Genomic DNA, 121896 nt, shown 5'->3' on the forward strand with positions numbered 1-121896 from the left:
GTTCTGGAAAGATGTGCTGTCAGAACTGCAATTTTGGTCCTGACATCCAGAATCATCACACTTGAAACTGAATGAGCAGGGTCCTGCCTGGGGCAGGAAGACGGATTGTACCAACATGAAAATTCCCAGAGGTTACAGGGCAACCGATTGGAAATTCAGAAGAGGAACGCTACACACTGCACTTTCATTGATGGAGTAGTTTAAAACCTTACACAGACAACAATCTACAGCTGCCTGCCACAAAGAGATGCAAGGTCAGAACACTCTCAGCTCATGATGGGGCCTCAAAATTAATTACTAGACCTGACAGGACAATTAAGCAAACATCTCACTACCTTACTTTTTTCTCACCAGATGACGATCTTTCATTTCTGAACGTTCAAACAAAACATGCTGAGTGGTTTGCATGCAAGATTTCTGAATAAGTCCCAGAAGCCCTCCATGTACCTGGCCAACCTGCAAGCCAAAAAATAAAAGTCACTAGCAAAAACACACAGATATTTTCTTGAAAAAAAATCTAACTAAAGATGAACCAATTTCTGAGCTTGCACACAAATGATACCAATTCTCTTGGTCAGAAGTGTGCACACACCTACCTGTGTCTATTACATCACAGTCCTAAATGGGAGATTTCGAATGCTATAAAATCCCACTCTCTCTGCCAGTAAGCTCATCCTCTTGTCCAACACTGCATCTACGAGCATCTCAACATTACCGGTATTTACAAGCTCTCTTGTTCATACCAATGAATAGCATCCATCACTAGCCAGGATTAGAACATCTACTGGAGATGTGTGGTTAGCTACACAGATGCCTCCTTTCCGTGGTCTGTTTTTCCTGCAACAACAGGGAAAGTCTTATTTCATGTTTATTCTCCAGACTGCAAGCCCCATCAGGTAATCTATCCAAGGAATGTACATCCACAAAAGAGACCCTCAGTGACAATAAAATGTCTTGCACATACCCTACCTGTACATTCATAGCAAGTGGAAGAACAAGATGATTTAAAATACTAATATTACTCTGAGGTGTGTTAAAACCTCTGGCTATCATTACAACAGCTAAGTCATCTTCCCCCATACTTCTGAGAGTCCCTTTGAATTTTACTAGTTTTCATCAAAATCAGTTTCCTTATATCCGAGAATATGCAACATCACTGGAAAAGGCATTTTAAATGCATACATGAACATTCACAGAGGAACATATCGAAGACTTCTTGGACACTAAAACTTTCAAGTAAAAAAAAAAAAAAAAAAAAAAAAAGGATGGCTTTGGTTCCTCTCTGAAATACCAACAAAAAATATTTCAGAGGGCTCCATTGCATAAATCTCAACAACTCAGCAAGCATATTAGAAAAAAAATATTACTAAATTACCATCCATAAGTTACTACAGATGAGTGTGAAGACTTAGTCTCCAAACAGATCAGCTAGTAGAATGACTGAACGTTTTACAGTGATGTTTTTCTATGCAATTACATGTTAATAAGAAATAGAGAAAAACACCTATTTCTATAGTGAAGAATAGAGCACTAGTCCACCTTTGTGTACCCTGCCAATACACAACAGAAAGCATAGCAGAGCACACAAACTTCTTCACTGAAATCAAGACAGACAGAGCCTAGATGAGCTACAGAAGCTCTATGATCCAAGTAGCAGTGTAATAATGGAATAAAAATCTTTCTCTGACACTGGAGACATCCAGTACTGTACAAAATGCCTAACAAGCAAGAGCAGAGTTGAACCACTTACCTGTTGTGGAATTGAACAAGACCACTCAGACATCGGATACCTAACGCAGCACACGTCATCTGAACCTGGTTGCTCAGCCAGCACTTAACCCTAGAAGAAAGGAAGCTGTACGTACATTTCTAGTTCTGTGTAGTCACTCATAGAGCATTATAATGCAAACTTTCCAACTTGCTCTCAATTGCCATTATTACAAAGACCACGCTAAGAGGATTTATTACACTAACATCACCACATAGGAGGAGATTACTAGTTATCAGAAGAGTTGTCAGTCCATTCTTCTACTCAGATCTGTTCTAAAAGGACCAGATTCAGAGGAGAAGACATTATGAGATTATAGATGGGGTTTTGTTTTATAGATTTTCTCTGAAAGCTACTGCTATTGATTCATGTATTAACATTAATTAAATATAAAAACCTTTAGCTATTGAATCCCATTTAAGTTGCTTGCACTGACAGGACATAACTTTATCAGAGTCTCTATGCAGAATTGCTCATGGTAGATAATTAACTCGCCCTGTTCTTCAAAAGACGTTTAGATGTAGAGCTTAGGGATATGGTTTAGTGGAGGGCTGTTAGCGTTAGGTCAGAGGTTGGACTCGATGATCTTGAGGTCTCTTCCAACCTAGAAAATTCTGTGATTCTGTGATTCTGTGAAGTAAAACATCCCTTTATTCACTGTTCTAAATGGACTCTCAGCAGTACCTTCCTGGGTTACATTACATGTCTGCTTTCAGGTGCCATTGCTGTACTTCTCACACAGAATGCTCCATGGCTTAACAGTAGACTAAAATCACCCCACAATTGTACATATTAATCTTCCAAATTCAAGTACACTTATGTTCCAATGCCCTAAAATTCAGCTCCTTGGAGAAATGGAAAGAGCCCTCAGCAAACACCTACCTGCCATTTGGAAACTGTCCTACTACTGTGTTTGCAGAGATCAGCAAGAGGATGCTGAAGAAAGCCAAGCAGATGCTACAAAACAAAATAATCATTGATAAGAAGCAAAATGGTAAATGTAATCTTAACCTTCTAACTCTGTGATTCCTTTATAGGATGTTTCTCTCCACCATACATAGCAACAAATTAGCAATAGAAAGCAGTTAAGGCCAATGGGATATGAGCATGGCTTTTCATTCAGTTACTCCTCCACTGAGTACAAGATCTTGTACTGCCCAGTGCCAACCTTCCAAAAAGAACTAAGCCTTGATCTCAAGCCATCTGGTGGTAAAGAACCCATCACAGGAGTTCAGCGTACAATCTTCCTCTCTTATTCAGACAGGTAAAGTCAATGAATATAGACATTTGCATGCTAATAAAAAATACAGAACATAAGAAACATACATCTTCAGCACTTTTTTTGTTTTCCTCTGGGAGGTTTTGATGGCATCCTGGAAAAAAAAGTCTTGCTACATTCTCATTTCTGCACTAGTCAATAGTACATAATGTTACAACATCCATAAAAAGTGGCATTTAAAAAAAAAAATCCCAGGAAATTACATCTGGCTCACCGAAAAGGCATCAGGAGACAGTACCGAATCAGGATCCCAATGATCCACACAACAGTCAGTTGCCAGCTGACACAGTGAAAGTTGGCATTGGTTCTGCTGAGGAGATTCCAGGACAGCAGCTCCTCTGAGGAGAAGCGCCGTGTGACTTCATCTTCTGCCACTGCCTCACATGCCTTCTTGGCAAAGTACATAACGTCCCCAAGGTGGAAGTATTCCCTGTGGTGGCCAGCCATCTCCTTTTCCATGGATGTTTCCTCTCTCTGGATGATCCCTTCGTAGCAAGAAACAAAGAAAGAAAAACAACAAGGCAACTACATGAGGAAATGAGTGTTCCTTCCCCTTAGTAAAAAAACTGAAATGATCGTGATTTTTAGACCTGACTCTCCTACCACTCTAAGCATTGTAATTGCATTGGTAGGCTTTGCTTATGTACTGGCATTTAATTCTACAAGTTACTTCTCTAATCCTATGCCATATCATACTAAACCACTAAGATGTTGAAGAAAGGAGACAAGTGTTCAGAGTGAGCTGCAAATAAAAGCCTGAGCACAACATCTACTTCACTGTCATTTATCAAACAACTGAAGTACACACAGTTCAAAATGTCAATAGATTTGTTGAATGAATGTCAACTGCCAAGATTACAGATCCCTCCTCTTGTCTTGACCCAAAGCCAGACAGTGTTAAAATTGTTATTTTTCTTGCTGATGGCACATAGTTTCACTTTTTCCATACTATCTTCCCAGCTGTAATAAACATCTTCCTCTGTTTTTTTTCTCAGAGACATCTCCTCCCCATCCCCTCTCCTTTAAGGGTTGTCTCAGTACCAAGAAACATGAAAGCATCTAGATTTTTTACAGAGTTATACACAGAGTGACATGAAAACACTGCAGAAGAAGAAGGAAAAATTCATGTTTCATATCTGTAAAATTAACACCTCAAAGGACAGCCACACAGCAAAGTCTCAGTGATGATTGCTGAGGTCAGAGATCAGATTCCTACCTGCCTGGTTAAAATTACTAGAATTGCATTGTTTCATGTCAGCTAATACTTGGTACTTTTTTTTTTCTTTGGTTGGTCTCAGCTTTTGATTTTAAACGGGGAGCATTAAATATGCATTATTGAAAATTAATTTAAAGTGCCTTAATCAGCATGCTATTAATAGATCAGAATCTCAAAACTTCATCTAGTTACTCTTCAGTCAAACCTCCAATGCACAGGAAATCATCAGTCCTGAAAGTCACTAGTTCAGAAACCAAATAGTCTGTGTGACTAAAGAAGAAATAAAAGGAGGGAAGAGAAAAAAAAATTACTGTCTCAAATTCTATCCCTGTGCCTAAAGAAGAGTGCAAACTGTCTGTGATCCATGAGATGGTGTAGCTGCTTTACTTGAGACTTGATCTTTTGCATGCTGGGAAGTACAAGAAGCAAGAGAAAACCCATAAAGAGCAACATCACGTGCAAAAAATTCTCACTCCTGATCTTGTGCAGACTGAACTGACGGTGTCAGAAAGTACAAAATACACATGGGCCAGCTTCCCAAAAGCTTATCAGCAATACCTTTCTCTACTTACACTGGTCTCTTGAATGCCTTTTATTCAGAAGGCTCAATCATTCATAGCTATCTTGCCTATAATGTACTTAAGGTCTCTTTTGTTGGTTTACAAAATCAGCAATTACTTGCTCATTGAACTCTTTATCAACTTTTTTTTTTTCTTAATACCAGATGCAATTTATATACCTGCTCACTTTTTCCTGGGTAAGATATTAAAGCATCTGCCCTTATACAAGATGAATAGTGCTGTGTCACCTTCATTCTTACCATTGGAGATTAAATTTTCAAGTGCCAGCGCCTTCTGCATTTTTACTCCCTTCTCAATCTGCAGGGTGGCCCACTGTTCCCAAAACAAGAAAAGTAGATGTTGATGGTTTTCATTTTTGTCATTTCCAGGTAGTCTGTAATGTCCCTATGTGAATTGTCTAAGCTTCCTTTATTGAAGCTAGGTCTCATGTATTTCAAAATTCAGCCCGAAGGCTGTCTTGAACACCTCCTTTTTCATTTGTTACACTGATTACCTGTAGCCATTGTCGTGAAAGATCATTTGGTTCAAACTCATTTTCAAGAGACTGACAATTTTATTTTTTCTTCAACCAAATTACTGAGCTATCTACGGGACTCTGTGAAGTCAACAAGTCCCAAACTCTCTCTTCCCTAGTCAGCTTCAGGCAATACAGCGATGCACAATAATATCACTGACATTAGAGACATTCTGGAATAAAAGACCTGAAAAAGGATTTTAAAGAATAAAAGACATTATCTTATCCTGAGGACATCTGTGCCATTTGTGTTAACAGAAGGCAGTAGATGGATCATTTCTTATCCACAGCACTTCTGAAGCATTAGTTCTGGTAATCAGCTTTTACCCTTCTCTCACTTTACCTTTTTGAGAAAAAACAAATTTCTCCTCCCTGTGCAGACTGGCACTAAACTCAATTAGCAAGATCAAATATACCAATATGCCTACTTCTTAAAGCTTTACATTGGCACATAATGATTTCATAATACTTATATAGACATACAAATAGTAGCTCTCATCAGTACTAGATCCTCCTCTATTTAACTCAATATATTTGACCAAACAAAGAACTTAAGGTTCTCGTGTGTAGGCTGTGATCATCTTTAAGGCATCAATGATCCACTCAGCACATGTCCTCACCTGGTATGAATTCTTCCATCAGCAGGAGTCCAGCCTTCTACTTTGCGGTAGGCTCTTGCTGAACAGTTTATTTCCCATCTTACTTGCATGCATAACCATTTACCTCACCACACAGCTTGATCACAAAATTTTTATCACCTGGCACACCACTAACTTGCACGTGCCTTTAACTTCAACTACCTTCTTGCTACCCTCAAGTTTTGCATGGTCCCTATCAGCTCCTTCTGTAGCTATCAAAGTTAAACAAAATAATAATAATAATAATAAAGGATAGTTTATGATGGTGTAAACAGGATGTTGTAGTTCCTTCAGTTGACATTTGTTACTGGCCATCTTAAAAACAAACAGACAAACCAAAAAAAAAAAAAAAACAAAGCAAGGAAGCCAAATAGGCACAGTGGTGTGATATTTGCAACTCCATAAAATCCATCTGATATAACACTACAGAAGATAAAATAAATTAAAATAAATTAAAATAAATAAAATAAAATAATTTATTTTAATTTAAAATAAAATAAAGACATTTGGCTTATCTATACTGGAACATTTTATTAAAACACAGCATGAATTTAAAACACAGCAGCTGTTCCAGAAAGCAGAAAACCAGTTTATCCCTGGGAAAGCTGAACTGGTACATTAACTGTCTCAACCTGTCACAATGCATGGTGAGTCACTCAGGAGTGGGGACCTGGGGGGGTGTCAAAAAAGCCTGTAGCCCACATACTGAGACATGAAAGAAGATTTGAAAGAAGATAGTGCACAGCAACAAGAAAGTTGTGATAAAAGTGAAGGTAGGCATGTGGCAAACTTAAGCCATTCATTAAATTCAAACTGGTACTGTTTAATATCTTTATCAGTGACGTAGATAGTGAGATTGAGTGCACCCTCAGCAAGTTTGCAGATGACACCCAGCTGAGTGGTTCAGTTTATACCCCAGAAGGAAGGGATGCCATCCAAAGGGACCTGGGCAAGCAAGAAAAGTGGGCCCGCATGAACCTAATGAGGTTCAACAAGTCCAAGTACAAGCACTTGGGTTGGGGTAATCCCAGACATGAGTACAGACTGGGAGAAGAACTCACGGAGAGCAGCCCTGCAGAGAAGGACTTGGGGATTCTGGTGGACAAAAAGCTGGACATGAGGCAGCAGTGCACACTTGCAGCCCAGAAGGCCAGCTGCATCCTGGGCTGCATCTGCCCCTCTGAGGCCTCACCTGGAGTACTGCGTCCAGATCTGGGGCCCCCAGCACAGGAAGGATGTGGGGCTGATACAGCGGGTCCAGAGGAGGGCTGCAAAGATGATTAAGGGGCTGGAGCACCTCTCCTGTGAAGAAAGGCTGAGAGAGCTGGGGGTGGTCAGCCTAAAGAAGAGAAGGCTTCGGAGAGACCTCATTGCAGCTTTTCAATACTTAAAGGGGGCTTACAAAAAAGATGAAGAACAACTTTTGTTAAGGGAGAATGGTTTTAAACTAAAAAAGGGGAGATTTAGATTAGAGGTTAGGAGGAAATTCTTCACTGTAAAGGTGTGAGACACTGGCACAGCCTTCCCAGAGAAGCTGTGGATGCTCCATCCCTGGAGGTGTTCAAGACCAGGTGGACATGGCCCTAGACAACCTACTCTAGTGGGTGGCACATCCCTGCCCACGACAGGAGGCTGGAACTGGGTGGTCTTTAAGGTCCTTCCAACCCAAGCCATTCTGTGATACGATTCTATGATACTCTGTTGCTGGTCCTCACCCCCTACCTGATATCCTGAAGGATAGCTCCAAGGCACGAGAGACAAAATAAAAATAAGTCACCTAAGCTTTGCAAATAAAGCCCCTTGCCTCACTTTCTGTCTTTTGTTTTCCTCAGCTTGCCCACAATGCTCCTACATGAACAGGCACCTGTCAGTTGGTAAGCATTTCCAGAAATCAGCTTGCTCATACTGTCTTAAGGGATTCTGAATACCTCAGGGCATCTGCCTTTTGATTCCCAAGTAGAAGAGGGGTGATAATCACTGACCAAAGTGACTCACAAAATCATATTAACAAAGTCAAACGAACAAGATAAGTAAAAAATGAACAAAAATTGGAAACATTGACTAGAAAAGTAAAAAATCCTACTACTATTACCTAGTACCTCACAGCAGAGACAGTGGGATAAAAGTGGCACTCTGAAATTAAGCAGGCAACTAAGGCCACAGAGGGAGAGGACAAGGTAGACAAGGAAGAGCTTTCCAGTAGAGGAATGCTTGGAAAGCAGCTGTCTGAGATAACATACAACAGGTCTACAAAACCTAGATCAGTGCAGAGCTGGCGCTTAAGATGCAGTAATACATTTTTCCTCTACTACAAGAATGGAGGAGTATCATATGAAAGTACAGGGCAGGGGATATGAAAAGCAACAATGTAGTACATTTCCACAAAACACACAGCAAAGCAGTGGAGTTCATTGCCCAGAACATATTGCCAGAGATCTACTGAAAATGGTTCAAGGAGCAGTAAGTAAGGGTTCAATTTACAGTAAGACATGGACTAAAACCATCATCACAGAATCACAGAATCACAGAATTTCTAGGTTGGAAGAGACCTCAAGATCATCGAGTCCAACCTCTGACCTAACGCTAACAGCCCTCCACTAAACCATATCCCTAAGCTCTACATCTAAACGTCTTTTAAAGACTTCCAAGGATGGTGACTCAACCACTTCCCTGGGCAGCCTGTTCCAGTGTCTAACAACCCTTTCGGTAAAGAAGTTCTTCCTAACATCCAACCTAAAACTCCCCTGGCGCAACTTTAGCCCATTCCCCCTCGTCCTGTCACCAGGCACGTGGGAGAACAGACCAACCCCCACCTCACTACAGCCTCCTTTAAGGTATCTGTAAAGAGCAATAAGGTCGCCCCGGAGCCTCCTCTTCTCCAGGCTGAACAAGCCCAGCTCCCTCAGCCGCTCCTCATAGGACTTGTTCTCCAGACCCCTCACCAGCTTCGTTGCCCTTCTCTGGACCCGCTCAAGCACCTCCATGTCCTTCTTGTAGCGAGGGGCCCAAAACTGAACACAGTACTTCAGGTGCGGCCTCACCAGAGCCAAGTACAGGGGGACGATCACCTCCCTAGCCCTGCTGGTCACACTGTTTCTGATACAAGCCAGGATGCTGTTGGCCTTCTTGGCCACCTGAGCACACTGCTGGCTCATATTCAGCCGACTATCAACCATCACTCCTAGGTCCTTCTCTGCCTGGCAGCTCTCCAACCACTCATCTCCCAGCCTGTAGCTCTGCTTGGGGTTATTGCATCCCAGGTGCAGGACCCGGCACTTGGCCTTGTTGAACTTCATGCAGTTGACCTCATCCCATCGGTGCAGCCTATCCAGATCCTCCTGCAGAGCTTTCCTACCCTCGAGCAGATCGACACATGCGCATAGCTTGGAGTCATCTGCAAACTTACTGAGGGTGCACTCGATGCCCTTGTCCAGATCCTTGATGAAGATATTAAAGAGGACCGGCCCCAGCACCGAACCCTGGGGAACGCCACTAGTGACTGGCCTCCAACTGGACTTGACTCCATTCACCACAACTCTTTGGGCCCGGCTATCCAGCCAGTTTCTAAGCCAACGAAGCATGTGCCAGTCCAAGCCAAGAGCAGCCAGTTTCTTGAGGAGAATTCTGTGGGAAGACGGTGTCAAAAGCCTTGCTGAAGTCAAGGTAGACCGCATCCACAGCCTTTCCCTTGTCCACCCAGCGAGTCACTTTGTCATAGAAGAAGATCAGGTTCGTCAAGCAGGACCTGCGTTTCATAAACCCATGCTGACTGGGCCTGATCACCTGCTTGCCCTGCAAGTGCCGCATGATGACTCTCAAGAGGATCTGCTCCATGAGCTTCCCTGGTACTGAGGTCAAACTGACAGGCCTGTAGTTTCCCGGGTCTGCCCTCCGGCCCTTCTTGTAGATGGGCGTCACATTTGCTAGCCGCCAGTCAACTGGGACCTCCCCCGATAGCCAGGACTGCTGATAAATGATGGACAGTGGCTTGGCCAGCTCCTCTGTCAGTTCTCTCAGTACCCTTGGGTGGATCCCATCCGGCCCCATCGATTTGTGCACATCCAAGTGCCATACCAGGTCACCAACCAGTTCTTCATGGATAGTGAGGGCCACATCCTGCTCCCCATCCCCTTCCACCAGCTCAGGGTACTGGGTATCCAGAGAACAACCGGTATTGCCGCTAAAGACTGAGGCAAAGAAGGCATTGAGCACCTCCGCCTTTTCCTCATCTCTTGTAACTAAGTTTCCCCCCGCATCCAGTAAAGGATGGAGATTCTCCTTAGTCCTCCTTTTTGTGTTGATGTATTTATAAAAACATTTTTTGTTATCTTTAACGGCAGTAGCCAGATTGAGCTCCAGATGAGCTTTGGCCTTCCTAATTTTGTCCCTGCACAGCCTCGCTACATCCTTAAAGTCCTCCCTAGTGGCCTACCCACTTTTCCAAAGATTATAAACCCTCTTTTTTCTCCTAAGCTCAAGCCATAATTCTCTGTTGAGCCAGGCTGGTCTTCTTCCCCGCTGGCTCGTCTTTGGGCACGTGGGGACAGACTGCTCCTGTGCCATTAAGATTTCCCTCTTGAAGAGCGCCCAGCCTTCCTGGACCCCTCTGCCCTTCAGAACCGCCTCCCAAGGGACTCCACCAACTAGTGTCCTGAGCAGCTCAAAGTCAGCCCTCCGAAAGTCCAATACAGCGGTTTTACTGGTCCCCTTCCTGGCCTCACCAAGAATAGTGAACTCCACCATTTCATGGTCACTCTGCTCAAGACAGCTCCCGACAATCACATCCTCCATCAGTCCTTCTCTGTTTGTGAAGAGAAGGTCTAGCGGGGCACCACCCCTGGTAGGTTCACTAACCAGCTGCGTCAAGAAGCTATCTTCCACGCTCTCCAGAAACCTCCTAGACTGCTTTCTCAGGGCTGTGTTGTGCTTCCAGGATATGTCAGGGAAGTTGAAGTCCCCCACGAGTACAAGAGCTGATGATTTCGCAACTTCTGTCAGCTGCCTGTAGAATTCCTCATCCGTCTCCTCATCCTGGTTCGGCGGTCTATAGCAGACCCCGACCAGGACACTAGCCTTGTTGTCCCTGCTGATCCTAACCCAAAGGGACTCGACCTTGTCATTCCCAACCTCGAGTTCTACAGCATCGAAAGACTCTCTAATATAGAGAGCCACACCGCCATCCCTTCTGTGCTGCCTGTCCCTTCTGAAGAGCTTATAGCCAGGCATTGCAGCACTCCAGTCATGAGACTGGTCCCACCACGTCTCCGTGATGGCAACCAAGTTGTAGCCTGGGTGCTGCACGATGGCTTCCAGCTCCTCCTGTTTGTTACCCATGCTGCGTGCATTGGTGTAGATGCACTTCAGCTGGGCCATTACCTTATCCTCCAGCCTTGCCATTGTTCCCCCTGGCACAGCCCCAACAATCCTTGCTTTAGCCCCATCCCCCTTCTTACCTAGTTTAAAGCCCTTCTTACCTAGTTTAAAGGGACATAAATCATGGGACATAAAACACAGTTAGTCACCTCTACTAACTCATGAATCAGAACAAGAGGCTGAAGCAACGAGCAGTAGGGAGAGTGATCCTGGCAATACAGCTGTACACTCACCCAGCTCTTAGGCTTTTCATCAAGCACAGGAGCTGTCTCCTGCCAAAGCAAGGCTAGATCAAACTTAGATCAAAAATTCTAGATCAAACTTTGGACTGATTCAGCAGCGTAGTTCCCATATTATTCTGCATTTTGTGACATCTGTATGCTTCACTTGTTTTTGAATATGAAATAAAGCTTTTTGATTGCCCTTGTTTTGTACAGTATTGAGACAGAACTGTCTGGCTGGTCTTTGTTGCAAAACTGTAATGAAAGGCTGTTTCAAATACCTTACAAAACCATGGGTGTTGCAACTAACACAGAACTTAAGAGCTGAATGGAGCAACCTCATTCCTAAGTTTGCTGACTGAAAGACAACCCAGGAAGCAGGCTTTCTTTCCTCCCACTTCTCAGCTGATGAGGACCCAAGAAGCCCAAACATCCTTGCAGGTCATCCCAGCTGGAATTCTGAAGACTCCAACAGTCCGTGGGAGGCTCTGTCATTACCTTCTGAACAAAATGTGCATGAATAATAGTACATTATATTAATTACTCCCTTCATGGTACATAACATTGTAAGTTACACAATATGGAATGATAATTTTTAAAGTTTTCATTTCTTCTTCTTCTTTTTTTTTTTTTTTTTCTCTCTTTTTCTTTTTAAGTACAGCTTGGTGTGTTGTTCTGTACTCACTTTTTCTGTATTGCGTAATAATTCATTTCTGCCTCTTTTTCTTTCCATTCCCATGTTTTACTACCTCTTCTCCTGTGTCCTCTCAAAACCTTTTTCTAATCACTCACCACACTGGGTCTTTCAGTTCTCTTCTTAGCTGTGTTCTCATGGGTAACAAAGGCACAGTGTTTAACTTGGGGTGATTACTCCACATTCTGATATAATTCCCAAGAGAAAGTCAGTGAGTTTCCAGTGCCAGATAAAATCACCAGCTGTGATCAAGCACTTGAGATTTTTTCATCTAGCTTCCCAGTCTAGCCTCTCTTCACTGTACATGTGTTCATGTTCTAGCTGAGAACAAGAACCCAGATGATCGCTGTGCACTACATGGCAGGGCTGATGAAGATGTGCAGACAGGGACTCTCCACATTCAGGTGTGGAAAAGCACTCACGACTCTTCTGGCTGCCCTTCAAAAGGCCAATGAAATAGGTTGAGAAAAGGCTCAGGCATTTGTCTGGAGTAAAAACAAAACTATCATTTCTTTGTTATGTGATGCAGTGGCTAGCCTGGGATAACCATGAATTTGAAAGCACAGAAGGGAGGTTCTTCTATTAACCTAAGGGTTGGCAATATCTGCTTGTGCTCCAGTTGGAGTTTACGCTGTATTAGCAGCCTCAAAGCATGGGTGAGCCCAATACTCAAGTAATACTCCGCGTAGCTGCTCAAAGAAGTATCCACCATATGAGCCAGCTAACGCCTTTCCTACAAATGACTGCTTCTCAAAGAACTGCAATTCTCCTGTTTCACACAGAACCTCAGGTCTCAAAAACACTCCAGAAGATCCTAGGGAAATGGAGCTACAGCTGTCTAACATGCTATTGCACTCTCCACACGACTGAGATCTCAGTGTGTTTATTTCATTCTAGCAAATAGATTTTTTGCAGCTGCAGCAGTAAAGAACCTGAACTACATTCTCAGCATAGCTTTGCTGCAATCATCATTACAGACAAGTAAATATAAAGTTTGGAAAAAATGTGTTATTTCACAAAGAAAAGCTTATGTGCCTATGGTAGAGAATGACCCTATTGGAAAGGATAACACTAACCATTTCAAATCCATTTTTAATGTTTTCAGAAATATCTTAAAGACAAATGAATGGTAATAGCAGCAATTATGGGCTACCAGTTAAACAACTGAAATATTACTGTTCTGGAGTTCTTTTTCTATTATGCTATCAATATGCTCGGGAAAACAGAAAGAAAATAAAATCAGGTCTTATTTTGGAAAAAGGTTTGTTTTGTTTCAAAGAAACAAATATCTAGATTTCTTGCTGGAGAAGAAGCAAAGGGTAAAAATTCAAGTCTCTCCAGACAGAATACAGAGCAAAGATACAAAATACATAGATTCTAGCATGCTCTTCTGTTTCAGTCATTGTTTTCATTTCTAAAGCACTTCAGTGAAGTTGGAAAAGGAAAAAGAGGTACCTCATCATATGTCAACATTACTCATAGCTTACAAACAGATCTGCAAACTTGAGCTCTCAGCAAATTCACTAAGGGCTACAGATACCTTGTCTTTGAAAATGCAGCTTTGGAAGAAATATTATTTGATATTCAAATCCTCGGTTTCCTTGTCTGCTCTTCTACTTTTCTCAAACTGCCAAAACCTGGAGGAAAACAAATCATGTTTTCCTTCTGTCTCCCAGCTTGTGTACTTATTTATATCTATACAAAGCAAATACAGTGTTCTCAGATGAGAAGTTTTCCATTCACTTCACTACGCTATATAACAGACTGAATCAAATGCATGACAGTGGAGAATCCAGTCACAGTGTCCAAGTTTGGATTCCTTGGTAAACTACTAATCAGTTGTTAGGTACTCCCTAGAGCCCTGATATTCCTGGGATACAGTCATTACTGTGCTGATACATTCCTAGGTGCCTGGGCTAAGGACTTTTGGAGCAGCTATTCAGCAAGGCATCATGTTTCACCACTAGGGCTAGCAACAATTCCTGAGGATAGTTTTTGTGCATCACTTTCTGAGTAAGATCTCAGGCAAGCAGTTAATGCCATTGCTAGACACAGGACTTTCACAAGACTATCAGTCAAGCTCTCTGGAAGGAGCCCCAGGACTTCCAGAAGAGGCCCAGCACCTACACGCATAGGCTTTAACCCAGCACATCCCAGAGCAGCGTGAGCCGCAGTACGAGCAGAAGGAACCTAACCTTCCCTCTGTTCTCTCCCCTACTTCCCACCAAGATATATCTCAGCTACTCTGGTAGCATGAGAAGCTCTTTGCACAATTCCTCAGCAAAAAACAGCTGAAATGAATCAGAATATAAAAGCACAGGAAATTTCCCTTCTTTGCCTTCAGGACAGCAGGGAAACAACTCTCAAGCAAAGAACAAAACCAAAAAATGCCTACAAGGAACCAGCCTGAACCGCAGCACACTGAGTTGTACTCTGCCTGTTATCAGCTGTTGCAGAATTGGGAACTATACATAAGAGGATGTATTTGACTACAGAGTGATTAATTACTTTTTTTTTTCTCTCTTTCTCTCTCTTTGATAAATCAATCCTCAGCGTTGTTTAAGCAAGACTATCATGCTTGCAACCTGTTAGAAAAACTACGGATTATGACAAAAAGCATTTAATGCCCTTTCCAAAGAGAAGTGTCTTCCTACAATGAATGCCTGCCATGATGTGGCAAATTTCCTTTGTAAGTGGTAAAAGCACGGGGTAGGGGAAGGAAACAAAGCAAACAAACAAAAAAAAACAACACAAATTATTTCAGTATCTGCCAACTGCAGCAGCAGAGCTGTCCAATGAGCTCCTCAGGTTTGTGCCTGATGAATTCAATTCTACATACAAGTGACACAAGCCTTTTTTTCAGGGTACTAATAAGAGTTAAAATCAGCATAGCAATGGCTGATAAAAAAAAAAAAAATAAAGCACATGAAAGCCTATATTACATACACCCCCTGCAGCCAGCCATTTCCCATTGATATCAACATCTGAATCAAGTATCAACATCTAAAGTTCACAATCATGTCTGCTATGCTAAATTCAAACAGCTGAAGCCAGCTCCTGCCATAGAGCTCTTAATCAGTACTAAAAAAGAGACAAAGCTATTTTAATAAGACAGAAAAAAAAAATGGCAAGATAAGATGTATGTAATATTAATCATATCACATTGCCATGAACACATTCTGCTGCACAAATGCTCCAGCAGTCTAATAGCAATAATTTTTCTGCCATATGTAGAAGTATACTCACAAAAAACAGTTTTCTATCAGAAAAGACAAAGGTTATATATTGGAAAGCTGAAATGCTTTAGTGTTTAAAAAGATAAATTGACAGCACCTACTTTTTGGCCACTGATGGGCATAAAAAGTCAGACTTGAAAAATGACATGCAATCCTGGCTTATCAACATGCCCCGAAAACTTTCACTGTTATCAGCAGAATTAGGATCTTAGCCATGACCTGTTCATCTCTAGAAAAATTGCACTTTCAGAAGGTGGCATGTGTTCCTCAAGTCTTGTACAGCAGAATTCGTGACTGCTCCATCACACGAATTTATAAATGGAAGAAAAACAAGCACAGTCTGTATTCTTACCTAGAAGAATACTTATTCATGGTATATAACTGTAACTACCAAAACAAAACCATTAAGCTTACATCTACAATACATTTTTGTGTTACTTAAAAACTCTTGTAAACTAAAGCGTCATTTTATTGATACTTTACTTTCCTGAAGTATAGCATGAGGTATTCTAACCAGACTGAATTAGAAGCAATATAACATGGAATCTCTAACATAAGAAAACCTCAAACTGATTCCGGACTATAACACAGCATTTAACTAGATATCATTAAAGACAACATTTGTGTAACTTAAGAGCAGGAAAACAAACAAACAAACAAACAAAAAAACGCAAAAACAAAAACAAACACTTAAGTAAACATCTCAAAGTAAATGGAAACCTCCTTCACGAGTTTTATGGCATCTGAATCAAATAAACAGATTTTTTTTATTATTATTAAATATGTCCTGTAGTAAAGATGTAACTTTTTAACACAATTCTCAACTTACCTCTAATGTTTTTATTAAAATTTTCACATAGATGTGAGAAATCCCCAATGACACTCTAAACATGGAAGGCAACAGAACTAACACCACAAACAAAAACAGCCAAACTAACAAAATTTTGCCCTCTGTGAGGGCCTGTCTGTTTTCTTCCATGCTTGCTCCTTCAAAATGCCAACCTGCTGGCTTTCTGAGAATATTTGTTCATCTGCAGTGGAGAATCCAGTGAGCTTCAAAAGTCAGAGGCAAATAAAAATTACACATTCTAAAAGCCAAAGCTATCCCTAGGAGAGAGCAGCTGCCCTCTAAACCTGCCACCAGAGATGCTCTCAATGATAGCATAATTTTTAGCTTTTATTCTCCCTAACTCCACCCACTGCCATATAATTGATAAGCATTTACTCATCAGATGTAATATAGGGTAGAAGAAAGATAAAACAACCAAGTAATAATATATGTCAGGTAATAAGGTGCTGCCAATATGGAAACTTGACAATGCGTCAACTAGTTTCTACAAGACGTCCTGCCAATAAATTACAGAACAATTCCAAATAGGCGTGGTTTTCAAGCCTTGTCATATGTTCTATTCTAAAAAGTAATGTACATGGAGCATTTCCGCAAATTAAGTTTGATCAAATTATTAGCTTCTTTGGGCAAACTTTCTTCTTCACAATGGAACGACTGTCTTGTTTCACTATCTCACCACAAAAACCAAACTGAAGCTTTATTGGGTTTGTCAACTACTCTTGTTGTCAACTACTCTTGTTTATTTTTTTTGTTTGTTTGTTTGTTTTGGTTTGGTTTGGTTTGGTTTGTTTTTTTTTTGTGTGTGTGTGTGTGTGTGTGTGGTTTTTTTTTTTTTGCAATACCTCTGAGATGTAAATGTAAATTGCAGCAGGCAGGAATCAACAATGGAAGGGAATAAAACCTGCTCCCTCTGTTGCTCTACAAGAAATTAGCCAAATTATATCCAAATTATATTACAGGGTTACAAAATGTACTGTGGTGAAGTAACAAGTCACCTATCTTTGCATCTATCCAAATGCACAATTTAAATATGCTAGATAAGCAGGTTTCTCCTTCTATCCTCTGAGATGCCAATAATTTAATTCAGTATTTTGAGAAAGACCCAGTTCAGGCCCTTATCCTGACCCCTCTCCTCTCCTTTTACATGCATCAGAGAAGAAACTAAAAAGTTAATAGCTGTATCCCTAGAACCTAGGAGGAGCCCATCAGCTGCTCATTTACAACCTGATCGCAGAATAAACAAACAAAATTGTGGAATGAACACTCTGGGCATAACTTCCAAAGCAGTTATATGCTGGTCTACGCAAGACCATTCCTTTGCATGCAGTTACATTTGCATGTTTGTCTGGAGCAGGCACTGTCTGTTCAAAATGCCTTCATCCACGGGTACCACAATCTGGTTTGTGTGGTGAAGCAGCCTCACTGCATGCAAGCAGGGTTCTTCAGGAATGAAAGCAGACCCAAAGACACACTCTAGAAAATGAGCACAATATGCTCCAGTCATTAAGACAAGAGTCAGAGTGCACTGCATACCACTAACTCCTTCTGTTCACACCTTGCACTCAGGGACACACAAGCAGTCTCCTCACATTTTACAAGCTCATGATACCATGATATCCTTCTTGTGCCATACCATGGGGTGAAGTACCTTTTGTATCTTCGGATTTGCTGCTGAATGTCAGTCTTCTGATCTTCATAATTCCACTGCACCTTCTTCCGCAATCTAACTTTCCTTTTGCCTCTTAATTTTCTACCTGCCTTTGCTAACCTATTTCTGAGCCTTTGTGTCTTCTATAAGAAATTGCTGTTTGATTTTTTTAATGTTTTCTACCTTCCCATGGCTTTCTCTCAATGTTTACCTCAAACCCTTTTCTCTGCCATCAGGCTGGTGCTGCCACATGAACCATTACCCACTGTTCCTCACCCCTCTCACCAAAAGGTATAGGCTCATCTGGGCTTCTTGAGGAACAATATTTCTTTGTTAAATATAAAAAGCTTTGGTCGCTTGTTCCTCTTTAGCTACCATTCTTTACATTCTCATTTATGGCCTCTTCCCACAGCAGCTTGTCATGCGTTCCTTAAGGCAGCACAGGGTAGAGGGTGGCGGATAAAGGGATATCAATTCTCTGGCACAACACAGCTCATCTGAATAGCTTTCAGCTTCAGCACAGGGCATTGGCATGCACAGCGTCTGGATGTTAAAAATTTTGTGGGCGGGAGGGTGGAGGTAGTATCTGGGACCTAATGTAAGGCAGAAAAGGTGGGCCAAATGAAATATTGATAGCCCATCAAGACATAACAGGAAGGTGTAGCAACAATCTTAATTGGATGCCTTGGCAATCAGCCCGGGCATGGGAAAGAGAGATCACTTCTTGAAAGGAGAGGGAGAAAGACATATTTCTCTAACCTCAAGTTTCCCTTCCTGAATGAGGGATCATAACATAGAATCACAGAATCACAGAGAGTGATAGGGATAACTGTTTTCCATCCTGTCAGAACTTACCTTCTGCACTGCCTCTCTAACCTTTACCAAGTCATATTCCCCTCAAACCACAGCAGCAGCATGACACTTGAATTCTTCCCTTCTACCTTCTAGAAAAACAGAGAGCAAGCAACCCTCCCCTGCTCACCCTTCCACCCCTCTTGAATAATGGGATTGCAACCCTTTGTTAGCTATAACTTTTCCTATAATTTTCCCTGGGAAACCATTCAGTCCAAGACCTTTGAGTCTTCCTGGGATCTGCTCTGACAGCTATCATGGGCATATCCCCAAAAAGCAGAACAGGTAGCAAAGTTATGTTTGCTGAGATGCACCACTGGGATGGGAAAGGGAAGAAATAAAACAGGGCGTTTTGGCAATCTATTGCTTTTCAGCCAACACGTCACATTTGCCACACAGCAGAACATAATTTCAAGCTTTTGGCCAACCACACAAGCAAATGAATCCTTTTTGTGGACATGGAACATATATCTTTATACTGACTTACCAGTCTTAAAGAGGTTACTTATGACAGAACGAAATTATTCTGAAGCTTCATCTTGCTGGCATCAGATCAGTCAAACCTGACTCTAATGTTTATTTGCTGCTCTTAATCCATACAAATGACTTTTGGCTGCCTGAGAAAAATGGGAGACATTGATATTTGTATTTCTTGAGAAAGAGATACATACATTGCCCTCATCTCCATCATTTTCTCTAAAACCAAAAGATCCAAGTGTAGGCAACAACTGATAAAAATTATGTGTGACAAAACTAAACTTTATCAAAAAACCTCAACTTTACCACTCAACTTTATCAACTCAGAAAATTACAAATGCCAACATTCATCTGTGCCAAAATACAGGCAAAGCTTCGGCTTGAATCTGATCTTCTATGATATGATTGTTATGAAAAAAAAAAAAAAAAAAAAAAAAGATGATAAGATCTTTATGAAAAAATTCTAGGTCAAACCCCCAGCTGAAGGGATGCAAGACACAGACTCCTGACGGCTCTTGAACAGAAGTTTATTGCCCTTTTTAACTACTATATATACTTTCCCCATAGTCCCACGTGCTGTCCGTGCCTGAAACAATACAATTGGTTAGAGACCCTCAGACAAACTTTGAGCCAGCCAGCAATTGGCCACTGCCCAAAACTCATCTTTAACACTGTAGCCAATTTACATTATCTCAACTTTGCTCAAGTTTTTGTTTCTACTGCTTGTTTCCTATCTCTAATTCAGGGATGTGTGAAACAGCGCGAAGCCACCTGCAAATTCCTTTCCCACACCCAGCTGCCCATCTGCTTTTAAGAACTGCTTGTACAAAATTCTAGCATGTTAGCACTGATAAGATTTGTTAAGCTTAAAGTAGCTAAGTAATAGTACTTAGACTTCAGTGAGGCCATATATTCTGAAATGTTGTCTCTGATACGGGGTGAAAAATGATTACTTAGGAAAAAGAATAAAAGCATGGAAAATGTACACTAGTTTTCAGGTGGCCTGCAGTGACTACCACTCAAGAAATTCCTCAGCCAGATGCAGTTGCTTTGTATTTAGTAACAGTTATAAATTTATTTTCTGTGAACTTTTCCAGACTCCTCTCAAGCCCACATAGCTTTTAGTATTCATAGCTGATTGTAGGAAGTCATCCCTGATTATATTGTGACTTTTAAAAAAATCACCTCTTCTTGTTTGAATCTGGATCCTGCAGATTTATCTGACATCCCCTGCTTCTTGTGTCAGAGACTGAACAAGCAATCCCCAGCTACACTTACCAAGTGTATTTGTAATGTTTTCCACATATTTTATAGATATCTGTCATATCCACCTCAGTCATCTACTTTCAAGGGAAGACAAATAGGATAATTAGTCATTCTTTATACAGAAGCTGTCTCATATCTTTCATTATCCTTGCTGCCTTTCTCTATACCCTTCTTGAGGCAGGACCTGGAAAACCATACAAGTCATCTGACTGCAGAAAAAGTTGGGATTTATACAATAACATGATGACGTTATCTGTTTTGTTTTCTAATTTCTAACCCTGACATTGCTAACACCTGATCTGCTTTTTCAGCTGCCAATGAGTTGATGCTTTCATGAACTATCTTTTCAAATCTTAAAATCTTGTCCGATACTAGTCATTTCAAAACTCATTGTTTTGTATGTGAACTAATGTTTTTTTTCTCCAACATGCATCACCTTATACTTACAAGCCATGTTATAGTATGGCTGCTTAGTTTTCTTACAAGCCTTTGTTGAAGGAATTTGTTGAAAGGCTTCTGTAAATCCGAGATCAATCAGATCACCCTTATCCACATGTTTTTTGATACCCTCCAAGGATAGCCCTATGTTTGTGAGGCAGGACTTCCTTTTAGGAAAACAGTTTTAACTCTTCCCAGATAAGTCATATATATCCAGATGTCCACTGTTCTATATTATAGTTTCCACCTATTTGTTTTGTGTAAATATTGGACTGACAGGCTTGTTTTCTGAAACTCTCTTGGAACAATTTTGTTAAAAAATGCCACTCTGTAGTCTCAGGTAACAAGGCACTTTTAAGTAAGAGTAATCTGTTGCAGCTTCAAATTCCTTTAAAACTCTGTGTGATTGATCTTAGTGCCTATTTCATTTTGTTTGCCTACAATCACCTACAGACACTTGTCCATATAGATTCTTATGATAATAATCATTTATGATTCTGAGCAGTTTTACTATCAGTGGATTTACCTAAAATCTAATATATATCAACCAGCTCTGTCTTCTGGATTCAGAAGACATTCCAGCAACATAAAAAGAAATAAGACATATGTTACGTTTCATTCCACAATAAAAGAAAAGTGGTCATTTCAGCTACAGGTTCCTACAAAAGTACCCTAGGTCTGTGGATTCTTTAAAAATGCAAACCTTTTCACCCATTCCTTAGTAATGAGAAATAGAGAGAGGGAAAGAGGATATCATGACCTCTAATTTAGAGGCAGCATTTTAGTGCTGTAAATACCTGAATGGTAAGGATTTCTCCTTTTTGACATTTCGTTATTTTCCTATCTGTTTTTTTTTTTCCACATAAAACCAACATAGGCTAGTTCCCTAAAAATGTCCATTTTAACAACTTTTGAGTAGATTCTAGCTGTAACGTCTGTAAACAATTTAATAAACTACGCAATTTATTGTAGTATGTGGTTTTAGCCAAATGAGAGAATCAGCAGGGAAAAGGAAAAGGAAAAGGAAAAGGAAAAAGAAAAGGAAAAGGAAAAGGAAAAGGAAAAGGAAAAGGAAAAGGAAAAGGAAAAGGAAAAGGAAAAGGAAAAAAGGAGAGGGGAGGGGAGGGGAGGAGAAAAAAAGAGGAGAAGAGAAGAGAAACATTGTCAGTGCTTTTTGTTTTGTTTCTTAATTACACGGGAAAACAACAACAACAACAAACATCAAAAACAAACAAACAAACAAACAGCAATACCAAGCTCTTAGTGTGGAGAAAAGAAATAAAAGATAAAACAATAACGTATTTATTAGGTAACCTTAAGGCCAGACTGGAAAGCACTGCCCATGCTCATAAGAGGCCTGAGGATTTTCTCATTGGTAAAGGTAAAGGCTTCAAATTTTAACCCCAATGTGGATTATTAGGCTAGATATTGTGTAGTGGTTGGAATTTCACAACTATTCATTTGTTGTTGTTGTTGTTTCCCCAATTTGAAGAATGGCAAATGAAGTACAGTGGAAGAAGCAGAGAAATGTCCTGAATCTGACTCTGGTGTGAAAAAACACTTTCTCACAAACGTTAAGTAAATGTGATGATGATTTAAAACCTGAGATAAATCTTCTAAACTGAAGTACATGGCATTGCACTGTCACTTTCTGAAAAACTGTAAATCTTCAATCTGCCAAGTGTACGTTACACGGCAATGCTTAACAGTTCTCAGCCATGCTCCCCTCAAAGGCGGAAAAGTAATTTGTTATTGTTCTGTGCTGGGAACAAATTAACTCAACACCAGCTCAGCTAAGGTTAATGAAGTTTTAGTTGCTGAGGTAGGGTCAAACCTTTGCCTGTTTATCTTTCCAGTACCTCTTTGTTCCCTGTCTTGTTCTTAGTGGAATGAGTAATAGTAACTCTAGCCACAAGATAGCAGGTAGTCCATGCAGAGGAGTTAGAACTCTGTTCCTCTTGGTGGTAGACTTCATCATAGTCACAATCATGCCTTTTATTATTAAATTAATGTAAAACTGTGAACTGATTGAATACACAGTTAATGCCAGACATTGTTGAGACGTGTGTTAGATCATACTCGTAGTATTTATATATGGTTCATTAAGAAGACAATATAAGTCAACTGAGCTCAGCTGCAGATAGGAAGTTGTCCATGCAACTATCAGGAGGTTTTTCTCTAAGCAATTATTTTAACGGGAGTCATTGTTGTTTGCAATAGTATTATTATTACAGTTTTAGGAGCAATTGTGAAAAAGAAAAAGGAAAAAAGAAAAAAGAAAAAAGAAAAAAGAAAAAAAAAAGAAAAAAAAAAAGCAGCTTGGTCCTCCTCCAAACTAGAAACTAAGTTAATGTCCTTGAGTATTACTGATTAATAACACAGTGATTAGAAATTCATACAGAGAAAGCTCCCTTGTAACTCTGAAATTCACCATGCCAGGATGCAGATCAGTGAAGATCTACTTTCTAAGTTTATGTGTAGGTAGCAATATGTCACAGACCCATGTATTGATAACTTGAGTTTGGAGAACATTTCTGTGATGTTTCTTTGGTCTTTGTCCTACCTGTTCCTACCACAAGCCACTTCCAGATACTCAGGAAGTGTATTCCTGAACTGCTGATGGAAGAAAAGCAGACATTTCTTGTTTTTGTTTTTCCTGGCCTACTAAAGTATGTTGAGAAGGCTTTTGAGCCTCCAGGTGTGTGCCTGGGGCCTCGTCATGTCCCAGTGGCATACTACAGTAGGAGCCAGAATTCCTGCCCTATTTTCTCCCACTCATTTGTATTGGCTAGGCAATTTGGAAGTACAGGTGGTCTTGAGGCACCCAAAGAGCTTTGGGAAAGGAGCTGTTTAGAAATATACAGAAAGACAAGGATTTCTGAATATACAGAAGAATCATCAAGCGAAATAGCTACAAAGGCCCCTCAAGATTTTGTTGTGAGGAAAAAGTAAAACACATTCACTGCAAGACTTGTGAACATGGACAAAATTTCTGCAACACTGGAGTAACATTTTAGATAATGTTGAAGTAAGGGTTTGGGCTAGAATTTGTGTTTCTAGGTATCATTCCACTGTTTTTAGTTATGACTATGTTTTAGTAAGGAAGAACTCTTTTTCTCCTGGGATTTGGGGATACTCTTAAGTGCCTATCTTTATTTCATTTTGACTCTCAGGAGATGGGATGACCACATTTTAGCTAGAGTAGTTGGGAAAATCCTGATAAAAGATTCTAAATTAAAAAGAAAACTATCTGTGGTTTACCAGCATTTCTTTCTCTGTCTCTGGATGGTTCTGGTTAGATTTGTACCAGAGAAACAATAACAACAAAGAGGATACAACAAGGACCCTCACACATGAAATCTTACCCCCATGCAAATAACTGCAATAGATAAAAAGCAATCCTTCATTCCTGGCTATAGGAACAAGAATTCCAGCTCTCTGCTTTGATAACTAACTCCTTGCAAATGGAGCACATTAGAAAAGTCTGTTCTCCAAAAATACCTTGATGTTTAACCCCTGCTGATCCTGTCCTGTTGTGCTGCATCTTCTTGCCAGAAACCACCAGTTTGCAGACTTCTCAGTTCCTTCTGTCTTTACAAAGGCTTCTGCTTTTGGTGCTAATCTACTGCTGAACTGGTATTGTCATGGATTTGCTGGCTTTCCAGACAACTGCCAACATCTGCAAATCCTGGACAACTGTTTTTTGTGTACCCACAGAGCAAATCTGGTATGCATGCTGCGAGACCTAGTGTAATGTAGAATAGTGGTCCTGTCCTTTCTTATTTTATGCCAGTTGCATCTCCTATCCCTATGGGTTTGTTGGTTTATTTTTGGTGATGGGAAAAGAATCAAATAGTTGATATGAGAGGTATCCAAATGTCCCCCAAACAGTATTCTGAAAAATAAATACTCTTGTAAGAAATACGGATATTTGTTACAAATGACAGATCAATTTCCTTTACTGCTGTCTAGTACCTATATTATTTTCCAGTGCTCAGGTAGAAGTTTTTTTGCTCCCATATTAACAGTGGTGTAAAGCAGAAAGACAGTGAATGTGAGTGAGAATAAACACAAAAGCATTGGCATCTTAAGTGTTTTCCTAGTGATTTTGAAAAGCTGTCTTTCTTATATAATATATTCATTCAGCAGTTATGAACATCTGTGAGTACTAACAAATGAACTTAACACTGTTGGTGATTAGAGGTGACTGAGCAGAGAAAGGAAATTACCTAAGTTTCTGTAGGCAATCAATTATATGTAACAAATATGACTTACTAATAACAGTAGAAATATACTTGGTTTCCTTTTAATGACAGCACACTTATTAGAGTATTCTTTCTAGCAAGACTCCACTAACATCAGAAATTTTATACATGAGCAGGAAACAAAATGAAAGATACTGAAAGTAAAGCTACTTCAGGTGCTTTTGAATGTAGAAGTGAAATGTATCTAAGTTTGAGAAATTCCATACATTCATCAGGCAAGCAGGGAGAGGATCACATAACTTTCTGCTGTCCTTTCTCAGACTGTTACTGTTGGCTTAATGTTTATTCACAGTGCTTTATATATCATACATTATTAATCAGATTTTAATGAGAAGTTCTCTGTTTTTATGTTCCAGTTTGTTATGTAGCAATTACAGCAGGGTAATCAAGTCTTGAGTTCTTTTCTTTAAGATCTAGTACTGTGATCTTCCACTCTCATGCATCTTAGACAGTACTAAATTAATTAAAAATTATAACTGAAATTCCCCAACTGAAACATGACAGAAGTTTTCTCAGAACACTGAGTCTATCTCCTGTAAATGTTCCAGATCAAGTTGCAAGAATGCTGATTTCATTAGAAAACCAAAACAGAAACTGCCAGGGAGAGGAAGGAGAGGAGCCTTGCAGGTTTCAGATACCAAAAAAATCAAGAGGCCTAAACTAGCCAGAAAATCCTTCTTAAGGAAGCAGCCATAGTGAGTTTTCTAAAGCACATGTACTTTTGTAATGTTTGACTTGAACAGAACTGGTAGACCTTAGAGCATTTCTGCCTTACTGAGTTTCAGAGAAAGTGGTTTTAGATCATAAAGACCAAGCTAACAAGAAATCACAAACTTGGCTTTAAGGCAAGTGTCCTATTCACAAGACCCAGAGAGAGTCTCCTAGGTAAATAACAGCATTAAATACTTGTATATCATGTTTTGCCTGTAAGCATAATTTTATGTTTTGCAAATATGCCAGTAAACTTCATCAACACTCTTTGAGGTAGGCAAGAATTGGGTTGTCCTCTGTAATGGCTGGTTTTTGTCCTCTGCTGGGGGGAGCCAGGGACCATGAAGACAAAAGGGTCTGTCACTGGGGATTGACGGTTGCCAGTGACATTTAAAGAGGGTTGGGACTGGGAGGGAATTACACACTCTCAGTCGTTCCTCTCCTCTGCCAATGCAGAGTATAACAAAAATGCAGCTGGAACAATGCAGCTGCTCGAAGGCAACCAGCAACTGTACAAGCGCAACAAAATTGCACAGTTTGTAGTAGGGAACAGAGAGTAATATCAAGTTTAAATGAATTTGCAGAATTCAAAAAGACTATAATTTTATCAGTTGGAATTTCAGCAGGGTGCTGGGATTTACACTTTTATTCATCTAAAATATTTGGGAAACTATAATGAGTGTCAGGACCTCTTATTCTGAAAGCAGCCTGAGGCAGAACAGCCTTGACCACTGCAGAGCAGTAGGTCCATACTTAGCAGGAAGGAAAAGGGAGAATTGCTGGTACAATCCATGTGCTCAGCAATTCTTAACTGTGTCTCAGTGGCCCCTCTGATTTTGTTTTTGGGTACTCTGACCAGCTGCTTCTTTAGTGTCTGATACTGCAAAAAAAGGGGTAAGGAATTATTTCTTCCTTTACTGTGGTCCCATGAAATAGGACTAATGGACAGTGGATAGTCACTGTAGGAAGTACCTAACTAACACCAGTTATTTAGGAGAAAATTATGAAGCAATGAATGTATGCCCAGGATTTTAACATTACTGAATTATTTTCCCTATATAACAGCAGCTAGATCAGTGTAATATTCTAAAAACCCTTTGCTGTTTGTTTTTATTTTATATAGGGCAGTGTTTAGAGGGTTTGCTCCTATAATATTTTCTAACTGCCACTGAGATTATTTAACAAAGAGATCAGTACTCACTTCTGTTGTATATGTTTTTACATATACATATTTTTAGAGTTCTTAGTTTTTTATATTAGAAATGCAACTGAGTCACAACATTGATCCATTTCTTCTTTCAGTAGGGTGCTGTTTCCTGAAATATTACATCTTTCCTTTTTCTCACATTTTTTTTAGTCTGACCTCATCATCACATTTTCTTTATAGAAAAAGAAAAGAAAAGAAAAGAAAAGAAAAGAAAAGAAAAGAAAAGAAAAGAAAAGAAAAGAAAAGAAAAGAAAAGAAAAGAAAAGAAAAGAAAAAGAAAAACATATTCAATTTTTTTTTAAGTTTTCTTTTGTTTTAAACAAAAATAGAACCTTTGTAAATATGCATTTTCATTTTGCTTGTGAAGTGCTTTACAGCAAACCATAAATTGTTCTCCATAGATCTTAACTATACAGAAGACAAAACATTAGAGAAGATTATTGTGAGTATATGTAAGCAACACAGGAAAAAGAAAGGCAACTTTATATGTGAAAGACCCTTCTGATGTTATCAAAACCAAACCTGTTGTTATGTCTACAGGACATACAAATGAAATTAAGTGGAGAAAAAAACAGCATCAAAAACGACAAAAAGTCTTCTAGCATGTAAGACCTTTGGATTTTTATGAACTGTTTTATATGAACCTTGTGATGAAATAGTCTTTTCTTTAAAGAGCATACCCAATACTGTCTACATCTTCCCTTACAGAATAGTTCAGAATATATTTGATAGATAATATTTCATATAACACTGAACTGCAGATGCTTGTATTGTCACAGCTATATGTTAACACAATCAATGTTAAAGGCTGCAAAAGTTGTAGTATAGCTATCACCAGGAGAGATAACATGTCTGTATCTCATGCATCACAGTGCTGTTCTTATTCTTCCTGGCAGCTTGTGCTAAGGGTGTATTTTAAAGATGTTCTTTAAATGAAAAGGTTAGGTAGGGATTTAGTTTTCCCTGAAACATGCATTGTCTTAATGCAGTGTGCTGTGACAGAGATACAGAGTTCTGCACAGTTTGTCTGTGAGGGGCTTCTGTAGGCCACTGGTAGTTATTTCAGGGAACAGATCAATCCCAAATAATTATTAATCCTAAATAATTCTCCTATGAAGAAAGGCTGACAGAGCCGGGGCTGTTCAGCCTAAAAAAGAGAAGGCTCCAGTGTGACTTTATGGCAACTTTTCAGTACTTAGAGGGGGTTTATAAAAAAGATGGAGAGCAACTTTTTGCTCAGTCAGATAATGACAGGACAAGGGGGAATAGTTTTAAACTAAAAGAGAGAAGATTGAGATTAGATGTTAGGAGGAAATTCTTCACTCTGTAGGTGGTGAGGCACTGGAACAGATTACCCAGAGAATCTGTGGATGCTCCATCCCTGGAGGTGTTCAAGGCCAGGCTGGACGAGGCCTTTGGCAACCAGATCTAGTGGGTGGTGTCCCTGCCCATTTCAGAGGAGTTGGAACTAGATGGTCTTTGAGGTCCCTTCCAACCCGAGCTGTTCTATGGTTCTATGAATTAAAGTAATTAATCCACTTCCTCCTCCCCACCCCACCAAAAAAAAAAAAAAAAAAAAAAAAAAAAAAAGTTTCTGAAAGATTTGAGTTACTCCTCTTTGGATTCTGAGTTAGTTTGTTTGGGTTCTATAACCAGTATCTTCCAAAGTGATGGAAGTCTGTTTTCTTTTTTTTCAGAGCTAATAAAAAAAATCTGAAAACTTTAAATTAGAGATTTTGGTGGCAGAGGATTTGCTATCTTTTTTTAATTGGGATGAAGAAAAGCATGTAGATTTAGATAAGTTCCTCTACTGACTTCACCAATACTAACTCCAAATTAGGTCTTAAGTAAATCACGTTATTTCTCAGTAGCATTGTATAGGTACAACTTCAGGATGAACTGAATTTTTAACCTACAAGTTCTTCATTACTAATGACGATAGAGAAGAAATCAGTCTGATTCAAAGATTTTATGGTAAAGTTTAATTTAAATAATTTAACTAAAATGAAGTGACAACAGTTTAGTGATATTGCAATGTCATTTTTATGAAATTATTTTCCAGATCAGTAATGCACTTAAATCTCTAACAATGTTTGCACACTTCTGAAATCGAAGACCTTAAATTACTTTTAATGTTTACAGGTGGAAACTGCAGATAAATATTACTTGTAGCTTCAAAACATCAGGACCATGACATGCTGGGTACATTTTTCTCAACATTCCACACTAATGGCAGGTGGAAGTCAAGCTGTGGCCTCCGAAAAAGAGGTGTTTGATGCATTTCCAGAACTGGCCTGAAATGTGGGCTTTTCTATGCAATCTCTTGCTGGTCTCCACTTTCAGCTTCACTAGAGCTGATTTCAGGGAGGAAAAATCTGATAGTAATTATTCAGTGGCCAAGTAAGTGCAAGGCCCTTCTGTGCTGAATTATCACAGCTTCTTACTGTTAAAAGCTGCAAGCTAGACACAACAGAGCTGGCGGGACAAGTGACTTGCCTGTCTCCACAGCAAAATAGGGGATGTCCAAACTTAGCATTGTTATTTTCCTCTCAGTGGAATGGTATTTCAATACAGTTCTGTGTAACTGAAGGTAATTGTATGCATCCATATAACCAGCAAAAGAGTGAGGGACAATGGGTGAAATGGCAGTGCGGCAATGATGAAAGGCATCATTTTGCATCTTGCTTATGAAAGAGTCACTGATGCTCCACAGCCAAAACCACATGCCATTTAACTGATGTTTTTCACCTCCTGGACTAAGATTTCCATTCTGGTTAGACAAGAGTGAGAGTTTGGAAAAGTTTGAGCAGAATATCCAACAGCATTAATTCCAATAACATCTAGAAAATCAGCTTATGTTATTCAGTGATGAGACCAGCCCTGGAGAGCAAGTACAAAGCCTCATCGAGACGCGTTCTTGCCTCTTCGTGTTGCCTAAAGAGGCTTCTTCCAAGTCTGTCCTGTAAAGGATGCCCCTCCATTTTTGACATCTATTTCAAAGGCATTGTTATTTTTTCAAAATTATTTTGTATAGTAATGAATGTTTTTGACAATCTTGTCTGAAAATTTTGTCTTACTACTGAGATTTCGCTCCACTCAAAGGATGGGGCTTTAATTGAATGACTTTTTGGTTTTCTTTTGCCTTATTTTATTTATTTATTTATTTATTATTTTTTTTAACCTCAGCACCATGAAGAGATTGCTTGCTTTTTGACTGGAAAGAACAGGCAAACTTCTCCAGTACATCTTCCTCATCTTGTTACTCCTGTGTTTCTACGTCGTTAATTAGGAAACCACTGATTCTGTGCTGTAACCAAGGCGGTGTTTTTAATTGTGCTCGGACAGTAACTCAAACCAGGGCAGGCAAGCAGGTAAGGCACCTGGGTCGTGTTTCACTCTGGATATTCAGGAGGCGTAATTTTGCGTCTGTAAATACATGCGCTACGTATTGCCGCAGGTACACGTTTTGAAAGCACACGCGAGGAAAAGTGCTTGCATTCTTCATGCTTGTCTGTGTTTAAAGAGGAATCGTGTCCCCGTACAGCGGGGCTAAGCCGACTTAGAGCCGCACCCCCGCTGCGGCGCGTCCCTCACAGCAACCCCGCCCGCGCTCAGCTGGTTCCTGCTGGCCGCTGCGAGCCGGGCTCTGCTGTGCTCACTGCGCAGGCGCAGTCAGCGGGGCCGGGCGCGCTCCCGGCGGCGGGGGGAGCGGTGGCGGCGGCGCGCGCGCGGGTTCAGACGTGGCACTCGGCTGAGCGGCGGCCTCGTGCGGCGGCGCGGGCGGAGGTTGCATGAGGCGCCCAGGTAACGGCACTAACGGTCCAAACGGCCCTAACGGCCGCGGCGGGGGGAGAGGGGACGAGGGCTGTGGGGAGTCCTGGCACAGGTACGGGGATCGGAGGGGAGCGGCTGCGGCGGCGGCGGGCAGGTGCCGGGCGGGTCCCGAGCAGGGCTCGGGGAGCTTAAGGCGGTGTTTCCCGAGCTGCCTCCAGATGAGTGCTGTAGAAATAAAGAGCGGGGGGTGCAGCTGTGTGCTGGCCTGAGCCTGTGCGGAGGTACCCGTGGCAAAGGCTGTCTGCTAAGCGGAGGTTGCAGCGTGCTCTGGGGAGGGATAGCACTGCTCTCTAGGCGTACACCGCCACGGCGCCTCTACAGAAACGCAGAGCTCATAGCTCTCTGTCGGGTGGCAGAGAGCATGGCCTTTCATTTTTAACTCTGTTGTCCTGCCTCTGTGTTCACACGAGGGGATTTTACGGTTTCACAGAGGTAGCGGGGCGGTGGGGTGCAGTGTAGGTGCAGCTGCCCTCTGAGGGGTGCTGCCAGCCGGTGCTGGGGTAGCAGTAAGTCGTGGAGAGGCGCTTGTGTCAGCGGTGTTCTTCAGGCCATGGGGCGTAAGGTCACCTGGTGCTAAATGGGGGAGTCAAAATCTTATTTTGTCCTTTCTTTTAATTACATTGTAGTAAACAAACCCGGGGAAAGCCCTCAGCTTAGCTGACCCTGTGATCTTTCTCATGCCATTTCCAGAACGAATCCGGATGTCTCTCATCAGAATCTGATCACTAAAATCCTAAGGGATCTGTGTCTGTTGGTACCTTGGATGTTGTCTCCAAACCAGTTTCATTGCATGTTTCTATATGTACGTGTCTGAGAAGGGATTAAATATTATCAGTGTTGAACAGAATCTGGAATTATGTTGGATAAGCTTGCGTTGTCCTCCCTGTGTGTGGCTGAGAGTTCCTGTCTCTCTCCAGCACAACCTCTGCATGTTTGTAGCGCCTGTGGGAAGTTTGACGTGGCAAGATTTTGTGTGACTGTGTGTGAGGAAGTTGTGGGGGAAGTAGCTTTCCATGGACACTGTCACAGTTAAAGGTTGAGGCAGCTGCAGCAGCCTCAAAGTGCAAATTTCTTCCTTTTTATATATTTAAAGTATTTATACATTTATACGAGTGTGTAGATAATTTGGTGTTGACTTACTGTTTTGGAGTAAAAAAACTCACATGGTCATGTCCCTTCTGATAGGGGTAGGGGGGAAGAAAGTATGGTTGGCAGCAAGAAGCCCCTCTGTGTAAGTATTTTTCCCCTTTTTCTGTGCTTACCTTCTTAACTAAGAAATAGGAGAGAACCCCCTAAGCTTGCCCACCCAAAGCAGTTTAATGCTTCAGTCAAGAAATCCTACGCCTCTATGAGGAGTGTGGCTTTGTGCCACAAGCAGTGTGTGAAGAGAGCAGGGCCCTGCACCCAGTTCCAAGTGGCTTCTTGTCTGACATGATAGATCAGTAAAACTCTTTTTTTCAGAAATGTGTGTTTAATAAGAGAAGCCAAGAGGTGGGTTTTGTGATGAGTGTAGCTTTTCTCTACTGATGTGTCAGTGCAGTATGAATTTGTCTATTTCATGGTTTTGTGGGTGTCTGATTTAGGTGATGCCTTCATGCGTGCTTATGGATCGCAATTCCTGATCCAGACTGCATACTCAAAGATCACCTCATGCTACAGTCCAAAGAATGCGAAATATAGGTGGCTGGTAAAGCTATTTTAAAGGAACATTTAGCCTATGAAATGCTGGTTTAGGTAATGGATCTCTAGTTCTTTGGGGATGCCCTAGTTGGGGCTTCACAGAAATACTAAATGCTCGTTCAGATCCTCATCATTTCTCAAAACACTCTTAATTTGGGTTTAAAGAAAGTTAGTGGTGTTCTGTTTTTGTTAAATTCAACATGAAATCAAAAGTGAAGAATCTTACAAAAGTGAAAGTTGGCAATCAAGGCTGCAGTGTACATCTGTAACTTTTCAGATCCCTTGGTGGAAAGTGCTCTGTATTTGCGAACTGGCCATGTAAAATACAGTCATCTGGTTTAGTAGCGTAGTTAGTTTGGTTTAGTAGCATTCATCAGATTTTTCTGGTTCATTAAAGTTTCCTAGAAGTATGTTGCAGGAAAAATCACTGCAGGAAAGAGATAAAATGTCTTGTGAATGTCTCATCATCAGAAAACTTACTTTGATTGCTTTTAATCAAATTCTGCTGTTTTATTTATTTTTCTTTCTTTCTCTGAAAACAACAGAATCAAGATGTGAAAGCTCAGGTAAAAGATGCCTTGGTAACAGTTTGGACAGTGTATGGTACTGTTGAGGCCATACTGCCCTCAGAGAACAGGCTCTCACTTGTGGAATGCCTTGTGCTCCATTTCATCACACTACAGAGTCCCTTAGTAAAAAAGCCTGCTCAGGTGTGGGCCAGTAATGTGGAAGACAGCTGGAAGTTGGATCTCTGTCCATCCTGTAATTTATTCACAGTTTCACCAGCATTGAAAGCAAGCCATTACTTACTTGCTGGGATTAGGGATGATGTAGAAGGTTTGATGAAGAGCTACTACTCTGTTCCATACCCCATCTAAAACAAATCTGCCAGCACTGGAGAAGGATTTGCTAGTTCTGTTCTCTAGTCACTCTGCTTTTCCTGATTTTTTCCAAGTACGTGGTATCTGGCGTGTGGGCCTCACTGTCTGTTTTGCAGGTGTAGCAGAAGTCTAGTTCTTCCCTGTGAAGAGAACAATTTGAGATGTTTTCTTCCACCTATACATTCTTCAGTTACAGTTTTTCTCTTGCCTGGGAGAGATGAATCCTGTTCAGATAAATTCAGTGAATTGTTTGAATTCACACAATGGTAAGGAAAGCAACAACCAGCTGCAGTCAAACAAAAGCATTGTTTTCCCCTGACCTCCAAATCCATTTTTGCTTCCATGTATGTCTTAGGTCTTTTTGGAAGTGTAATTCTCAGCCTTTTAAAATGTCCAAAGAGTGAAGAGTAGTAGCAGGTATCATGTTCTCTTTTGCAGATCATTAAGGAGGACCCCATACTTGGAGTAAGAATATTGCCATCATGAGTCAACAAAGTTATGTTGCAGCTCCTCCGTATTCCCAATCCCAGCCAAGAACGGGAGGCTTTTCTACAAGTTTTGGACCACCTAATTCTTCACTTCATTATGGTGATCCCAACTCCTCATATGCAGCACCTCAACAAGGTATAAAATTGACTTAAAATATATTTTCAGTCTGCCTGTTTTGTTTTGTTTTGTATCTCTTTTGGTGTTTTGCATCTCTTCATGGTACTTGAGTCAACATACAGTGCTCAGCTTTACACTGCTGGCTGATGCAATGGGATCCTGCCCTGGCTTTGCTTGCATTACTGTTTATGCTCAGATGTTGATGTAGGATGCCTGGTAGTGGGATTCTGACCTCTGTGTGTGAATACCATTGTCAGGGAAGCAGTAGGCACCAGTGCTCAGTGCTGTGCTGTGATTAACTTAATACAGGTGTTAATACAACAACAAAATTCTGGGAATAAAGAAATGTTTCTCAACTCCTATGTGTTAATGGCAAGGAGGATTTCAGAAATGGGTTGTATTCTTTGCAGTGGGACCTGTGTCCAACCAGGTTCCTGAGCACAAATGTGCCTATAAATACAGGTTGATGTTTTACTACTTAAGCTTGCTTGCTGGGTGATGTGTTTGGATAATGCTCGGTAATTGGAGCCCATCTGCTTTCTGAATGCTTAGGAGACAGTTACTTTCCATGAGGAAAGGGAAATTGTGTAGCTTTTACATGCAGATGGCTTGTTTGCTGTTTACAAATGAAATCATGCTACAGATAATGTAATTTGACATCCAAAAGATAAACCTGACTGTTACCGTCTCTCCTTTCCATTTCATTCATTTTAACTTGGTATGTGGCTTCAGATTTTTCAAGAAGTTTAATAAGTGAGAATATAGTGGCTGAGGTCTTAAAAACAAAACATCAACAAAAGAAATTTGAGAGCACAGAACTTAAGCCCATTTTGCTGTAAGTCATAGTGGTCTGATTTCAGCTAACGCTAGGCATACTAAACGTGTGAATTGGGACTGTGGGGAATATCCCAAAAGTAAGAATCCCCCTTCCTTCATTAAGTCTATTAACACACCTAGGCAAAGTAGGGAGGAAAGAGAGGGATCATCTCAATATGATTTCACAGAGGAAAATGACAGTTAAAATAATAAAGATGACTGAATTATTTTTTTAATACCAGTCAGATTATGGTAATTTACATTAAACTCAGTATTTGTCATTGGGTAGGGTAATAACAGAACCAAATATTCAACTATTTGCTTGTTTTATATAAAAAATATTCTTTGTAAAAACATCAGGAGTTGTGTTACTTTAACCCAATGCTAAATGTAGTCAGAATTACTTCTGGTAATTGGCATATTACAGTGCTAGGAAAAAATACCAGTTTAGGTGCCAAACAAATTTTTGAGGTTAGAGTAATTTAAATTAATATAATTCAAGAAATAAAGATTGAAAAAACTGTTTATTCAACAGTGGTTCTTACATAAATTATAATCCCTTTATAGTTGATGTTCTAGATCTGAATTAACCCTTCTTAGCATAGATTTACTGGGCCTACATATGGAAGCAGCATTGGTGGGGGGTTTTGTGGCTTTTTTTCTTTTTTTTTTAAGATTGTTCCAAATTTTCTTTCTGACAAGGTCTCTGAAAGCAAAGGGATCTCATGCTTCTCACTACAAAAGTAGCCAGATGATAGGGAACTTCCAGTATCCCAAATTGGATTGGAGGGTCTGTTTCTCCATTCTTGATTGTTTCTTTATGTCCCTCTTGGGTTCTTTTGCTGGAAGGTTAACAACTACTGGTTGGTTCCTTTTTTGCTGTCTTTTTCATATATGCTTCTATAGCCGACCAAGAATCTTTCCTTTCTTACAGAAAGGCTGAGGTTAGAAGAGACCTTTGGGGGTCATCATAAAGCAGGGCTGAAACCTTGTAATTTTTTATGATCCTGTGCTTTTTTTTTTTTTTTTTTTTTTAAGGATTCTTACATAAAAGTACTTCCTGTTTGGCAGGTATGTCAAAATCAACTTTGCCTCTTGGATCTTCAGCTCCTGTTGGGCCTCCACCACCTGGTACACATCAGTTGAGCCAGACCAACTTCCAGAATGGGCCCAGTGCAGCAGGACAGCCAATGCACAGGTGACTTTCAAGAATTAATACATGAGATCTAAGTTATTTGACCTCTCTTTCATCTCTTTGGCTGTTTCACTGGCAATAAGTATGGCTTCCCTTTTATTTTCAGCAGTTCTGACTTACTCCAGTTCTGAACTAGATCTTCTAGTTAATTTCTCTGTGATGTTAAGCTGCTAGATCATACAGTATATTTCTGTTTGAACCAGATAATTATAGTATTATTTCTGCTTGAACCTTAGACTCATTGCTTAAAAGCAGCAGTAAGGTGTTTTATATATGCTCTCTTCAGAGAGCACTTATAAGTTGCTTTTTTTTAAAAGTTACTTTCTGATGTCTTAATTCTACTTTGTTGTGAGGTACCAAGAAGTTATTTAAAAATTAATAGTTGCTGGTGAGTTTTGACTAGAAGCTGGTATGTGTCTATATAGCTGTAGTTTTTTTCCCCCCTCTTGTCTTTGCTTCGTTGCTGTGGGATCACAGCCAAGGATCTGTAGGGTACTTTAAAGACATTTTTATAATATAGGTTTGATATAATTTTTCAGAAGGATGGCTGCTGCTCTTTTGCTCAGTCAGTTAGCTGAGAGTAATTGTAAAGAATTTAAGTGGTATTTTCCTGCCTCCAGAACTTACAGGAAGAAGTGAAGGAGATGGGAGTGGGGAAGGGAGAAAACTAGGGACAGGTTGAAGCTGTAAAAATTAATCTTGGAAAAATTATGGTATGAGGGGATGAAAGGATATGGTGGACAAGCTTGATTACAGAGTGGTTGTATTGCAGGCTGGGTTGTAAGTGGGTAAATGCACTTAACTCTTAATTCTGTCAATTATTAATTATTTTGCTGACCTCCCATGAGTGACAGAATCAGAGTTTGTGTACCTATAGCTATTTTAGCTTTAGCAAACTTAATTTCATGTAACAACATTCTTGTTTCAGTTGATTGAAGCCTTACTCTGCTTCTGTAATTGTTTGGTTGTGGTGAAATTATTTGTGTTCAAGTAAAGCCATGCGTATGTTTTATGAGGCATCAGAATAGGAAAGCCTGTTGCCTGTGTGTTACAACTATGTAAAGAGGACCCACACCCTGGTCGTCTGAGGGGGGGAAAAAAAAAGGTGTACAAACGGATGGGGAGAAGTAGTGGTTGTCCTGAAGACCTGAAAACAAGGAAAATGAAAGTCAAAGTGATGTGACCAGCCCAGCAAAATACTGATTCTCTTCCCTAAGTTTTGGTCACTGTCCTGACAGCTACACACCTATTGTTTTTACCTGATCTTGTTTTATTCCCAAACTGCTGAGAGCTGCTGTTCCAGGAAAGGAAATCTCCATATCAAAATTTCAAGGAAAGTGAATTCTTCTCTTGATATACCTAGGACTGTCCCCAGTTTTAAAAATGGTTGTAAATAAAACAACGTAGATAGCAGGGAGAGATGTAGATAGCCTGAGATCTCATTTGATCAGAATGAAATAGTGCCGCGTGTTACCTCTTCCTTTACTTCAGTTCTTTCTCTTGCCTTTATGCTTTCCTGTGTCTGGTAACCATGCAGCAGTTTTTCCCCACCTTCATCCTCCTCTTCCCTCTATAACTGAGAACTCCTTAACAGTTTCTCTGTCCATTGCCCTCTCTTTGCAGATATTCTCTGAATACTTTTCATTCATCCCTGATAGGGGAGCTTCCTTCATTAGCATGTAAAGGGGGTGGAGGTATTTGCTAAATTCAGAAGCTTCACTTTCTTAATCTTTGAGCTTTCATATAGTTATTCTGTCTCTTCTCCATGGAATACTCAAGCTTCTTTGTTTCTAGTAAGTATACAAACAAACACGTTTGAAAAACTGCAATCTCTCTTTGTGCTTCATGACTATTTTAACAAAAATATACTTCTGAGCAGAACATGAGAATTCTCTGGAAAGTTTGATCAACCTACTTAATTGTTTCAGCACCACCCTTGAGAAGGTATTGGACCTTCTGGGATTATGACTAGTTGATGTAGTTCCTTGCATAACCGCACTCATTTTTCCCTTCAGGTTTCAAGGCCCTCCACCTCCAAACAATACAGGACCTTCCTATCCTCCCTACAGTCATCAGTCACAGCCAGCCTACCCAAATACTGCATCCACTTCATCTACAACACAACTTGCTAACCAGCTCAACAGCATGCAAATAAATAGCTATGGTAATCATTTTTATCTGGTTTGTCTGTTTGACTTTTTCCTGAGTTAAAGCTATTGAGACTATAGTAATTAGAAAGAACTTGTATATAAGCAGATAAATTCTTGCATGCTATCATTTGCTCAAGTTCTTACATTTTTATTCTCATTCAGTCTTTTACATCAGTGTTCTAGAGCTAGTTCTGAATCAAAATTTGCTGAGCCTTCCATACATGTTGCTTATCTTATCTGTCATTTCTCATTGTTTGTTCATGCTGCCAGTGACAGCCAAGACATGATCAGTAATATACAGACATCGTCTTGTTTTTCTTAGCTTTTTTATAGTTTCTCTTTTATCTTATTCTTTTTTTGCCCAGAACTTATAGTTTAGTTTTTCATCTAAATTTTATTTGCATTTAATTTGGGATTAAAACTGAAACATGAGGCAAAGATGTGATCACGTGATTCTTCCACACAAATTGCTTCCCATGAGTAATTTTCTGTCTGGCTATATCTGCTATTTCTGAGTATTTCCTGGTCAAATTTACCATTTGACTGGAAAGCAGTAGAATTTAGTTAGCACCTTGTTTCTCTGTGGCAGGGCATTTATGAGGACAAGTTTGCTAAACTAAGATCACTTTAGTGGCTGATGTCATCATAAGATATGTGAAAAGATGAACATTTCAGTTCAGGCTGCACTGATGTTATATCATTGTTCCTTCTCTGACTTGACAAGTTACTAACTTGAGTTTAATGAAAGTTGTGTAACTGCCAGGGGTCTGACCTTCCATTTGCACAACGGCTTGTGAAACTTGCTTCTTCACCTTAGAAAAAATAATTTTGACTTCAGCCTTGGTGTACTGAACTGCAAGTACACAATTAAGTCAGATAGTTCTTTACAGGATGAACTGTGGCCCAGCACCTCTATGGCAGCACTTCATATTCAGCAATTTCAGCACTTCATATGCAGCAACTCATATTATTTAGAGCAAAAAGTATTGCTTTTCTTCCTGCCTTCATTATATTGCCTCCAGCAACAATTATATAATGTTCTTGCTTATCTTGTTACATGCGGGAATGTTGAGATACCATGTCTTCAGTGGTCTGAAGGGTGTCTTTACAGTTATGCCCCTGTGTTGGGTTTTATTTTTCTGATTTTTGCTTAGAGGTAAGGCAAAGTTGGTGTAACTTGACTGAGCACTCAAATTCATGGTTTATTATTCTGCTGGAGCAATGTTAGTGTGTACCAGTAGAGAACCTGAGCATGATTTGCATGTAACACTTCTTTTAGTTCACAAGTCTGACAGAAGATACATTTTAGTATTTGTTTATTAGCATTAGTCCTTTTGCTCCAAACCCAATTTGCTATTTTTTTTAGTATTCTTGAAAATTAATTTTCCGTAGGTCTGTTGGGGGATGATTGACTAAAAACTCAGGTTTTGTAAAGTAAAGAGCATTTACAGATTTTAAGTCTCAAAAAGAAAACCACTTGCAGGGTCCTCTGAATTTTAATTAGAATCTGGATTTTACACGTAACAAACTATCCCTCACCAGTGTGTGCTAAATAACTCCACATTTCATCTTTCAACATCATCTGTTTTACAACCATCTTCTGGTTTTGAAGTGAGTGGGTTTAACTTCCGTTTAGTTTGTCATAGTAAAATGGGAAGATCTAACTAACAAAAAAAAAAAAAGCTACATAAGAGAAATTGATTATTAAGCCAAAAGGAATGTTGTTTCACACTAAAAATTTAAATATTATAAATCACTATTGGCTTTTGATATGTGTACTCTAATCAAGAATTGCTGAAGGCTGGCCTCCTTCTCCCTTTCCCCACCCACCCCAGCTGTAGGGTTTTATTGAAAATAGAGCTGAAAGAAATAAAATTGAACATCTGAACCAGTTCATACTTAAACTGTGAGGTCTGATTTGTTTTATGAGCAGACATTTAGAATCTGCTTTATGAAGCATGTCATTATGTAACTCAATATTCCCTGTATGTTACAAATATATGGAGTAAAAATAGAATGTCTTTCATACAGAGTTAGTAGGTTGTCATTTTTGACTAATTTGATAAATAACTTCTTGCTCAGGTCCTGGCACTACTCCGAGCTCTCACACATCTTCTGGGCATCCAGCATCTTTTCAGGTTCCACAGCCAACACCTCCGATACAGCAGCAAACGGCTTTGCCACCTGGATCACAGGTTCCTCCACCAGCAAATAATTTCAGTGGCCTTTGTGCTCAACCTTCGTTGCCTACTATGGCCAGGCAAGATGGGATCCCTGGATGTGGCCCTCTGAATCCTAACTTGCAACAGCTTCCAGGACAGCCTCCAGGGCCTGGATATCATCCTCAGCAAGGTAAAGAGTGATGTTTGGTATCTAATTGAAAAACAAATATATTGAGAATCACTGGTGGAACTGTGACCACTCACAGGTGATGTTCTGTTGCCTTGGAAAAATGAAAATTCAATTGCCTTTTTGTAGAATGGAAGTTGTTATTGCCTGTCAGTACATTCAAGGCAGGATATCGTTTTGCTCAAAAGTTCATTGCTCTATTGAGAACTTAACAAGAAAAAGGAGATTAATTTATGTCAGAAACAATGTTTGTTTAGTATTGGATAAAGTCATAACATTATAGAAAGGAGTGGTACTCCTTTTTAGATACTCCTCTTTACTATAGCAATAAAGATTTGTAATTGAATACAAAGAATGTGCTTTCTTACCTGTTACAAGTAAGTAAAACAGTTAGCTGGCTTTTTAATTGTCAAACTAACTAGGCTGGTTTGCAGCGACTTGTTAGTAAGGAGGTTCTCACTGATGCAGCTGGAACACTGGAATCAAGAGCTATAAGTTCTACCGAAGAGACAGGCAGGGAAGGAGGGGCAGGGATGTTGAGAAATGGATAGATTGCACAGAGCTAGCTCTAAGAAACAGCCACAGACAGGCTGAAAGCATGTGGGTAAAGATGAAGGACCAAATCCATAAAGGACACCTTGTGGTTGGGGTCTCCCACAGGCTGCCGATCAAGGAGAGCCTGTTGATGAGGCCTTCCTGCTTCAGCTGCAAGAAGCATCATGAACACAGGCACCTGTCCTGATGGGTGGCTGCTTCAACCACCCAGAATTCTGCTGGAAAAGCCACACAGCAGGCTGCAAGTGATTCAGGAGACTGAGGATAACTTCCTTGTCCAGGTATTAGGCAACCCAACCTGAGAAGTGTTACTGGGCCTGGTGCTCACCACTGCAGATGAACCTATTAAAGATGTTAAAGGAATTATTAATAAATTAACGTCGATATTAAGGGATTCTGAAGGTACACTGGCCAGAAAAGAAAGGCCAAGAAGAGCGTAACACCCTGATAAATGAGAAGGGAGAACTGATAACAAGGGACATGGAGAAGGCTGAGGTATTCAACAAAAATTTTGCTTCAGTTTTCACTGCTAGTCAGGTTTCCCACACGCATCTCTCGAATTCCTGAACCTCTAGGCAGAGGCTGGGGGAACAGAGTCCCTTCCACTGTAAGCAAAGAGCAGGTTCAAGACCACCTGATGGAACTGAACAGGTATAAGTCTATGGGGCCCGGTGCTGTGCATCCCAGGGTCCTGAGGGAACTGGCTGATGTCATTACCAAGCCATGTGTGAAAAGTCCTGGCAGTCAGGTGAAGTTCCTGGTGACTGGAAAAAGGGAACCATCACTCTCCTTTTTAAAAAAGGACAGAAAGGAGGACCCAGGGAATTACATGCCTCACCTATGGAGCCTCGACTCTGTATTTGGGACAAAGTTCATGGAACAGATCCTCCTGGAAGCAGTGGCGAGGCACAAGGAGCTGTCTGAGACAGCCAGCACAGCTTCACCAAGGGCAAATCCTGCCTGACCAATCTGATGGCCTTCTGTGATGGTGTGATTTCATGAGTTGACAAGGGAAGACTGACCAATGTCATTTAACTGGACTTCTGTAAGGCCTTTGACACAGTCTCACATGACATCCTGATCTCTGAATTGGAGAGAGATGCATTTGAAGGGTGAACCATTCAGTGGATAAGGAGTTGGCTTGAAAGTCACACCCAGCGAGTGGCAGTCAGTGGCTACATGGTCCAGATGGAGATTGGTGACAAGTGGCGTCCCTCAGGGGTCCATCTTGGGACCGGTGCTTTTTATTGTCTTTATCAGTGACATAATGGGATTCAGTTTGCAGATGACACCAACCTGAGTGGTGCAGTTGATACACCAGAAGGAAGGGATGCAATCCAAAAGGACCTAGACAAACTTGAGAAGTTGGCCCACGTGAACCTAATGAGGTTCAACAAGTCTAAGTGCAAGGTGCTGCACCTGGGTTGGGGCAATCTCAGACATGAGCACAGACTGGGGTAAGAACTCACTGAGAGCAGCCCTGTGGAGGGCTTGGGGTTTCTGGTGGATGAAAAGCTCAACATGAACCTTCAGTACGCACTTGCAGCCCAGAATGGCAACTGCATCCTGGGCCACATCAACAGAGGTGAGGCCAGCAGATCAAGGGAAGGAATTGTCCCCCTCTGCTCTGCCCTCATGCAGCTTGGGTGCTGCATCCAGGTCTGGGCCCCCAGCATGAGTGGATTAATGTGGATCTATTACAGCTGGTCCAGAGGAGGGCCATGAGGATGATCAGAGGGCTGGAGCAGCACCTCTGCTGAGAAGAAAGGCTGAGAGAGTTGGGGCTGGAGCCTGGAGAAGGCTCCAGGGAGACCATGTTGCGGCCTTTCAGTACTTAAAGGGGGCTTACAAAAAGACGGGGAGCAACTTCTTATAAAGGAAGATAGTGATAGGACAAAGAGGAATGATTTTGAACTAGAAGAGCTAAGATGTAGATTAAAAGGAAATTCTTCACTCTATAGGTGGTGAGGCACTGGAACAGATTACCCAGAGAATCTGTGGATGCTCCATCCCTGGAGGTGTCTAAGACTAGGTTGGACGAGGACCTGGGCACCCTGATCTAGTGGGTGGAGTCCCTGCCTATGGCAGAGGGGTTGGAACTGGATGGACTTTAAGGTCCATTCCAACAAGAGCCATCCTGTGAAAGGCCTGGTTTGAGTAGCTGTAATAACCTTTACCAGCAATCCTACTATGCTATATAATAGCAAAAACTTTAATTATGCTCAAAAAATATAATGGAAAAGTTTTGGAACTAGAGTTGTCACGCCTAGTTTTAAGCTTACCTTTAAAATACAGACTGCATGAGCTAAAATAACCCATTTCTTGTACTTGCTGAAAACAGAAAGGAAGGAGAAGTTGCATTTAGCAGAAGAATGATTTGTATGGCAAAAACTGATGTTAAAATTGATAACAGAGCTTAAATAGTTTATATCAATGGTCATTTGTAACTGTACAGCAAACTATGGACCTCAGATGGCAGGATCTCAGCTGTCTTATCCTGGTGCCTTTCCTGGAGGTCCAGCACAGTTCTCTGGTCTACAACAGAAGAAACTTGATCCTGACTCTATTCCAAGTCCAGTAAGTAACATGGCACTAATGTTTTATGAAAGTAAATTTCTGTTCTATTTAATGCCATTGCATTTACATGGCTTGGTTTACAGGTTATGTTGCAATTTTTTTATGGTCTTTTAACTACATGGGCTTTTTACTTTGTGTTGTCAGTTTGGAATAACTGAGTACAGTACTGGGTTTAGAACTGAAGAGGCTTTATAATGTTAGCTGACATGGGACATATGCACAACTCAGAGTACATTAATAGGAATTCTCAACACGGTTCTCATTACGACAGTAAGGAGTACTGAGGGATTACTTGCATTCTGTGCAGCTGGTCACCTTTCCTTTCCACTCCAGAAAGATCCAAGACTTAAACTTAGTAACAGGTAGACTGTTAAAAAAGTAGGACTGGTGCAGAGCACAGGTATGTGAACTCTAAAATTGCAAACATGGAAAAGCTGAGAAGACCCATGCTCAAAAGCCATGTCACTGTTTGCAGGAGTTCATCAGGCAACCAGAACTACTTGCTTGAGCATTTTTCTACACTTGTAAGGATTTCAGTAGCTCAGGGTATACGTAATGCTTAAGCTTCCTACAGGTTCGGAAGGCTCAGTTAAAGCCTGCCTGAATGTGCACTGGTGGGAAAAAGCCTATTCTTTTTAGAATTGTGTTAGAGGAAAAATAAAACAAGATATGGATTGTCAATCTTTCTTGAATGAAGTAGTCTAATTATTACCCAAAGGAATTCCTTGTGAGATGCAGGCACTATTTAACTTGTGTTTTTTTTTTTTTTATTGGAAACAGCTGATCAATGTGGGGGGGGAAATGTGCTCGTGGGGAAAGCACACTGATGCAGGTTTTGGCGATCAGCTGAACGCATGAAAAGGCCTTTGCAGAGTCAGGATTCTTGAAGCAGGCTATGTTGTAGCTTTGACACAGGACTCTCTACTTACATGCATTAACTACCACACTGTAAGCTTGTCTGGGGGAAGGAATCTCCCATTCCTCTGCTGAAGCAGTACTACTGTGCAGGAAAGTGTGTTTTACTGGGAGGGAGGAAAATCACGTGTGTAAAATCCTGATCCTGTTCAGTAGGGTGTAGCTTTACTTTCTTATATTGGGATTTTCTTCCTTTGTTTTATTCAGTGATGTTTTTACTGAAAAACTGAAAATATATTGGAAAAATGCTGTTTTGGTAACCATTTAGAAGTTAATGTAACAACTGCAATTGCCACCATTGTGGTTTAAAAAAAAAAACACGACACACACAAAAAACACCTGAAGTGAATTTCTGTATAATTAGCAAATGTAGGTAATAGTGCCCTGAATAGCCTGACCATTCTTAGTGTCTCAGGATGGTGCTTTTTATGTAAGAAGTACAAAATCATCTTGTATAATACACATAGGGGAAGAAAAAGGCATCAGGGGAGCGGGAGGTCTGGCACAAAAGCATGGACTGATGTCTTGTTTAAATTACATACATAGAATAAACAGCCTTGACTATGACAGTGATGTTAAAATAAGTTAAAAGGTTTGTTTTAGCAGTACAGGGAGGATCAAAACAACATGTTTAAAAGAAACATGATCTGGGTCAATGTCTGCAGAGGGCAAAAAGCTAACTCAGAATGAGGAGTAAGTATGATCATGTGTATTTCTCTTGTTATATTTACACTATACAATTACAGTAGTGTTGCCAGATAAGAAGTAAATTTATCTGTAGCCATTGTTGATTTATATTTTCTTACATATGTTAGAGGTTGATAGTTCTCTGACAACATCTATAAAAAGTAGCATCTGGGCTTTGTCAACAATTATTTCCAAGAACAATGATATATTTAGGTCAGTTAACTGTGGAATACCATGGTGTATTGATCCTTTGCAGAGCTAAGTCTTGAAAGTGGTTTGCTTCCTTCAGCCAGCAGACCTTTGTAGAACAAAGCCTTTTTCCCTTCTAATCCAAGAGTTAGTGATAAGTATACAAGCCAAGCAGGCAGGGAAAAGCAATCAAGCAGAAGGTATAACAAACTCCGAGGAATGTATTCTGTTTTTAAATTGCAATAAAAAAAAATTTTAAGGAGAATGAAAATGTTACAGGCCATAGATTAATTCCAGTGTGTTAGGAAATATGTCTTGGACAATGATCAATAGACTCCATGCTGACTAATTTTGGTTTTCTTTTGTTTGCTTTCCAGCAGAGGCTTCTGAAGTTCCACAGCTATTATTAGAAATTCACGTGCAGTGTAAAGATACAGTTGCATGGGATACCAGCAGCAGTGGCAAAGGCAGTTTCAAAAAATCCCTGCCTCCTTCCTCTTTCTCACAGCTGTTAGACTACACACTAAAATGGATTACTGAAAATATAGCTCCTTTGAGGATGAGAAAGAATAGTGGTATCGTCTCAGTGATCCAGTTTATGCTGTGGACCAATATACCCTTTTATATAACTTCAGTTGTACCCTGAAAAGTATCAAACTTAAGCATGAGGGACTGTAGAAGTGACAGTATAGACAGTGTACACAAAGGTAATTTATTAAGTAGTAAAGCCAGCTTCATGAGCATTTCATGAAAATAATTCATTAATCTTCAACCAGAATAAACCTGCACATGATTAGAGCTGCTTCACCAGAAGTTTTCTGTGATTGTTCTCCTTCACTTTTTTTTCCTAGGAGGAAGCTCACAACATGGTAGTATGACTCAGGGAATTAAAACACTGAGTTCCAGGGTTGGCATATTACCTCATGGCCAGACAGGCTTTTCTTGAGGATTGAAATTGCTACCTTCTAAATTGCAGTGCTGAAATGTAGCTCAGCTAGGAAGGTGGTACTCTCCGTAGGTTGTCATTCACTTTTTAACCATCCTGTGCACAGAGCCTAGTGAGGGGGAATTGAGGGCCAACCCTTCCCACTATTGCAATCAGATAAATTACCCACACATTCACTTATGAAGAACAGCATCTGGCACAATTATGGCCATACAAAAGATAACCTGGTATATGTGACATCAGAGTAAAGTGATGCAACCTGTTTGCGCTTAAGTTTGATCTTGGAGCTTGGAAGGCCAGATTCAGTAACAAGGCTTATTCAGTTCACTCTATTCAGTTTGCTGGCTAGACTCTCCTGAAAATGTCTGACTCCAGCAGTCAACATGCTTTGAAGAACTCCCTTGTTCACTGTACATAGGTCTGGTCAACCCCTATGTGTAGTGTTACCTCTGTAGAGATCCAACAGGCAACTGTAGCTGTGAGTTACGCTGCTCAGCTGTGTCTGAATAGTTTTAAAGTTCTTAACTATCCTAGAAGTTTGTATGTGATGGGTTTATGGCACCTCTATATAAGGTATAACTCTTTGTGGATGTAACTGAATGCATGGCCAATCTTTCTTACACTGTTCTTGCTTCTTATTCATCAGATTCAAGTAATTGAAAATGACAAAGCTTCTAGGGGAGGACAGATATATGCTACAAACACAAGAGGACAGGTTCCTCCTCTCGTCACTACAGACTGCATAATCCAAGATCAAGGTAACTGTCCTTGTTACTGCTTTGGGGGAAATGAAATAATATGTATGTATGACTAAATTCTCACATTTATCACCTAAAAATGGTGTTTTTTACTCTAAATTGGACATAAAATGGGAAAATTGCTTCCAGGTATGTGTGGGAGGGGGAGCATTGGGGGGAGAACTGAATTCTTAAACTTTTGGTTAATTCCAATGAAAGTCGTGAGATCACTTTGCCCTTATCTTTCCTATCCTTGCTGAAATTTAAAGTAATATGCATAATTGACAGAACTTCTCTTAACGTAATTTTTTGCAACTAAAAGGCCCTCTTCAGATTCTTTTGAAATTTTAAAAGATGGACACTATAAAAAGCACTGACTCTATCATTGTTGTGTTTTAAGATAAGAATTTTGGAAAATGCTATTCAAACCATAGGGACATAGTATGGGCCTGTCTAGTTGGCTTAGTGTTTTCATTTGACTAGTGGACCTCCAATTGCTTCAGCCTAGACCCTGTAAGTACCATATTCCGTGCTCTTGACAGCAGACTTGATACTTTAATATAGATAAAACTGATGGTATCATTTAGTCCAGCATTAATTGATCAGTGCTTGGATAAGCTATACAAAACATACAAACACATCAAGATTTTTGGACGTTATCTGAGAATGGGATTATGCAGTTCTAATGAACAAAGAAATTCCTCTCAAGAAACTGAGTTTGTTTGCTTAAAAAAAAAAAAACAGAAGAAGGCAGTTTCTGAACTGCCTTGGACTTCCAGTGCACTTGTCTGCCTTGCAGAACGCAGTTCCTCATTGAGGGAACTGAGCTAAGTGTGCTACAAGAAATGGGGTAGTGATTGTAGCACACTGTATCTTGCAGGATATATGAGCCTGGTCATTTACCACTGGTATCCTACCTTCTGAATTAGGGATAGCTCATTAGCATGGTCTTGGCAGTAAGTATCGGTTTGCTGCATTTTGTTATGTACAATGTTGACATTCTCACTGGGGATTTCATCCATATTATTTCCTTTTAACACCTCAGATATGGATATTTTCAAATAAATCTCTATTGAGATTCTCATTGCAAATAATTGTGCTTTTTTTTTTCTTTATACTTTTAAATCTCTGCATTAAACTTGAACAGCAAGAAAAGGTTTGCCTATAGGGGGAGACAGTGGGTTGATAAGAGATGGGCAGAAGCTTCCATGGGAGAACAAAAAGCATGCATTTAACTTAGCATATGCTCTTGTTGTTTTGTTGTTGTTCTCGTTTGTGCTTAGGACAGGCAGATTCCTTTTATCAGTCTTTAACTGTGCATGCTTTTTTGGGTGTTCTAGGCCATGCCAGCCCTCGTTATATCCGATGTACTACCTACTGCTTCCCGTCATCTTCAGATATGGCCAAACAGACTCACATCCCACTGGCAGCTGTCATCCAGCCTTTTGCTATTGTTCCACAAAATGAGGTGAGGACTAACAGAATATTAGTCCCATGTGGTTTTGTCTCCTAAATGTTAATGACTTCTTCTCTGGTTGGGTGGGGTGGGAGGGTGTCTTATCTATGATTATGAAAGAGCTAGAGTAGAGAGGTAGCTGCTGAAGGCTATGAGTTGCACTTGGGTCATGATGCAACTTCAAGGGATAAAAATCTTTGAAAAGGTACAAGAGTGGTAACTATGTAATTTGAGCCAGCAGGTTCCTGGTGTTGCCCCAACTATCTCTGCTTTATGCCATGACTGGCAGCTGCCAGAATTACATAGCTATAGGCAAAGACATTAAAAGAGGATAGCCCTGAACAGTATCAACAGAGACCAAATTCATTTTACTACATGAATAGTTACATTCAAAAAATCTTTTTCTATTCTTTACAAAATAAATAAGAAGATTAGGGTATTTTCTACTGGGATGAACTGAGTCATAGAAAGCAGACAAATGTAACTATCCATTTTTGGCAGTTATTTGGAGACACTAACCTAATCATTTTTTTCCTCACATTACCATCTATGACAGCCCCTCCTATTCCAAGCATAGCTCTAATTCATGTGCAAAATAATTCTGCAGATTGGCAGTGTCCTATGATCTCAGGGTAGTTGTTACTCGGGTACACAGTTTCCTGGCATCCCCAGTGAGTTGCATCAGTAGTAGGGATAAAACCAGTTTGCAAGTGCAGCTTGTAACTGCATCATCTGTAGGGCTGTCCTTTCTTGTCCGTAACTTCCTGCCATCTTCATTGTGCAGCTTCTAAATTCTGCAACAAAGGGCTGTAGGCAGCATTTCCTTTTCACATGCAATGCTAATTTACTTTCAGAGCATTGTTTACTGCAAGAAAAGAGTGGGGATCTCTTGCAAGTTATTGTCCTGGTTGTGATTGTGTATTCAGAAACTCCATCATAAAACATGCACAGAAAAGCCTAATTAAAATTGCACAGATTTTCAGTGTTGTTTTTTTTTTTTTGCAGTCTTTGATTTTCTTTAACTTTGTTTTATTGCTTGTAAATTCTTTTTTTTTTTTTTTAAATAAGTTGGAAAAAAGCAGATGTTGTTTATCTGGATGGATAACTTCTGATCCAACAGACTTTTGTAGTTTGAACTAAGATTTTTATTTTAGCAGGGAAGATAACTACATGGCTGTGAAATGCCTGCAAATGCTTTGTGCAGCTGGTAATATGATTAGGAACAGCTGAGAAACAGACACATCTCAAGTGAACTGTAAGGACTTTAGCAAACCCACACACTATACAAAATCTATTATGATGCATGTCTTTCTGCACTAGTAAAGCTGTATTTGAAAAGCCATGGGCTTCCATGATCATTCAAGTGACTGATAGAATTATATTTATGGAATACTCATAAGACTTACTTGACTGGCATTTTGCTCTCATCACTGCTTATAGTTGAGTATGAATTTGAAATAGTTCATAGGTATATTTGCATGTTCAGTGGTTTGTTGCCATAGAATGTATGTGACTCTCTTTCTATGCCATTACTGTACTAGGTCAGTTAGAAACAATAGGAAAAACTTACCGTGCTTCCAGATAATTTGAGTATACAGCATGGTCTTCAGGTGTCTTGTTCTTCCTTTCTCCGTTCTTGAGTGTGGGTTTTGATTTACTGAGGGCTGTTGTTTGCTCATTTACTTATTTTCTTTCTAAAATTAACACATTCACCATTTTGGTGGATGAATTGTAAGCAGTGGTGTTACATGTTGGTACACGTTGGTGGGTTGTGCACTTGGCTTAGAGTCTCCTGCTGGCTTTACATTTTAACCAACAGAGCAATTTGTTGAACTGTTCTTGCCTGTGCAGGCAGTAGGAGGGAATGCCTGAGAGATTCTTCATCTATAGTAAATGAACATGAGGGTGTAGGAAAAGGTAACTGGGGTCCTAGAGGTGCATGTGTAGTCAAGTCATCACTTTGAGTCGAGTGGAATTTGATCTTTGAGGATTTGTTTCCTTTGACACAAGCGGTGGAGGTAAAAGATCCAGGGATCTTTTTATTAAACTTTTTATTTGGAAGTTCAGTAGTATTTCTCAGAAATATTCCTTCCAGTCTGGAGGCCCAGCCTGGACAAGAATAATTCAGTGTTTGAGCATATCTGAAAGGTAGATTTAATTTTTTTCAGTCACCATGGGTTCTTTTGATGAAAGTGGAGTGTCTACACATACAGACTGGTGTTCTGTCTCCAAAAGTCATTTGGGAATGCTAGCACACATGTACAATGGGAATAAGGGAATAAGATTTTGGGAAGGAAAAAAAATAGGGTCTGAGGAAAGAAATAGGAGACAAGAAATACATAAACTTGAACAGGGGCATTTTTGGAAGATGTGTGCAAAAAATATCCGTATGTCCAGTAAAAAATGGGATACAAGCTATCGCTGTGGGAGAAAATAAGAACACAAAGTAAAATCAACACAGTGCTAGGTAAGGGTGTTAAGTGAAAACAACCCATGCATGCCTTCGAATCAGTGCAGTGTTTCAGGAAAAAAAATAATACAGGATTTCTTCCTTAAAAGAGAAGGAACCTTGAAAAATTACAGAAATGTAATGCAATGAGAAGGCAAATGTGGCTTTATATACTGCTAAAAAAGCCCCATGCAATTGAGGCTCTGTGGAGTGGTGGTGTGTCTGAGAAGTTCCATAATACCTAGAAATTCTGAGTAGAGAGGACACAAGATCAACATAAGAAAGGCATAAAAATATACCAGTAGGCTGCAATATCAGTCCTCAGATCAAGGGAGGAAAGCTGAATTCCTCAACAATTGACAGTTGAGAGTAAGGAAATATCCAGTACAGCTAAGACGCCAGATTGCAGGTGCTCACCTGTAACCTGGTGCAACTGCACCATGAGAACGTTCTCATTTATGGCAGCCATTTATGGAAAACTTAAATAGATGTCATACTGATCTTGCTGAAGAAAAGCTCAAGAAGGTGGGTTTGTGTCAGTGGTGGTAAATCACAAGTGAGAGCTAATTTAAGACACAAGTAGAGACTGTTCAGTAGAGATCACTGACTGCTTGTGTTTGATGTCCTAAGAACAGCCAGGTTAGTAACACTTAGTACATGGACACTGAGCTTCAGAAGAGCAGAGAAAGTGAAAATGAGGTTATTCAGAAACTCACCAGAGCTGAAAGAGAGGCAGCCCCTATGGAGGGCACACAGTCTCATGATTACAAATGACAAAAAGCCTTCCACAGCCAATCTAGAAAACCGTGGACTAGTGAACCTTACATGTATGCTATATATCATTAGAAGCTAAGGTCGTTTAAACATTTGTACCTCCTCACCCCTGTCCAGCGTCTTAACAGCTCTAGGTGTTTCTGAATCTTTATCTATACTAAGTCTTCATTTTTTATTTTTCAAAAGTAACAGTTCATTTTCACTCCCCTGATTTGGATGATCCATGAAAAGTATTTGTTTGTTAACGGTTTTGACAATACAGAATCATTGTTTGACAGAACTTATTTTTAGTCCACCAGTGCTTTAGCAACGGTCTATAAAAATAAACCAGCTCTCACAGTTATCACATGGACAAAGCTCTATGTAAATTTGTTTTGGAGATGCACCAGTGTTTCCAGAGCCTGAATAAACCATGTGATCTTGGTTTAACATTTAATACTGCCTTCTTAAAAAGTTAGTTGAAAAAGTATTTCAAGTTTTATCATCAAATATAAACAACTCCAAAAAAATATAGTTTTAAATATTAAAATATCTAGAGTAACTTACTTTTTTGTTCTGTAGTAGTTTTGAGTTGTCACTCTCTACAATGTTATTACTTATTTCTTTGTTATTTCTTCATAGAAATAGTCAGTGGTGGGAAATTATTACTTCATGTTTCTACTCAGTAGATTAACAAGTTAAAAAGATAAAACTGGAATGGAATTGCTTCTCAGGAATTCTGGTGTTCATGAGCTGAAAGCCATTTAACCTTTTCAGAAGAATACCGAGATATGATGGTACCCAGTGCGCCTGAGCTGCTTGGAAAGCCATGTTTTTTTACAGGAATGACAGTGCATTTCCTAGGTAGAGCTGTGTAAGTACTGTAAGGTTAGCAAAAACTACAAACTGAGTGAGGTGAGTAACTAGCAGGTGATGCAATGTTACAAAATCTCTCTTCTGTTTCAAGAACAAAGTAACAGTGTGAATTTTCATTTAGATCCCAAGATTGTTCAGTGGGTTTGAAACAAGTCATTCAAATGTTGAATAAATTTGAAGAGTTCAGGGAAATCCCTACACTCTTGTGATCAACTCTGGGATTGGTGGGGACTCAGATTCAGTGGCCAGTAAGAATGGCAAGCAGGCCATACCTGTAGTTTGAAACACATTTTTATATAGGCACATGTATTTATTAATAGTTCTGTGCTTGTGCAGAGCTTTGGTTTGAGGGGACTGAGGAACACATAGATTGTAGGCAGTGCAAAATGACTTAATGGAAATACCTTACTGATTCATCCTTTCCGTTAGGGATGCGTTAAAAAGCACAGATTGCAGAACAGAAGTGCTCACTGATAGCATCTACCCACCATAAAAAGCTATCACTTTTTTACTTTACCCTTTGATTTGTAGTTAGTTACTTGCAGGAGGATGTTCCCCAATGCTGTGTGAAAGACTAACTAATTTTAGGGACTTCTGCTGAGTGATTCTATCAAAAGACTTTTAAAAAGCAAAGTACACTATATCAACTAGGTCATGCTTGTCTGCATACTAGCTGACTCTTGACAGAACTCAATAGATTGTGTCATGACATCCCTCTGCAAGAGCCACATGAACTCTTTGTCCTGTTTATTGGCATGTCTTTTTATGTTCTCCTCCGTTGTAATATCTACCAATTTGCTTTCTGTGGAAGTAAGACTTGCTGGTCTTTAGCTCTAGGATTGCCCAGAAGTTCTTTGTAAAATTTCTTTTTATATTGGTGTCATCTTTACTTTTGGGCGCTGAAGCTCATGTAAGCAGTTGGTTTTATGCAGTTCAGCAACTTTGCACTGTCAGTCTTTTTAGATAGGAGTTCCATGATTAGGCAGTAAAATTGTCCTTACTACTAGAAAGATTTTTTAAATAGCAAAAGATGATAGTAAAAAAACAAAAACAAAAACAAAAAAAACACACCTTTTTGAATGAAAGGCTCCGAAAGAGCTGGACATCTGTTTTGCTCTGCTGTTTGTTTTGAAATATCTAATTGTTTTCAGTGTTGGCTTGTAAATTTGTAATCCTTATATGGGACTTGACATAACTGAGATTCCACTTCGTATTCACCACTAGTGGAAACAAAATGTAAGGGCTTATTGAATGTTTCATGACCTTTTTCCTTTGTGTAAACTACATATGACTCTTTATATTGAAATTATTCAAAATTGTTGTGTTTGTAGACAATACTGAACTTCTCCTTTCCATTGTGGGCAACAAAGCCTTCCTCCTCTCAAATGAGTACTCCACAGCAGAAAGAGCAGCTGTTGACCAGTGACGAGATAATGTTTTGCATCTCCAAATAGTAACTAGGGTATATTGCATTGCGTGCTGTGCAGTTCTCTGGATTGTCAAAGATCCAGCAGTGTCTGAGTTCTGTTGATGTGTTTTGGGTATACTTTCAAAGTAATCTGTGCCTGTTGTCATGTTCTTGTAAAACATGATGAGTGTGAGATCGAACTTAATAGTTAGGATGCATTCTGACTATGTTGAAAGGCTTCTTCACTCTCCAGGAATGGGGAGCTATTGAGCAGTCTGTACAGCAGAGTTTATTGCCTCTGTTTAAACTTCCAGAGACGGAAGTCAGTGGACCAGAAAGAAAGCACATGCACCAGTACTGCCTTGTACATTACAGCTAGGCCAGTTAGCTCAGAGATAGGGCCATGCTACAGGACATTCCGCCATGTTCTTAGGACTGCCTTGGTATTTTTACAACTAATCTGTTGTTGAGCTATTTGGAACAGTCAATCCATGTAGAAACTGTCCAGGTAGCACAAGCTTGTATTCTCAACTCTTCACTGTCTCTCTGCTCTGTTAAATGTGAGCCTAAACATTACTATTTTCTTCATTTTTCAGATGTTAAAACGTGTTCCAAAGAATCCCTTTAACACCTCCATTTGAGAGGGAACTGTGAAACTCTGGTCTTGTGGTCCTGAGTCTGCTTGGAATCTGGAAAAGAGTTGTTGAACCTTGTTGCTCTTTCAGTACTTTTTTTTTTTTTTCTTCCCCTCCTACTGACTAGCTCCGGGTTAATGACTTTTTTTGGGTAGTGCTCTGGGGTGCTTGACTATCCCATGCATGGTATAGAGAGTCCAGAACTTACGTACATCTCCAGGTGCCTTACCCTGAAAGCTTTATATCACTTGAGAGGCCTGTGAGCTAGATTTTGCAGTGCCTAATTTAGAGATGCATAAATCCTGCATTAGATAAGGCTTGCTTTATGGAGTACGTCTGGCACTAGTCTGCATTTGGTAGTAAAGCATTTGGAATTGGATTGCTTCCCAAGGCTTCATCTTCTAGGAGAAAGTTTTTGATAGCGTATTGGGCTGTAACTACACAGTGTAACAAGAAAGAATGTAGAGCCAAAGTTAGCAAAGATTTTGGCAGCATAGCATTTCCTAATTCGAGTAAATTTCCTTATTTTTTCCCATTTTTGTTTCTAGTGTAACCTTTTAAAATACTCTTCATACTTCTTTATTGTGTTGTTCCATGCATCATTGTTGTTATAGTAAGGACTTACTGTCCCCATCTCTTTCAGAATTGACTTGGAAAATTGACATTCATATATACCTTATTCATATTCTAATCAGAATTCCTGATTAATTTGTGCAGTCTTGAAAGGTTAGACTGGGAAAAGTGCATTTCTAAAGATTTAGGTTACGGCGATGTAATTAGTTTCTGATAAGTTGGAAACTGTCTGTTCTTCAGAATGGTCATGGCAGAAGAAAAGCGTGACTAAGCACCAGTAAATATCGAGGGGAAAGAGGGAATTAAAAAATAATAACAGCCACTTAATAGTTTCACCGACAAAAATTATACTCATGTAAAAAAAAAATAAAAAATAAAAAATAATGGCTGTTGCTAGATAAATCTGTAACTCAAAATAACTCCTCGAATGCCACTTGACATTCTGTGGGTGCATTTTCCTCTGTTTTCCTCTTAGGCTGCATGTTGCTCTTCTGAAATTGTATTTGTCTCCTCTTACTCACTGGCCAAAGTTGACCATAGCAACAGCAGTAAATCCAACATTGTAAGACTTTGGGAGCTCTAACATTGAGTCTGCAGGGATGTTACTCAGTTACCGTGGAAAACTTCACAGAGTGGGCACTCCCTGGTATTTAGTTAGTTCAGGATGAAAAGCTTTATTTTGCTTTTTAAACTGAAGCTATTCTTACATGTTCAGTTTATACATATTTTTATTTATTTGTTCAGTAGTGCAGAATCATACTCTGAATGGAACAATGTATGTAATTTGAAAGGGGAAAGATATTTGTATTAAATTGAGTAGAAAGCTGATGTTGTTTGATTGTATTTATTTTTATTATTTTAATGTTTAGATTTATTCTTGATATCAAACAGTTATTTGGATGTATGGACATGCTGCATCTCAAGTGAAGTTCAGGAGCATGAGGCTATATCTGGGGCCTAATCATAATAGCAGGCTCTAATGCTGTCCTGTAGGAAAATAGGGGAGACTAAGCCTTCTGTGTATGTCCCTTTATTCTGTGAGAAGGGATCCTTCTCTGCTTGTAGGACAGGAAATATATGTGAAGGAGGGGCTGCTTTTTTAGTGTGTGTGTGTTTAAAAGAAGGAGGTAATCCGTGCTTGTTAAATAGATACAAAGATGATCTCCTCAGCCCTAGAGTACAGGAGCAATAGTACAGGTTTTTGTACTTCTGAGGACTGCTTAGCTCATAGCTCTTTGCACAGCCCTTACTTGTGATGTTCAGCATTAGCTTAATCTTTAAAAGAGAGGAGTGTAGCTGCATACACTCTTACTGTTGGGAGATCCTGGAGACTGTCTGAAGCATCCAGCTATCATAGCAGTGAAAGTATCCATGGAAGGGAGACTCAGAATATAAGTACTCCTACCTGATGTATTTTTAAAATAACAGCTAGTTTTGCTACTGACCTTCAAATCTAAGCTTCTGTATCATGGAAAGGACTTAAAAAGGATACTAAACTCACCCCAAATATCTTTGCTTCAGAGGTTAAGATATCCTGGGTTGGTTTTTTGTTCACATAATAACAATTCTCCTTATTCTAAGTATTGCTCTAATAGAGGCAAGTGACCAGCTAGAGTTGGCTTGATTATAGCATGACACTTCAGGTATTCTCACTTCTTTCTGATTTCGGTGGAAGTAAATTAACTAGCCCTAGAGGCATGTTTACTATGTAACCTGCTGGCCTTCTTGAACAATGTTATGCAGAACTATTTTACACACCTTGAATTAAAACACTTGTAAGCTTGGCTTAAAAAGTCACAGCAATACCTTTTAACAACAACAACAAAAAAAAAAACAGCTCCATGTTTTCGAGAAGGAAAGAAACCCTCCATTCAACAGACCTTTCATTCTGTAAATCTTAAATCAGTAAGATACTTTTCTCTCAAATGCTGACAAAAATTATATGTACACATTGTATACCTGCCTCCGTGTGTGTGTCTGTCTGTACAAAATAACAGAAGAACCCCATCTGTTTTGCCACTGAAGTTGACAGTAAGCCACAATGATCCTGAAATCCATTTAGGTTTTGGTTTTGTTCTTTCTGCAAAGGTCTGAATACCACTGGCAATGCTGTCCTGTGGCAGAACTTCATCCAGAATTGTTGCTTAAGAGATTACAACACTATACTGAGATTTATTTACAAACTTAAATATTTGTTCCCTAAACCTAGAGCTGCATGTTCCCTGAGCACTGTTTGGTGTTGCCTGATTGGCTATCCTGAGGATATTCTAGAGCATGTTAGAAACAGTCACAGCTGTGTTTGTGAAAAGTGGTCATTGGCCACTCTAAAACAGAATTGATCTGCCAGTTTATCCATTATGCTTGCAGGTAGTAGGTTATGCCTGTGTTTTAAACTGTGGTGTTATATTTATCCTGTACTTAGCAATCCTGAAAACTTCTGTGTGTGTAAACTAACACTGATGTGACCATACAAAACATATAGAGACCAGACCTCTCAAGAAGTCAGTAGTAATAGTATTTGGAGCCCAAATTCTGCTGTTTTGAAGATACTTTAGGGCTTTCCTGCAGAGATCTGGAAAAAAACAAACAAACAAACAAAATGCTTTGCTAATTCCATTTGCTTCTCTAAAATATGTCACTATCTTTTATTTCATTTTGTGCTGAATGAATGTCAAGCCAGACATCTTAAATAAGAATGCCTTCTCATGGAAAATCAAACTCCTGATTTTATTGTGAAACTTCTGTGATCAATAAAGCTAGATTAACTCTTCTTGTAACTATTAACATTTCTGTAGAAAAGGTACCTTAAACTTTTCTTATTTTTTCTATGGTTTTACAACTAATGTGACAACGACAAAATAAAATCTCAGACAAGGACTGCAGTGCTGGACCATCTGTGATATTGATGCGTTGGAAATGGAGCTGTGGATTAGTCCAGGCATGAACCAGTATCATTTCATCTGATCTAACGTGTGTGTCACCCTCAGCAGCCCTAAGAGGGGGCTAAGCTGCCCTAGGGTAGCTTTGTATTCTACTCCTTCCATTCTCACTTTGTGTGCATGCCTCTGCACCAGCTTGCACTTTTGCTGATGAGTATGGGTATATCTCTCTAGATTGAGAGACCTCCTGCTTGAGATCTGATTCTATGAAATGTTAACATTTTTAAAGTCTGTTGTTCAGCACAGTTTCTTGATTATCCAATTTCACACTTCTGCTTATATCATCAGTTAATCCTGGCTGCTGACCTTCACTTGAGATGCAGCATGTCCGTACATCCAAATAACAGTCACTACTTCAAAGCTGAGAAGTGCTGGAGAGAGCTGACTTGTTAACAGTTGGTATTCCCAACCTGGCATCATGACCAGAAAAAATTGTGTTTCTATTAAGCCTGGATATTAAACTTTTTTTTCCCCTTCTTCTGCCACCTCTATGATATGGAAGTTCTAAAGAAGTAAGCTGCCTACTCCTGGGGTTTCTTCGTGTCAAAATTTTATCAGTATTTCTTGTTTTCCCCATCCTCAAACTTCTTTAAATCCTCCTAATTTTGATGAGAGCAGCCTGCATTTGCACTCTTCATGTTGCTAGCTCTATTCAGTAAGTTGCAACATTCCCCTTAAAAAGGGAATGCTGACTGAATAATTTTTTTGTGGATAGTTTGACTTATGATGCACTGTTATCAATGACTAGCTTTCTGTTGATTTTGCAGTTGAACAGGCAATTTGTTGTATATAGTGTGCAGTGTTACATTGCATAGAGCAGCTCTCTGTATAAGCTGGTAAAGTTATCCAAAAGTATAGGGAGAAACTGGTGGCAAATTACTCATCTTGCAGGGAAGAGGGGGAAGGGATTGTGATGGAGATACTGATGTAATTGAAAATTGCACTCCTGGTACGAGTTTTCGTGTTCCTCTTGGATGTAGCCAGATTTGCAAGTTGTGTGGGTCTCATTTCAATACACATTCCTGTCATTTTAGTGCTGGGGTGTTAAATGCATTCAAATGATGATGGAGTCAAACTCTGGGCAAAAATATTGCTTCTAATGCAGATTCATCAGGTGCTAATAGGGTGTATGTTGTGGGGGGCTAGGAGTCCACATTGACTGTGAGGCAAAGGCGTTTTGCCTTACATTGCATGTGGAAATTCAACTTGCAGCACAGCTACAAAAGGTTTTCTTGTAGCCCAGTCTACGTATATGAGTCTGGCAATGAAAACAGATGATGTACATTTTTCAGTTTGTTGTGTGATAAATAGCTAGTTCTCTTCACCATTTGCATATGCTTCTTTTTCATTCTCCAGACTCTCTTCTGATTTTCTCTTCAGAATGCTTTTCCAGAGATGTGCCGTGATGAACTTGAGCTTCACTGCAGTCCTTGTTCCTACATTTATAATTTCCAGCAGTGGCCCTGATCCTGCAATATGAATACAGTGATACTCTGCAGGCATCACAGGGAACCCTCAGGAGTGGGTCAGGTCTCCATTTTTATAGCAAGCAATAGTAATTCAGCTCTCTGAGACTTTAAAGCACAAGTTATAGTCCGTCTGGAAATTTTTACGGACGTATTTCATCTTGGAGTGGTGCCACCAATGCCTATTTATCTCTCTGGAGTCAGAACTGTATTATAGAGCAATATTCTGGCTGAAATATTTCCAAAATACCTCTTGCTATCCCAACTATATTTGGACTAATAGTGAGATAAGTTATAGTTTATCAGATTAGCTTTTAGGGCTTGCGTTGTAGCAGAGCCCTGAGGCTTCAGAGAAGGGAAAGCTTATGCAGGTCTTCCACAGCATTTCCTATCTCTTCTGCCCAATTCCCTTTAACATAAAGCCCTCCCAGTGCAGCTGATTCTTTCTGCCTCTCTAGTCCTTCAGCTTACATAAAAGGAATCTATTTTACGAGGTCAGATTTATGCTACTGAGTAGTAGTTTTAGTCATTGGTTTTGATAAATATTTACAACTTGGTAGTGCTGGAAAACTGACAATCAATGCCTACATGTCCAGTTTTGTGAGGACTGTCTCTGTTCTCAGTCAGGTGATCCAAATGGGTAAACTGGGGAAAGGATTTTGAGGAGTAGGAGAGGTGCAAGAACAAAATGCACAAATACAGCAAATGTTCAAATAGTTATTGTAGATACCTAAATTGATTCATTTATTATTTGTAGAAAATTACAGGAGAAGAGAAGGAAAATGCTGACAGTTTATAGTTGGAGAAGCAAAAGAAAAAGGAGTTGAGATTTTTTTTTTTATTTTAATCCCCTCCTTCCCTGAAAGTTTGCCACTGAATTCCATGGGACTGTAAACAGATCTCTTTACCTTCTGTTGTACAGTGACATCTACAGAGAGTGAAGTACAGGCTGTGGAGCATAGAAAGCAGGGCTTTCCCATTTGGCACCATTTCTTTTGGACTGTGGATGGCAACAGTTTTTGTTTTATGTATTACTAAATAGACTTTTAAAGTAGACTTTTTACTCTTTTAAAATGCTTTTTAAATGCTTGTATATTATTTATCTCTGTAAATTCTTGTAAGATCTAGGTATTAAAAAGAAAAAAAGTTTTTTGGACTCCATTGGAAATTATTTTGACAGTTGGAAATGTAATAACAGTTTTCACAGCCAAACAGAAATGAGTTTGTTGTAACAACTGTGTTGTGAAGAAGTGGGTTTGGATTATTTCAGTCTGAGTCTTTATTCAGAAATTACCATATAAATTACCATATAAATTGCTTTATTATTAGATATATTCATTACTGTTGTAATGGATTAAATTATTTTAAGAAAATACTGAATGGTAAATTAACATTTCATGTTAAGAAATCAAAAAACAGGCCCTTTTTTCAAGATTTTTCTGTTACACAAAATTTTTTAGTCTATTGCATGCATTTCTTGGTTAGGCTTAACTTTATTGATTTGTTTTTTTTGTTTTGTTTTAAAGTTTTTGCAAGTTTATTAGAAACTAAAAATAGCCTGCCTCTGCAGTATGATTTCATTGTTATTTTATGTTTTATTTCTCTACATAAGATTGGAATAACATTTTTGTAAAACATGACAGCGTATTTTAACTTCATGCACTACCCATAGTCTCAGCAACTTCAAGAAGACCATTTGATGCAGAAAGTTACATAAGATACATGCAGATCTTAGTAACCCTTAAGCTACTAGGGCTTTAAAACCACATTACAAAACGACTTTATAATAAGTAAATTTTTTAATGAAGCTAGAGGGAGATGAAAGATAAACATTTCCACTCCAGAAATGGAAAGACAAGGAAAAAAATACTATTTTTATTTCTGCTGTCATTAAAGAGGTAATTTATTAAGTATAAGAATGTTCATACCTAGGCTCTGAACTTTATGGCATTTATTTTTATGATTTTTCTTATTTATGCTTTATAGTTAAAGATCTTAATTTTAATAAGGTATTTCAAAATATGATCATTTAAGAGTAATTTTTCTTTGCTCTTGAATAACATTAAATGTATTAGAATAGGGTTTAAAATCACTAAGAATGTATATAAATGCATTGGGTGTTGTGTAAGGTGTCTTTTTTTCCCTACCTGTTCAGATACTATATTATTAATGGCAAGCCAGATCCAGGCCTCATTAAATTAATACAGCAGAATGATAATCAGAAAATTGCCAAGTAATGAACAAAACCCAGAAGTTCTAAAACTTTAAGTTATTGTGGGTAGTGATTGGGTTTTATAGCCAAGGCTCTTGTGTCTGAAGAATGACCCTGATCGTTTTCCAGCTGACATTGTGTTAATTTGTGTTAAACTCAATTTTTGTAGAAGAAAGAACACAAATCAATGTGTTATCTGAGTGAAGCGGGACAGATCACTTAAAACCTATGTAGTAAAATCTACTTGTTTCTATAAAGATTTTGGCAAAAAGCATCAAATCCTTTGGAGAAATAAGTAAAATAATTGTCTTTGTGAAATATAAACAAACAATAAAATACGTGTAAGCAGTGAATGCTAGAAAGACATGTATGATTCTCTAGGTATACAAAGACTCTTATTCTCCAATAAAAGATAAAAATGTATAATAGATTAAATGCGTCCATTCTATAAGAGACAGTAATTTTAAATAAGTGAATATGCTAGTAGAAAAGTTTTAGCATTCAAGAGTTGTCAACATTCTTCCTCTTGTGGAGATCTATCATGGGACCCAACTCTGGATTTATTTTCTTTTACAGTCAGAGATTTTTAGTTAGGGTTGAAGGGAGTAAGAAAAAAAAAAAAAAAAACACGTTTGTTTATGCTCTATAGAGTTTCACAAATAATTGGACAAACTTCCATTTGTGCAGTGGTTTCAAGTATGACTTTTCTAACATAAATTACAATTACAGGAATCTTTCAATTGCTGCACAGTTATTACTGCAAGAGGCATCTGGAAAATGTCTTCCATGAGCTGTGTTTTTTGGCAGAGGCTATAAGCAAGCATGGTCAGTGTAATTAAGCTGACAAGTGTTTGTTATACTGTATTTGTTTACTGTATATTCTTTCCTTCAGTAAGTATTAGTATTTCTTCTAAATCTTCTACTCTAGCTGGTGACCCTGGCAGCATTAAACCTTACTATAGCATGTAACACAGCAGCATTAGGGGGAAGGGCATTTAACTGAAAATATTAGAAGCTTTCTTAGTAACTACCTGTTTGATATAGCTGCATGCAGTCGATGAGTATCAAATTTCTTTGAGAAAAGCTCAATCTGATAGAGAAGGCGAAATACCTGACCCCAGCAGATTTCTCCCTTGTGAGCTATAAAAATCCTTTGCTGGAGAAAGTCAGCCTAGAGCCCTTTCCGATGCTTTCAAAGTGTTGTAGGCTCTTTGTGTGGATCCTTTATTTCTTTCTGATAAATACCAAAATAGGGAGCTTGTGAGCTTGAAAATTAAGTTCTTTAGGGGACCTACAAGGTTGAGCCAGCTGTACTGGAGAATTTAGGTAAATGCTGAACAATAATTTCTTGGTCAGGTAAAATCTAACAAATGTTAAGGCTGAGTAGCAGCTTTCTAGCTCACTTTATTTGGTTTCAAATTTGCAGTGCTTTTTATAACTTCATGTACCTCTTCATTTAGACACCTCTTTATGTTGTAAACCATGGTGAGACTGGACCAATCCGATGTAACAGGTGCAAAGCTTACATGTGTCCCTTCATGCAGTTTATTGAAGGTGGAAGAAGGTATCAGTGTGGATTTTGCAATTGTATAAATGATGGTAAGTGATATTTCTCTGATCAGTGATTCATACAAATTCCATAAAACTAAAAAGGAATTGTATCCCTGAAATGATTTTCTTGACTAGCTGACTTGAAAATAGTTTAGTGAGATGAAGTAGCAAGGGCTATTTCACAAATTAAAACAACAACAAAAAATACTACCTACTAAAAATACTTAAAACACTTCTTCAGTCCGGTATTTAAAAATAAATGTAAGAAAAAATAATGCTAAACCATGAAGTCCAAGTCCAGTCTGTTATGATCAAAAGTTTATTTTAAAATATTATGTCAACATAGGATAAAAAGCTGCTTGTATTGCTAACCAAGAGCAACTTTTGTGTAGAGAAATTAATTTCTTAAAGAAATTTAAATGTTCAGCAAAGAATTATTTAGATCCATGTTAGACTAGTCTTAGCCATGGCTGTGGATGCAGTGGTTAAATAGCCTATTAATCTTCCTGTGACAAGTGTTGGTTTTCACAGAAGATACCATGCCATATTTGTTCAAGTGTGCTGCATGTGACTTATAACTGTTCTTGTGCTCTTGGATATATCCCAAATCTTTGCCAGAAGTAGCCTTTATAGACATTTGTATCAAGTTGGATTTCCTCAGCTGGATCACAGTGGTATAGTGCTTTCCCTAATACAGTAATCTTTTCATCTCTGAAATGTGAACCTTGACAAGCTCATTCCAACTTCTTTTCTGCCTGAGGCTCAGATGTTTGTGCAAGCACAGCAGATAGCAAATTTCCTAGTTTGTTAGCAATTTAAACTCTCATAAAGAGAAATTTGAATGCATTATGAACATTTTAATAAAGACATTTCAGTTGCAGTATAATTTTCAATCATGCTTTGTATTGGTAGTGTCTTTTATCCAAACTGGAAATCATTTAAAAACATTAACGAGACCTAGAAATGCCCCAAAAACTAGGTAGATATTCTGCATCTCCTGTTTTTAACAGGCAAAAATGTAAAAAATAATATTCTAAATGTGGATTGATTGAGGAAAAAAGAGCTAAAATCCAGACGTGACTCTTCCCAGTGTGGCTAGCCATTAGACTAGCTGGCTTTAAATTGGTGGTGGCAAAACAACATGGTTTCTTAATGCTTGCTTTGGAGTTCTACATCCTTTATGTGAAGCCACAGAATGTTCACAATTTGATGGACTGAAGGCAGTTTGCTGTACAGTAGGCCAGGTTTGTGAATGTTTCAGAGTTATTTCCAGTGCATGGAAATGTTGCATAAAGCACCACAGGCTTTAGGAAAAGTGCTGTTTTTAACTCCGGTGATGTGAATTGAGCTTTGAGTAGATGGTATCTTTCTAACAAAATAGCCATCATTTAGTCTGTAGCCTGAGGATAGCAGACCTGTGGAAATAACCTGGGTCAGTTTTACCTACTCAAGCTTGACAGGGTAGAGATAAGAGAAAATTGACATTCATGGGAGAATATGCTGTATTCTCCTAATACAAGAGAAGCTCACATTACCAGGATGTTGTGAGGTTTGTTTGTTTTCTTAAATCAGTTTGAAGAAAAAAACATAACCTGGCTAAAAGTTTACACACCTCCTTGATCAATAACAGAGGAGCCTATGTTACCACATGATAACTATTGAAAAGAGTTGTTGGGTTGTTCCTCTCCACACTGTAAACGTTTTTTTTTTCCTGCTCTTGTATTGGTTTTTAGTCCCGCCGTTCTTCTTTCAACATCTGGACCACATTGGCCGACGGGTAGACCATTATGAAAGACCTGAGCTATCTCTGGGATCATATGAATATGTTGCTACTTTGGATTATTGCCGAGTGAGTATTTCCAATACGCGAAATTATTTATGATTTGATGTCAACACAAACAAAATCCTTTAAGTACCTATGTTGGAGTAAATGCACTTATAAGCTGAATATCAGAGTCCAAGAACATTTTAGAAAATGTACAGATGTGGAGGATTTAAGCTTACAATAATGTTTTGCTCTTTTGTGCTGGATGGAGACTAGCAACTAATCGTGTCTCAAAGTCATGGGTCACAAGTCTTCAACTGAGATGCTGGTTTGGTCCTTGGAAGCATTTAGAGGATGTTCAGAGGCTATAGTTCAAATTCTGATGCAGTGTTGCATTTTAGCTGCACGACTTACTAATTTTGCAGACCAACATGCACCTGAATTGCCTTCTCAGCTTTTCAAACCTTACCATGGGAATTTGAATCTTGTCTTGGCATGAGTAGTTTTAGTGTTCTGACCAATAAGTGGAATGGGTTCTCTCTCCTAATAATAAATTAATTAAGAACTTGGTCCAAAGTCTACTTAAGCCACTGGAAGTATTTGTAGTTGATTTTATTAGATAGCCATATTTTGTACTTCCCAAAGCATAAATTATTTAAGCTTTTCAAACTTTTTTACAAAATTTTTCAAAATTCCTAGTGTGACCTCATCTTCCCACAGCAGCATGGACATACTTTTTGGTGCTTTCTGAAATTGGGTAGAATTTTCTTTCCATCGGTGGAATGCAGATATGATAAAAATCAGGAAAGGCGGTTCAATCCAACAAAGCCTCGAAGTAGGTACAAGTAACTTCCTCAGACCATCAGATTATTTCTGGTACAAAGAAATGAACAAGTTTTAATTCTGGTCTCTCACAGGGGTACTGCTTCCAAGTCCACTGAAATCCCTGAGACTGCCTTTAGAGATTCCATTGACATCTGCATTAAACCCCAGGGCGGGAAAGAACTCTGGCTGTAATGGGGCATTATAGAAATAGTGTGGGATCCTTGGTGTACATCCATCAAATTTGGTTCAGCTTTGCTGCTTTCTGCAGCTAAGCTTTTGAAAATGTGTATACTGAATAGCTCCATGCAATTTTCAGTTTTCTCTATTGAGTAACCTATGTTCATCATCACAGTCTTGCTTTCAGTGCAGTGAATTTGCCATATAGTTTAAATGAGGGAGCTTCTGTGATAAGCCATCCAGCATGGTTTGTCTTCTTGTTCCATAGACTCAGCAGAATGTTACAAAAAATAAATCTGATAAAATCAGCACTCACACTGGCAATGCTAAGTCATTAAATTTTAGAGAAGTTAACGTTATTTTATAATTATTTTCTCATTTTGCTCCAAGTTAGAAAAGTTTAGATCTTTTATAAATCAGTTTAAGACCAGAACTGAAAAGCCATTTCCTTTTGTGCTTATCAAATGACAAGGATGAATGGCTAAAAAAAGTTAATAACAGCTGTTTTGCATTATTGTGCTCCTGCTCAGTGGATGTGGCAAGAGCACAAGTTCTCATTTCTGCCATATATTTGTCAGAAATTATGGAGGAATTCTTTATAAATAGCGATGTGCTACGAGAGTTCAGAAAGTAGCGTTTGATATGTTTTTTGAAACTAGAATCCAAATGCAAAAAACAGAACAGGTTTTAAAATTACTGTCTGGTTTTAGTTGACAAGAGTTAATCTTGATTTACGTGATTCAAATGAAGTGAGATCAAGGGTATAATGTTCAATTTTATGTGTTCTGAGGATATGAGTATGGATAAGTCATATTTCAAGGATTAGATGATTTTTTTCTTATATGGAGTTTTCTGCAGATTATTTGTAATGAGTATAATTTGGTAAGTGGTCAGAAGTCTTTATATGAAGGCCGTGAAATAGCATATGTAACTATAATGGAAAAGTTGTCCTGAACTTGACACCAGGTAATGACCACTACTCATCTTAATGAGAATTAGAAAAACTGAATTTAGGCATATGGCTAGGCCCATGATGATTACTGTTGCTATGTGCACTCTATATGATCTTCCTGGGCACATCAGTAAGCATTACATTGCTTTGTTTATAAACAAAAATAAAACAATCATCATCATCTTGTTAGTTACAGAAGCTTGGTCAGTAGTGTATATGACAATATGTATGCTACTTAAATGTCTCTTATGTACGACTGTGGCCAAGAAGCTGTGCCAAAAGGAATCCATACCAGTCTGAGTCACTGCTCTGTATGTAGCAGTTGCATACATTGAGCATTACACTCCAGTGCTTTAATTATCTTACAGAAAATCAGCTTATTCCTGAAAGTACAGTTTTCTTATCTGTCCAGAGTGTACTGGGGCATAAGAAAGCAAGACAGAGAGGATGCACATGAACACTTAGTGGTGCTAGAGATTGCAGTATTTTAATTCTGGTTCAGTACCTAAGTCACATTTTCTGTTTCCAGATTGGTTAGAAATTGCTTAACAGTTTTTAGAGGCAAATGTTAACAAAAACTGAATTTAAGCATTTCTGTAAACAAAATGGTATTGTGTAAGCATATATGGAATACAGAAACAAATTTGTTTAAACACTTGAATTCCAATAGAAAATGCTAGTGTTTCGTCTTATCTAATAAACTTTTATCCTTTACATATTTTATTCTATTAGGATCTATTTTCCAGTAGTACAGTTTATTCCAAGGATGGTGCTTACCCAGGACATGCCATCTTTCTGTAATAATTACTCTTTCTAATTCATAGCATTTTTCAAATGACTAAACACAGTATTTAGATTGCCCTATGGTACCTTTTTGTAAATCTTTTTGACATAACAGGACACTGTCTAATTTTCCCTGTGAATATTTTTTCCATAGAATAACAAGCCTCCAAATCCACCAGCTTATATCTTCATGATTGATGTATCATACCGAAATATAAACAGTGGTCTAGTTAAACTCATATGCGAGGAACTGAAGACACTGCTAGATAAGCTTCCAAGGTAAAGAAACATACATGTGTTTTGCTTACTGTACCATACCACAGTTTTCAAGAAGCTATGCATGTTGAGAGGTAAAACCAAGAAAGTACAAAAAATGACAGAACTTACAATACAGGTATTTTTGAGGTGGTAGTGACTAAATGGTAATTTAAAAATTGCTGGCAGTTTTTGAAAAATTTAGATTGATATCTGGGTTTACGATATGAATGGAAGGAATGTGTTGTACTGACTGAACATGTAGCACTTTCTTTTCTTTTCCTGTACTGAACTCTAGTGGTATTATCAGCTAAGTCCCAGCTTGTAGTTTTGACTTTATGTGCTGTGGTTCTGTTTACTGCAGTGCTGCTGTTCTCGTTAGATTAAGCAGAGAAATACCACTAACCAGAATCTCGAGAAAGTAAAGTCTCTCTAAAACCAGTGTTGGTAGGTTGTATCTTTAGCTCTTTTTTTTTTTTTTTTTTTTTTTTAATCAGCGGAACTTTGCTTTGTTGTGAGATTTTTCTGCCATGGTATGTATCTGAGAGGTGAGCAAATCTTGTAGGCAACTGACATTCTGTTAAGTATGGCATGTTTGCTATGTCAGCATTAAACGTGTAGTAGTACTATTACTACTGATCTGTATTAATCACAGTATATTACTTTAGTATAGTTTCATTTAGTTTTCAGTATATGTTTAGTGCAGTTTTCATTAATGAATAATGCTGACAGTTAAATGAAAGCAGTGGCAGTCAGACTGAAAAAATTAAGTAGACGAGGTGTTTCTTAGTTGAGGCATACAAAAGGATTGAAGAGCATACAGAAAGAAAATGCATTCCGAATAACAGTATTTATAGAGGGAGAACATGCTTAAGAAACAGAGGGAGCAAAGTGAGGAAGAGTGGGAGACAAGACCCTTGAGATAATCAGGGATATGTTAATCTTTTTATCATATGTGCTTGTCACATTTCACATATGTGATCTCTGTGCATGAAAGAAATTCCAGTTCAGGGTGGGGAGTTTGTCAGATGCCCATGTAAGACCATCCCTTGAGCACTTTGTCATTGAAGATTACACTGGAGACACGAGTGTTTGATATTGTCCTGCACATACATGTATCTCAGAGCTTTCTATCAGGATTGGTCATGACTCTGAAGATAATAAAAGGCCATGGGTATAGTAGCAAAAAACAAGTGGCAGTTTAGGAACACCTGGTGCTGAAGAAAGACACCTGCAAAAATATTCTGCTGTTATCACATGAGGTGAAAACATCATTCTGGGAATTCACCCTGTGCTCAGATTTCCGGGAGCCCAAATTCTTTAAGAGGAAAGACTTCTGGTTAACAGAGCAATGTATGTAACAAAAAGGCCACTGGTGTAGCGGCTTGTGGCAGGTAAGCCTGTGAGAATGGCTGAGAAATTAAAGCTAGCAAATAATGGATTAAGTTAGGTGTCTAGCTACTTTGTGTTAAAAGGGCTTTATGCTTCTGCAGATTTGCAGCACAGCAGCAAACATATTATTTGCTTGCTAGAAGTTTTAGGGCAGGCACTTTCAAATTTAGATGTTCTAAACCAGAATACTAATTCTCTGTTTAGATAAATAGAGAAATGTGTTTACAGAAATTCTGCTCTTGACCTCAGAAAATCAGGCTATTTGTACCAGTATGATTTTTTAGACATATAACTTAAAAACATTTGAGTGCATTTGATTCAGACATCTCATTCTGAGACACTAAAAAGAACTAAGTGTGTTAGCCGTACAGGCAATCAGCTGCTGTGTTTGACAAGTGACCTTTGAAACAATGATAGAAGAAATCACATTGTATAGTGTACACTGCCACACTGTAAGGAGCAGTGTCTGATGAAATTGTCCCACATACCTGCTGTGTAACAGCATTGGAACCAGTAGGATGATGCGGCTATTGCTCCTTGAAGTAGGAAAGTGCTGTATGTGCCTGAAGTTAGGAATAACTTGTCCTGAATGCTCCCTGTTAATCACGTTACTTAGAAAATAGTAGTGTCTGATTGCTAGGAGTGATTAGAGACTTGCATTCAGAAAGGATGCATCTATGTGAGTTAGAGGATCTCAGAGAGATTATTTAAAATGCTTCTTTACAGAATGTGTTCATATAGAGTATTGGTTTGTTTTAAATCAAAAGTAGCTCCTTTCTCATCCAGCGGTTTCCACAAAACAGGAATGGTGGCTTAGCATTCTTTATTGACATGCGTGTTAAAGATCGTAGACGTGAAAAATCGTTTCCCTCCCAAGCTCAAGGTTTTAAGTGAAGCTTGTAAAACCAAGAGAATGTGCTATTTTAGAAGTAATTAAGACTGATTTTTGGAATTTGACTTAATAAACTTAGGGCTGCAAACCTGGTCTCACTAGTTTTATTAATGATGCTGCTACTAATGACACACTAGCTAGTGCTTAGGGGAGTTACCTCCTGCAAAAGAGCTCCTGAGCTCACTGCTCACAGTGTTCTTGCAGGTGAGGTGTAGCTCGCAGCAGCAGTTTGTGAGCTTTAGCTGGCCTGGGAACACAGCAGGAATAACAAAAAATTTCTACAGTACACTTCCTGTATGATGCACAGTTATGAGGGATCCAAGACCTTTTGCTGCTTAAAAGCAGTCCTGCCAAAGCAGAAGATTGGTGACTTTCAGGCTTCAGTGCCTCAGACATTATTGAAGCCTAGTAACTGCTCTCTCAAGGCACTGATCATTAGTGTCACTGAATTACAGTGTATTCTAAATAAAGCTGATTTTCTGATTGTAAAGGATTGTCCTGTTACCTCTTTTCCATGTTTTGAAGATATAGTCTATTCTTTATCTTACATTCTCTAGCCTGCTTGAATGGGATGCACAGTTGATAGGGTTGACTTTAAGATATATATTAAAAAATAAAATTACAACAGTTGATTTAATCAGGTTGTTTTAATTTGACTGGAGGCAAAGACTGGGACAATTACATCTGTTTGGTTGTTTGCTTTGTTGCTCCCAGTACAGATAATGATCTGAAAGCAGCCCCGCATTTCAAAGTAATGCTCTTATTGCAAGGCCAGAGTTTCAGAATTTTAACCACTTTTTTTTTTTGTTTTTCTCACAGAGAAGAGCAAGAAGAATCCTCAGCAATTCGAGTTGGTTTTGTCACTTATAACAAGGTCCTCCACTTCTTTAATGTAAAAAGCAACTTAGCTCAGCCTCAGATGATGGTGGTCTCGGATGTTGGAGAAGTTTTTGTTCCTTTGCTGGATGGTTTCCTTGTTGACTTTCAGGAATCACGATCTGTTGTTAACAAGTAAAGTACAACAATTCCATATCTGAATAAGAGCTGAATGCTTAGAATAGACATTTTCCCCTTTAGTCAGGTGTGTTACAGGGTTTTGGAGGATGCGTGGATTTGCTGAAATGCTTTACAAGTCAGCAGATGCACCAAGTCCTGCATTTCCACATTTGAGGAGAAACAAAAGTGGTAGCAGCAACTTGCAGTGCTGAATTTGAAAGCCTGTTTAGACGAGCTGTGAGCCAGGCATCTTCAGCTCTGCTTTGTCTGAAGTGGGAGGGCAAGTTGTGGCTTTGTGCCATGTTGAATGTTTTTCCTGGTTTTCCTTCTATATATGTGATGTATGCCTAGGTATGATCTAAAGACTATTAAGTCTTTATCCATACCTGAACTCCTTTATTTTTAGCTATTTTTGATTTAATGCATGTTCCTTTATGTTACCAGCTTTGAAATAATGCATTTCAATAGAATTCTAAAATTCATGTTTAATTTTATTCCGGCTGGAATCCTAAGAAATCAAAATTTTTAAGTATAAACTTGCATGGAAAAGAAATTCCTCTATGAAGACTTGGTATGTCACATTTTTGGGGATTATCCCAAATATACTAACCAGTTGAGACACTGAACCTTTCTTCTTTCATAGTTTGTTGGACCAGATTCCAGAGATGTTTGCAGACACTAATGAGAGTGAGACCATCTTTGCTCCTGTTATCCAGGCTGGCATGGAGGCACTAAAGGTTACAATGTTCCTCTCTGTCAAAGTAGTTCTTTAATTAGAACAAGGCATGATAACCTATAGCTTGCTAAAGACCAGTGCCAAATCCTTCTACAAATCATAATGGGAAATTAGAAAAAAAAAATAAAAAATCACTGATTGTTTCCAGCACTGATGTCCCATTATTGTAACAGCACCTTTGAATTCCTTTTGTTTAGAAAGAACTGACAAGTGTAACATCTATTTCCAGATTCTCCTTATTGAGGGAAACCAGTCATAGAATCACTTAAGTTGGAAAAGACCAGTTTGGTTTCTTATTCAGCATTTAAGAGATAAGGTGTTTAGTCACTACAGTATAATTAATATAACTAATAGATAACTCGGGATGTTTGTACAGACTTCTAGATGCATCTAAGTAACTTGCTGTATGTCAGGGATATCCCTTGAAATGCTGGCATTTCTGTGGAGCGTTGCCAATTAAAAGAATGACACAGATTGATTTATCTGTGATCTCAAACTGAGTAGATATATTGAGCCAAAATTGTACAGCATCTCTCAAATCCCATTTCTTAAATATGTAACTGATACTTGTTTTCTTCTTACTCGTAGTAGAATGTATGTGTGCAAAATATTTATACATTTGGTTACCACTTCTATCAAAATGTTCTTTCCCAGTATTTGACTTCTACAAAACAAACTTAACACCCATAAATATAAATTTCCTTTTGATGTTGTTCCTATAAAAACACTTCTCAAATAAACTTCTTATTTAACTAGTATTTTAAAGTTATAAGTTGCAAGGATGCTCCCTGGGAATCATTAATACGCGTATACATGTGTTCAAGAAAATAACTAATCTGAGAAGAATAAAATATATTCTTCTTTGAGATTCATAAATCTTTAGAAATTGTATATGCATCTTGGACACATTGTCAAAAGCAGTGTTAGTAATTCTTGATGTGTATGGCGGTAACTCAATCTTGCGTTCTTTAGAGACTACTTTTAAGAGTAACTGAAATTGGCATTCATGATTAAAGGTAACCGTGCTATTACAGGTGAGATTCAGCTCTGTTAAAAGTAAGATACTGTCTTTGATTGCATTTCTGCCATAGTTAGCAAATTCCTAGTTTTCCCAGAAGAATGCCATGGCTTATTTTGAAATGTGGAGTATCTTGTGGATATATTAAGATCTGGAGGGGAAAGAGTACCAAAGCCCATTTGTGTCAGTACTCTCAGGTATTACATTTTTAAACTAGATGTGTGGTTAAGCCTGGAGCAGGAAAAGGGTAAATGCCTCCTTCCTTCCTTTCACCTTCACCCAACTTCTTCAGTGCTTAAGGATTTAGAATTCTGAAGACTAACCAGTTTTCATTCCTATTAACTGTCTCAATATCAAGTGAAAAACTGGATTTTGTAAATTTTGGTGGAAGAGCTTGTTAGCAGTACAAAGATGCTTGTGGTATGGCTATTCCCTTCTTTGGAATTGAAGGGTTTTTGTCAGCAGTTTGCCGTCCCAGTTTGCAAATCCTATGGCCTCATTAGAGTTCTAGATAACAATTGAAAACTTGAGTAAAAGCAGCTTTTACTTTATTTCTTAGTGACAAGAGTTAATCACAAGTTTTGATGCTCTACATTTTAGTGTAGTTTAAATGTGGAATCTAGTCCAGGAATGTAATTGTTGTTCTTCTCTAAAAATACAGTGGATAACAGTGCACCCAAACTGAAGAAGCAGTATTTTTTTAACCTTTTATCCTTGTTGCTTGCTGCATAATGCTTGTATCTAACTAAAATGTCTCTAGGAGAGGTACTTCTAGTTTTGCCCACCAAGATTTTAGTGTCCCATGTAGGAATTACTGTACCGGTGCATCGTCCAAAGGATCTGTGTTAGACTGAGTTATTTACTGACACAAAATTCCCAGTTTGTTTTGGGATTTCACTTCCATCAAGTGTAAAGACTAAATGAATGGTTTGGCTCTGAAGAACTTTTGCAGAAGGTTTGCACTGTTCTTAGAGATACCACAGCATATGAATGAAAATTAGGCTTGTATATCTGAGTAATAGAATAAATGTCAATATGGTGTCTTTGCAACAGGCTGCAGAATGTGCTGGAAAATTGTTTATCTTCCATTCTTCATTGCCAACTGCGGAAGCACCAGGGAAGCTGAGAAACAGAGATGACAAAAAACTACTCAATACAGATAAAGAAAAGGTATTTTCTACTTGGAGTTCACAGGAGACTGCTATTACACTAAATTCCTCTAGTAGAGCCTTGGTCTTTTTCACTTCTTTTCTTTTACAAAGAATTGTTGTTTAAATATATAATACTCCCATGTTACACTGTGCCCTGATGATTTAGGTATAAACATATAGGGATTGGCCCTACGAGAACTATGAGGCTAAAGTATGGGCCAGGCAGCAACACCCATCAGTAAAGGAAATCAACCAGCTGCAAATAATTCCACCTTCCAAGAGCCTTTGCTACCTGCAAGGTGTGATTTAGTTCTACAAGAACAGACTGAGTTTTCAATGCATATATGTGGTGATAGAATGTATGAGCAGGGGCAACATCATTACAATCAAATCCATGTCTCGTTTTTATTTTTCGTTCTGGTATTTGGATTGTGATTGTCTACCAACAGTATCTAATGTTATCACATTTGTATTTTTTTTAATTCTGTGCAGACACTCTTCCAGCCTCAAGTAAATTATTATGAGACTTTAGCCAGAGATTGTGTGGCTAACGGCTGCTGCGTGAATTTGTTCCTCTTCCCAAATCAGTACGTGGACATAGCCTCCCTGGGTCTTGTCACAATGTACACTGGAGGAACATTGTACAAGTACAACAATTTCCAGGTAAGTGATGCGAGTTTCCTACCAATCAGATAGTAACACCTGGGGACTGGTTGCTTTTATTTCAAAGCATGCTTTGACAGCGTAAATGTAGAGCAACTCTAGAAAAATTATTTATAGACCCCAGGGGATAAAATTCAAAATGTAGAAACAGCAGATCAGGCGCAAATAAATATATTGAGACTGTAATTTTACTTCTGCATAAGTTGGTTGGTATCTTAAAATTAAACCTGCTTACCTACATATGGTGACATCTGAGCAGGGTAGTTAACTACTCCTGCATTTACAGTTCAAAATGCTTATGATAAAGACACTACTCCCCCCCCCCCCCCCCCCCCCCCCCCCAAAAAAAAAAAAAAAAGCCAAAGAAATTGTATACAACACTTGTTTAAAATTTCATGTGGATTTTCATGTGGAATAGGGGATTCTCTCCGTGTCATCAGCTGATCTGCAAAACCAGTTTTTGCTAAGTGAACAAAACTAATTATTAAAGCTGTACCACAAAATCCCATCTAGCCTGTCAAGGGTAGGTGCAAGGATGGATGTTACTGGAAACAGGTTTGATTGAAAGGAATCCTGCTTGACCAAGCTTAGAGATGAATTAACGGTGGATACTTGCACATCTTTGTTTCTGTTAATAAAACAGCAACTGGCATTTCTTGCCATTTTTAAGAGAAGAGATGTTACTTGTGAAAAGATTTGATGGGGGGTGAGGGCAGGGGCAGAGTTCACAGCAGGCTGAGGGAGTGCTGGATTTCTGCTGGTTTGCTGCCACCCCTTGGTGAACTGCAACTTGTGCTTTACACTTTCAGCTCAGTTCTGATAGCCCCCAGTTCCTCACCGACCTCAGGAAGGACGTAGAAAAAAAGACTGGCTTTGATGCAATAATGAGGGTTCGGACAAGTACAGGTAACAGTACCGTTGGGAATGAAAATAAATATGAATGCATGTGAGAATATATAACTGTAAATAACACAGTGCTGAAGTGCTCTACAGATCACTTGTAACATCAAGCTTCCTGTTTTAACTTCATTATGTACCTTTTGAACAGTATAGACTGGTAAAATGAGTGTGCCCTTACTGTATATACCTGCAAATACGATTAAGGTTTCTGATCACTATGCATGCATCCTGAAATGCAAATAAGTTGTACAAAAGAGGGTGTTGTTGCTGGACACTTGCATATTCTTTCGTTATTTCAAATTAAATAAATGTTCTTACTTCTCAACCAATCATTCTTGCCTCAAATGCAAGTATTTGAGAAATACAGACACACAAAACAGCCAGGTGAACAGTGCAAAAGGTTCTGGGTGTCTCTGAGCCATAGCACCTCTTCATGGCCCATCAGAACAGTGAACAGCTTGTCCTCACAGAAGGTGTTGACTGAGGTTGCACACGCATGAGGGGAAATGGTTCACATTTTAGTAAGCAAAATTGAATGACCAAAAAAGAAGTCACAAAATAATGTCACTTGTGATTTTTAAATAAAATAATATATTTTTTGTTTTAATCTGGCTACAGGCTTCAGGGCTACTGACTTCTTTGGTGCCATTTACATGAACAACACCACAGATGTAGAAATGGCAGCAGTTGACTGTGACAAGGCAGTGACAGTAGAGTTCAAACATGATGACAAACTGAATGAAGACAGTGGCGCTTTAATTCAGGTAAAAAAAAACAAAACAACTTAATGACATACCATGTCTTGAAATTGAGAGTAAGAACTACTGCAGCCATAATAATAAAAAAGACGTTATGCCGAGGCACTGAGGGGAGGAAGGTACAGCTTGCACAGACTCTGATGTCATAGTACCACTAATAAGGTAAGCCAAAGATTGCGAACTTGCAATGCCATAACTTGCTGTTCCGAAACTCAAGAGGTCTGTGCTTCCCTTCTTATTCTGCAATAGGGCATGCCTCAGTAATAGTTCCTGGAAATGCAGATTAGGCAATAATTAAAACTGGCATTTCTCTGCTTACTTGCCAACACTTGTGATATGCCTGTGCCTAAGAAAAGATGTGCCCCAACCATCAGCAGATAATGCAACATTGCCATTTACTGTTCTAGGTATTTTGTCATGACATTTTTCTTTTATTAACAGCAGAAAATGTTACAGCTTGCAAGGTTTTGAACTTACTTAAGCTATGGAATTATCTGAGCGTTCATTTCTGCTCTGCTTAGCTTTTATCTTGCCCCTATAAATACCCTTCATAGGCTAGCAATTAATCCTTGCACAAAAACAGTACTGTGGAACATCCATTTTGGTATGTCTGCCATCACTTCATGAAGCAGTGCTGCAGCATTGACAGGAAAAGTGCGTGCCATGTAGATGTTGTGTTTACCTGGCTTCCCTGTGACAGAGACATGCAGCAGATCCAGTGCATGCCTGACTGCAGTCAACTGCAGTTGGTATTTGCCTTGCAGACTTCAGTTTGTAGCTGTAGATGATGATGAGATTCTTTTTTGATTGCGGTGCTAGGAAATGAGCGTGTGCCAGCAAAATGTTAGTAGTCAGGAAAGCCTGAGCTCAGTTCCTTTACTTTTCATACTTGGAAAAGGGTTTCCCGAAATGCTAACGATACATTAAAGCAGAATTGGCATCATAAGCAAATTCTTAAATAATCCCTCCAATTTTAATATATAAGTCAGTGGAAGGGATGAGATACAGGGGTGGGGTTAGAAGGACTTCATGTCACTTCATAAGCAATTTATTCATGTAAGAAGACCCCCTTCACTTTTCAAGATCACTAAGTTTTTGTGTTGCTGTTGCTGATAACGTGCTTTACAAATTTTCAATCAGTGGTCTCTTGTTTTCAGATGATACCATCAGTATGTAGCAAATGAGAGAGTAATAATCCTTTCAATCAGTCATGTATTTGTATACTTTTATGACACACATACTTTTAAGGCTAATAATTTTTATAATGCATTTACATGTCTAATCTACTTCCACAAAATGTACAGGTATGGTGTTTTTCTAGTTAGTTAATGCTGAAGCGGCACTACTAGGCTGGGCTGTCCTTGGGAGTAATTACATGCCTTTGATGCACAAAGTGGTGGCTCTTACACAATGGACACTTTGAGGACTGACTTTTTGTTTTAAACTTAAAATGAATGGTAATTGGCTTATCTGTTGCAGTGTGCTGTCCTTTACACATCAATAAGTGGACAAAGAAGACTGCGCATACACAATATTGGTTTAAACTGTAGCTCCCAGTTAGCTGATGTCTACAAGACTTGCGAGACTGACGCACTTATCAACTTCTTTGCTAAGTCAGGTAAAGTTATAGCAGATTGGTTTTGTTTCGTTTTTGCTTTCTCTAGGGGTGGAAGAAGAGGAAGGTAGGAGAGATGAAGTGATTGCCTAGTGGGAAATTGTGTTTTGTAACTTGCTGTTCCAAGCCTCAGCAACTTGCAACTCTGTTACAAAGTAGAAAAGAGAACTAGATTATGTATTCAGATATACATGCCATAAAAATAATTCTGGGGAAGGTAGCTAGAAACAGGTAATGCACGAAAGTGTATAGGCCTTTCTTTGTGAAGATTAATAGGCATCCTCTAAAATGATACAGGAAAGACTGAAAAGGGACTCACAAAGGTAAGTTTTACTATATTAAAAACTAGCAAAATGTGGATACTCTAAAAGCGTGTCTGTTATTAACATACTCTTTTGTTCTTCTGTATTTGTAGCTTTTAAAGCTATTCTAAGCCAACCCCTGAAGACAGTCAGAGAGATCCTGGTCAATCAGACAGCTCACATGCTGGCGTGTTACCGCAAGAACTGTGCCAGCCCATCAGCAGTAAGCCAGGTGAGGATGCCCCTGCCTAAGTTAGGCTATTGCAGCAGAGGAACAACCACCCCTGCAATGTCAGCAGTGCCAGAAAGGGAAACTGCAGGACATACTTCTCCTTTTTTCATCTTCTTTCAAGTCTAATTAATGGCAGGTTTGATTCAATGGTAGCAATTGCAGCATATGGAGGCTGTTCTGGGACAAATGGCAGTGCCAGTGAGGAAGCTGATTACCATGCTCATACCAGACAGATGAGACAGCTGGTTTTCTTCCTGCTGAAATCATATGCTAGTTCACAACAAAAGTTTTTATTTTTCTTCTTACACTGTTAAAAAAAAAAAAAAAGGCATTTTGATTTTTGACAATTAAGACTGTTGTCAAAGTTGAAAATAGCATTGTAACTCAGTAAACAATCTGAATTTATGTGTAGCGCTCTCAAAGACTGCTGGAGGGATAAATACCCGATGTCCAGATGGGACCATACTCCTAGGGAAAAAAATCCACAGTGATTAAAATACAATTCAACAACTCCCCCCCCCCCCCCTTGTTTTTTTTTTTTAACTGTTACCAAACAGTAGTAAGAAGCTCTGTAAACATGGTTACTTTTATTCCATGCTAGTTGAAAATTCTTTCAAATGTAGTAATCATCAGTTCCCTCTTTATATATATATAGAGAGAGAGTACTGGGGGGGAAGTTTACTGAATAAGGTGCTTTCAAATTATTTCAGCAACTGTTTCTGGAAAAAAAAGTACTTTCCCAGTTCAAAAAAAGATCCAAAGTTGGATGGACTAAACTGCAATCCTATAAACCTTTAAACCTGAATTTTTCTTACAACTCCCAAGATATCACCACATATTTTCCAGCTTTTGAGGCACTTCAAAAGATTGCTGCAAGAGGTGGCATTTTTCCTACTTTTCTGAATAACGATTGGCTATTTTCTATATAAATGCTGAAGTTAATAGCGAGGCTGCAGCACTCCCACCAATCTTGGAGGCATTCCATTTAGAGGTTATTATTTTCCTTTGGTCTTCTCTAAGCTGTATTTTCCAATTAGGCTTTTACATACCATGTAATGTGCTTCTAAGAATCCCAAGTCTGGGCAATAAATCACTTAGTCTCAGTGAAGACCAAATGTTAGAGACAATACCTGTGAGATATCTAGACCTATATTTCCCCTCCTATTTTTTTAAATCAAAGAAAAGAATTAAGCAGTTGTATGTTTGAAAGCCCAGCTGTTGTTCCCCAGCACATGAGATACACTAAACAACACATCTTCCCTGCCCCTCAGCTCATCCTTCCAGACGCGATGAAGGTGCTGCCAGTGTACATGAACTGCCTGCTCAAGAGCTGTGTGCTTGTTAGCAGACCAGAAATTCCAACTGATGAGAGAGCTTACCATCAGCAGCTGGTCATGGCCATGGGAGTGGCTGACACCCAGCTCTTCTTCTACCCCCAGCTTCTGCCAATTGTAAGTGTGCTGCCTGCACATCTGTTCATTTTCAGTGACATGGCTTTCAGTGTGCTGTGATGTTTTACATTGTACAGATGCAGATTTTCTTTGTGCTAGGCAAGTGTTATATGACCAAGCTGGACTGTATTTGTACAGTGATGTAGTTGCTAGCTGATAAAAATAGCTGAACTAATTTAAGGAGGGAGGGCAGAAACTCTAGTTTAAAGTAAATGGGTAAGCAGCTTGACAGCAGCATCTTACTTTTAGTAAGATGTCTTACTAAGATGTCTTAATGCTGTCTTACTTTTAGTAAGATGCTGTACTTTTAACAAGATTTTTGCCCAGGCTTAAGGAAAGGTGCCTTCTTTATTAAAGCTCACCACTGGTATGCAAGCATCTTTATACTGTGGGGAAGTCTTCCTTAGCATGCAATGTGTAAACTGACAAAAGTGTGACTGCTCTCTCTCTATATTCCTGTCATCTGGAAAGGAACCACTAAGGCGTGATAAACTTTTTATCTTTACTTTTTCTTAGTGTCTAGTTGGAGCATCAGTTACCTTAAAATCACCAGGTTTGCAACTCTGAATTTTGTCCCACAGCACAGCCTAGATCTGAAGAGTGACGCTTTCCCAGCTGCTGTCCGCTGCTCTGAGGAACGTCTCTCAGAAGGAGGTGCCTTCATTCTGGCCAATGGTCTGAGCATGTTCCTGTGGCTGGGGGTCAGCACACCCCCAGAGCTCATCCAGGGGCTTTTCAATGTGCCATCCTTTGCACACATCAGCACAGAAGCTGTGAGTATATGAAGAGTGGTTTAGTCAAATTTTTGACTAAACCAAAAGACTGGTTTAGTCAAGTTTTTCAGACTTTATGATTTATGCTACTCAGAGACCAGTGACAGGGATTTTCAGCATTCATCATTCAGCTAAAAGCAGAAACAGGTGACCAGCAGAAGGTATTAAGACACCAAAAGCAATACAAAAAACTGTAGTAAGCTTTTACCCTTTGAGTAATTACAAAAGAGAAGCTTTCAAAGTATCTTAAACTTTCACTATGACAGATACTAAAATCCTATTGAATATGTATTGCTCAGGCAGGAACAAAGCACTTGGTAATAGCCAAAGTGTCTCCTGATAATGAATTTTAACACTGCGATTACTTCAAACTGAAAAATGCGTTATAGACAGATGAATTACTCTACAAGGTTTTGTGGAAGAGGTGGCACTTCCCAGTTTAGAATGAAATGCACAGTAAGTCACATCATAAATATCAGCAACTGGTCTTGTATGAATTTGTAAGAGATGCAACTGGAATATAACAACCTGCACTGCTTCACTTCTAACAGACATTACTGCCTGACCTGGACAATCCATACTCTAAGAAGGTTAAGTCAATAATGGAGCACATCCAGAGCCAAAAGCCCTACACCATGAAGGTAAGACTTGTCTGCCTCAACTGGTTCCTCACAGCTGCTGAACAGAACAGGACAAGCTTTGACGAAACTTCTCTGTAGCTGTACAAGGCTTTACATACCAGGAATGGCCCTGTACGCCAGGGAGTTCCAGCATGCCTTCTAGGGCCAAGTACCTCAAATGTACCTAGTTCTCCATCCAAGGCAATTTTCAGAGATAGGCAGTCTGAAGGTCACCGTTTTCACTGTGCAAACCTTACTTTGCACTAGCTGTTGGCTGCATGCAAGTCTCGCTTCTGTGTTCTTAAACACAGCTACTGAAATGTGGGGATTTATTAATGTGTTCCCCCCCTGCCTTGGTAGGGCGTAATAGATACAGAAAAGTGGTACTAGCATTTAGCATGACTGTATCCTAAATATATTTATTTACCTCTTTTCAGCTGATGATAGTGAAACAGCGGGAACAGCCAGAGATCCTTTTCCGACAGTTCCTGGTAGAAGACAAGAGTATTTATGGAGGAGCTTCTTATGTGGATTTCTTATGCTGCATTCACAAAGAGATCTGCCAGCTGCTCAATTAAGGAAACCTTGAGTACATAATTTGTCAGTTGTTTTTTGATTTTGCAAGAGGGACAGTAATTGGTGCCTGAAGGGTGGCCCACAACTTCACTGTACCCAGGCATTCTGCTGTGCTTTACTGAACCTTTTCTGTGCTCTTTTTGTACAGTTTCATTTCACACAACTCTCACTGAATATTTAGTTTACTTACTCAGCTGTAGAATAGGAAGTTCTGCACTCAGGTATTAATCTTTCAGAAGTCTCAACTTTTTCTCTAAGTTGAATTGCCAGATTTCAAACTGTCAATGCTTAAAAGCATATGATATGCATTTTCAAGTATCAAAATGCAATTTAGAAAACTAATTATTCCTTTTGCTAGTCATGAAGTGTTCTAAGAGCCAGGAAAGATGCTAAAAAATTTTACATAGAAGCGGAAGAAGTTATAAGACACTGCTTTTTCTAAGGCATACAGGTGAATAAGTTTTATGGCAATCCTGTAGTTTGATTTGAGTATTTCAATGTCCTGCATGTAAATTTTCTAAACAATAACTTGTCCTTTCCAGGAAAAGGGGGATTATTAAATTCTACAGAAAGAGTTCTGGGTAACCTTCCACACCCATGGTTACTCACAACACAAAAATGCCTCGGTTTGTATAAAATTGGACTTGAGTAAGTTTAATAATGGACCACAGGACAAATGGTATTCGAACAATGCTTATTCTGAGTTGCACAGTTAATGCCACACTGTTATAGTACAATTCCCCAGTCTTAAGGGCAGCAGTTATTTTAAAATGCTATTTATGCTCAATTTTGAAAATTGAGCTTTATGTTAACTGGAATACTCCTAATACTAAACATCTGCTTCCCTCAAAATTACAGTGGCAGGTCAACCATAAGACAGTTGACACATTAACCAAAGGTTAGTTCTGGTGCTATAAAAAGTAATACCAGTCCTATTACAGTGACCTCCTCTCAAGCAACTGATTTATTCATCAGTCAGTGCTTTGAAAAATAAACTTCTGCAAATATCAATATTTAAGGTAGAATTTAGAAAGCCAAAATCCTTGTGCAAGGATGAGCTGTTTACCTCAGACATTTCTTCAGGCTGGTTGTAGCTGTAGGACCAATGCCTCCGCAGGTGAAGTCTGAACTTCTGCAAGCTTGAAAAGCTGTTGTTACAAATACCAGTGTTTCACAGACAGACAGAAAACTGCCTCAAAAGAAAGAATCAGACTTGGGTCTCAATTAAAAAAGAAGTGCCTTTGACCATGCTAGTGTCACTAAGTAGTATTAATGATTTTCATGTATAAGATAAGCAGGTCAATGCATATTTTTGGTTTGACAGCTTATCAGAACAGTTGTGTCCTTGTGCATTGAGTAAGAACTCTTACAACAAAGGGATGTATTACAAAAGGATACTCAAACTGAATTTAACTGTCAAACCGAGCACTTTGTGGCCAAAGATGTTACCTTGTAAAAAGTATTTGTTGCCTTTCCCCCATCAGTGTACTTTGTAAAAATGACACCAGCAACTCTAAGTGTAAAGACATAAGCAGTTATTAAATGTAATTACTATGTACATTTATTCTGTCATAGACTAAGGTCTTTTTTTTTTTTAATGCTCTTAGCCTTTGTCAAAAGCTACACGGTACCTCTTAAACAGCAGCATCTAGAACTAGTACCCTGGGACACTGTACAGGGCTGTTTTAAAGAACTAGCAATGGAAACTGGCCTCAGGGTTCACACAACAACTCCCACACAGCAAAACAACATAAAAGGATCATAAAGAAACGTTAGAGGCAAGGAAAAATGGCAAAGTTAAATTAGCAACAAGAATTAATTCCTATACAGCACAAATATTTTTGATACATGTCCAAAAGCAAAGAGTTCCTATTTTTATAGACTTGATTGTTGGCTAAGCCAATTGTTTTACAGCTATAATAATGAGATGTGATACATAATTTGACAAATTACTAAAAAGTATTTAATAGACTCTTTTCATTTAATAAGCTCAAATAGGCACTAAAAACTAGTGGCCTGGCAAGTCAGTATTACGTATTAAAGCTAATTTTTACACTGTCCTTCACACACACAAAAAAAAAATCTCAGACATCTTCCATGAATTTGGAAGAAGCAACAACTGAGCCATTTGTTTTGCTAACTGGTGGAATCACAACAGCATCTATGTAATTATACTACCCCCTGCTTTTTTGGTTTCAGGCACGAGGAAAGAAAAGCAGCTGTCAAAATTATACTTGAAAGAACAAAAATAACAGCAGTTAATACTTATTCAGATACTTCCATCCTCATTTCTTGTATCTTTTTTTTTCCTTAGATCAGTGTAACAGAGCATAAAAAAAATCTTCCCCTCCTTCATTGTTTGTTTCCAATTGTCCTCTCATAGCGGTGGGTGTTCAGGTTTATGTCCTTGCACAATAGGAAAACATCTACAGCCTTCAAACATCTACGGCCTACTCAAAGAAGATTTGAGTAGAAACCAAAAGACGAGATCCATCACAAGCAGTGTGACATTTTACTCCTTCCGTCTGACACACACAAATTTAGTAAGAATGTAATGAGACTGCAGAACCATTACGTACACCCACGTACCTTTTCTGTACCACCCGTTACTTATTCTTTGACTTTCTGCCATTAAACTCCCATTTTCAGATCAAAATTGTTTGCAGCCCAAACTCCACTGAACAAAGTGTTCAGTGACTGAACATAAACACTGAGCCCATGTTCACAATACTGCATTGGAGAAAAACCTCAGAAATCCCCAAGAGCACTGCATCTCCCACATTTCAACCAACTTACCACAGCTGGCTGTATCCGAGGCAGAAACAATTCTTAGGCTGATGGCTGGATTTACACACAATGATTTACAGTTGACTGATGTTTTGAAATCCCTTTGACACAAAATGCTAAAACATCCCGAGTATCTTGTCAGTGCAATTGTCAAAGCCTGCACCTAATTCACAGAGGGCGTATAAGATATTCAAAGTATTACAAGCCTCTTCTAGAATGGAGAGGCATGACAAGATCCAGACAGGCGTCCCAAATCAGACTGGTGGCATTATGCATTTATTGAAACTGGAAACGAAACTTGTTAGACTTTTTAATCTTCAAGAATAACATGCTCAAATTAAGTTGCTTACAGTAAGTGAAATATTCATCACTTCACCAATTATGATCGTTATCCTACTTCTGTTAAAGTGTTAAAACTGAAAAGTTAAATGACAACTGGTAATAAAATTCAAAGCTTTTCATCTCTAGTCATCGCTTTATATGTAGCTCAAATCATCAGTGATTAAACAGTAAAAACATTTTTTTTTTTTAAAGTGGAGTAAAAAACAGTGCAGTATTTTCTAAGTATCATTCCACAACCACAAGTATGTTACATCCATGCATTACTGTCTTACCTTTAGAGGCACACCACCACTGTTGAAACAGCACCTTCAGAATATGACCAGAAGGCATCTTTCCTTCACAGGTGACAAGCAGGAAGCTTTATTTTCTTGCCAGTTAACCTCTATTAGAAAAGTAAGGCAAGTTGCTTGTTACCAATGTAAACATTACAATTCCTTGGTGTAGTTGGCCCATCCAAATGGGATCTAACACCCTCTGGAACAGTAGACTTTTCTTTTTTCCCCTCTTACACTACTTCAGCTATTTCAGCTTTGAAGGAAAACCACGGAAACTCAACTTCACATATTCAAGAGGGATTTCCTGGAATTGTTTACAAGACCATGTATAATTAATTTCTTGTCACAAGTCTCAAGCAACATCCCTGCTTCTGCAAATCCGATACAGACACAGGGCTCATTTGGTTCTTTTTTAGGTCTCATCTTCAGTGCGGCCCACTTTTCTATGTTAAGAGCAGTCTAAGAACCAAACTACCAGCTAAGGACATAGGATTAAAAGAAGGAAATGAAAATTAATATTTTCTACTAACCAAGGAAAAAAAAAAAAAAAGCCACAGGCTACCTTCTTAAGATTAAGTGTCCTCAGTATTTACTTTTTGAGCAAGAACATGATTAGTGCAAAAATCAAGAAGAAAATGTTTTCTTACTGTGGCATAACACAACTACTAAGTGCTGTTCTCAGTAGTGTTCAGCAGACTTTGCTGACAGCCAAGTGAACACAGTGCTTAACCAGCCCCCCTCCTCCCTTCCCCTTCCAGTCCTTCTTCAGCTTTCTGGATCTAACAGGAAGAAACAAAATGTAAGCTACAGGTGAGTTTCATTTACCCTTTAACAGCCCCTTAATACATACAACACCAAGGCAGTGACACTGACCAGATCCTCCCTGCTAAGATTTCATGCCCTGAAAGAACACTTCAGTAACTGCCCCCCCCCCCCCCCTTTTCTTTTTTGAACAGCAGACAACCACAATGGTAGGAAACCACAATAAAACTTACTTATTCCAAAACCTTAAGAAGAAAGTAAATCCACAAAGTATTTACAAAATTATTTCAACACTGGCTTTGATAAACAAGTTTAATAATTTGCTGCTTTACAGGACAGTTACTTAAAAGCTTGGCTTCAACAGATAAACACTGGAACTTAAGAGCCAATTTTCCAAAATCCATACCTAAGAATTTGAGATGCCAACAGTCAGGTTCATTCACTCTACCAAGTACTGTCCAGGAAGCTCAGAGTTGCAGCTCTGCTGAAAACAAGTAGTGTACATACCGCAGTGAAGCACTTTCTTGTGATGCTGCTCTCCAGTGCTAATCACCAACAGTCCATTCCCAATGCAGGTGGGGTCCACAAGCAAAGCAAAGTGCTCAGTCTGATGACTGCACCTTCTTTGTTCAGCTGCTTATGCTCAGGAAGCACTCACTCACCTCACATCACCTCAATTTCCAGTATGGCCTCTAACAAGGTCTTTCTACTACAAACATTGCAATTGGTCTGCAGTGGGACTGGTTTTCCCTACCAAAGAACAAGGCTATTACTGCCAGAGGCTGAGTGAAAATCCCTACTCAAGAAACGATCCAGACCTGTACAAGTTCTGGACTGGATATAAACGCACAACTTCTTGCTTTCACAAAGTACAACATGTGACTGCACAGAATCACCACTCTCCCCACAACTGACATCAAAAGCAAGTGCATGTACTTCACAAAGGAAAAATTAAAACTTGTTCCCTATTCCCAGGAATAATTTGGGAAAATTAGACCAAATAAGAAAAAATAGAATTCTATTTATTCAGTTTGCTCCTTGGTTTAAAAGAAGTTAAAACAGTATAGACACAGTACTTTTTCTTCCATGAATAAGAGAATAAGTCTGCTATTGCCATGCAATTCAGAACTGCATTTTATGCCCATTCCATCCTATTAATGCACATCAGCCCCAACCTGGACCTACAAGGAAGGAAAAGGAATCCATGTTTTGGAGAAAGTGACAGTTAAAAAAAAACAAACAACACAGCTTGCAAGTTTCATAAGGGAACAGCAAGTATCTTCACTTCAGTGCTGTGCATGGCTTGAAGAGATGGTGCTCCCTGCTTTGACAACAGAAGCCATTGGGAGGCTGAGCTTAGTGCCATCAGGTGCAGGATCCTGCCTGCAAAGTGAGGTGATGTGCCAGGCCAGTCACTAAAAGGCAGAGTATTCGGAACTGCTTGCACCAAAAACAATTTAAAAAGTCATCTAGCTTGAGTCCTCAAAATAATTCACTTTAGCAAAAACAAGACTAAGAAAAAGGTTTGGAGATGAGGCAAGGGACTGCGGGAAGAAGTGATTTCCTAGCAGGCGTCAGCGTGTGGGGAAGCCTCCCCTGTGGGTACCTCCACGACCCCCTCTGAAGCCTCCCCTCTCACCCCGGAAGTTAGTTCTGTTCCTCTCTCTGCCCCTCTCTCCTCGGCCTGCTGAGGTGCCGCCTCTCCCTCCTCCCCTTGGAGCGCCACCACCCCGGTCGGACTTGGACTTGGGTGGTGGTGACTTGGGCCGAAGTCTCTCGATCTCTTCAGTGCAGCCGGTCAGGTGGGAATTTGGAGTAGTGAAGTATGAAGAATATGTTTCTGCGTTGAAATTGCTGTTTGTGAGGGTGGGTCCGACAGTCAGCCAGCCTAAGGAATAGAAGCAGAGTCAACCAAAGCACTAACTTCGTGCTTCAAGGCCACCACAAGTGATGGGGACAGACTGTTATCTACATGTCATCTGTACCGGACAGGATGAAGAGGTCACCTCTTGAAAAACCACAGTTGTTGAAAAGTTAAGATTTTACTTTGACATTTGTACAGGCTTTTTGGATTGGGTTTGTTGCTTTTTTTTTTTTCCCCTCTGGTTCCCATATCAATATGTAACATTCAGGCTGTGGTTTTACAATACCACTTTCCCGGTTCTTTTCACTTGTTCTTACATTACATTTTCCAGCCCCTCTGGGACTGCACTGTAAACCAGACCAGTAAATTCATCTAGTTTAGATAATCTCTTCTTCTTCTTTCCCCCCTTTGTAAAAGGTGCTTAACTTTGTCTCCAAGAACCAACTGTGACATTGCAGCCAGGAGCACAGCATTCAGTAAGCACACATTTGAAAACACAGCAAAATATCAATGCTGCTGAATCCCATGAGATGAAAACAGAGTATAAAGAGTTAAGCCAACCTGTTTATGTACAAACATAACGTTCAGTGAGCACTTCAGCTTCACCAAGTGAATCAAGGAGGAAGGAACATACTTGATTTAAATGCCTATCTCCTCAGAATATAAACTAAAATTGGGTTTGGACCTAAAATAAGGCTTGACCACTTGAAAATGTCACCGGAAATTTAAGTTTCATTTGCATCATTTTAATGAAGAAGAATGTGGCTCAGCAGTCTCACAACATGCTAATATGGAAAACAAGAATAAAAGAAAAAAGGTCTATTTGCTTAGGTTTTCATACTTCACAGATCACTATGGAGATTCACAAATTCAAAATTGAGTAGTCCTATACTCAAAGCGTTAATCAATAAAAAAACACCATGCTCTGCCAACTTCCCAAAGAATAAAGGGATTTAAAGTACACAACCTAATAGCAGGATAACCACTAAATTTAAAAATACAAATGTTGAACCAGACAGACAGGACATTGTGACACTAACTTATGAGAATTCACCTACAACAGCATTGAAGTAATGTCTAAACAATGTATTTCTACCAAACAAAAACAAAACAAAAAAACGCACAAACCACATTGAGACATCACCATGAAAATTCAAAGCAAAGGCAAGCCAAAGAATAGGAAAGGCTAATAACCACTACTCTCACTGATCTACAGTCGTGCGAGCAAAACCAAAACAGTACTGTGATATGTACTTAAGCAATATTGCCTACAGTTCCTCTACTGATATAACACTTTTTCCAATCACAGTAAAAGAAAAAGCAGTATTTTTTCTATCATAGGTATTAACATTCACGTTTTGTAAAACAGACCATGGCTGGACTCGTATCCATTTCCCTTCTGCTATCCAAACCATTCATCTCTACTTGGTAGAAAACAGTGTTATACAGAACTGCTAGAAGAATCTCAATCAAGTGAAACCACAGCATTTTTACCTCTCCATCCTCCAATCTCCTTTATTTTTGAAATGGGCATGCTGTTACTATTCATTGTTCAGAGACCAACGCTCACAGCACCTGTCAGCGTGTAAAGCACAACTACACTACCATGACATCAGGTACAAAGTCACCTCAAGCACCCACAGAATCACAGAATATCCAGAGCTGGAAGGGACCCTCAGGGATCATCAAGTCCAACTCCTGGCTTCACACAGTACCACCCAAAAATCAATGCCTGTGTCTGAATTCCAGCAGCCTTGGTGCCGTGTGCACTGTCCCGGGGACCCTATTCCAGTACCACTGATAACTGAAAGAACCGGGTCCATTGTGTTGTACTTCACGTTGGACTAGTGGCACTGACAACTGATATAAAAGCCAAAAACTGTGTCCAGATATATCTTATTATTGTAGCCTGTACTCTCCTGCAGCAAAATTACTTCATCATACATGACAAATTGGAAAGCCTGACCACCTAAACAAATAAAATGCAGTACAATTCAATCCAATCCATGTATTTCCACGTTATCTGTCATACTAAATGAAGGACCCAGTGTAAGACACTAGCTCTTGAGATACCGACAACAGGTCTAGCACCAAGCTCAGAGGGATTTAAAAATCAGTTTAGAAAAAGAAATCACACTCCTGAGGTGTAAATACATGCCATGTGGGGAAAAAGAAATCTCAGATGAATTTTGTTATACTCACTGATGAATTAAACACATGAACAGGTGAAAAAACATTGGTTAAAAAATAAGCTATTTCTGAAAAAATTATAGTTGTCACAGTTTCCAAACAACACAGATTCATGACTGACAGATCTTCACATAAATTAAACACAGACCTCCTTGAAATCTATTCTCTGACCTATGACATACCTCTGGAAACCTCTGTAGGACACTGGTATGATTTTTACAAGCAGAGAGTTCTGTTGCTGTGTCTTGCACATGATAAAGACATCTCAATTTTTACAGCTGCTGTGATATTTACTTCACTATTAAGTCCAAAAAATTGAAGTTTAGTAGGAACGACATATACAGAATCTGACTTTGAAAGACAAAAAACCCACATTTCAGTATTCCAGTAGAATACTGCACAATTTCAGCATTTACCTTCAATTAGGATATGGAGAGCACAAAAGCCTGAAGATCGTTTTTATTGTTTGAGTAAGTATTTAGTTCTAAAAACGAGTATTTATAAAACAAAACAGAAAATAGTGGTACCCGAATCTGTGACTTGGACTTGTTCCTAAACATAATAGTAAGAGCAGAAATTATAACCGTAATATCACTTGGTACAATTCCATACAATGCTACTGCCACTAATGGAAAAGTCCCTTTGATACTGTCACAGTGACACCTCAGTCCTTCTCTGTTGAAGAACATCAGGCTGGTTAGTTGTCTGGGAACAGAAGGGTAGGGAAACCTGGGAATTTCTCCATCTAGCAGGCTTCTCACTTCCTAATGATTGTACCTACAGAAAAGTCACCAGGATGGACAAACACTTTAGCTCATGCCACAACTTGTTCAAAAGGTTTACTGAAATCTACACTGCACTGTCTGAAGTTGCAGCTAGTGCAGAAGGACTAAATATTACTGTCTCAGCTTCCACCAGAACCTATCAAGTGGTCTTAGATAACAGAAGAGGGCTACTGAAGTAAACTAAAATTTAACTAGTTGACAAAATAAACATCACAGGTACCTGGTCGAATTGTACTGTCCCTTCCAAAAAGATGAAGACGTCGTCGTCCGAGGCAGAAATGCTCAATAATGTGGAAAATCTCTACAGGCTTTTCTATGTTGCCAATTTCAGGCTCTTCTGTGATGATCAGGTCAATGTCTACATTAGCATGGATGAAGTCACCATCTGTGCTGCGACGCACGGTTCCTTTAATGCCCATGAGGCAGTGCTCCTACACACAGACAACACAGAAGAGCACCCGTCACATGCTGCCACAGCACAGGCACCCATGGGTTAAGGGAAGTAAATTCTAGGCAGAGTACATCTCACTGCCATACAGAAAGAGTCCGAAGCATGAACTAGAAAAACAGAATGAGCAGAAGCTACTAAAAAGGCTGTTTGAAAACAAAGCTGAGAGAGCACCAGTTACCTGGCTTGGTGAAATACATGCTATGAAGTGCTAGAACTCAGAGGATGATGTAAGATATTTGAACTTCTTCAATTACAGCAAAGTTAGAACCGCTTTAAGCTGGAAAAGCTGAGAAATCACCATAAGAAAAGAAAGCGCAAGGTAAAGGTAAGAGCAAGAGAACAGTTTATTGTATCAGCATTCTGATCCTACCTTTTTTTCATACAAACAATTCCCAAAGTTCTCAGTCACAAAACTGTGAAAGCCAGATCTATTTTTTTTAATATCATATCTGTTATGAAAATAGCTTTTATCCTTAGATTCCTTTCCAAAAGATATCGCTGCATCAAAAAGTAAAACCACTATGAAGCTATAAGTACAATCTCAGTCAATTCTGTGAACATTAAAAATGTACTTTAAGTGTAACAAGCATTGCTTTCCTTTCCTCTAGAACATTATAGATCTCTGGAACTCACTAGTACGTAGTACTAGTACTATTCCTATGAATAGGAAATCACCCTAACAGGATGAAATGCAGGCTCTACATATTAATATCAGAGTTCTGTTTCTGGGAATACTAAACCTCAAATGAGCTATTTTCCCTGATACCATAAAACTCTGATTTACTAACCGTCACCAGATAGCTCTAAAGAAGATGTAGACAAAAGTATGTAATCATTTACAGACTTTTGGCAAGGGTTTTAAGAGTTAGTGAATAAATACGAAAGGCAGAATAGGTGACCTATCAAATGTATGCAGTTGATCAACTGCATGGAAGCTATATGGTTTTTGGACATTATATTTATCTAAATAAAAAGCTAGAACACTGCTAAATAAATTACCCATCAAGCAAAACTTCATGATTCTAGTCTTTAGAAGAACTATCCAAAACACCTTATTTTCATAATAAATGGAACATCACTCATTAGCACTGCAGATTCTACAACAGGTAGCACAGCACAAAGCCTACATCTGGAGAGATGCCTGAACTAAACACAGATGGACAGTATTTGCTACTGTAATCACTGGTAAATACATTTTGCACAACAGAGCTATTTAGTCAAAATAATCTAGCTGAATTTTCCATGTTTAGTACATAAGTAGTGACCTCAGCCCAACCGTTGTTCAATAAACAGAGAAATTCCCTAATACAAGAAATTATTCTCCTCCACTAAGACATGGAAGTGCCCCCCAAATCCGTCTCTCCCTCATGAGCAAGCTGCACATATTTGCAATATTGTATACAATAAACATACAGTATTTATACTTACAAATATTTATAGCTAATACAACACACTTTCAAACAAATTTCAGATTAATGTAAATGCAAGTCAAAGAAAGATTTTAAAGGGAAGTTTATACTTCTTAAAGCTTGCAAATCTGAGACAGGGCAGAGGATGCTTGACACTAATGAATGATTAATGAATGTAGAATGAGTCCAGAGGTTAAAGACACTTTAAACTATCAGCCAACTTTCTGCATTCAGTAAAACTGCCACAGTTATATTACAGCATACACAAAATAATTCATTAATCCTATTAACTTTTTTCTAAGGTCTTGAATAATATACATTTGAGTCTCTTAAATCAGAATATTTTTTTTTTGTCCTCTGCATCTCTTGCAATACACATCATCTACAACACATGCCTATGAAACTCCTTAATTTAAACCAAGCTGACTGATTCTGTCACTTGTGCATGACAGTCATCTTCAGGAAGATGCTGACTAAACTATGGTCCCTGACAGTCTTCCATCTGGTTCAAGTTCAGGGCACATACCTGAATATATGTGTTTAGAACCATTAGCCAATCTTCCAGAGTGATTTTTCATCATTATAGATTGACTACATCAATTTATAATCTACAGTTTTAAAGATTCAGACATCAAATTCAGCCAAGATCTTCTGCCAGCTTTAATTCCAGCCAAAAGATGTTCTTCTCCCCTCTTGTATGGAAAGAAGCTTGTGTGTTATACAAGGTTTTACTAATAGTGCTCATTTACTATTCACCCATGACTGAAATGACCCAGAAGACAAAAACACTACAATGTACAGTAGAATTTTCTATACATTTTTCCATTCTCACTCTCAGGATTTCGTTCCTGTTCCCTCAATCTACAAACTGTCTTCAGCCATCTGCATTTCAATGAGGATCAAAATTATCACATTTAGAATATTCTAACAGAAATCTACAATGCATTATTAAACGTAGTTGAAACTTCTATACTTCATGCTGAGTGAAGTCAAGAAGGGGACAGAAGTTCATCACGCATTCTGTGAATATGTTGTATGTGAATATTTTCACATAATGCACTTTGTGGAAAAGAACTCTTGCCAAGAAGCCTTGGTATCCACTTCCCTGAAAACAGGTCACCAACTGCTGTGGAGCACCAGGTGTTCGATGAGCATGAAGGGACAGAATGGGAACAGAGGAATGTAGCCAAACCTTTACCTTGGTTCTTTGGAAAACAGCCTTAGGGTCTAGTGTCTTCGTCTTTCCAGGATTGTTCTTATTTGTTTTAATCCAACAGATGTCCTCACATCTTCTGTAACCCCATTTGCGTAGACACTACATGTTACGGACACAAAACAGTTCATAGTACACCAAAAACTAAAGTAACCTAAACTGAAAACTAATACGGATACTTGACTTTTCTTAAAAGTTATCTGGAAGAGAAATATGTCACAGATGAATGAACCACTTCACTGGCATGACTGTACTATGCTTTGTCAAGCTGTCAAAACAAAACAAAAAATTTATACACACACAGATTTGTCTACATACCACCTTTTTTTTTTTTTTTTTTTTTTTTAATATCTAACCATAGATATTGACAGCACAGCACAGACTCCCTACTGAACTGGGCACACATATTTTATTTTTTTGTTAACCTCGTGACGCTTAAAAATTTAATCAGAACTAGTCAAAACAACAGCTGCCTTGGCCCTGTCTCCACTAATACCTGCAATCAGGTAGTGTTTTACATCCAAATAAAATTCTATAAAGATTCTTTACTATCGCTTTGTGTCCTTTTTTTCTATATTTAAAAACAAACAAAGAAATCATAAGCCTATTTATAATTAGCATTATAATAATTTATAATTATAAATATAATTATAAATCATTACTATCTTATACCTATTTATAACCAGCATTAGAGACCTAAGCTCCTTCAGATATGGCTGTGGTCAAGAACTGCCCAGCTACTATAAGCAAGTCCATGACCAAAATCATACATATGTGTAAAAGCTACTTTAACCAACCTCAGAATGAAAAATAGGTGATAAAGCCAACAGATTACTAACCACACGCTGTCTTTTAACAAACATTGTATTGTTTTTTAATAAAACACTGCTCAAACTAAGAAAAGAATGTTTCAACATAAGAGCATACTGGAAATTCTTAGTCCACCAGCCCCAACAAGAAGCAGTGCTACCCTGGCATACACGAAGATTACTCTTTAGAGTAATCCAAGATCTTCCAGGGTAATAAAACCTCACAGCTTACTACAGAAGAGAAGATCTGCTTAACAGTGCCACACACACAATTCTGTCCCACTTGATGAAACAGCAGCACATTTCTACTAGAAAGAACATTTCTAAAAGAAAATTTAAGACTTGTTAAAAACCATTGATTTAAATGCATTAAACATGGCAACCTGTTCCTGTGGCAACATGCATGCACCAAAAAACAAGACAGCAGTACAGCTTTCTAGTCATGAAAGAATTGTGCTTCTGCACAGTCACAGCAACTCATCTGGAAAATTTTAGTATCAAAACAGTTAATGCCAGATCCACTTAAATGTATTTAATCCACTTAAAATTACATATCCTCTACCAGAGTAAGAAAATATCTCTGAGCCTTTGCAGCTGAGAATTCTATACAGAGAAAGTCAAAGATAAAAATAAACTTTTAAGCATGTCCCTGATAAATTGAATTAAAACATTGTCTTACCACTCGGCCAAGATCCAGACCCTCTCCTGATCCACACCATAGAAACACAAATGACCTTGGGGCAGCAATTTCTTCAATTTCCAATTTCATGATCTAATAATAAAATGTTTTTGAATTAAATATTTACTTTTTTTTTTTTTATATAATCCCTAATTATATCAGGATAAATAGCTAACAAGTGTTGAAGCATTATCACAGAAACCATCATAAAGCACTTTTAATTAAAGATGTTAGTTCAGATAGCATTATCTTTATGGCCATCTTCTTAAAATAGTTTTCCAGAAAGCACGTTGTGCAAGTTAACTTATCAGTACGTGTATATTTTCAGTGTAGTTGATGATCAGCTTGATCGTTATTTTTAGCATAAATTTTATCTGTACATAAAATTCCATTCTTAAAAGACTAGTACAATCCATGTGACTTTCTTCCTAAACCACTGCTTAATTGCATCATTCTTTGGTAGTAAAAAGATTTAGTAACAGAACAGGGGTACTCTGATTCTTTTGAGCCCTGAAGTCACTTGTATGAAGCTTATGAAAACATGTTTAAAATAAAAAATAGTAAAAAAAATACACACAGCCTTATTCCTATTATCATATAGAAAAGACATTCTCTCCATTTTCACTTTCAGAAAAAGAAAAAGTAAGAATTTATCAGGACAGTGGTTCACCAATAACAAATGAGAAACATGCAGGATGAAATAACTTCAGATGCAAAACAGCTGTTTCTCAGTACAAATTGAAGAGATTCATCTGTAACTTGCCAACACATCAAATCAAGCTTCATAGCTTCATTAAGCACCACTGTTAAGAAAAATAATGCAGTAGAAGGCAGTCTAAGATGATACAACTCATGACTAAGAGGATGACTCCTTACTCAAAAAAAAAAAAAAGAAAAAAAACTTCTAGATTTTCTGTAAGGACAAAATATTTTTTCCGTCAGACAACACTGCCAGGCATCATTTTTTTCCTGACATAACGGGATGGCTAACACAGAAGCTACCTGTTCCTTAATATGTCCTTAACATTCCTTAACACCTAACCTATTATTACAGATATGAATACCTTTGTTTTCAACTTCATTCCTTTAAGGTGGACTGTGTTTTATTTTGTTCACTTGATTGATTAGTTTGACTGATTCACTTGTGAAGTTACATACTCACAGGTTTTGGCTTTAGGAGACAAACTCAATCTAATCTACAAGGAAGCTGTCCCCCACATAACCCTCCCTCCAAACTACATAGAAGACAGATGAGAAAAATCTCCACTACAGCTGCTTCACTCCAATGATTCACTTTTATTGTGACAAATCAGCTGCTAACACAGACACAGTCTGCATACGTCTCAAACAGGGTCTCTGAATGATATGTATTTATTAACTGTATATTCCAACCAACATGCCTGAATCTAAGGATTCCTGACATGGTTACTCGAACAGTTTTTAATCAGCTATTTTGCTCTACTACTAGAAATGCTCTGTTTTCTTGTGGTTTCTTTGTTTATAAATGGGTAAAATGTATATACATGTATATAGACTAGGACCACTTTACTGGTATTCAACATTAGCATTACAAGATTTTTTGTTCTATGCCCAAGTGAAGGAATACTTAAGCTTGTCAGCATGCTTTGTGTCATCAAATTGCTGTGCTTAATGAGATTCAGTACCCCAAGGCCTCTAGGCCTCACCCTACATTTCTAGAGCTGACTTTATAGAAAAGGTACAGATATAAAACAGTTATGTATCACTAAGTCTTGACTGTTTTCTTCTTTACATCCACATGCGTTACTACTGGAACAATTTTTAAATCTTTTCTGCAACTCAGTTCTCTGAAGTTCAATAAAACAAAAATACCTACACTGATCTTGAGAAAGATCACATCTTACACGCTGAGATTTCTCCTTATTCAAAAAGCCTTTGAGGTGACTAAGTAGTAAAGGAATATGTAAATACAAGACAAAAATCATAATCGATTGATCTATTTTGTCAGGCTTCTCAAGATTACAATTGGATTGTTAAAATTTCATACCTAACCAACACTTCAGAGAAAGAAGGTATGTCAGTGACATATACTCATCTACTCTTTTGATGAAAGATTAATGTGTTAAAAAGCATACTTTAGAAACCTCTTCAAGAATTTAAAGAAACAAGGGATTATTTACAGTGGAGATATTGTGAATTTCAACAGCAAAAATCAAAGAGAAAAGGAAACTCTGAATTTGGGAGTAGACAGAAAATCCACTTAGTACATTTAAGTTTTCCGTCAGGCTCAGGGAAAATAAAATGGTATTTCTAATTCCTTAAACTCCTCGGGGAAAGAAATGTCTTTTAACACAAACACTGTAGGCATACGTATGATATAAAAATTATTTTTTATAAGAATCTAGACTTTTGGTTTCGAAACACATCCCGTTTTTCTTTAAACACATCTCTAAAACATTCTGCTACCAACTTAAGTCCTCAAACTAATCCTTAAGTACATGTATGAAATCCTTTCCATAGCAAGAAAAACACTTACATCATCCCAGGTCCAGCACTTTTCATTGGCAGTAATGCCAGTCTCTCTGTAGTATTCTTCCAGTGGTGGTTCCAAGAGAATCACATCAAATTTGGACTTCAGTTCCCTAATATCAAAAGCTTCCAAGTCTGCTTGTAAGTACCTATTTAAACAAAAGATAATCAATTGCTTGGAGAAGTTACAACAGTGCTTTGAAACTCAGACTCCACACAACACTTCTGCATAGCAAGTTAAGAGCAGAGACTCCCATTTAGTTCACGAAAGCTTAAACACACTAAACACAAGGAAGATGCATAAAGCATTCTTGCTTAACCTAGACTGGATGCTGTTCCATGGACGATATAGGAGAAAACATCAACATTTGAGTTAAACATCAACTCACTAACAGGCTAACAGACTTCTGGTTTGCTTCACTTCAGAAAAGTGGCATATTTTTAGGATTGGCATTTGTTTTATATTATGTTGAAAAGATTCTGAATACTGGAAATGTGGTTACTTTTCACATAATATAAATTTATTTCTCTATCCATGTAGTAAAAGCATAATTCCCTAACAAGTTCGTTTACTTAAATAAGCTCAAACTCACCCTTATGCCTGGCATCTACACTGGCCCACTAGGTACTGTTGTATCACTATCCAAAACAATGATACCCTGTTCCCCCAATACCTTTAGTTTCAAAACGCCTGATTAGCAGACTACCACCACCCTTCCTCCCAAAAATAAATCTGGAAGAGATGATTATTCTGTGAATGTATTCACTGCTATCAGAATGTAGCATTTGATTACAAGTTTTCCCTTTTTTTGTTTTCAGGCTAAGCATGCAAAAATGCATCTAATTTCAAAATACCAAGTTGGGTTACACAGTTTGTGTCTCAATTTAGTGTGTCTCAATTGAAGACAACCCCTTCAAGTTTTTTCATATAATTTATGAAATAATGCTGTTTTTCTGAGTACAGATTAGGATTGCATTTTAAAAGCATAAGGTTCACATTCAGATAGGTTCAAACTCCTGGGAGTAACATGCTGCATGCTTATACTGCATCTAGCTCTCAGCAAAAAACTGAGAGGTAATTTGAAGTTAATAGGACAAATTATTTCCAGCCAACCTAAACTTTTTTGGTCTTAAACTGCAGAGTAACATCTGATTAATAGACACTAAGAATGAATAGACACTAAGCTGAATATTATATAAAAACACTTTTAAAAGAACAACTAAGGTTACACTGAGGCCAATTTTTAGGTTTTCTTGTTAGCATAAACTACACAATACAAAGAGATTAATGATCATACGGTACATTCCTTTCAGTTCCCAAATAAAAACCTGCAGCTCAATCACTTGGCAGCTCAGTCTTAAAAAAATAAAGCTTCACATGCTGTAAATAATCACACGTTGGAAGGAAATTTATATACTGCATTAAACACATAGATTAATGAAAACAAACTGATTTTATTCTTCTGAAGTTTCAATTAATCTGTATGCACAAACAGAAATAGAAAATGTAAATTCTGAGCAGGTGCTAAAGATAGAAATTTACAAAGCAGACAGCTAACTTCAAACCAGTCTGGAGAAGAAAGATATTTTCCACAAGAACACTTACATGGGAGGAGTGTTAGATTTAGATATCAGCTCGTCCTTCAATCTGATGAGCTCTCTAAGTTTTGGATATTCTTCAAACCTATCTGCTAAGCCTAAGAAGAAGAAAACATGAAGTCAACATGTTAATACTTAGCCTTATTTTATTTTTTGTTAAAACAAACCACACCATTCAAAGAAGATTTTTGTTCAGTACTTAAAAGCTTTCTGCCTTTACCCAGTTAGTTATGGTTAATGCAGCTGGATATTAATGAATTCAGTGTCCATGTTCTAATCTTCTCTAAAGCACCACACTGATCAAGAGTTCACAACTCCTTTTATAAGAAGGAATATCTTTCATTTAAACGAATAGTGGAAGAATGATGAAAGAAAGTTATTTTGTTGTTCCCCCATCCATAAATTCATATTAAGATATAATTAACACTAATTTCCACCATTGTTTTAGTTGATCTTTGAGGACTATCTCTACAGAAACAATTGGGTTGTAGCTGATTCCCTTCAGCCCCTTATACAGAGATCTAGTACTTAGCTAAGTTGTGGAGACTTGAACATGGGTATATTTATTTATTGGATTTCAAGACTTAGCTTTATGATTGCTAATTTTCAAACTTTTTACATGTATTGAACTCACAAGGGAGAAGCCTAATTAGGTTTTCTGCAGTAAACGTTTCTAAAAAAAATAAAAATAAATCAGTATACTACAGCTCCCCTCCAAAAAAAGTGGCCAGAAAGAGTATATTTCTGTTATTTTTAACAATAGTATCAGCAGAAGCTGAAAAGGTAACCATCCCAGTCCCCAAGCAGCTTTAGAGTTATTTACAAAGTCTCATGATCATTCACATTTACTACTTCAGTGGAGTGAGAAAAACAAAAACAGACTCCTCTCCTTTAATTCAAACTTCTGAACTCCAAACTCTAGGCATTACAGTGGTAAAAGAATTTGTTAGTATGCATCCCTGCTGTCTCCACAGTTACTTATGTATAAGAAATCACAAATTATTTTCATCTCTTCCCTCAAATCCCTAACATCTTAAGAACTCCACCATGTTGTTCTGATATCCACTACTGTGTTCCTTCCAGTGGAAGTCAAATACTCCTGACCAGTGGAAATGGAAGCTGGTTACCAGCAGCTAGGCAACAGATAAAAAAGAATTTTCAATCAAGATAACTTTAATTGTTTAAAACAAAACAACACAAAACAAAAGCATTCTCTAGGATGCTAAGTGTCTCTCCCTGGTATTATGGGACCACTACCTCCCCTAGAGTTTTTTACGGCATAGCATCCGATTTTGAACTAGCACCCAAGCAGTCTCAGCATTCACGCAGAAGACTTACGCTAACCAATATGCCATTCTTTATGCAGCAGAGAAATTAGAGTAAATAACATGGGCTGGTATCCACTCTTTACATACTCAGTTCCAATAATAATGTACAACTACCTCAAGTGTGTAACTGTGAGGCCCAGGTATTTTTTAAATTAAGATATTTTTTAAATAACTGAGTCAAAACAGTTTTAATACTAAACAACCTGATGTGCTTTACAGAAGCATTCACAAAATAGAGAGAAGAAAAACTAATACCAACTGCGTCAATAGGCAAACAACCCTTTTTTAGGCTGGCACCTATACACAACATTCTTTCCCTGACAATTGTAATCACGATAAAATATGGGCTGAATAAAATGTTGCAGACAGCTGTAAACAGGGAAGTGTCCTGCCTTGTTTTAAAGCACGTAACCACTACGCACCCATTCTGGGAAACAGGACCAAACAGGACCCTTGATTTTGGAACTATTAAATTTGGGCTTAATAAATTAAGAATTCAAGAACAAGCCCTTAAATGATCCGATAAACATGAACTTAAAAAATTACATCCTCTAAATGCAGTAATGTATTGGGACTTCTAATGAGTTGTCAGAAGTTACAAACCTTAGCTGGTAAATATTATCCATATTGCTTACTACGTTGAATACTTCAGTATTATCTGTACTCTACATGCATTCTTGGAGACAATACATCCCAGGAACAGCTGAACTACAAGTCAGTCAGTTACACTTCCAAAGACTTCAAAATCTGCTCATTAAACTCATCTACCTCATCAAGCTTAGTTTTAAAAATATTTTCTTGGTTAAATACTTTCAAATAAAATCCCAAGATAGACTGGTTAATATTCTCCTAAACGATTAAAAAAAATCATTCACATGAATTTATACATTGATATGTATGCACAGAGGGACAAAACAATGAAGTACATACATGCATATCTACATTTTCCAGTAACTGTGAGAAATCAAGAAAGGAAAAAAACCAAAGTGCTAGTGAAGAAAATGAGGTAATATCAATCAGTTAGTATGACATACCAACATCTCTGATGAAGTTCTGGGGTCTGTGTCCTGTATCCACAAAATGCTGGCAGTAATCATTGTGGGGATTTAAGCTCTGAGTACCCTAGAGAACAAAAGGATTTCAGTGAGAACTACAGTGATATAACTAAACACACACACTGCATGCATTAGTCTGATAAAAGAGAAAGTAACTGGTTTTTTTTTCAACATGCCTTTGTAAGCCAAACTATCAGAGACTGTTGCATTCTTTCTCCCAAATCAGACTCCCCATTACTACTGCTCACTGTCACTCTTACATCTTTCAGGAGAACCTGTGAATTTCAGTTTATTACTTCAACCTTTAAGGCTGTGTTTCAAATGTAATAAATTGCTGAAACAGTTTAACACAGCTACACCGTTTCTGACTAGAGTTCTAACTGCGCAAACTGCTCACCTTCAGAAAGGTACTGGAATCTTTGTAAATCTCTTCTTCGTAGGGCAGGTTCTCTTCATCTTGCTGCAGCTCTACTTCATCCTGGGAAACAAAGCAGATTTTAGAGGTGCATATGATCATGCTGTATCTCTCCTTGTTATGATTCTGCTTCTTAATGAATTGAGCGAGCTGTTTACAAACATAAGTCTCTTGTAACAGTGCATCATGAATGGTTCAAGAACAGTTTTGTATCGGGGGTGAAGGAGGAAATAACCTGTAGCCAAAAAGCTCTGCCTCTCACCACTGATGACAGGGTTACTGAAAAGGGGTCAGGTGACTAAAATAAGAAACCATTCATTTCTAGACACCAATAGTGTAGATTGTGCTTTACAAGGTGTAGAACTTCAATTTTTGTCCCAACATTTTTTCACTCATTGAACTAAAGTGAGGTATAGATTTTTTTGAAGTTCTTCATTAGTACAATCTTTTTCACCTTAGCAGCTGAAACCATCTCCCTATACGTGTATAGATCTGTTATAGTCCACACCATGAAGAAACACTACATGGTACAAAATCACGTTTCATTTGGACTTTTTTGAAAAGTAACTTTCAACTTCCTACTTGTCAGTCTCACAATGAGCAGGAAGGAGGAATTTTATCACAATTTCTTCCCTAGTTAATGTCACCAATTGTCCATTCAACAGATTTCTTGAGTTCAGAGATCTGTCATACTGACACACTCTGAACTTCCAATGCAGTATTCAGAGAGAACAGAAACAAAAGAGACTCTTCATGTCACTTTGTTTTTTCTGTTAATTCTGAAAGAGTCCATTATATGTAAATAAAATTGGAGAACCAGTGAATAACATCATCTATCATATTTGAGTAGGATTCACATACTCTTTCATACACTGCTGATTACAACAGAAAACTTAATCAGTTAATATACTGCTTTGTATGAGAAAAGCTGTGTCAAGGCTGAAATACAAAGAAAAGACATTTTAAGATAGACATTTAATTTCTTAAGAAAGACGGATTTCTCTTAGAAAACAACTCCCCCCCACCACCACACGTTAATTCAAAAGATGCATAGAAGAGGCTCTTACTGTCTTTGCATTTACCCTATAGTAAATAAGCTGTTTGTCAAAAAAACAGAACAAGTTGTTCTCCCTGTTTTGATCCCTCCAGCTGTTAAAATTGTGAAACACATGTAAGCTCTGTGTTCTTTCCAACCTGGAGCTTAGAACCAACTTCTGAAACGCCTCACAAAATTAACAGGTCAGAGACTTCCCTCTCTTCCCCATCTCCCCAGTTACTTTGTTAGATAAAAAGAGTAACTTAGGGCAACAGACTTTTTTTTTTTGTCTTCCTTAACCAGACCCCTTCCCCCAAAAAATATTATTATCAGAAATAGCAGTAGTATGTACAAGTAAAATGAAGGAACAGCAGACAAACACCAGCAAGTGCTATTCAGGGGAAAAACAAAAAAAGCAGAAAGCTCATGTTTTACTAAATTCTGCTTGTGTGATCGTAAGATAACACCTGTTTTCCCTCTCCCATTTTCCTCTAAATTTTAGCCTTCTGGTGGTAAGCACTTGTTACATACCTACTTCTGAGTCATGCCAGTCCTCTTTATGCCTTTATAATAAATAAAAACATAATCTTGCAGCTGCAAAGAAAAAGGCATGAACTTTCCAATGGCAAAGCACAATATAAACAGATACAGAATGAAATTAACAACAGTCCAAGATAGGACATTCTTGTACTGGATTTACAAATTTGTTTTATTGTTGCTAAATTGGGGAAACAAAAGCTAACCACAATTTTTAAATGCACAGTGTTTTCAGATGACTAAAGATACATTATGCAATTAGGAAGATTCAACAGAGTAAGATTATTTCGGCATCCCGAACAATGACAAGGAGGCATTCCAAGCTCACAGACCACTGCTTGCAGAAACCAAGTGAAAAAAAGTATCAAATCAGGCTTGCAGACAGCAAATTCGAAGGATGTGTAATATTGTACTTAGCAAAAAGGTAAAACTCTGGGCCTCTTTGCCACAGGACACTGTTGACAGCAGACATTTATACAGGTACAAGCAAAACTGATGAAGTTTACATCTGGGGAAGGGGAGAGATGGAGCATCACAGCTCCCAGAAGCCTGCAGCCACGCTGGGAGGGGCAGCAGATAGCCTAGTCTTAGTACCCACCACTTTCAGTTACAGGCTAGGGAGCTCAAACTAATCCTGGCACAACTGTTACGGTTTGACAAAAACACAAGTTCTGTACAAGTTCTTCAGAACCACAGCTGAACCCTCTGACCTTAAAATCTCCACTATTCATTTTTGATAGCGAAGCATTTGTCCCACATCCCCCGTCTCTGTGGTGTGCAGTGCAGAGCCCAGCTTCCAGGCAGAAGTCAATCTGCCAGCAGGCAGCTGGACAAGCAGACTGCTCCACGACATGCAACTAAGACAGTGAGGAGCTTCACATGCAGCTGGATGCTACTGTGGCAGCCTGAAAGACCTACAAAGGTTTAATAGAAAATAGTCTTTTACTTTGATTTCGTCTCCACTAAACTTTTATTCTTTTTGCATACTCTTTATTTCTCTATCCTACTTTGCTTCTGGTACTTGTAAAGACAGCCTTGTGGATCAGACAGAAGGATCTGTTTTCTTTTAGGCTCTACAATAGATTTCTTCTAGTTTCGTGAAGAATACCCCCTTCTGCCTTCCCTTTCTTCTTTATGAAAAGAATACTGTATTTTACACTGTCAGACAGCTAGCACTGCTAAAAATATACGAGTGTCAAATTGAGGACACGATAAAACTGAGATGCAAAGGACTTGTCTAACACCACAGACTACCAATCAATGAAGATCCCGCCTCATTTAACTGCTCCATCTCCTTCCAGTTCACAACATTCTTGTGACATAAAAAGTTGATTATAAATTTGGGATTTTAACAGATTTCAAAAAGAACTTTTCATGCAGACTAACATTTAATCGGGAGACATTAAATTAAACAAACGTAACACTTCAGATGCAACAATTTACAAAATACTGATATAAGAGCAAAAACTCCTTACATTTGAGTTTTGTTTTTTCCAAATAATCAAAAGAATCAAGAATGGAAATGTCTCAGACCTATGGACAGGACTCAACACAGCCTTGTCTCTGGGTCCGTGGTCGTTTTCTTTTTCTTTTTTTCCCCTCTACTTGTAGGAGCCAAGTTTTTGACTCTTTCAACCATAAAAAGAAATCCTGGCATTTTACCAAGAAAAACATCCCATCTTCTTTTTCACTATATAGCCGTTTATTTTCATATGAGACAAAAGCTTATTAAAAACCACCACTATAACTTAACATTTATTCTACAAACAAAAACCCATTTCTTTGCATCAGAAGTTCCTAACTGGCTGAGATTAACACACTTCAACAAACAAATTTTCTTCAACAAACAAATTTCACAACAAATCCTGCTCTTAGACTTCCTCCCAATAATGAAAAAGCCTACAAAGGACTGACTGACTGCTTCATGCAGAACCCAACAATTCAGCAAGTCAGGGTTGTACAGATGTACCAGTCACTTTCCGTCAAAAATATTTACCTCTAATTTTACTAACAAAATGGACACATTTGTAAAATTTGTCTGGAATGCTGGTAGCTAAGGCTACTATTGCTTCTTCTAACATGCATTAAGTTCAATCCAATCAGGCTTGATAACCTAAGTATTTAGATTTTTAGACCAGTTCATATTACAAGACTAGATTTAAACTTGCTCAAAGTACTAACAAAAAGGTTATATAAACACACAGGATTTTACCATGTTCTTATCTCCTTGCCAAAATGGAATTAACAGTGTCTGCAAAAAGCAGTTGATGGCTCCATTATAGATTTTCAACTTGTGCATTTCATGTTCCATAAATCTATTCATCGGCCAGATTGAAGTTGATCTGAGATAGCATTACTATTTTTCCAATTCCAACAACATAGCAAGAGCTTGACCCCTCCGTAAGTGGTTACAGCCCACCTCAGGGTAAGTTTCTCCATGTTAATGATAAGATTCATATGCTAAACACAACTGAAGTGACTTAGCCACATATATCACACCTACACACAAAAAATTGTTTAACCACATACTTGGTGAAAAATGGATAAGGTATGAAGAAATATGAACTGATCACACGTGACCATGTGCTCGTGAGCACTTCACAAATATTGCGTGCACTCTGAAAATCCTTTCAAGACAGTGATTTAATTGGTTTGCTAAACAAGATCTACAGACTACCACTTAGCACATTAAAAAAGAAATGTCTTTCTACTTACAGATAGACCTCAACACTTAGCCATCAAAAATGTCCTGTCATATATCTACTTCTGGTTTTAATAAGACAGTACTATTGAAAGCTTAATAAAACTGAAGACAAATGTAACCTCACTTTAAAAAAATAAATGTATCTATTTTTAGGTGTCCAGGGGAACAGCAGACATTATATCTCGTAAATAAACTGAGCTTGATTCTACATAATCACAGAAGCAAGATTATGAGGACAAGAAAAAAAAAAGGAGAGGGAAGACACTTGCTGCAATAAGATACAAAGCAAATTAGAAAGACAGCTGTATCATAATTGTTCTTTTGTTTAACCTCTTTCCTCTACTATGTTAGCCAAAGTACTACATTAGATATGAAACAAGACAGCTATCAAACAGCACTTGGAAGATTATTTGAAAAATGAAGGGCATGAGAGTTTGACAACCACTCATTTTTCAGTGACCATGGAGGCTTTTTTTTCCACCCCAACTGAACTTTCCCTGGTTATTTTTGACACCTAAAGTATACCCTGAACCAAGCCTCATACTAGCCCTCCCTTAAGATCCCTTCATTCGTCCTTTCATACAACACAGCATTATTTTGCACTTGGCAGGGAGGCTGGAAGACACCCTCAGCTTCCCCATACCTCATCTAATGACCCGTGCAGGCTTTTCTTCTGACACAAATTTTGCTCAAGATTTTTTTGTGTAGCCATGCACATTTTACCACTCCTTCCCACACAAGCCAACCAGCAGCGGCACTCTGTCATTCCCTGTGGGCACTACCACCTGAACCCACCTTCTCCAAGGAGCAGTGCTAAATGAACTTCCAAACACCAGGTTCTGGTGAGCATCCAATGCAACGTACCTAAAGTACATCTGGAGAGAACCATGCTGGCTAAGGTCTTTGCAGTGGAAAATACCAAGGAAGATGTTACTGAAGGACGTATCACAGAAGTCATACAATGGATTCGGTTGGAAGGGACCTTGAAGATCATCTAGTCTAATGCTATGCCATGGACAGGGACACCTGCTAGACCAGGTTGCTCACAGCCTCACCCAACCTGACTTTGAACACTTCCAAGGATAGGGCATTGCCAGCTTCTCTGTGGAACCTGTTCCAGTGCCTCACTATCTTCATCACGAAAAAAATTCTTCCTCACAACTAACCTACGTCTACCCTCTTTCAGTTTAGAACTGCTGCCCCTTGTCCCATCACCACATACTCTGCTAGAAAGTTTTTCTCCCACCCTCTTAAAAGCCACTTTTATATATTGAAAGGCTGCTATAAGGTCTCCCCAGAGGCCTTGTCCATGCTGAACGACTCCCATTCTCTCAACCCTTCTTAAGAGAGGTGCTCCAACCCTCTGATCACTTTTGTGGCATTCCTCCGGTCCCACTTTAGCACATCCATGTTCTTCTTGTACTGTGGATGCATCTTGAACCGGATGCATTGTTCCAGGTAGGGTTTTACAAGAACAGCGCAGAGGATAGGAATTGTCTCCCTCACCCTGCTGGCCATGCTGCTTTTTGTGTAGCCCCTGGTATGGTTGGCTTTTGGGGCTGCAAGCGCACAGTGCTGGCTCATATCTAACTTTTCATCCACCAGTAACCCAAGTCCTTCTCTGCAGGGCTGCTCTCAACCTCTACACTGACATCGGGAATTGCCCTAGCCCGGGTGCAGGACCTTACACTTGGCCACGGTGAACTTCGGGAAGTCCACGAGGTCCCTCTGGATGGCATCCCTTCCCTCTCACGTATCAACTGCGCCACTCAGCTTGCTGTGACCCACAAACCTGCTGAAGGCACACTCAATCCTACCATCTACATCACTGATAAAAGTATTCAGTAGCGCTGGCCCCAGCACAGACCCTTGGGGGGCACCAATCTAATTAGTGGCTTCCCGTTGGACATTGAGCTGCTGACTATAATTCTCCAGACACGGCCATGCAGACCATCATATACTCTTTAGCAGCCCATCTATCAAACCCACATCACCCCAATTTAGTTGCAACAATACTGTGGAAAACTGTATCAAAAGCTTTACAGAAATGCAGGTAGATGACATCAGTACCTCTTCCCTCGTCCATTGATGCAGTCACTCCACTGCAAAAGGCTGCTAGATTGGTCACCTCCCTGTCTTCCACATGTTTTGTTGTAACGTCCAGGAGGATCTGTTCCATGATCTCACCAGGCACGGAGGTGATGCTGACTGCTCAGTAGTTCCCAAGTTCTCCTTATAACCCTTCTTAAAAATTGGTGTAATATTCCCTTTTCTCCAGTTGCTGGGGTCTTCACCCTACCACCACGACTTTTCTAATATGATGGAGAATGGCTTAGCAACTACTTCAGCCCTCATGAGTATTTAAAGAACCTATACACATCCCATTTATTTGTATTTATACGTGTACACATACACACACTTTCTTGCACCTCTCAGGGAAGCACGAGCACCAGAGAAAAAAAAGTCACTTTTTCCTTTTTGTCTTACCTTATACTCTTCAATCTCTTCTTCATCAGCTTCTCCCTCATCTGGATATTTGCGTTTTGCGTTTGGAGCAGAGGTATCATAAGAAGCCCTAAAAACATGCATAAAAATCCTCACATAAAACAGCTTCTGACACTACAGAGAGAACATTTCTGATATCGCTGAAGATCTGTCTTAGCTGCCTGCTTCCATTAGTTTGAAGTGCTTCTGAAACTTCACATAGGGGAAGTTGTTCCCCTCTCAGAATACTTGACACGAGTACAACTTCCTAATGATAGGACTCCTGACAACAGCTACCTTGTCTCCTTGTTCTCCTGTTCTAACAGGTACAGCTTATGCTGAGGCAGTACCTATCGCAAATTGGGCCTGCTCACACCCAAAGTCTGCATTACTTACATGTGAGAATCAATAAGCACCAGCTACTCCATCCTGGTTTTTAACTGAACCCGTCTCTCAAACCGTAAGAACTTTTAAACTAAACTGCACTGTAACTGCTCTTAGTGAGAGCTGTGGGACAGCACAGGCAGCATAGCCTAAAATAACACCTCAGTTCAGCTTCACAGTAACTTTCTAACACAAGAAGAGTCTTGATTTGTGAACTGATGTTAGAGGTTTTGACCAAACTGTACACATCTCATTAAGAGTTCGGATGCGAGTGACTAACGCACTGCCTTTCACCCCGACTTCCATGTTTATCCGTAAGTGGCATGCCCTCACTTTGGTGCCTGCAGAGCGATCCCCCCTACCCGTTTGCCAGCATTACAAAGCACAGCGGGCTGCCTGCTGCCGGCGGGGGCAGGCCGATACTGACCGGCACGTCTCTCTGGTCTCGGCGATCTCCCGCTGGTCATCCTTACTGTTCAGCACGGCGCCGATGCTGTCCGCGCTTTCGGCTCCCAGCTGGAGGAGAGGTGGCACAAGCTGACGCCCGGGTCACCGCCCCGAGTCCCTGCCGGACACCGCCGCCCCGGACACGGCTCCCAACGGCCGCCGCCGACCGTTTACGGCAGGGCCGCACCTGGCGCTGCGCGCGCCCGCTGCGCGTGGGGAGGGTGCGGGGCCCTCGCGCGTGGCGCGGCAGGGGAGGGGCGGGGCGGGGCGGGCAGTGCCCGTCGGTACCTGCTGGGCCAGGAGCTGCCGGCGCAGCTTCTGCCGCTCGCGGATCTCCTGCAGGCGGCTGTTCATCCCCGCCGGGCCGCGCCGCGCCGCGCCGTGCCGTGCCGTGCCGCCGGGATCCCGACCGCGCGTCACTTCCGCCCCCTCTGCCAATGGCGGAGCGCCGTGGCGGAGGAGCGGCCGCGGCCATGTTGGTTGAGGGCAGCGGGGCCTGGAAGCAGAGAGTCAGAGTAAGGCGGGCTGGAGAAGCCGCCTCCTGCCACCAGCGCCACCCGCTGAGCCCTGTCCCCAAGCACCACGTCCAGCCTCTCCTTGAACACCCCCAGGGGCGGTGACTCCACCACCTCCCTGGGCAATCTGCCCCAAGGCCTGGCTGCTCCTTCTGAGCAGAAGTGGCTCCTCGTTGACAGCCAGACCCTCCCCTGGCACAACTCGAGGCCGTTCCCTCTGGTCCTATCACAGCTACCTGTGAGCAGAGGCCGACCCCAGCTCCCCACCCCTTCCTTTCAGGCAGTTGCAGAGTATGAGGTCTCCCCTGAGCCTCCTCTCCTCCAGCCCGAACACCCCCAGCTCCCTCAGCTGCTCCTCACAGGCGTTGTGCTCCAGGCCCCTCACCAGCTTCGTAGCCCTGCTCTGGACCCGCCCCAGGGCCTCGATGATATGGACCATTTTTACCTGGAATTGTTGGACCAAAAGATGTGGGCACCGTGGCTGCACAGTGACCTTCAGCTCTCTGTTACACAGCGCGTGGTGTTCCTCTCCAGGTACCTTGGTGCCAGGAGCCATCCCAGTTCCACGATACAAGCCAGTCACTCTCCTTCCTGGATAGCATCCACACCAATGACATTATGCAGATCGCACGTGAAACAGAGAAAGATACAGGAGGAAGAGGAAATTAGAACACTGCAGACTAATGCAGAAGCAACACTTCCAACATCCACGTTTCCCAGTGATTGTGTATCATAGGAAAATGATGGAGATTTTAACTGTTAAAAAAATCCTAAGAGGTGATTTATTATCTCCTTAGAGAATATGTTACTAGCTACACTCTCCTATCTATGGAAATGTTATGGAAAAGGAAATGCCATCCCATACTATTGCACGCTTATTTGATACAGTTGGCTGTAATGAATACAGTGGAAGTGCCTGCACAGTAACAAAATCACTTCCTCCTGGATGTGATATGATGAAGGTAGTGTGAGCTTGCATTCCATTTTTAGAACTGGTTGCTAAGGCAAGCTAATCTTTACAAATACTAATGGCTATAGAAAATGTTGTGCTGTATACATACACTGCTTCCAAATTAAAAGCCTGTATTTTTGCAGGATGTTCCTTGCCTTTATTTTCTGTGCACACCACACTTTTGGGCCTCTGAGCTTAGTCTGCAATCTGTGGTCTTTTTTTCTTTTTTTTCTTTCTTTTTTTTTTTTTTTTTCCTTTTAAAATAATGATCAGGCCAAATTTTGCTCATCTGAAGTGAAGAAGAGCTACACACATGCATATACCATGCCATACTCCAATCTACAGGTATGAGCTTGATTACTGATACTGGTGTTTTTTCACTACATCATGATTTTCTATGGCCTTGAACCTTACCATGGAATCATCAAAAAGAACTAATCAAATTGTCTAACTTATCCTCATCCTGATGCCATCCCTAACATTGTGTCAAACCTACAAACATGCAGTGCTAGAGATGCATCAACATACCTGGGCAATCCATGCCAGACTTCATGGTACTTACAGTTAGATTTTTTTTTGCCTAGTCTGCAGTCTGAATATTTGTTGCTGGAATTTATAACTGCTACTTTTTATACAGACTACAAGAGAAATATACTTCATACTGCTCACCACGAGCATTCAGAATTTGTTTCTCTTCTCCAACAGTCTATGCTGTCTGGGAAGACTGCTGCTGTATTTCTTGTCACTCTACTGTTTTGTGGACAGAGAATTCTGATCTCTTTCCCTCCTGCAGTCTCATCTGATCGAGTCAACTCTTTCTCAAATGGCTATTTACAAAATGAGGCATTCAGCTGCAATGCTGTAGGAAATACAGACCTGGTGTAGTATGCACTGTAGGCTCCAGACCTGTTCAGGAATATCAGTGCAGGTTTCCTCATTTTTTCAACAAATGATTTTGTTAAAGTTCATTCAGCTCTGATCCATTACCCAGATTTGCTCCTTCAGATTTAAGAAACCAACTGGTTTCTCATCCTCTTTTTGTTTAACTGGTTATTCCTGATTATCTTACCCTTCACTTCTCTCTACTGAACTGTATCCTATGTTTTTAATTATTTCTATTGTTGATACAATTCTAATCCTGTCTTCCATCACACTGGCATCTACTTCCAGCTTCTAGCAGACTTTCTATGCTACTTTGTTTAACCATTTATAGCACAATAAATTATTTATAGAACACTACCAAATAATGGTAGAATTTCAAATCAATTTGGGATTTGTGTTTTATTGACATCTATTCAAGCCTAATCTATTCAATTTAGCAAAAAAAAAAAAAAAATCTTGTTTATTTTGCACCAGTACAAATGGTTATAAAAATTGAAGAGAAGTAGGCCCAAGTTGCTTATTTTATCACTATTCTCACCTTAATAATTCTTCACATTTCAAACCTCAAAATAATGCCCAACTAAATGCTCTATAAATTACTTAATTAAAAGCAGTTAATGGTCCAAATAAATTAAATAAAAGAGAATGTTCCATCTTAGATCAGACAAACAGGAAATTGTTAGCATGGAATAATCATAGGCTCTTCCTATCGCATGCCCCTTTTCCCATGCTTCTAGTCAAGTACCTAGATCTATCTCCTTAAAAACATCTTTGAAAGTTGGCATCTTCAATTTTGGGGTCCATTTTGAATAAGCAAGTGTATCCATAACAGCTGTGACTGTGGCTGTGCCTTAAGCTGTGTCTTTACAAAATGGCAAACCTGACCTTAAGAGCATATTGCAAAAGCACTACAGCCATGCACCTAGACAAACTCCCTATGGTAGTTCACATTTTGTTTAAAAATCTCTTAGCCCAACAGAGGTTTTTATTAGGCCCAGTACTACTTGCCCTCAGTAAGGCAACACACAGCCTAAATAGAGCCTTCATAAACACTATACCATGCTGTTTGGATATTTTGACAGACATGTACTGTGATTTCACACTTCATCTAGATCAAATTTCATTGCCATTCGATCCAGCATTGTATACGTCCTTTGTAATCAACATGAAGCCTTGGTGTTGCATGTTGCGCACTGCATGAGAGCAGGCACCACTGGACCAGCTCATCACAGCCTTCTTACAAAGCTGGAAGAGGATACAGGAAGGAAGTTTGAAAGAGGTAATTTCATTTCTTTGCTTTTGCATGGTGTCATATTTCATCCTACTTTGTCAGCAAGAATAAGTAGCTTATAGAGAAATATTTTAAAAATACACAGAATAAACTCATTTAGTTTTTTTAAAGTTCAGATCAAAACATTGTTCTCTTTTCTTCAAGCTGTGTTCAGCATTGCCAGGAGGGCTGCAGCATTGGAGTAGAGTTGGAGAAGCTTTGTGATCTGAATTTTCTTTTGCTGAAAAATGTGGATGGGTCAAGAGAACATTTTAAGAACTTGCACTGAATTTGCTAAATTGTTGGGAATTAAAATGATCCTCACTTTTTAAAGTTTCTTCAATCAACATTTTTTCCCTAAAATCCTCAAATTAAGAAAAACATAGAATATATTTTTAATTCAAGATGTCCTATTTAGAAATTCATTTCAGATTATTAGTATAGCTTTTTATTTACTTGATTGTACTTTGAAGATTAAATTGTTTCACTTAAAATTACTAATTTTATTTTTTAGTTAAAAGCAAAAGCCTCCCTGTTTCATCTTTAGTGCTACAATTAAAATGAAAAATCAGCTACTCTGAAAGCAGCTCAGTGGAACAAATATTGTTCCTTCTCTGCAGAGAAGTACAGCGAATTTCCATCTAACAACTTGAAGGAAATTCCTCACTGTGAGGGTGGTGAGGCACTGGCACAGGTTGCCCAGAGAAGCTGTGGATGCCCCATCCCTGGAGGTGTTCAAGGCCAGGCTGGACAAGGCTCTGGGCAACCTGATCTAGTGGGTGGTGTCCCTGCCCATGGCGGGGGGGGGGGGTGGAACTGGATGGGCTTTAAGACCTGAGCCCCTTCCAACCTGAGCTGTTCTGTGATACCTTCTATCATATGAACTTCCACTGACTTATAGTTAACTAATGTTAACTATATGTAATCTTACCACTGTATCACCAAAGCTGTATATGCTAACATTTGTAAAATGCTTCTGCTCATGCAATAGCTTTTTTTTTTTTTTTTTTTAAGCTTCTAGTGTGATGGAAATAAACTCCTTCATTCTTTCTTTCCTTTGTGTTCATTTCTACACCAAAAGGTAAGATTTAGTTGGGGGGGGGGGGGAGAGGGTGGAGGCTGGGAAGTGAGAAAGCTGAGAAAGCAAGCTGTTTTACATTTTTTCTCTTTTGCTAACTTCATTTTTTTGGTTACCTACTGCAGAAACTAAGTACCTACTTGTCCATATGCTTTAAGGTAAACCACATACAGCCATGGACCTCAGAACTGTGAATTTGCTCCGTAATTCCCATGTAACCTGGGCATTTGGGACATTTCAGCACTCATGAGGCCACAAAACAGTTGTACTGCACCATCGCAGCTCACACAATCCCTTCTGCCATTAAGAGTTCCACTGAAGTTTCACTGAGTTTCACCCAGTTTCACTGGGACTTCAGTGAGAATAGACCATACAGTGAGAATAGACCATACAGTATTATTAAATGTGAATAAGGTTGGCACAATATGACCCAAACTCATCTTCCTCACTGTAGCATGTTGTTGTGTGTGTGTGTGGTTTTTTGTTTGTTTTTCCTTATGGAGCTATAATGATGTGTGCCTTGGTACCTCTCACTGTAAGGATTTAGGTGCTAAGCATATGCAATTTCAAAGATGCTACCTTGCACACTATACAGTTACATCCATGTTTTTAATCAAATAGATTAACACGGTCTCTACACAGATTCAATAAAACATGAAACTAATCACAATCCTCCTTTGAAATTAGAAAGAATTTTAGCCAAATCAGTCCCCTGAGCCCCCAAGACCAAATTTGCTTGGAGAGGTCATGCATTACTGGCTTCCCAACACCTTCAGAGAGTGTGTTAAGATACAACTGGCTTTTTAACTAAAATGTCTGTGTATATGCCTCAAAAAATTGAATGTGAAGAGCGCAGGGAATGCAGGTTTATGTTGCAAACACATGGATGTTGTATTACACTTAGATATGTATTTCCTCCTTCTCATTTTAAAACTGCCCCAAAATTAGCCCTCAGTGAGTGCAGCAGGACTCCAGTGCTGCAAAATCTCTGGTAAATGCCAGAACTGCAATGTTACACGTTCTAACACTGAGCAGAATTTGATCCACTCCCCTCAAGGGCAGTATAAATCTAATTACATGACATCTGCTGTCTTTATTATTATAATTTGAAGTGTTAAAGAAGTGTGAAGAAGTGTTATGCTTTGAATGACAAAGAAACTTCTTTCTATACATGTCAATATGAAATTACAGACTTAAATCTATCAGCGCTGAGATGAGAAAATATTATGTATCATTTTTCTTCTTTCCCTTTGTTTCTCACACAAGACATTAAAATTATACTACCAGTTTTATCTTACAAACAGAAATGTGTCCTGTAATACTTACAAAACAATCCTACACATGTTTATGTTTAAGTAAAGTACTGGTGCATATTTTATTTGATTATACTACCCTTACTTTGTCTCAGAGATGTTTTGATGTTCCTAAATTAAAATAAAGGTGAGCAGATGATGCTACTTACAGAACATTACAGTATAAGCTTTGCATACTGAAAATCTCATGTCTGAAGTCTTTGTATTCCATTCTTATCTGTTACATACACTCAGTACTTTTCCATTTTACATTTGTTTTTAGTATTATTTAATGCCTTCCTGCATATCTCCATAGCTAATTAGGCTGGAGTAGTTTGCATCAGCATAATATAGTTAAAAAATACAGGTTATATGCAAACATATTCCTGAACTTATTGTTTATCTTTTTTTTCTAGTCTCTCATTTCCTTATGTGTTTTCCAGAGCATTTACAGCATCATCAATTAATTGCTTCTATGGATCCTGCATTTTTCATTATCTACATGTTAATACTTTCTTATTTAAGTTTACAGCATGCTAACAGCCCCTTATTTCCACATTCATGACAGCTCTCTACCCGTTCTGGTTTTTGTGTGGCTGTGCAGTGCACCAGATCAGGAAACAGATCTGGATAAAAAATATGTTTGTTTGACTTAGCTTTTGTTGTTGTTGTTAGTGGTGCCTTTTTTTTTTTTTTTTCCCCAGCAAATGTGCAACCACATGTACAGACAGAGGGCAGTAAAGAAATCTGAACAATGACACTGTTACTCCAGAAGATGGCTTGTAGTTAAATCTTACAGTTATTAAGTTATTCTGCTGCTTTTTACTTTTCCTGGGTTCTAGGAAATTTGGAAGGAAGCTTCGGGAAGAAAAATCTACGTGTACAGAAAAAAGAAGGTGCAAACATGAACTACTCATGATCTGAGCTGTAACTCCATCTCCTACAGCTCCGAACAGGAGTTACTTGTTTGATATCTAATGGCCAAATAAAGATTCTGTTGAAACTAATAGCAAAACTCAGACCTGTTTCCAAAACAGGACAAGAATAATAATAAAAACAAGAGGTTTGGGGAACTTACAGTTAAAAAAATTAGTATTTCTATTTAATAAAACCTGTGTATTTAGTCTAGCAGGATTTAGTTACACACCAGGATGCATTTGACAAAATAAAAAAAAAAAAAAAAAAAAAAGGAAGTCTAATATCCAAAAAGTAATGTGTACACAGTGTTTATTTTATTTACAAAAAAAAAAAAAAAGTGTGCTAAGCAGATCAACATAAAAACCTAAGAAGTCACTACATATCTTTTGTATAACTATATCCATAGCAAAAATCCTTGGGTTTTCATAATTCAGTGGGTTTAATTTTCATTTTTTACCTAATGAAAAATCATTATCCCAATCAAGATGACTAAACATGAAATTATTAAATTGTAATGTGTAATTCCACATTGCCAATATATTATCAAAAATAGCAATGAGGAAATCATGATGGGACAAAAGGGATCAGGAGAGATAGGAAGGGACACCGGTCAGAACTCAGGAAAAATAAGGGATGATAAAGTCAACAATGCGGACTATAAAACAGCAGTTTGTTTTGCCAACAGCAAAACATCAGCAGTGGATTGTGGCTTCTCTTTCCACTTCCTTCATCACCTTCCTTCCATGCCCTTCCCAAAGTTCCTGACATTTTCCACATTCTGCAGCAATGAAGACAATCTAAGTGTAAATGCACACAATGCACACAACAGATCTGCACAATGCCAGCATTGTTCCAACTCCAAAAGTCATAGTTCAGTAGTGCAAAGTCAGTCCCACTTTATACATGATCTCCTTCCACTTGGTAGACAGTATCCTCATTTTATGTATTTTAAAACTTAGGTAGTTGTATTTGAAAATTTCAACTAAAATGTTGAAAGGAGGCACAAATAGCAAATACACCTTTGGGTATCACTTTAAAATACTGTTCAATGTGCAATGGTTGCTCAAGCAAAATACGTGTATATTTGTGAAAGCAAGCTAAGAGCTATGGAGATTTATATTTTAAAACATTGTAAAGAATGTGGGCAACCTAATGATTGTATTTGTAACATACAAAAACTATTCACTACCATGAGAAGATTCACTGATTTTGAAGAAATTCTTAACTAATATGGCAAACTGGGCATGGTTCATAAACACTTATAAAATACACTCTACTTCTTAACTGTGAAACTTGGCAACTAATTGAAATCGCAAGTGAAAGAAAAAAATATTTTAAAATTAGCCCTACCATTTCCAACACAAACCCAAATGAGAATATGTAACAAATGTATTATGAACATGTGCTGGTTATTTCCAAGTGCTTTCAGTACCCTTGTGAGGGAAGAATTAAAATTTCTAGAATTTCTTCTTGGTAGCGCAAGATTAATTTTTTAATTACAAATCACAACCTCCCTGAATCAAGTAAGTACAAATGGTTTACTTAGCTTTCCCTTCATTAGATAAGGGAAACAGGAACATATGTTGTGAACTGCTACTAAGGATAGGAGAATGCAGCTGTCAGGATTTTCCTCAACAACAACAACCAAGAAATGGAATTTTAATTGCATTATCCAGAAAAATCAAGTTGTTACTTTAAAAAACAAACAAATAAAACCACTAAAAATAGGAAGGACTAGAGTTGAGCGGTATTGACCAAACACCTGTTTCAGTGGGGAGTCAAGAATATGCAACACTTAGCAGAAGAGACACCAATGCCTCCATGATAGGTCAGGTGTCTTTATAATCTTGATAGAAAAAATAATTGTGTATGAAAATAAGGACTGGCAAAATCCTGCTTTCTTTTTGTTTCAACTTTGTGAGACTAATTGTTTTCAAGTTAATATACAATGCACTTCTCAAATTATATACAGTAGTGAAATCTTTTAAAAAGTCTTTCAGTGCTCTGATCAAAAATTACAGATGAAAACCACACTTTTGGACAAATGTGAAATTTCTCACATTTTCAACTATATTTCAGCACATGGAGCTGGACAGGAGAGCAAACCTAGGGAATTATGTTTGATACTTCTGTGTCCCTTCGGGAAAATGTGTACTGAAACATGTTAACACCTCTTTTTTTAAAAAAAAAAATAGCAATATTTTTATGTTGACAGGACATTTTACAGAGTCTTAAAAGTCAAATCTGTTGAGTTAAGATCACATTGAAGAAGTGTATATAAAAATTACGGATGTATAAACCAGATTTTTATTTTAAAAATGGGTACCTCCCAAAATATTTTTCTGTTAAATAAATAAACCATATGGATCAGATTATAGCTGCATACATACAGAGGAGGGGAATGATGCAAAAAGGAACATCTTGCTTTGTACTTCAATTTGTAGACCAAATGCCCTTATGGTAAGGCTTATGCTAATCTGAAGTGCTGGCAGCTTTTCAAGATCAAAAACATTTGGAAATTCAAGCTCTATAATAGGCTAAATATGGCTTCATGGACAAAACTATTCCTGCTTCAGTAAGTATTTATCTTTTCCACCCCTTTTTATACTTGTTTCATATGTTTTAATAAGCTAGTTATATTTTATTTGTGTATTAGTGATAATGTATTAAAGATCCATACTTGCATTATGGATGCATTATGCTTGCATTACGTACGTTTATGCATAACTGTAAAAATAAGGCTCTGACTCACTCTATCCTCTCTCATTCCCAGTAACAGAATCCTAAGTTAATTAAGATAAATAATACTTGACAGGTCACTTCATATATCTAACTCTAGCTCAGCACATAAGTTATTCTTGCGTCCCTTTGAAATTATGGAAAAAAAGATTTGTTTATGCATTATACACACATTGCTGTAAGATTTTATGCAGAACAGAAAAATCCTTGCAGGAAAAATGAGAAATGCCTCGTTCCATTGCTGCTAGTGGGAAGCTGACGCTAGGGTTAGGTTAGAGATGAAAGCACAATCCAGCCCTGGTTGACTTCTCTTTCTGTGCTATGTGGCTTTCATTTCATAGGCACTTTCATTGCACAACAATGAAGTGCAATATTCTGAGATATATTACTAGGAAATGTTTTCATTCCAAACAAAGAGAAGGTACCTGCTACCATTCCAGACATAAATAACTGTGATAGGACTACCTGGATTACAAATGAGAGAAGAACTTATTTAAGAAACTGCATTTATAAATGATTGTTTACACCAGGCTACCTTCTACAGCACGAATGTCAGAGGAAATTGTAGAAGGTCATATATCTCAGCTCTGTGAAACAGTTGTCTTCACTGACAGGGGGTGTTTTGCATACATAAGGCTTCACCCAGTTCCATGGTAGGCTGACCTAATGTTGACTAACATACAGGCCACTTTCTACATGAAAAAAGAATCTGAAATGTATGTTGTATGATGATGAAAGCATGAAAACAAACACACAAAAACTTCTTTTTTTTTTTTTTTTCTCAACTTATCTCTCTTAGATCTAAGCCAAAATCTTAAACATTTCAACAACAAATTTTAAATATTTTAACAAAGGTGCAGCCTGCCTACTGATCCTTTTTTCTTTTGAAGTGGGTTGTTTCTCCAGCATGAGCACAGAATGTATCACAGAGCTTCCTTAAAGGACAGACTGACTGAATCAAGTGCCCCAAATCATATGTATCCAAGGTAGTCACATTAGAAACTAAAGTTCCATCTAAAGTTCTGTTTTTTAGCAAATTCTTAAGACTGTTAACAAATGCCATTTTCCATTCCAAATACTCTTTTAGCATATCCTTTCCTCTTTACATGTGCTTATTTATAGAACGGCCTCACAAACTCACCTTTCGCCTAGTTAACAGCCTGCAGCATGCGATGTAATATTGACCTCCTCCTCTAAACACCAGGAAATAAAGCACCACCTCTGCAGCATTTATACAGCTGTGCTGGTGTACACCGAATCTTGCACTTGAGTCTCGCTCCCCACTCAGCTGCAGTGTCTCCATGGCACAGCACACCTGGGATCTGCCAAACAGCCCAGCGGGGAGAGGAACACAAAGGTGTGCCTGGGGCTTGCTCCTGCTGCAAACACCATCACACTGCGACTGCCCAAACAAGACTGTATGTTGGACCTCTTGTATACTCCTCTGTGTGACTGAAATAGGAGCAACAGCATGGAGGAATTATTTCTTCAGCCATCCAAAGTTTTACACATTGTACTCGTGTAGCCTACTTTGCACATGGACACATTACAGTATGCAGATGTTAACTTACTAAGAATGAGGTTACTTATTTGTAGAATTAGAGCCTCTATTCTACTGACCGCAGTATTTTTATTTTTAATTTAAACAAATATCTCTATATTTTTATTGCTATCCAAATAACCATT

General features: G+C 38.9%; 3 protein-coding genes across 4 annotated transcripts in view; 1 reads left to right on the forward strand and 2 right to left on the reverse strand.

The window, feature by feature from the left end:
- The window catches only part of LOC116488542 (glycerol-3-phosphate acyltransferase 3-like), a 22046-nt gene extending 5547 nt beyond the window's left edge, over positions 1–16499 (reverse strand). The window contains exons 1-7 of the mRNA XM_032186185.1: positions 16350–16499; positions 5084–5156; positions 3262–3532; positions 2651–2725; positions 1751–1840; positions 744–837; positions 341–456 (exon numbers count right to left, since the gene is read on the reverse strand). Of these exons, the coding sequence (XP_032042076.1) occupies positions 341–456; positions 744–837; positions 1751–1840; positions 2651–2725; positions 3262–3532; positions 5084–5156; positions 16350–16499 (869 nt within the window). The remainder of the gene's footprint in view (positions 1–340; positions 457–743; positions 838–1750; positions 1841–2650; positions 2726–3261; positions 3533–5083; positions 5157–16349) is intronic.
- Positions 16500–30974: 14475 nt separating this feature from the next.
- Positions 30975–84899, forward strand: LOC116488650 (protein transport protein Sec24D-like). Of its 2 annotated transcripts, XM_032186364.1 has the most exons (24): positions 30979–31038; positions 32254–32299; positions 34068–34253; positions 36123–36249; positions 38262–38410; positions 40479–40748; positions 43756–43877; positions 47261–47372; positions 48692–48819; positions 63579–63717; positions 65403–65518; positions 68326–68450; positions 71530–71721; positions 72350–72443; positions 74514–74630; positions 75104–75274; positions 76084–76180; positions 76793–76938; positions 78412–78550; positions 78963–79081; positions 80353–80532; positions 81114–81305; positions 81857–81946; positions 82363–84899. In XM_032186364.1, the coding sequence occupies exons 3-24, from the start codon at positions 34112–34114 to the stop codon at positions 82501–82503; spliced, it is 3108 nt and encodes a 1035-aa protein (XP_032042255.1). In that variant the 5' UTR covers positions 30979–31038; positions 32254–32299; positions 34068–34111; the 3' UTR covers positions 82504–84899. The 2 variants fall into 2 exon arrangements, with proteins under 2 accessions (XP_032042254.1, XP_032042255.1); XM_032186363.1 differs by lacking the exon at positions 32254–32299 and having other exon boundaries at positions 30975–31038.
- A 2769-nt stretch (positions 84900–87668) lies between these two features.
- METTL14 (methyltransferase like 14) lies at positions 87669–110963 on the reverse strand. The gene is made up of 11 exons (XM_032187014.1): positions 110853–110963; positions 110545–110633; positions 109737–109824; positions 102955–103035; positions 102537–102624; positions 100182–100272; positions 98583–98724; positions 96068–96160; positions 94565–94681; positions 91727–91937; positions 87669–88555 (listed from the first exon to the last, which is right to left on the reverse strand). Exons 1-11 carry the CDS (start codon positions 110916–110918, stop codon positions 88242–88244), a joined length of 1380 nt encoding a protein of 459 aa, XP_032042905.1. The 5' UTR covers positions 110919–110963; the 3' UTR covers positions 87669–88241.
- Between the last annotated feature and the right edge of the window lie 10933 nt (positions 110964–121896).

This window comes from Aythya fuligula, chromosome 4 (assembly GCF_009819795.1).
Source record: "Aythya fuligula isolate bAytFul2 chromosome 4, bAytFul2.pri, whole genome shotgun sequence".
In the NCBI taxonomy this organism is placed as follows: Eukaryota; Metazoa; Chordata; class Aves; order Anseriformes; family Anatidae; genus Aythya; species Aythya fuligula.

Coding starts and splice junctions, on each gene's coding strand:
- METTL14 (XM_032187014.1), bottom strand. CDS start 110,918: ATGAACAGCCGCCTGCAGGAGATCCGCGAGCGGCAGAAGCTGCGCCGG. Junction 103,036..109,736: donor AAGAGATTGAAGAGTATAAG/GTAAGACAAAAA, acceptor TTTGTTTCCCAG/GATGAAGTAGAGCTGCAGCA. Junction 88,556..91,726: donor GGACAGTACAATTCGACCAG/GTACCTGTGATG, acceptor TCTATTCCTTAG/GCTGGCTGACTGTCGGACCC.
- LOC116488650 (XM_032186363.1), top strand. CDS start 34,112: ATGAGTCAACAAAGTTATGTTGCAGCTCCTCCGTATTCCCAATCCCAG. Junction 65,519..68,325: donor CTACTTTGGATTATTGCCGA/GTGAGTATTTCC, acceptor TTTTTTCCATAG/AATAACAAGCCTCCAAATCC. Junction 79,082..80,352: donor GCCCATCAGCAGTAAGCCAG/GTGAGGATGCCC, acceptor CCTGCCCCTCAG/CTCATCCTTCCAGACGCGAT.